Raw genomic sequence first — 144,179 nt, 5'->3', positions numbered from 1 at the left:
AGCATTTCAAATCGTCTAAACTGGCATTAAAGACTCTGGACACTATTGGTAATTGTCAAAGACCAGTCTTCTCACTTGGTGTAACTCAACATATGCATAAAGTATCAGACCTGTGAAAATTTAAACTCAATTGGTCGTTGAAGTTGCGAGATAATTATAAAAGAAGAACAAAACACCCTGGTCATAATTGTGTGCCTTCAGATGCTCGATTTAAAACTAATTCTGATGTTCGAAATCTAACTCTCGAAAACTACGTCATTTCAGAGGGAGCCGTTTCTCTAAATGTTTGTACCATCAATCTCTCCCCATGACTCGTTACCAAGTAAGGTTTAAAATGCTTATAACTATTTTGAGTAATTACCAATAGTGTCCAATGCCTTTTCTATATATTCATGTTTCTGTAAAGCAGAAAAAATATGTGTCCATCATTTCACTTTGACATTTCAAATTTTGATATTAAGGTTATAACCCTGTATATTATGTAGTATAATGGTTCTATCTTTTGGAGCTTGTTTTCATCATTAGCATGTTCCTACTGTATTGTATTGTATTGTATTGTATGGTATTGTATTGTATTGTATTGTATTGTATTGTATTGTAGCGACATGGTCGTGCATACAATGTATGAGTCCTTTAGCAAAATTTTATGACTCAGTTTGGCCATTAAGGTTATTGTGAGACACACATTCTAGCTGGAACCTTTTCTCTCAGACAGTGATCATTTTCCCCCTTGGCTATTGGGATTTCCAGTGCATCAAAATCTCAAACTGGGATACAATTGTTGGTTGACTTAATAAAGGGAAGATACACGTTTGGTTATTGTCAAAGACCAGTCTTCTCACTTGGTGTATCCCAACATGAGCATCAAATAACAAGCCTGTGAAAATTTGAGCTAAATTGGTAATAAACTTGCGAGAAAATAATGAGAGAAAAAACGCCCTTGTTTGACGAACTTGTTTGGTTTCAGATAGGAAGAAGTATTTATTATTTTATTGAAAAACTTCCTCTTTCTCAAAATCTATGCTACTTCAGAGGGAGCCGTTTCTCATAATGTTTTATACTAATCAACATCTCTCCAATGCTCGTTACCAATTCAGTTTTTAAGTTAATGTTTGTTTTGAGTAATAAACCTAAGGTGTACCTTCCCTTTAAAATGGTATATCTTTTACATGTGTGTATTTATAATGTAGTCATTTAAAAAGACAAGGGTTTAGCGGTGTTGGTTGGGGGTCATGAATATTTTGTTTGTATAAGTGGTGTGTTTTGTTTTGCTTTAATTTTTAAGTAAATGTATTTCTCTGTTGTATTTACATTGTTTCATTAACCTAATTGTTAATGTTTCCCCTTCAAAATGTATACACAGTACAGTTGAATAAAAATTATATCTTTGTTTCACGTAAAGAGAAGCTGTCCGAACTAATTCATTTGCCTGCTGTTTCACATGTCTTTAAGGACCCCCACCCCTCCATTATATAAAAGATAAATTATTCCAAATAACCTTGGTGGTATGTTTCCGTCAAACGGATCCAGGTACTGATCTGCCAGCAGCTGGTCGCTGACAGGGATGTTAACGAACATTTTAATGTATAGTACAACCCAGTTATAGTTTATCCCTGCTTTCTTAACGCCGGCGGGAGGGGGGTAAAATTGAGACACTAGGGTAGTTGTCCGTGGTCTAGAATACCCCCCCCCCCCCCCCCACCGTAAGGCGCCCCACCCAAATCCTCATTGTGTTCGGGAGACCCATCTGAGTGATTATTTTGATGAAACCAGTAAAAAAGTTGGATGCATAAAGATGGCGGCCATGTTTCAAAGTGGTAGCTTTCCGAAATTGGTTGTGCCCATATCTGGGTCGTGAAACTCATGGAGATTTGGTTTGGGTGTCTTTACTAATTTTTCCGGCAATGCCGACCAGGTTTAATGCTGCTGGGTGCAAAACAATTAAGAATGTGGTCAATCTGCATTTGTTTCCTGCATATCCCAAGTAAAGGCGGGTGTTGGCCGCGAAAGTGAGACTGACAACAAGAGCAAAGTGAGTACGAGGTTAGACTTGATTCAAGTCTTAGATCGCGATTATTCTTCTGCATCTCAGACACGAAAAACGCCCCACATTATTAGCTATCACGCGCCTAGCCTGAACATCTGACGACACATTTCGTGAATTACGCCAGACACCGGCATCAAAACCGGTGTCAGATGCAGTTGTGTCCGCCATGCAATACTGTCCGTTCCGGACACTTTTGCATATGCAATCGTGTCCGGGGCTATGCAAAAACCGTCCGGTGTACGTGTACATGACTTGTACATGTATGTGTGTGCGTAAGCGAGCGTGAATGCACTGAACCTACATATATTCAGCATCAATACTCACATATTTTTTTCCAGCGAATACCCAACGGCCGAACATTTCCTGTGTCATTCATGACATGCACTTAGCTTGTAAAACATGGTGAACGTGTTCCGTCGACCAAGGGCGTTTAATTTACTGCAAGGACGTTTTTGCACGGGGGTGGACACAACTGTATATGCAAATGTGTCCGGGCGGACACAATTGTAACACTCCACGACAGGGTGGTAAAGTGGCGAGGTTCACATTTCGACCGAATTGGAACCTTTAATCATCACCACACTTCTCCTTGATTGAGGCTGATCTACCCAACACACTTTAAATAGCTCAAACGAATGTGTGAGTACATTCAAAACTTTGTATCTGATATCTGACCTGTAACCGGGTACCTGACATGTATGGTATCCCGACAACATCTATATGGATACACAGTAGAACCTGACTATTTTTCGCGTGTAAAATACTGTCGTCTGCTAGGTTTTCTGTTTTGTTTTAAATTTGATTTTTAGGGACGAAGGACTTAAAATTAGCCTTGGTATCCATCATTTTCGGATTCAGCACCCCCAAATTAGTTAAATCAGGTATGTTACCAACTTTTACTCAAAAATGCCGCGCGAAGTTGGTTATTTTGAAATCTGGTCTAGACTAATAGTATGCAACCATTCATGTTGTCCACGAAAACATCAACATGAGGAGGGATTATCACCACGTGGTTTATAATTAAACAGAAGTAGCATGTACTAGACAGAAGTGGAACATGGGCGAGCAGGAAATGGTACGGGCGAGAAGGAAGTGGTACGGGCGAGATAGAAGTCGAACGTACCAAGTGGGTTTTCAGAAAGAAGGAATATTTTTGTCACCATGTCCCTTAGACAGCTTCGTAGGTTTGACCTTCCCAGTTCCCTTGAAGGCACTGTTTGTGTGACAGTGTGTGAAGGCATGCAAGGCACATGAGCCAACTTTAAGTCGACCGATGCGTCACTTTAATAAGATATCTTATTAGCGAATACTCAGATAAACAATAAATAATGTTTATCCTATTATAGCACTGATAACAACGGAGTCTTAATGTCTCCTCTTAGATCTTGAAGATTTCCTCAAGGGAGTCTGGAAATGACTTTGTACTTGGTTATATTGTAAAAGTCGTAAAAGAAAACCTTACAAAAAACCTTAAAATTACTTGTGAAGCTTTCAATGCTTTTTGCTGTTGTTGGCATAATGTATTGTATAATTTGGATGTCACAAAGCACTTACGGAACCAAAAATAAATGTATGGCATTGAATTCTTAAGTTATTAAATTCTCGTCACATCTTCTACACAAAGAGTTGGTGCATTGCTTGGCAAGCAGCACACTTTGCCATTCAAATGGAAACAAGAATTGGAACTAATATGGAAAGTGTTGTATTGTGAAGAGACTATATATAGGGAGCCTTTTTGTGCGATTAGATTAAAGGTCGCCCTTTATGGTGTGAACAATAACTGCTTTGTTACATTCCGCCCTGTAATAATATAGGTCGGTCGCATGCTATTGGAGATGCTTCTCTAACATTGTATAAAAAAAATTATAGGCATACATAGCTGAAAGATATACGTACATGTTGTTTGGTGTTTCTGAACTCAACTGTGACGAATGACAGAATCGAGAAAGGATACAGCGTCAAACAATGCCCATCCATTCACGTCTAAACCCACAAGTTTGCGTGTCTAATTTCCATCAAGTTTTCACAGGTTTGTGCATAATTATGTTGAGATACACGACTCCAAAAGCACCAAAGTGCGCTCGCAAGAGAAGACTGGTTTTTGACAATTATCAAAAGTGTCCACTGTCTTTAAGCAATTACTCGGATAAAGAATGAAATAGGCTGCACTATATAGCAATGCATGAGAAGTGTCTGCATTGTTACCGTTGACGACTTCTCTATAGGGGCGTCTGATTATATTAAGACCTATTATTAACGAGAAAAAACTAATTCTTTAATGGATCCTTAAATCAAATTAGTTACTCTCACTTTAGTCTATCACGGTCACAAATTGAATGAAGACTTCTCCACGGGCGCATATTTTCTCAATTCACTTATTGTATACGACATGTTTATGTGTATGATCAAGTCGCAACCTATGCCGTTTGCGCATAGAGTGGTTTTGCCACAGATCACTTAGTGACAGCATGCAGACACGGTTGCTGGCAGTGAAGATGTTGGTATCAAATGACAGCATGTAAAGTCACCCAACGAGCAACTTCTGTGAAGTAAGAGCGGCTGGATTATTCTGGGATTGCAGTGTAACTTCCATACAGAAAAATATTAAAACTCAAGACACACGCAACAAACTAGCATGGATCAATTCAAGAGTCTTGGCACGACTCAACCTACAATAACCAAAGGAGCGAGTAACGATGAGGTTGCAATGGGAGACAGCGACGGTTTCACCAAGTTTATCTTAGCTCTCTACTGCATGATCTGCGTGATTGGTATCACTGGTAACTTACTGGTGGCCATTGTACTCCTCCGTGTGCCGTCCATGCGGTCTAATACCAGTGATTTCTTAGTGCATCTCTCCATTGTAGATTTGATGGTCTGTGTTCTAGTTATCCCCACTTTTCTCCTGCCTAGAACCCAATCCGCTCCGAACCCTGGGTTCTTCGGTGAGTTTTGGTGTCGATTTTACACCAGCGGGTTCCTGTTTTGGGTCTTCACGATGACGTCAGTGTTAGGATTGACCACGGTCAATTTAGAGCGCTACGTAGCCATCGTCTACCCACACAAATACAAGACTCTTTTCATCAAACGAAACAAGCACATCATGATAGCTGCGTCTTGGATTTTTGCCGCAGTTTTAAGATCTCCCTCTTTCCTTAAGAATGAAGAAGATAAAGTGTTGGGATGTCATTTCATTGGATGGCCGAACAAAGGGGCTCAGGCGGCGTTTGGCTTGTACAGTTTCACGTTCAACTTCTTCGCTCCATTCTCTGTGATGTTAATTGCGCAACTGAAAGTTATCTTAGCGCTGAAAAGACAAGTGAAGATGTTAACTGCACGAACAGGTCAGTTAACAGCGTTTTATTTATTTTATATTGAGTGATGGACGAACAACTTTCCGTTTACCAATGGCTTAGTTCATATAATCATTTATAGTTTCTGATTTGAAGTTTGAAGCTGGCCATTATATGATAGGTTTTACCTAACTGGCTTAAAGACAGTGGACACTATCGGTAATTGTCAAAGACTAATCTTCACAGTTGGTGTATCTCAAATGCATAAAATTAAAAACCTGTGAAAATTTGAGTTCAATCGGTCGTCAAAGTTGCGAGATAATAATGAAAGAAAAATCACCCTTGTCATACGGTTGTGTGCTTTCTGATGCTTGATTTCGAGACCTCAAATTCTAAACTTAAGGTTTCGAAATTAAATTCGTGGAAACTTACATCTTTCTCGAAAACTACGTTACTTCAGAGGGAGCTGTTTCTCACAATATTTTATACTATAAAACTCTCCCCATTACTCGTAGTAAAGAAAAGTTTTATGGTTATAATTATTTTTAGTAATTACCAACAGTGTCCACTGCCTTTAAGCTATTTAAATAGTACGTTGGATTAAGTAAAAGCCAAAACATCTACATTCTAGGCTAGGCCCGCAACCAAATGAAACTCTCCGGCACTCGACCACGATCTAACCGCTTCTCACCTTGGCCCAATTCCGTGACTGCTGATGCTACTCTCACACTTGGGCGAATATCTTGCGAATACGAATGTTTGAAATTCGCGATGAATTCGCCCAAAAGTTGCGATTTGACAGTGAATATGTTCTCTGTCGTCCTTAACTCCTCTTTACCAATATCTTACGCATAACACGCACGCTTTACCAACAGTACCAATGGCTTACCAAGAGCTTACGCAAATCGATGGCGAATTACCGTCTTCACAACAATCGCTAAATGTACGGAAGCGCTTCGTATTGCTGCTCTCACAGAGTGGCGAATGTTCTTGCGAACATGAATATTTGAACTGCGCGTAGAATTCATCCAAAATGGCGGTTGGATAGTGAATATTTTCATCTCGGTCTCACCCCTCGATCGTCCTCGATCGGCCCTCTCCTTACGAATATACTACGAACACTTACCAACGCTTGCCAATGCCTTTACGGACGTTGCAAACGCTTACGCACGCTTTACTATTGTAACCAATGCTAACGAAAATCACGTCGAATGACCGTCTTCGCAACATTCGCTGAAATTCGCTAGCATCTATCCCTAGTGTGATAGTAGCATTTATTTTGCTCCTCTCACAGTGGCGAATGCTCTTGCAAACATGATTATTTGAACTGCGCGAATATTCTTGCGAACATGAATATTTGAACTGCGCGTAGAATTCGTCCAAAATGGCGGTTGGATAGTGAATATTTTCATGTCGGTCTTATCCCTCGATCGTCCCTGGTCGGCCCTCTCCTTACCAATATCTTACGAATATTATTACGAATGCTTACCAACGCTTGCCAATGCCTTAACGAACGTTGCAAACGCTTACGCACGCTTTACCAACGTTACCAATGCTTCCGAAAATCACGCCGAATGACCGTCTTCGCATCATTCGCTGAAATTAACAAATCGGTTTGTAAATTGAGCGATCTTCGTAAGGAGGTTGGGAATTTGTTACCAACGCTTACGACGACACGGCGAATACTGCGAAGTTGAGCGATTGTCAAATAATATGTCCTTCCGATAGCATATTCGCTATAATATTCGCCGTGAGAGCGGCATAAAGTGACCGAACTTCTTAAGGAGGTGGATAATGACTTGTGAACGTAGTGAATTTGTGGCGAATGTTGCGAAGTTTGAGCGATTGTTAAATATTTCCGTTCGTAAGCACATTCGCTAGCATATTCTCCCTAGTGTGAGAGAGGCATTACCGTAACCACAGAATCGGCGCTTACAGAAACAGGGAATTCTGTGCTTACGGCAACCGCATTTCTCGGGTTAAGCCCGGTTCATACTTCTTGCGAATCCGATACGAATTTGACGTGAATTTGACGTCACAACCTCCTTTCACACCGATATTCGCAAGTGAGTTGGGCAGAGTTGAACGCTGCGAATTATTCGTTGCGAATTTGTGACGTCAACATTCGTATCGCATTTGCATTCGCATTCGCAGGAAGTATGAACCGGGCTTTAGCGGCCAATTTTGGCTTCTGCGCGTACGTACAACACGTTATACAGGCATTCTACGCCGTTGATCTCCAGTATACAACTGAAGTATGGAGATCAATGTTATACGCTTATTTACAAGGCTAGCGCAGATATTCGCCGCAAGCACGTAAGCGGGGAACCGTTATCGTAAGCGCAGAATTCGGCGGTCAGAGCCATGATATTGGGCCCAGCTGATTGGGGCGGTATGTTATAATATCATACTTTGATGATAATTGCATGATCAGGCCTGAGATCTTTTATTTCACGGTTAAAAAAAAGCGGACCCAGGAAATTAAGCCAACCTGATATTCACTGTCTGCTTCCACCTGGAATGTTTTTCCAGATCGTTTTCCTGTCCGGTCTGGAGCTGTGACCATACTTTCAGGGGAGTATGAGGTGCAACTGTTAAAGGATTAATGACTGTGGGGATTGATCCCAGCTTAATGTTGTGTTTTGGCTGGTTCCAGGAGAGGGCCCGAGCCATAATAATAATAATAAAGAATATTTATAGGGCGCCAAAATCCACCAAAAGGAGGTGCTCAATGTGCAAATGAGGAGGAACCACACACAACAAGGAAAATAAAGACAATTAGACCAGTTACACATAGGCGAAATTAAACAAAGTGGTTTTCAACTTAACCTTGAAAGTTTTAATATTAGAAATAATGCGGATTTGTAGAGGCCATGGTTATGGACTCGACCACAATGGGCCAAAAGGGAACAGCTTGAAGCTGGACAAGTACAACCGTTTTCTCAGCTGTTTTTTGGACACCGGTTGGGATACCAGTGGCGGTTTTCTACCGTGGATGAAAAGATCTCATCCACGCCTAACAACACTTGCGAAAATCTGTCTGATAATTAATCGACTGTAAGGCAACGGTCAAAAAAGGTTTCGTTCCTTAAGCGCTTCTGACACAGTTTGGCAACCCCAACCCCAACTAACCCCCCCCCCCACCCCACGCGACCCACAGCTTGCAATATGTGATTTTGATCCAATAAATTAAACGGCCTTTTTTGTCGATTCATACCGACCCGCAAAAACAGTTGAATTCGAACCTAATGCGTTTTAGTTTGTATCGACTTTGCGTTTCAGTGTCTTTGGGAGTCAATCCAAGCGACCTGCGTAAGATGTGGCAGCTCCGAGCCTCCCAAACCCTGGTGAAGACACTCCTGGCTTGCATTATAACATTTGGTGTGTGTTGGATTCCAAACCAATGCTGGTTCCTGATCTTCAACTTCGGTGTTCCATTGAATCTGCATGGGGCTTTTCGCCGTATCACTGTCATCTTAGCCGTGGGTAATTCCTGTGTGAATCCAGTCATTTACACAATGACCAACAAGCCGTTCCGTAAAGGGATCAGGGAGCTGTTTTGCAAGCAGCGGGGTTCGAACCAGGTGGTTGACGGTGTAGCGAGTGGCACAATGTCTCAGACTGTCTCCAATGCTCAGAATTAATAGGTTAAGATCACGGTGGGAACAAACAAATGCATATGGGTGCATTCAATTAGCTACCCCCCCCCCCGTTCATACATCTCTATAACATGGCAAGGCGATCACCCGATCAATAAAAAAAACTGTCAAGTCAGGACACAACCGCCTTCAAAATCAAACAATTTGGAAAACTAAGACTCGACACAACATTTTCATTTCAATACAACTGTAGGACCTACTGTTTCTCCTCCAAAGCGTTGTTGACTCGCTGCCACTAGGATAACACCTAAACCAATGCCGGTCAGGCGGCTTTATACATCAAATGACTGCCGCGTTCTTATTACGACTCATACCTCTCACCAGGCAGGTTTATACGATAATGGTGTTCCCACTACGACTTTTTCCCGCTTTTTGTTGGCTCCGACCCAGCTAGAGCGTTTAGGGTGTGGAGAAACTGTATAGTTTCCCGACCTAGGAGATCCCACCCGACCATACCACGCCCATCGAGGTCCTCCCACCTTTGGCCCACGATTTGCCGACGATTGGCTACGCTCTAGGCCACTTTTTACATCGGCGACTATGTGTGAATCGGTTAAGTATATAAAACTTACACTGGAGCGTTCTATTACCATCACGTGATTATCGTGTCTGCTCCTGTGTCAGCGGGTCTCTGGTGGATGCCCGGGTGCAATGACGTAGTTTCCGGTTGCAGGCGTATCGTAACAAGATGTCGAGGGACAAGTTGAGTTTGACTCTTGGGTACAACACCGTTAAATTAATACACGGGTTTATCGTCTGTGATTCAATAACAACAAATGAAAAGGAAATGCACTTCCGGAAAAACAAACATTTGGTGACTCTGTGCAAAACAATTAATTATGTTGTCGTCAAGGACAGTCGTACTCTCTAATTCAGCAGATGACGGAGCTGTCTGTGTACAAACACTGCTAGAAACAACCTTTTCAAGCGAAAACACCGCAGTGTTCGGTCAGCCTTGTTTCTAAGGGACAATTTACTTTTTCATGTTATTACGGCAGTAATCAATTTTAGATATTTTGTTTTGTACTATGTACAATGCTTTAATATTGCTCGATCATTGTGTCGAAATCGCACATAATGCATTGGTTTGAAAAGGCTCACTGCCAGGCAACAACAAATAATATAAAAACAACTTACACCAGGGTTGCGCTCCGCTAGCTGTGTGCAAAAAGCTACTGCCAGGTCTTAAAAAGAAAATCCATTATTTGGTAACAGAATCAAACTTCGGGATTCTTTTTAGAGTTTGGTTTGCGATAAAAAAGGTTGGGTTAGTTTTAGGGCTCGGGTTAAAATGGCAGTTAGGGTTAACGTAAGGGTTTCAGGTGATAATTTTGAGTGTAATGTTAAAGGGAAGGGTTAGGCTGAGAGTTATTGTAAGGGTTAGGGTTAGATTTAATGTTAGGTTTATGGTTGCTGTAAATGTTAGATTAGGTTTCGGGTTATCGATAGGTTAGGATTAGTTTTCGGAGTTGAAATTGTGGTTACGCAAGGTTCGGTTCGTTTTGTGTTAAAGTTAAGGCAAGAGTTGAAGGGACACGTTGCCTTGGATTGGTCGAGTTGGTCCATGAAAAGCGTTTGAAATCGGTTGTTGTGAAATCGATATTGTTGGAAGGATGTTTTAAAGTAGAATACAATGATCCACACAAATTAACATGGTTTTCGATAATTTTAGCGCTTGTGTTTGAGCAGGAAAATGGTTAGTTCTAAACGTTAGGATTGGAGTTAATGTAAGGCATGGGACTTATATAATATGTATATATATTTTTTTTAAGGTATGGTTCATAGTTCTTGCGATTGCAAATTTTGACGTCACTTGACTGTTTTTGCAGCGAATGCTTCGCAGGGGTTGGCCATTTGGCAACTGTCGCGATTTGTTTGTTTGCGAATTTGTGAAATTCGTATCGTATCGGGGAAGTAATAGACCGGGCTTTAGGCTTTAGGTTAGGTTTAGGGTTAGTTTGGGGAGTAAGAACTATAGGGCAAGGATTCGGTCGGGCTTAGGGCTAGGTTTTCGGTAAGGTGAACGCTAGTGTTAGAGTTAAGGTTATGGATGGGTTAATATGTGGGTTCGGTTTTTAAGTTAGGTGATGGTTAGTTTCGGGGTTAGAAAAAGGCGTTAATTATGTTTTGGGGGTTTTCGGTCGGGGTTAAAGATAGGATTTCGGTTGGGTCTGGGTTAATGTTAGGGTAGGTTTTCGGTTTTGCGATTATGTTTGTGGTAATACTTTATCCAGGGATGTTGGGATAAGGTTTATGGGAAGAGTTTTAGGAAGGTTTAGGATATAATCGTTATTATGGTTAGGTTTGGGTTAATTGAGGGTTAGAATAAACGGGCACGGTTACGGTTAATATTAAAGGGTTTGGAACAGGGATATGGTTTTAGCAAGGGTTGTTTGTACTCCGTTTTATTTTGGGGGTTTTTCCCGTTCAGTTTATTTTTGTTTCCTGTCCCGTATAATTGTATTAGTCCCTTTTCTGTCTTGCTTTCCCGTATTATTTCCCCCGCCCCGTTATTTTGTTCCGTCCTGATCGTTATTTTTCTAGTCCTGTTTTCACAGTTTTATACTATTTGTCAGTCGAATTAAGTTTGTTTCCGTCCCCCGTTCATAATCCCCCGTTCGCGCACTTTTACGCGTTTTTGCACTTTTTTGTTGTTGTTTTTTTTTTGCAAATTCCTGCACTGCGGGTCCCGCTAGCGATATTTATTTTCAGCTCAGTTGCGGCAGAATCAATAGGAGCGCTGTTACGGGGATTTCGTCATAGAAAAATATATGAATTTTGCATTAGCTGTTGCGCTACACAGTATTATACTACGATCGCACACACCGGGCAAGGCGCTGGGTGGTGATAATGGGAGACTGTTTTTTCATACCATCGGTGTATTGTTTCATAATGCCACAATACAAAGCGTTCATATCCACACACATTCATTGATTTTCTGCAATGGGAATGACCAATCACAAGTTACAACTGCCATTTATTTCTGCAGCCCCTTTATTTATGCAATGGTAATTACCAATCACAACTGCCACTTATTTCATTTTTAACTGTTCAGCTCACCGTAAAAAAAAAACGTTTGGACGTAGGTGTTCTCATGGCTCTAGTCTGTAACTAAGTATTCTGATTGGTACTTGTAAATGCTCGTACTTTTATGATCGAAAACTGACTATAGGGCGACCGCCAATGTTATAAAATGCTCACTGAATGCTGTAAATCCACGACCCTTGCTAGCTATGGAGGAAGGACAAACCCAACGGAGTGTATTTCCACCATGGAGAAGAAACTCCTCCATAGTCGGTGTGTGGGTGCGAGTGAAATGTACATGTACATTACATTGACACACAACACCTCTGTGTCCGTATCCACCCGATACTCGGTGTTTGCTAAGTACCATACTTCCAATGACACTTTGCTGTCGTTAACTACTAACAGAAATGTGGAGTATATCAGCCAGTATATGGTATCACTATCAGCCACACACACGCGGCAATGCACGGTGGGTTGAAAACGTGCGACAAGAAGCTAAACATGCATTATTCATATGTTTCTATGACGAAATCCCCGCAAACAGCGCCCCCATGTTGACTCTGCCGCAACTGAGCTGGGAAAAAAATATCGCGTTCCGCTAGACAGCTTAAAACTGGGCAGTTAGCACACCTACCTGACCTGCTACGCATTTCAACGTGCACTGTTTATGATCTAAACATAGTGCAATGGGGGTGATGCGTTACACAATGACCAAGTGATGACAGTAAAGTTGCGATGACATCGTCAGATCACATCAATAAATCAGTGTTAGTGTTAGTGTTAGTTTTACTGTCAACTGTCACTTTAAAAAGAATAAAAATCAAACACCCATAAAATTGATATGTGTGACACATGCAAGCTGTCATTTAGTATCTCTACCAATCCAAAGACTTCATAGTGTTTATGTTTGGTCCAAAGGGTTGGACCGTCTTGAGTTGGTGAATCAAGTGTGATTCTCTGTGCTTGCGGTGTGTGTCATCACCCTCGCAAAGCTTTACACATTGTATATTATATATAATTGTGTGGTTTAATATTTATTGTTTCTAAATAAAAGTAAAGTATAGTTGTTGCACCCGCCAAATTACCAAACTGGCAATCTAAACGGAGCACATTAAAATCGGGTTGATGACCACTGTAAAGAATAATGAAAAACCACTGTCACGATATATATGTAGAAGAAACTCCTTTAATGTATGTTACTGGTCATCACTGGTATAAGAATGACCAGACCAACATCCTGTCCAGAGTATCTCTGCTGATGTGGCAATCTTGGACTGATCCATTAATTCTAAATGTAGGGTCAAAGTTCTATTACAAAATTAAAAGGGGGCAATTAACACTGATAATCCACACACCTCTCTACACTTGGAAGGTGTATCAGTTTTGCCATCTCTACATAGTGGATGAAAAATGAATTATGTATTATATTATATATGATTATGATTTATATGTCAATAGTTGCGTTAAATTACAAATTTACACTTGGCGCCCCATAGAGTCACTCCCCAAAAACTATGGTAATGACGTCACTTGGAAAAACCGCAACCGTGGTCGACGTGAACGAGGTCCGCGTTCACTCGAATCTAAAGGTATCTAATCATGCACTCAACTTTAACCTCACTTCTTTTCTAATTCTAAACTGACTCGATGAATATGGAACTCCCAACAGTGTAAACCCCAACCAAAGCATTCTTCAACCCCTGCTACCTATTGTCATTACCTGCTCAGCTTCGATCAACCACGGCATTGCTTGATCGGGTGTCGGTTTAATGTTAATATGCATTATTCATACTCCGGTTTACAGGTCATCAATATTCATATTAGCTCATCGATATGCATGTCAGCTAGTGATTATATGCATTAAAAACAATTACAGGGTTGCTCTGTGACACACCTATTTTTTTTTTTTTTTTAAGTGCTGTTTTTCAAGAAATTACAACTTTTTAGTTGGCTACCTCAAGGCCTCATGCTCACAACTCTCGAGTGAAATTATCCGTATTGATACTGAATGGCTGACCAGATCCCTTTTGTAATTTAATGCTCTTTGCGACATAAATGATTACGAATGGGTGCACTCATATTGAGTGCAAGACTGTTGAAAAATTAAGGGAATTGGTCCTGATCGGAACTTGGTTGGGAAATTGGATTCAGTTTAAGGCTTCAATACGATTTTATCATTAAAAGCTCACGTGAAAGTGAGGTGGTTGACATTTTAATTGCTAGTTTTTAACAAAATAAATATAACTAATTCATAACAGAACTAATAGTAGTGTGACCCCCTCTGACTGTATTCAAGATTGACACGGCTGTTCAGTTGTTAGCTTTCCAGTAGTTTATTTACACTCATGAATCTGTTGACGAAGATAAATACGGTGTGATGAGATCTTCGTCTAAGGATCTTATGAACTTTTACAACAATAATTACGAATACTAAATTAACACTAATAAATAAACAAACAGTTCTCCCTGCGGTTCACGCCATACTTCTAGGCGTCGTCCGCCATCTTGGAAATCAAAGGAAAATATAAACTAACCGTAAGCTGGATCCAAAACAGAGCTTACTTAATAAATGCACTAAAGATATATTTACACTAAAGGGACTAACTTGTCCCGATGTATTTTACAAAACGAATACAAAACTTGTCTTAAGGCATGAACATGACCTAAGGGTAACTCTCGTTTGACTCCGTAATACATGGCAAACGAGTCAATAAATCAAAGATTTAAACAGTAAATATATACAACTTAGACTATGACGGTAAACGGAACATAATGAATGATTTAGTTAAACAATATTAACGCAAAAGGTAAGCATTAAACAATATAAAACATAATTACCTGTTGACGAAGATAAATACGATGTGATGAGATCTTCGTCTAAGGATCTTATGAACTGAAAGCCCGCGAAAATTAGATCGCTGGAGGGCGCTATATGGAGGTATTACGTAAGAGGGTGAAGTTAAATAAAAAATAGACTGTAGGCATATGTAATAGTTCATGATCGTCACAGTAGTATAATATTTGCTTATCGAAAAACTACGTATAAATGCTGGCGTTACCTATAAGCGAACGTTATGATGACCTATAATATGACGTATAACGTAAGTTGCTCTGACGTTGCCGAGTAGTGACCGGCCATGAACTCCTTTTCAATGGCTATCAGATTAGGACGCTGGGTAACTCGCAATAGGCCCGGCGCACACCAGAATGTAACTACAAACTAGTATAGCATTTATTGACATTGAGGTATATGTAGAAACAAAAGTGATTTCAAGTTGGTTAACTCTTAAACCAACATTTTGAAGGTGGTAAAATCTTTTAAATTTGGCTTTTGAAGAAAATAAGAACAGGTGCAAGGTCGCGTGTCACGCCCATGAATTAACACTTGTTACCGGTCATAAACAAAGATTTATACACACCCACGTGACGCGCTCTCCACCTATAGGAGTAGCGAAACTGACTGAGGTATTTATGAATGTTCCTTTAACAAAATAAGCACATGTAATTAATAACAGCTAACATCCACATCCCTGGCACGGCGCGCCATGTTAGTTTATACCGCCGCGGCGGTATAAACTAAATACCCTTTCAAAATAGTATCATCAAACGAGTTATGGTTTTCCTCTCACAATTATTAGGTAGCGCTCTGAAGAAAAACAACATCTGCATAAATCGACTGCATTTTTTCAAAACGTATATTCAAATCACAAAAGTAAGTGGTAAGTCGGAAATAAATCAGCTTTTTCTTCGTCAGTCATAGTACGACGCCTGCCGATGTGTACTCCTCTCAGCGATTTTCTCTGATTCCTCTTAACGTCTACATGTATATGTTAAATGTACCCTTTATTTTATAGTCGAATAATACCAAATAATGTAATTACGCCGTCGCCTGTGTAAAGCGGACAATGCATGCAACGTGTGCCGGGCAAATCGTCTGTCATTCATCGTCTTCATCCCAGAGCCACTGAATGGCCAGTTACTATATCAAGACAACTTTAGTGATTAATATTTGAAAAAAAGCTTTCTACTATCATTATCTTCAAACCATGTACCTTTAATGTAAATCTGTGGACATTTTGAAAAAGTACCCGAATCCTTTAGAGGCCGTGGACACTTGGTAATTACTCAAAATAATTGTTAGCATAAAACCTTACTTGGTAACGAATAATGGAGATTGATAGTATAAAACATTGTGAGAAACAGCTCCCTCTGAAGTAACGTAGTTTTCGAGAAAGAAGAAATTTTCAACGAATTTTATTTCGAGACCTCAAATTAGATTTTAAGGTCTCGAAACTAAGCATCTGAAAGCACACGACTTCGTGTGACAAGGATGTTTTTTCTTTCATTATTATCTCGCAACTTCAACCACCAGTTCAGCTCAAATTTTCAAAGGTTTGTTATTTTATGCATAATGTTGAGATACACCAAGTGAAAAGACTGGTCTTTGACAATTACCAATAGTGTCCACTGTCTTTAAATTGTAAACAAACGCGTTGTTAACAATAAATTAATCTCAGGAGAAAAGGAAACTATTATACTCATGTTTTTTTTTAGCGTGAGATTTACAATTTCTCGCAATTCCAAGGCTGACTGAACAATACCTTCTGATCATAACAATGCAATGCCTAATGACCAACTACATGTAGTGCTTTGTGATTCTGGTGGTTGCCAAGTAGCAGGGTATCTTTACAGCGCTCTCATCAGTTAGTGCTAATTGCGTTTGATATAAATAATACATAGTTCTATATCTGAAAGCTACTGTGCAAACTCCATCTGGACTGGTGGAACAACAGCTAGCGAGGCCTGAACAAATTTCGTCTTAAAGGCACCTTTAAATTTGAAGAACATTGATGATGCGAGTTTTTTCAAGTGATCTCCTTCGATACGAAAACATGTTGATGATATTTTGTATCTTAAATCTGCTTTATAAAGTTTCAGCGTCTAATATGAGTGGTCTTCATCGAGCAGCCTCATATCAGCCGGTGGAACACTACGCATTACTAGGGCGGTCCTTCATGAACATCTCCGGCATCTCTGTCGCCAGGTGTTCAGCTCGATGCATCCGAAACCAACTATGTTTCTCGTTCAACTACGATCACATCAATCGAGTCTGTCAGATGAACAACGCCACAAGGGAGCAAGTCGGTGGCACTTTAGGACCGAGTACACATCTATCTCACTACAGCACACTTCAGTCATTTAGTAGCAAAACAACAGCTAGCGAGGCAAGTGTTAATTCTGAAAACAAATTCTTCTTAAAGGCACATATGTTAAATGTCAAAGACCAGGCTTCTCGCTTGGTGTTTCCCAAGCATGAGCATAAAATAACATGTCTGCATAAAATAACATAACAAATAACATCATTGATGGTAATCAAAACTTCGGTAGAATAATGAAAGACAAAATTACCATTGCACAAATTTTTGTGCTTTCAGATGCCTGAAAACGGGCTTAGGGCCCAAAATAATATGTGAGTGAGAAATAACCTCTTTCTCAAAAACTACGTTACTTTAGAGGAAGCCGTTTTCTATGTTCAAAAATTATAGGAAAACCTTACAGATGATTCATTATTTTCAAACTTCCACTGTCTAGGGCACCTTAAGGGGTACAGTCTATTTTGTTTTGAGTGATTTCTGAAAGCGGGTCTACGAAGTGTGTTTTCCGGTGACGCGTCGTCTTAGTTTTGGTCCTCAGAGCAATCATGTGGGTATAATAGCATCCGTCTTCCCTAAATTATTATGTCGATGGTGCTATAGGAAACAAAGAACTTATGTCTTGTTACCTGTCCCCTAAAGAGTTCCGTTAATAATTGGACACTTTCCCACTCTTTAAAGGGATCAACATCAGAACCACACGGCGCCAAAACCATGACGGCTTCAACCGCCCTAACCATGACGGCTTCAACTGCCCCAACCATGGCGGCTTCAACTGCCCCGACCATGACGGCTTCAACTGCCCCAACCATGACGGCTTCAACTGCCCCGACCATGACGGCTTCAACTGCCCCAACCATGGCGGCTTCAACTGCCCCGACCATGACGGCTTCAACTGCCCCGACCATGACGGCTTCAACTGCCCCAACCATGACGGCTTCAGCTGCCCCAATCATGGCGGCTTCAACTACCCCGACCGTGACGGCTTCAACTGCCCCAACCATGACGGCTTCAACTGCCCCAACCATGACGGCTTCAACTGTGCAAGGAACGGGTGTCCGTACAACAACCGCAGAAATCACACCAGAGCCTCAAGAACCAACAACTTCAACTGCAGCTACTTCAATACGGCTAAACAAATCAACTGAAAGGCCAACCATTGGTGAGTAAAAGTAACTAATTGGTTGTAATAAAACAAAAAGGGGGTTGACTTGTGCCAATATTGTAATCGCAACAGTTGCGTGATGTGGCGTGGCTGGGCAGGTCTAGCTGACTGGACTCTAGCCTGAACATTGGACGTCACACTTCGAGGCTGGTAAAAACAGCAGAGAGTGGCCTCAAGCCTAGACTTGACTCAAGTCCCAATCCCGTGCCAATCTCAGAAAACTATTGTTTTGTGATGCTCTGCATTCCCCAACCTGTTCCATTCTCGGGCCCACAATAGCTACATTGAAGGCGGCGGGTATGCTTATAGGAACCTTCCGCACGAGAACGGGACTTGAATCAAGTCTTACTCAAGCCTAGGAAAATCTCCGTCCATTCTCAGCTTTCACCTAGATCGATGCAGACGGCCGTAAGTGCAGCTGCCAAACGTCACCTAGGACCAATAAAAACAAAGCTATAGAAAGCTTACGTCAATGCACGTTTACCGAAATAAATTATTGTACCTGTCGTTTTCCTTGTGGATAAAGACATGGGCAAGTCTAAACTAGACTCAAGCTCTGGCACCGACACCCTTAACAATGCGAAACGCTACGTGGCAGCAGGCTTACTGGATAAATTTCCACTGTTTTTGTAGTTCTGAGCCTGTGTATACAGAGACAATGGTTTTTCCTGGTAAGTCTGCTGCCACAAACGTCTAAAAAGTCACCCAGTGTGTCCGTAAGCGAGACACTTGACCATTTTACTTTGTACTTTCTGATCTTGGTGTTCCTGGCACAACAGTAGATTCTGCAGCATCACCTTGTACAATGTTCTATATTCCAGTTATCGCAAATGTTGCGTGTCGTGGCCTAGCGGCTAAGAGCACCGGTTTCAAACTCTGGTGTGTTTGATCAGAGTCCCAGAGTTGGTTCGACTCCCATTTGTGTCACCAGGGGTGGATTTCACAAAGGTAGTCCTAACTTAGGACTAGTCCTAGGCAATGCTAAGAGATAGGACCAGTTCTAAGTTAGGATGAGTTACTGGTCCTAACTTAGGACTAGTCCTATCTCTTAGCATTGCCTAGGACAAGTCCTAAGTTAGGACTACCTTTGTGAAATCCACCCCTGTGTCCTTTAGCAAAACATTTAACCACAAAGTTTCGTCCTTTGAGTGGGACGTAAGCCGTTGGTCCCGTGTGTTGTGTAAACGCACGTAAAAGAACCGTATACACTTATCAAAAAGAGAAGGAGTTCGCCCGGTGGTTTGATTTTACATGGTGCTATGTAAAAGGAGATGGTTTCACGTCTTCCAGGAAAATACTCTTTGTTAAAGCGCATTGTGTGACGGATATGCGCGTTATTACTTTATAATAATTTAATAAAGCGTAGGGTGTATTTTTAAACGACGTTACTTTCTTTCCTCTATTTAGACCCGTGTGTGAGTCGACTTGGTCTTGAGGATTCATCCATCCCCGATGAGAACATAACTGCCTCGAGCAACTTTGAAGCAGAAGGGGGTTACACTGGTGTTAGTACACCATCTGGTGCCCGCCTCAACAAAATCCCCCCTGATGGGCCACCCATAGGAGCATGGCATCCAGCTAGTACAGACACTGAACCGTGGATACAAGTAGATTTAGGCAGCCCGACCTACGTCACTGGCGTACTTATGCAAGGACGTCAAGATCACACTGGGCAGTGGGTGACTAAGTACAAAGTGCAGTACCAACCACCGTCACAAACATCTCTTATTGAGGTGAAAGACCAACTTGATCAAACCCAGGTAATTTTTACTAGATTGTTTTATTTTATTATGGGCTTTGATGCATTGCATAGTTGTTGTAACATACTGTGTGTCTAACTTGCCAGGTAGTTTAAAAAGCAGGACAATTCTTTTCAGAACTGAGAAGTCGCCCGAAATCCGAAAATCTCTTCCGCTTTAGTACTTTTATAGTAGGTAGACCCAATATTATTATTACTAATGGCTTATTTATTCTACAATATTTATATAAAAAAAGACACTGCCAGTAAAAAACAGAATTGCTGTCCTAAATTTACAATTTGTCAGTTAATACATTAAAAAGATAGCTAAATGTAATCGACTAAAACACATAAACATTTTAATTGCACAAAATGACACGAAACCCCTAATATAAAGTAACAGGGCAAAAGACTCAGAATTGCACAAAAATCATAAAATTCACAGTACAGTCCCTAACCAGATCTGGAAAGCGTTGCGACAATTAACACTTCAATTAAAAGTAAGCACATCAAAAATAAACAAATAATTGAATGAAGATGTGATTAAGCCGACATTCACAGTGGTTGATTTCCCAAGAAAAGAAAAACCAGCGATTGTTTCTTGATGAGGTTTACCAGGTATGGAATAGGTACTTGTCTTGTAGCGGTTAGTGCGGCATCTGGTAGAAGGACAGTTGTCTAAAGAACAGTACATGGCAAGTTCAAACACAAACTGCACCATCAAGATTAAATCGAGTGATATTCGCTGATGCTGTGTTTTCTCAAGTAAAAAACTAACCACACAAATTATTCATACATTCAGATTGCCTTGACCAATGAGTATCTAGGACAAGATCTATATAAAAAAAAAAAATACAAAATGCTAAGCGTTAATGAATATTTTGAAGTCACATCGAAGATAGCAAACGCATTGCGATTAATGTAACCATTTTCTTTGTTATAGTTGGCCGAAATCTCTTCATAATTTGCCGAATGGTTGTCTGTCTGTGTTTTTATGTCTCTCTGTGTTTATATGTTTAAAGTCCTCTTTGATTTCTTCCAATAATATGGGTCTTCAGCGACCGGCAATAAGGGTGACTTGGACGTCGTATGACAGGGCCGAAGTTCATGGCTCTGCTTACCGTTGGCAAGGAGTCGGCGCTTGCCGAAGCAGATAACTCGGCGCTACACGGGTTAGCGTAGACTGCTCCCTTTTATTTATCCGCAAAGATACAGACAGGTACTAGCTTTTCAGAACCACTGATTTTATTGGGATAAAATAACTTCATTTGATGAACCTGCATTAATGTAACATAAGACATATCTTATGATCTTTTGATCTCCAAAAGAAGACATTGCATTGCTTACACAAGTTTTCAAAAGCACCACAAAAACAGGCAGATACAAAAATAGCAAAAACACAAACAAGCTTTCTATGTGTTTTGATTGGTCGCTGAGGGTGACGTTTGGCAGCTGGCAGCTGCACTTTCTCCATGTAAAGTGAATGTAGGTGAAAGGTGAAGTAGGACGGGGATTGACCTGTAGCTAGAGGCCACTCTCTGGCGTTATTCACGAGCCCAAAATGTGTGACGTCAGATGTTCAAGCAAGTCTAAGTGGGGCACTGTAGCTTTTGCGCGTGCGCACTCCACGTTTGCATTCGTCGCTTACACAGCTATAGCGCAGAAATTCAGCGGTTGTCCGGCAAGCGGAAAATGGTGATCGGAAGCGTAGAGTTCAGCGGTAAGCAGAGCCATGAAAACAGGTCTGAGGTAATGGTCCGTAGTGGTCATTGGCTCTTTTATTGTGTATGGTTGTTATCTCGTTGATATAACAAATAGAATAGCATGTTTGAATTGAATCAGTTGAACTGTCAAGAACCGGGAAAAAGCCTTCTGTGTTGTTTTGCAGGTTGAAATTGTTTGACGATATTTTTGTTCATTTTTCACGTTAGGTTTTTGACGGTAACATCAATAAAGTAGACATCGTGGAGAGTCGTTTCTACGAGCAAGTTCTGGCCGTCAAGGTTCGCATCGTTCCTCTTCAGTGGCATATGAAAATCGCTTTACGTTTTGAACTTTTAGGCTGTAGGCAATTTTGGTGACATTTCTCTATATTATCACGTGACCAAATAAACAAAAGAAGCCGGAGATTTCATTTGATATTATGTAGGCTTTAAAAGACGAATCTACCCGGACTGTTCACATTTTTGCTTTGGTGAAAATGTGAAACCGGAAATATTGGTTCCCATGACATGTGAATGTGTAAAATAAAAAGAGAAAAAAATAAAGTGTTGTGGGTGTACATTCACCTATGGGGTGAAGTTGTAGTAACCTGGTTTTTCTTATGTTATACCTTGATATGTGGCATGGTGTACCCCCACTGTGTTTTCATTCATTTTGTTGAATGTCAGAGTTTTTCTTAAGGGTAGGCCGGGCCTGCTCAGTTTGGGCATGGGCTATTACCCCCCCCCCCCCAAAAAAAAAAGGGGGGAGACCAAAAAAACGAAAAAAGGTCCAAACCAAATTTAGAAGCGAAGCCTCGCCAGCAGGTCAGCATACATTAAAGTTGGAAAAGTCTCTCGTGGCTTCGCCACTCGCTTGTATGGTCTCCCGTTCCAGTCGCTAGGAACCGCGGCTCTGCGAAGCTGTCCAAGCCACGAAGGCCTTGACAAAATACTATAACGTAGACTTGACTCCGTTTGTTTTTAGTCCCATCACCTAACGTCAGCAAACTCGATCCCCCGACCTGTTCTGTGCCACTCGGAACCGATATGCTTATGTGACCTTTCGCACGAGCATAGGACTTGAATCAAGTCTAGGGTTGATGCGGAGGAAGAAGCGAGAATGATAAATCAGATTGTTTTGTCATTTGTCTCACACTGTGTCGAGAAAACAACCTTGGTTAGACAATAGAAACGTGTTTTGTAAGAAGGGGGGCTGGGGTCATTAACTGTATGTTAATAAAAGGCACTGGACACTATTGGTAGCAAAATTGGGAATGAGCAATGGAGAGCTGTTGATAGGAACACACTGTGAAAAATGGCTCCCTCTGAAGTAACATTGTTTTTGAGAAAGAAGTAATTTTTCACTACAATATTTGAATTGAATTTGAGACTTCAGCTGAGGTCTCGAATTCAAGACATCTGAAAGCACACAACTTGTGCGACGAGGTAAACCATCCGTTGAGATACGCCAAATGAGAAGACTGGTCTCTGACAATTACCAAAGGTGTCATGAAGGTCGAAGAACCCGGTGAATAGACTGTGTTATCTTCATCAACTTTTGTCAAAGAAATAAATTCTTCTTTCTTTTTTGTTTATCTGTATACACGTTTTCGAAACAAAGAATACCCACAACAGTTTGATATAATTATTTTAAATCGTAAAATTTGTTTATGAAAAGGAGTCGTAGTTTTTATATAGCACGAGTAAAGGCAGTCGTTAATTTGGTTTAACATTACCCGTACATAATTGTGCCTAAACACACCAAGAAGCAGATGTTGCTATGGGTATAGACCATGTATCATTGTGCAGCCATCTTTAGTTTCTCCCATTGATACCAATGTTACCAAACCGAAGCTGGAATAACATAATAGTCTGGTTCCTTTTGTGCAAAATGATATTAGCGTTCGTGTTAATTTTTGGTTATTCGATACGAAGAACATGACCAAGATGGAGGCAGCATGATGAAGGTCTACAGTACACGACTGTGGTTGATGTGTGTTTAACGCGTTGCGTTCGCACAAGTTTCTGGTAAAAACAAGACATATCATGTGACGCACTCTAAACCAATGATATAGGCAGTATTTTTGAAAGGAGTGCTAAATATTGAAATGGTAATGATATTATACCTTTGTATGCTTATTTACTTACATGTTTGCTATTTTACTATCCATTTTCCCCGTAAAAGTGTTTATTCAAGTAGCTCAGTGTTAGTAGCCTATGTTCAGTAGCCTAATTTTCCGTAGGAGAGTTGAGCGAGAAGTAATTATAGGCAGCTCTACAAAATTTTCTAAAAGTCAAAAACTTTTCTTTGTATAGTTCAGTAGCTATATAATCCAGTGAAATGAATTCCGTACAAGCGTATGATGGGGATTGGATGAGGAGGAAGCCGAGAATGATAATTAAGTTTTGGGTGTTTTTTACGAGGAAACACCAAAGAGATTTTGCAATAAAATATTGCATTTTGAACTCATAATTTCTTGGGAAAATAACCTTGATATAACAATGGAAACGTAATGAGGTATTTCTCATTGTATTTGGCATTGAAGGTATTCATTGTCCCTAATAATTAGCTTTTATTTACGCCACCTTGTTAAACAGCATTTTTAGAAGTGGCTAGTGTCTATACACCCCCCCCCTCCCCTCCAAAAAGGGCCCTTGCTACTATAAGTGCGTTTAAAGAAACCACCAAATACAGAGAATAAAATATTGTTTTTCAGTATTAATGTTGTTTTTAATTGTTTTTCATATTAATTACCCCGTGTACCATTTTTAAGTATGAAAGTGCAAATATTTTGATACCCGAAATTGCAAAAATCAATGTGCAAAACATTGATCACCACCGACCTGCAGTGTGTGCTTCGTGGTGTACACACAAGCCACGCCAAGAGCTGGATTCCCACTGGTGAGTAGTTCAGCATCTTGTGCGTGTGTTACGCACGATTGTGTCCGACGGTGACGATTAAGTCCGACATCATTTTTGAACCATTGTGTCCGCCCCATTGTGTCCTACAAACCATTGTGTCCGCCCCATTGTGTCCTACAAACCATTGTGTCCGACCCATTGTGTCCTACAAACCATTGTGTCCGACCTATTGTGTCCTACAAACCATTGTGTCCGACCCATTGTTTCCTACAAACCATTGTGTCCGACATATTGTGTCCTACAAACCATTGTGTCCGACCCATTGTGTCCTACAAACCATTGTGTCCGACCTATTGTGTCCTACAAACCATTGTGTCCGACCCATTGTGTCCTACAAACCATTGTGTCCGACCCATTGTGTCCTACAAACCATTGTGTCCGACCCATTGTGTCCTACAAACCATTGTGTCCGACCTATTGTGTCCGACCCATTATGTCCGCCCCATTGTGTCCTACAAACCATTGTGTCCGTCCCATTATGTCCTATAAAACCAATGTGTCCGCCTCGTTGTGTCCTAATTTCGCCAGGTTATGTCTGATGAAACATGTTCGACACACGTTGTTTTTTAAGTTAGTCAACGCCGATTGGATTTCTTTGAGATTAGTCAATATTTTTTTATCGGCCCCAAAATCCCCAAACGACTTGACCAGTGTTGTTCTAATAGTATTTTTTTAATTATGTGGCTAAAAGAAGCTGTTTTTGTTTTTGTTTCCCTATCACATAATGTGACCTGCTTTGCAAAAGCTGCTGTTATGTCGCAATTTTTGATGTATACGTGGAGTGGCAAGGGCTTAATTCAGTTTCAATTTGGTGTATGTTATAGAAGTTTTTGTAGCATCTTGCCATTCCAAATTATACCACAACTTGCATTCAATTGTTTCAAACCAAGTTCTTATGATTATCCCTATCTAGCCACGGCTAGTTTCGTGTCGTGGCCGAGCGGTTGAGAGTACCGAATTCAAACTCTGGTGTTTCTGATCAGCAGAGTGTGGGTTCGAATCCCCAGCCGTGACACTTGTGTCCTTAAGCAAGACACTTTACCATTGCTTCGTCCTTCGGATGGGACGTAAAGCCGTTGGTCCCATGTGTTGTGTAACGCATGTAAAATAACCCAGTGCACTTATCGAAAAGAGAAGGGGTTCGCCCCGGTGTTCCTGGTTGTGGCTGCTTCATGCGCCGTAGCACCTAGCACCTTGTAAACCCTTATAAGTGCTACATAATTGGGTCTCAGAATCCATCACTGCAATAACCCATCACTGCAATCTTTCTGACAGTTTGTATATACTAGGCGCCTTGAGTACCTTGTTTGGTAGATACGTGCGCTATATAAGACTTCGATATTATTTTATTATATTATTTTCCCATTAGATTATTCATCTAAACCTTTCACAAATTGAATGTTATGACTTTGTAATTTCAACATTGTGAACTTATACAAAGCCGCGAGGACATAACCAAATAAATCCGTCGCGACAAATTAATGCCAAATACCCACAGTAATATTTACCTGTGGCAACGAAAGTTTTTTTTATCGGTACCACGTCTGGCAATGTATCGTAAGGAGGTTAATTAACAAAAAAACTTCTTTTACTCGTGCTGTTGCTCAAATTACGAGTCCCTTGGCGATCCCCAGAGTGGTCTGTTCTCCCTCGGCATCATCTAGGGAAAATAGAGTGCTTTCTAAGCAATTAACATTAATTATTCAAAATTTGTTTATAAACATATTCAACTCGGTTAGTGTTCAGCACAGCCACATGTTTTTGTTAGTGTTAGCAAAACACTGGTCAAGTTTGGGGGCCCAGAATAAACATTGACTTATCTCAAAGAAATCAAAACGGCGTTGACTTAATATAAAACAACGTGTGTCAAACATGTTTCATCAGACATACTTTGGCGAAAACAACTTTGTTGAAAGCATTATCCATGTTTGAGTTTCGCTTGGCTTGTTGCAACCAGCCAGACTCAAGTTGTAAACAGTTTACCTCCTATTGGTTAAAAAATGTTCTTTACATCAAAATGTAATTTGCTAATTACAATGGTTTGTAGGACACAATAGGTCGGACCCAATGATTCTACGGACACAATGGGTCGGACACAATGGTTCTACGGACACTATGGGTCGGACACAATGGTTCTACGGACACTATGGGTCGGACACAATGGTTCTACGGACATAATGGGTCGGACACAGTGGTTTGTAGGACACAATAGGTCGGACCCAATGATTCTACGGACACATTGGGTCGGACACAATGGTTTGTAGGACACAATGGGTCGGACACAATTGTTTGTAGGACACAATGGGGCGGACACAATGGTTTGTAGGAAACTATGGGTCGGACACAATGCTTTGTAGGACACAATGGGTCGGACACAATGGTTCTACGGACACAATGGGGCGGACACAATGGTTCATAAATGATGTGGGACTTAATCGTCACCGTCGGACACAATCATGCAGTACCGCTGGGAGCAATGCATGCAACACCGCGCTGGGAAACAAATTTCGCTGCCTGCCCTCTATTGTTCATAATGGTCAGTTCGTAAAAACTGTTTGGACGTTGATTCTTAAATTATTTGTCCTTTACACAATTTGTCTTTTGTTTGACGCCCTCAATGTTTGTTTCTGGTTTTTGTTTAACGTGGCTTGTGCAAGCTTAGTTTACGTCGTTGGTTCTTATGTGTGTTGGCGTCCTCAATTGAAAACAATCGGCTTATGGCTATTGCAGTGGAGCACGAAGTGTGGCTATGTAGGCTGGAATTGTGGCTATGTTACCTAACTTTTAAGGGTTTGATTATATCAGCTACACACTTAGATAACAACCTTTGTATAATTATTCTTCGCAAAACAGGGCAGTATCCATATTGTATTCGTGAGGACAAACCAGGATGTTTTGGGGGGTTTTGGAATGAAAATATGAGACTGGGGGTAAACAAAGACAAAATAAAAGACCAACAAAAGTGAAATAAAGACAGTTTGTTTGCATCTAGAATGCAAAACGCAACAGTCGAATGTCAACTGCACAATTCCGACCAATCAAAAATCATTCAATTCAGTTCAATTCAGTGCATCTTTAAGACCTACTTCAACGGAAATTGCAAGTCGTGCTATTTTGCGGAATTTCCTTTAAAACGTTTTCAATCAATCAGGAAATTGAGTCATTTGAGTATTATTAGAAATTTAATTATGTACAAAACAATCATTTCGAACCATTATTCGGTGCTTTTTTAAAAGATTCGCGAAAGGTTTCCGTTAAATCAAATCTCTTATTACGTCATCTCTCGTGTTACGTCATAATATGTGTGAGCTCCAATTTGTAAAGTCGCTTCGTTTCAGCGTGGAGGTATAACAAAGCAAACTCCCACTCATGACGTCCAAATTGTAACTTTGACGCAAGCCGTCAACGGCAAAAGTGTTTCTAGTTTTTGAAAACTTTGAGGTTGGGGACTGATTTGGTTTGTATAATTCAAACGTAGTCCCACATACCATGCAGGAAAATACTGTATGTTAAAGCGCATTGTGTGACGGATATGCGCGCTATATAAGAAGCCTCAATATCGTTTTAACGACGTTTCTTTCTTTCCTTTATATGTAGATCCGTGTGTGAGTCGACTTGGTCTTGAGGATTCATCCATCCCCGATGAGAACATAACTGTCTCGAGCAACTTTGAAGCAGGAGGGGGTTACACTGGTGTTAGTACACCATCTGGTGCCCGCCTCAACAAAATCCCCCTGATGGGCCACCCATCGGAGCATGGCATCCAGCCAGTCAAGACACTGAACCGTGGATACACGTAGATTTAGGCAGCCCGACCTACGTCACTGGCGTACTTATGCAAGCACGTCACAACCACAAAGGGCAGTGGGTGACTAAGTACAAAGTGCAGTACCAACCACCCTCGCAAACATCTCTTATTGAGGTGAAAGACTAACTTGATCAAACCTAGGTAATTTCTACTAGGTTTGTTTTTTCGGGCAATCCATAGGCGTTGAGGCATTGCATGGTGGTAAGTTATCAATATATATTTGGTTTGCTGTAACACATTGTGTGTTTCTAACTTGAAATGTAGTTAAAAAGCAGGTAAAAAATTCTTTTCACAACTGAAAATTCTCCCGAAACCCGAAAATCTACTTCGCTGTGGTAGGTAGACTTTATCATTATAATTATAGTGGGACAGTAATGTTCTCTTAAGAACAAAACCTACCTGGTAAGTTTCCACAAATAAGACACAAACTTCAATATGGAGATTTTATTGAGTAACATTCGCGGATGCTGTGTTTTCTTTAAATGCAGTGACACTTTTGGTAATTACTCAAAATAATTATCAGCATAAAACCTCACTTTGTAACGAGTTATGGGGAGAGAGGTTGATAGTATAAAACATTGCGAGAAACGGCTCCCTCTGAAGTAACGTAGTTTTCCACGAATTTGATTTCGAGACCTCAAGTTTAGAATTTGAGGTATCGAAATCAAGCATCTGAAAGCACACAACTTCATGTGACAAGGGTGTTTTTTATTTAATTCATATCTTCGACGGTCAATTGAGCTCAAATTTTCACAGGTTTGTTATTTTATGCATTTTGTTTAGATACACCAAGTGAGCAGACTGGTCTTTGACAATTACCAATAGTGTCCAGTGTCTTTAAGTTAAGAAAACTAACCACACAAATTATTCATATATTCAGATTGCCTTGACCATTCAGCACCTAGGATGAGATCTATAATAAAAGCCTCCAAAATACTAAACGCTTATGAATATGTTAAAGTCACACACAAGATGGCAAACGCATTGTGAATAATGTATAAAAACAATTGTTATAGTAGGCCGAAATCTCTTGATAATTTGCCGAATGGCTGTCTGTGTTTTTCTGTCTCTCTGTGTGTTATTTAAAGTCCTCTCTGAATTCTGCCAATAATATGGATCTTCAACGACCGGCAATAAGGGCGATGTTGGTGGCTTGGGCGTCGTATGCAAAGGGACAGGGCCGAAGTTCATGGCTCTGCTTACCGTTAGCAAGGAGTCGGCATCTGCGGAAGCAGATAACTCTGCGCTACACGGGTTAGCGTTATGGTCCCTTGTCTTTATCCGCAAAGATGAAGACAGGTACTACACTCCGGGCCATACCTCGCTGGTACCCCCTGCCCCTTTTAATGTTGTTTCCGATTGCCGGTCTTCTGCATTATAAGCGACCTTTCGACCTTCGGGACGGGAGCACACAGGACGGTAGGTAGCATAACTACTCAGTAGTCTGGATGCTCACGCTCGAGTGCTCCCGTCCTGTATGTTGAGGACCGCATGGTGATATAGAATTGACTCAAGTCTCAGTCCTGTGAGGGTCCTTTTATTGTCAGTCTCATCGCCTAAACATCAGACAACTTTTGCGAGGTTGGCATCCCCCAACCTAGCCCCCTGTGCCTGGCAATTCTCGGGACCACAATCGCTACATTTTGAATAATTATAGCTACATATTTAGGATATCTCGCACGAGAACGGGGCTTGAATCAAGTCCGACTCTCGAAACGTTGAATCGAATCAGTAGAACTGTCAAGAACTGAGAAACGTCCTTGTGTGTTGTTTTGCAGGTTGAAATTGTTTGACGATATTTTTGTTCATTTTTCACGTTAGGTTTTTGACGGCAACATCAATAAAGTAGACATCGTGGAGAGTCGTTTCTACGAGCCAATCCCGGCCGTCAAGGTTCGCATCGTTCCTCTTCAATTGCATAATGATGTCGCTTTACGTTTTGAACTTTTAGGCTGTAAGCAAATTTGAAGAAATCTGTGGCCATTCAAATAAACGAAAGAAGACCGGAGATTTCACTTGACATTTTGTGAAAGACGAATCTACCCGAACATAATACTTTGGTGAAAATTTGATAGTAACCGTAAATACGCTGTGATGTGACGAGGTCCATGCGTTTTGTACACACCCGAGGGGGAAATGGCACCCGATGCGAAGCCCAAGGTGCCATTTTCCAAGGGAAACCCATGGACCCCAATTACAGCGTGCAACAATTGTTTTGTTATACTTTGGTAACATTAATATTCCTCTTCTCGAAATTCTGTTGTTATCTTCAAACATTATTACGAACACGTTGCCTTGGATCGGACGAGTTGGTCTATAAAAAGCGTTTGAAACCGTTTGTTATGAAATGCATATGGTTAGAAAGATCTTTTAAAAGTAGAATATAATGATCCACACAAGTAACACTCAAAATTGCACGGTTTTCATTTTACGTCGCGAACTATCACGGTCAGCCAGAGGAGTCAAATGTCTTGACTCTCATTAATGGCCGACCGTGTTAGTCAACGAGGTAAAACGAAAACCACGCAATTTCGAGGCATATTTTTTGTGTAGATCAAATTATTCTACTTTTACAACATCTTGCTAACCATATCGATTTTATAACAAAGGGTTACAAAGCGCTTTACAAAGACCAACTCTTGGAAAGGAGTCGTAGTTTTAACATAGCACGGGCAAAAGCAGTCATTAATTTAGTTTAATAATACCCCGTAGATGTGCCTAAACACACCAATAAGCTGATGTTGCTATGGGTATAGACCCGTATCATGGTGCAGCCATCTTTAATTTCTCCCGTTGATACCAATTGTACCAAACCGAGGCTGGAATAACAGAATAGTCTGGTTCCTTTTGTAAAAAAAAAGATTATTATTGTTCATTTTGGTTTTTCGTTACGAGAAACGTGAACAAGATGGAGGCAGCATGATAAGGTATACACGTACATAGAGTTATAGACCTTTCTTTTGTTGATAAACAAACCGCCTTGGTTGGCATGGTCGGCCGAATGTTAGTAAAACATTCAATCGTATTAACAGATGTTTTAACAAAATTCAACACTTTCTGCAAACTTTCAATTAAACAAAATATCTCTTATAATTAGTTGTTTTATTTTAAACAAAAGCAACAAATTGGGTTACATTGTTACCAAAAATAGCGATCTTTTCTTGATTTGCACTTACGGCTTTCCATAGTTTTCCAATTTGGGTTGGCAAAAACTCGGGCTGTGACGTTGCAAAAGAAAGGTCTATATATAAGAACTAGAGCGCGCACTGGCCTATATACGCGCCCCGGTATGCGAGCAGGCGGCCATTTTCTAAGTTGACAAAACAGCTATCTCACAGCGTGTGTTTGTGCGGCCATTTTGTAAGTTGAACAAACAGCATCGCGTGAGCGTTCAATGAAAAAAAACTCAAACGTGTATTTCATATTTAACGCGCGTGCAGAATGACGCGCTTGTCATCTTGCGGTCCCGTGGCGTTTGTGCACGAAGCATCACTCGATCGTGCGCCCTCTAGTTCATATAACTCTATGGGTCTACAGTACACGACTGTGGTTGATGTGTGTTTAACGCGTTGCGTTGCGTTCGCACAAGTTTCTAGTTAAACAAGACATATTAATTATGTGACGCACTCTTAACCAAACGAAAGGCAGTTTCTTTGAATACGTGCTATATATTAGTTATTGTGTTATAACTTTTGATGGTTATTTACTTACATAATTGTTATTTTACTATTCAATTCCCTCGTAATATTGTAAGTAGCTCTGTGTTAGTAGCCTATGTTCAGTTAGACTTGACTTAAGTCCCAATCCCATGCCATCGCTAGAAAACTGCTTTGCATTCCCCCAACCTGTTTCTCGAGACCACTAATAGCTATATTGACTGCGAATATGCTTAAGGACCTCTCGCACGAGAACGGGACTTCAGTCAAGTCTAATGTTCTGGAGGCTAACTTTCCATAGGAGAGTAGGGCAAGAGGTAATTATAGTCAGCTCCACAAAATTTTCGAAAGTAAAACACTTTTTCTTGGTATAGTTCTGTAGCTATATAACCCAGTTAAATGAATTCCATTAAATACAGCGTATATAACATAACATGTTTCAGTTTAATTTCATTGTCTTGCAAAAAGTGCATCAATTGGAGTGTATCGACCATGGCCCAATTTATCAAGCCTGTAAGCGCAAAAAAAGTACTTTCCCGTGTGGTATTAACAATTTACACTACAGTTTCCATTGTGGTCGTATTAACAATTTACACTGCAGTTTCCCTTGTGGTCGTATTAACAATTTACACTGCAGTTTCCCTTGTGGTCGTATTAACAATTTACACTACAGTTTCCCTTGTGGTCGTATTAACAATTTACACTGTAGTTTCCATTGTGGTATTAACAATTTACACTGCAGTTTCCATTGTGGTCGTATTAACAATTTACACCACAGTTTCCATTGTGGTATTAACAATTTACACTGCAGTTTCCATTGTGGTCGTATTAACAATTTACACCACAGTTTCCATTGTGGTATTAACAATTTACACTACAGTTTCCCTTGTGGTCGTATTAACAATTTACACTACAGTTTCCCTTGTGGTCGTATTAACAATTTACACTACAGTTTCCATTGTGGTCGTATTAACAATTTACACTACAGTTTGCCCTTGTGGTCGTATTAACAATTTACACCACAGTTTCCATTGTGGTATTAACAATTTACACTGCAGTTTCCATTGTGGTCGTATTAACAATTTACACCACAGTTTCCATTGTGGTATTAACAATTTACACTACAGTTTCCCTTGTGGTCGTATTAACAATTTACACTACAGTTTCCATTGTGGTCGTATTAACAATTTACACTACAGTTTCCATTGTGGTATTAACAATTTACACTGCAGTTTCCCTTGTGGTCGTATTAACAATTTACACTACAGTTACCCTTGTGGTCGTATTAACAATTTACACTACAGTTTCCATTGTGGTCGTATTAACAATTTACACTGCAGTTTCCCTTGTGGTCGTATTAACAATTTACACTACAGTTTCCCTTGTGGTCGTATTAACAATTTACACTACAGTTTCCATTGTGGTATTAACAATTTACACTACAGTTTCCCTTGTGGTCGTATTAACAATTTACACTACAGTTTCCATTGTGGTATTAACAATTTACACTGCAGTTTCCATTGTGGTCGTATTAACAATTTACACTACAGTTTCCATTGTGGTATTAACAATTTACACTACAGTTTCCATTGTGGTATTAACAATTTACACTACAGTTTCCCTTGTGGCCGTATTAACAATTTACACTACAGTTTCCAGTGGTATTAACAATTTACACTACAGTTTCCATTGTGGTATTAACAATTTACACTGCAGTTTCAAGTGTGGTTTAATACCAAACTAACTTTTTGTGTACAGTCCGGGGGGGGGGTTCTGACCTATGTTCCTTGAACAATCCTAGTTGCACAACTGACATGCACTAAACATCCCCTCTTACCGAATGTTATTCATCATTTTTACGATATGAATTCGACACAGGAAAAGTGTGGTTAGACCTAAGCGTTTGTGGTTAATTTTGAACTATGCACTTGGCCCTACAAACAGCCCGGGAGATAACCCGAGCACCGCTTTACAAAAAAAACTATCTATTTGCACAAACTGACTTTTGGTAAAAACGCTTTAACAGTCGTTACACAGCAGCGGCAAATAATCTTCTCCTGCAAAAATTGCTACAGAAATAGTTTTCACTGTGTAAACATGGCCATATTGATTCCAAGGTTCACAGTATATACTGCATTGTCTGCTGAACAATATCACTACGCTGGGCAAAGTCACAGAGTCTGCCATTGCACAGTTTTCAACATAAAAATTATCCTATATTGAGTTTAGAAAATCAGTGTCAATTTAGTCTTTAGCTTGATCTGATGATTACATTTGGACTTATTTGAACCTCGTTTGTTTATGGTGGATCATGGTGTGTTATTGAGACTTGAATTCTCGTCTCTGCTGGTATAAAACAAATAACAACCAAAAGCCATGGACGAGATCAACATGACAGAAACCCACATGGAATTCAACTGTACTACAAATCCCACTGCTGCAGAGATGTTTCAGTGTAAGTTGCGCTTCGTTTAACTTCGTTTCTGAATCCAAGTACACACCTTTCGATGGCAGTTTTTTTAATACTTTTGTATAACCTTAAAGGGTCTACAAGAAATACAAGTTGTCCTAAGGTTTAAAAAAGTATAAAGCTGCCATCGAAAGATGTGTACAACCAGACTTGGATTCAGAAACGACGTTAAAATAACTTTTTTGTTTCTGAATCCTAGTCTGGTTGTACACATTTTTTTCGATGACAGTTTTATACTTTTGTATAACCTTAAGACAACTTGTGTTCCTTGGGGTAATATATAAATGTCTAAAGATTTGGAATAAAAAAGCTTTATAGAAAAAATTCGCTGCTTCAAATGAGTTTGTTTGTGGCGTGGCCTATTCGTTCTAAAATGTTGTAAATTACGATAAATGCCTTGTAGATCTGAAGTTTTTATAGTTCGTTAGAATGTATATTCACGGCAATTCATGTAATTTTTTCAAATCACAAGCCTTCATATGCTGTTTATTAGCTTGTGTCAGCCATCTTATTTAAATTTTCGGAAAATGCAGTGTCGTTATTGGGTTAATCCGAGGTTTGCGTTCAAACTTATGTTCGATACCAGCAATGTTCATGAACCTTTGTATATCACGCCTAATGTTTGTATCCAATATCGCTATTCAAAACATGTCTATGTCTGGGCGGGCGCACAGAAAGTCTCGCTTCATGTTCCAGATAGATACTAAAAAGTGCTTCATAAGGAAACTCATCTTGTAGGTAAAGGGCAACTCGAAAAAATCTTACATTAGACAAAATTTACATTAGTCAGTCCTGTGGAGTCCGTCCAAAGATAAGGTAAAGCCCAAACCATAAACATATTTAGCTCCAGGGTGCCTGAATTTCTTAACAACGAGTTTGCCAGTTGATTACACCTGGACCAATTTCATGGCTCTATTTATCGCGGACTTATCCGCCTGAAAACGGCGCCATATAAAAGAATATAGTTCTATGGGTAGTAAGATACAAACAGAAATCAAAATTGGCAACAAAGGTTGATAACAAGATGTTAAATTTGCTTCGGGGGTAGAATATTCAATTTGGTTTTACCCATACACCCCGATGTGTGTTAGCATTGTATACTCAGTACTTTCCCGAATTATGTTGGGGAAAAACACATGCATGTTGCTCGGGGGATTCGAACCCAAGACCTTGCAATTGTTGTTAACACCCCAGTTATTGCAGTGTACAGCCATCAAATTGTGGACCCAGCTCGATTCACACATAAAGAAGAGTTGTTTTCCCGATATCGTCGTCTCTTGATGGGGACATTAGTACGGATCTCACCCCCAAGGCACTGGTCCCAATGTTTAGAGATGTTTTTCAGTAAGTTGTTTAACCATAAAAAAGGTTGTATTTTATAAACGAACCAGACTATTTGGACACAATGCACTGGGTCACCCATATAATAAAAGAACCATCTAACAGGGCCCAATTTAGAGCTGCTTTAAAGCAGATAACAGTTTCCTGCTCATCATAAATGAACAGGATACCCAGTCACAAATAGTGAGTGTGACATGGTTTTTGGCGAGTAAACCTTTTGGAGCATAATATTGTTGCACGTATTGTTGTGTCTAAGCAGCTGTGTGAAATTTGCCTTGCGTGGCACTTCGTTAGCGCGTGTTTGCTTGTATTATGGTTAGCTATCTCAGAGTTTTTAAATGTAGTTTATGCTTATGGCCGCTCCGTAAGCAGAAATTGTGTGCTTACATATTATAAACTTTGGTCCAGGACTCAAAAAAGACTTTAAATTCACAGTTAGAGGTCTGGTATGTTTCTCTGTTCAGATTTTGAGTACAATCCCGGTGGTTTGGCTTGCGTGATACTCGCTACCGTCATTACCGTAATCCAGACTATTGTTATGATAGATGGTATCGTGTGGATAACCAAGAATATTCCACACAGTGAGAGAGCGTCATCAATGATCTGGATCTACTCACTGTGGCCGGTAAGCAATCAAATAGTGTAGGTTTTCCCGCCCAGTTTCAACAGAACAATAACAATAATTATAAAGACACTGCAGCCGATTTCACAAAACGCTAGGATTAATCATATCTCGAGTTAGGATGAGTAACCCGTCCTAACTTAGGATGGGTTCAATGCGTCCTACGTCTTTCGATACGGAACTCTACTCGTCCTAAAGTAAGATTAATCCTTAAGTCAGAAAGAGTTTAGTGAAATCGACGGCTAGACACGTTTGGTAATTGGCAAAGACCAGTATTGTCACTTGGTGTGTCCCAACAAAATGCATAAAATTAAAAAACCTGTAGAAGAAATTGGACTCCATTGGTAATCGAAGTTGCAAGAGAATAATGAAAGAGACACAATTATTAAAGTGCATTCAGATGCCTCTAATGAAAGGCCTGAAGTTGTTGTAATTTGTGTGTGAAAAATTGGCCGGAGAAACCTGTATTAATTGCATGCACATTTTCGCAGCGCATTTTTTGCAGAATATAACCAGGAGCTGAAATCTGCCTAATATTCCTGAAATGAAAAAGTTATATTTCACCAAGTGAGTATATTCTGTGAACCATGTTCAAGTTCTGGGTTGCCCTATTTTGGAATGAACTTGAGTACATTCTGCGACAGGCGGGCACGAACGAAATGCATATAATTTCACACAAACACAGATACAGAAACTCGCCCAAGTCAAACGTTCTAAACATGGTGACTTCGTGACACAAACTGTGTCCCCCTGACACACAACCTTTCCTTGTTTGGAAGAACGCTGATAGTGGAGCGTTGAAGTTCACTACACCCGTCCTATATTTGTTTTCATATACGACGGTCCAACCGTCGCGGCAAATAATACGTGACACAAGAAAAGTATGGCATTTCAACAAATCCAATGACAATGATCTTTGTGTGGGCTATATACAAATAAATCTTGAGTCACTCAATTGAATGTTTGTATTAATTACTTTGTGTCTTTCTCCTGTCTGATTAAAGACACTGGACAATATTGGTAATTGTCAAAGACCAGTCTTCTTACCTGATGTATGTCAACATATGCACAAAATATCAAATCTGTGAAAATTTGAGCTCAATTGGTCGTCAAAGTTGCGAGATAATAATAAAGATAAAGACAATTGGCTGGGACTTTAGTTTATTAACTACACTACCGCGGATTGAGTTCTTATTAAATAATGTTACTAACAACAAATTTTTCGTCAAAAGGCAATACAAGCTACCGATTTTGGCCACCCCACATCCGCACAAAAACAAATCATAAAAACTCAAATGTAAAGATTCAACCTCCCCCAACCCTCCACTCCCAATCCGTTTTTATTTCAGGTGATGTGCATTGTCTCCTTGTTCGGGATATATTTACCTAAAGCAGCTCTTCTATCAATCACAGCTGCCAATTTGTAAGTATTTAAGCAATGGGTTTTCATGTTATTAGTGCGCAAGTTAGCGTAGATGTATCCGGCAGGATATTTTGCTGACTGAACCAATGGAGATGAGATGGAGATACGTTAGATGATGAACGCAAAGCGTGTGAGTTATGCATCCACAATCACTGTGATGTTGGTTACCAGTGTCATACGAATTATGGGGTCGGGGACCAGTTCACGATAAAGTGCAATCCCCCTGTACATTACACCTTGGAGGAAGATTACACAGCGTTGGCCGGATGTGAGCAGCTTAAACAGCGGCTACAGGATAATCTAAATATTTTAACTATTACCTTTTTTGGCCAAGCAGACATCGTAGATACCGATTTTAAAACATTTAACGCTTAAAATTTGCATTTGGTAATTAATAATTCAAGTCAAAAATGCACCTCTCCACTCGGCTTTTTCAGCCGGGAGTCAAAAACGGCTTATCTATTATAATGACTCCTTTACGTCAGTGGCGATTTTCCCCAATTGGATTGTACACAGTCCAGCTTCGGCCAACTGAGAGCGCTATTTTCCACATCAAATAGCGCCAATGACCTCACGATTCCTTTGTCGCGCGGGTTTGTTTGTCCTCGCGTTTTTCAGAATTTTGGCTTGGGAGTGTTTCGGGGAAAAACCATTTTTACCATGTTTTAACGTGAGGTAAGAGACTCGTTATATGTTTTTCATCTATTATAAAAATGTAACCACTATATATTTCTGACTCATGCTGTAGCCGCTGTTTAAATGATCTCGATCTGCGTTCACACTTGTTTTTGATCACCTTTGCGGGATCTGATTTCCCTTTGATCTCGCAATAAAGGGAGGTCAAAGGAGGATTTGATCCTGATCCTGATCGCGTTCACACTAGCCGGAGATCTCCCTTTGATCGCCCTTTCGAGATCACTCCTCCTTTGACCCTCCTAGCAGGATCAAGTGTGAACATGGTGACAGACACCTTTCCATTCTTGATAAGCAAACCACGCTGGTTGGCACGGTCGGCCAAATTGTTAGCAAGACATTCACTCGTTCTGACCAAATTCAAAAATTTTTGCAACATTTAAATTAAAGGCACTGAACACGGAACAAGGAACAATACAGAATGGTTTTGCTAACAAAACAGTTACTAGCAGTCTAATCACCTTATGTAAGCCACCACATGCATAAATTGACAAACCTGAAAATTTTTGAGATCGATCGGTCATCTGGGTCCCGAGAATATAGTAAAAACCGATTACACATTTTGCATGACATCGATGCAAATAACACCAAACGCGAAATTAGATTATATCTTTCTCATCAAATGACAGAATTATTTCAAGGGATGTTTTCTGCTATCATCGTCATTGGACCGTGTCAGTTTTATGTAGATCTGTGACCTTCACGATGTTTGTTATTATCAATTCTGTATTGTTCCTTTTAATAAAATATCGCCCATGAATGGTTGCTTTGTTTCAACAAATTCAACACTATTTTTAAATTGTTGTGTGACATTGCTACAAACTTTGGCCACTTGTTTTTGTTTTGCATTTATGGCTTTCCATAGTTTTCGACCTCGGTTGGCACTAAATTGGGCTGTGACGTCGCAATAGTTCTCTAGCTGCACTGTACTCATCTACCTATAAATTGTGAAGAATTCTAGCAGAATGAGTTTTGTAATCAGCGGTTTAGTGCATTGTTACCACCTGATAAATATACACAGACACAAGGATTTGTTGTTGTAGTGAACTCTGCCAAGAGTTAACTTATTCCGTACTCTGAATTCCGTGGTAAAACGCCAATTCATAACAATATAAGGGATTTCCCTTTATTTAATTCCATCCAGTGATATCCACTCATAAAGAAGTATACCAGTTCCAATTATAAATACACTTTGCAGCCAGTCCGCAAAGGTTCCCAATTGCACTTTGCAAACGGTAAATTTCCAATCCGCAAAGGTTCCCACTTCTCGGCGATTTGCCAAAGAAGGTACCAGACCATTTACAATTATTATAATTATAAATGCACTCATTGACTGGAGAAAACTCCGGGTCAATGAGGTTCCCACTTCCAGCGAGTTGCCAAGAAGGTACCAAATTAATTTACTTCTTTATATACAATCACATCATTTTATTACCACCATATTTATCCATATCAATTCACATAAATTAATTTACCACTTCCTCACAGGCTACCATGCCTATTAGCTTCTTGTTTATAGGAACAACCTAAACTTACCGCTTTAAGTGTAAGTAGTAAGATTATTAGTCAATTCAATCTGTATCCCGTATGCCGTAATACCCTGACCCTTCCATTAACCCCAGGGAGGGAGGGAGGGAATTTTGCGCAACTATACAATCTATCTTAACTCCTCCGTGGCAGAATATTCAATGACGGTTCCCAGAAAGACAAGGACCCTTTCCCCGAAATGCATTGCTTTGGTTGGTTAAAAAGAACAATGGAACCCCGTCTGAATGCGCCCTGACAATCCCAATCTCTTAGCCCCGACTGTGCAACGTGACTATAATTATGCATATTTCCCGGTGTTAAATCGGTTTACTGCGTTACGCATTAAACCCTATTACCTCAAGAACTGGGGTTTCTGACCAGCTGAATTAGTGTGGCAGTATCTTAAAATTAGCTCCTATTGTTGTCATGATGATCTTTGTATTGTGGCATCACACTTCGTTTAGCAATTAAGATGTTTTGTTCAAATATAATATTAAACTTAGCTCTGTGAAATCGGCCCCTAATTACCAGTTAAGAATGTTCATTATGGAAATTAAGTTGGATTTAGACTTTGCATGGTGGAATACGATGTAGAAAAATTTGCGGTAACACCATGTAATGACCATCTCAAAATGAGTTGAGTTGGTTCTGAAAAGAACCGTTGGTTTCAACTCGACGTTTCGCTCAGTATGTCCTGATCGTCTGGAGAAAGCTGGACTCTGATGCTGCATGCTGGTCAAACTGTGGATGCGGATTAGCTTGGTGATGCACGAAGGCGTGAAATTGGGACGGGAAATGGAAATTGCTTGTAACTGGATTCATGCCCATTTTTTATTTTGTGCATATAAAAACAATGTACATGTTAGTTGTTTTACAGCGACCTCTAAAAAGCGCATGATTCTACGGGTGCACCCACTAAAATAACCCCCGTAAAGACTAAATATTCAAAAAGTAGTTAAAGGTGTATACATCTTTACGAAAAGGGAAAATTATCTAGTGACTCTTGAACTGTTTTCTTCTGTCCAATTTCATATGGGGGAGTCCGACTATTAATCTTGACACTGCCTTACCACTCTCAACCACAGATAGTGCCCTTTTTATCGGGCCTAATATTAGGTCACACAAAATACCTTAAGCTGGAAGTCAACAACCCCCAAGTCACAAGTGGGTAATATTTGTACGTCTGTGCGGCCCCTAAATGTAGCACGAACCCTAATTAATGCCGCCTAACCTATGAATGTAGCCCCAAACATGTACCTAACGTCTCTCCTTTTATTTCGCTCTAAAATCTGTCCAGTGATGTGGATCCTATATGGGGAGCGTTCAGGCTTAGAATTATAATGAAAGCAGTGCCATTAAATTTGCCTGTGTAGTTGGTTTTTTGCAAAACGCAACGTTTATTACTTTCAATAGATATAGTTACATGTTTCTACATTGTTGTTTGCATGTTGACTGTTGTCTCTGTCTGTTTGTTGTATTCTAAAGTGTGATCAAGGGACCGCGTGCCTGTTCGGGGTTTTCGTTTTGCAACGCAATGTATTTTGATGTTTGTGCTATAAAAGGTACTAAACTAAACTAAACTAAACTAAACTCTTTGCCAGGTTTTTATTTCCCACCATCTACAACTATCTGAACCTGATGGTGGATTATTTCGGAGGTGAGGATGCCATGATTGGAAAGATGAAATACTTCCCAGTAAAGTACAATCGGCCACCATGTGGTTGCTGCTGCAGCTGCTGCCCGGAGAAATGCTATTCACGTGTACTCAAGAAGTAAGAATGATTTTTTTTATAATTAAAAACACTTTCCCCCATTATGGTACATACCCTGCCAAATACATCAGAATGCACTGAACACAGCTGAAATGAGAACCATGTTCAATGCAACAAAATGCAAGGATTTTGTTGCAGGCATGTTGTTTATGTTTAGGACTGTTCAAGGGTGTTTGCATTGCCAAGTGCAACGGTATGCACATTAGAAGCCTTGTCCAAGGCTAATACGCAAGCACTGGCCCGCTCTGAATTCCCGAACTGCATAGATACTATACTGCACGGCACATAACAGTACTTGATACCGTGGGGTCGAAGCATGGTTTTTCAACCTCGTACAACGACGCTGAATCAGTTGCGGCTTCGTTTGTACGAGGTTAAAACAAACTTGAAAAACCAAGCTTGGACCCCACGGTATCAACTGTAAATTAGGTAGGGCCTACGCAGTATATGCAGTTCGTCGTCCAAATTCAGAGCGGGTTGCTTGCGTAAAGAGACTTGAACAAGGCTAATAGCACATTGGTGGTGACTCTGATACCATGAACTCTAAATGCAACAAAGTTGAATGCCAAATGCAACAAAATTACAACACCAATAAGTCACTTCAGTAAAGACATCTATTTCATTATGACATCCTCAATGACAGTGAATACAATTTGTATAAGGACAATTTTTGAACAGTAATTTGCGACAGAATTATTACAACATGTTTACAGTAAGTCAGCTTATGGCAAGTTTTATATAAAAAGAAAGGGCACACAATAATATTGACTGTAAACAAATCACTCTATATGTCAAGATGTATAAATAAATATAAATAAAACAAATAAAAATAATAATAACTTTAGTACCTTTAAACATATTGTTAAACATTTTAATAATTGTTTATAGCAATTTTAACCAACCTTGTATTGTTAGTTGAACCGCCCCACATGGCCCAATCTCACAAAGCTGCTAAGCAAAACAGTCTGTTTAGCATGACATTTTTGCCTTGATAAAAACAAGATTACCAACCAAATGTCCACATGATTTTCAGGATAGCAAACCACCAATATGCACACAATTTAAACCTGTTTTTTATCAAGGAAGAAATTTCATGCTAAGCAATTGTTTGTACTAAGCAGCTCTATGAAATTGGGCCCAGTTGGGCAAAGCACTAGGCTTGATGGTTCGCCTTTTAACAAGTGGTTGGTCAAAAAGTTAAACCAATTATTTGTTAACTTCACTTTACCCAGCCTTTTGTGTGAACAAAATTTGGGCAATTTGGAGAAAAGGTTTGGGCATTACAAATAGAAGAGATAGCACTATTGATAGGGTGCAAAAACAAAAAATTACTAATCATTTGTAAATAATACATCACAACCGTTGTGAATGTCAAGAGCGTATCTCATGGTACATAACGAATACTGGTCGTACACTGTACATTGTACATTATATATATAAATTTATTTAATCTTAGGTACCCTAAGTTCCACTGAGTTTGTCATCCAGCCGCCATCTGAGAGGTAAAACGGTGACGAAGCAATCGAAACGCACAAATTTGTACGCGCGGGGCACAGGATTGGCCAATGAACATCCGCCGTTTGACCTTTAGGTGAGGGCGCCCTACTGAAATGACGTCATGTGCATAAAAGGACCTTATTGCATAAAACTCGTATATATTCTGGTGTATGTCTTCTTCTTTCCTTTTTGTTCTTTTTCAGGAAGCAGTACATTAGACTGGAGATGTTGGTCATGCAAATTGCAGTGATCAGACCAGCGATGTTGTTTCTGACTCAAATGTTCATCATTGATGGATCATTCTCAACGAAAGCTATATTTGTAAGTCCTAATTTAATATAAAGGCAGTGGACGCTATTGGTAATAACTCAAAATACCATCAAACTTACTTGTTAACAAGCAATTGAGAGCTGTTGATAGTATAAACCATTGTGAGAAACGGCTCCGTGTGAAGTAACGTAGTTTTTGAGAAAGAAGTAATTTCTCACTAAACTAATTGAATTGAATTGGATACCTCCTCGAATTCAAGGCAACTGAAAGCACATAACTTGTGCGACAAGGGTGTTTCTTCTTCCATTATTCCGCCTTTCACAATTTCGACGACCAATTGAGCTCAAATTTTCACAGGAGTATTACTTTATGCATACGTGAGAAGACCGGTCTATGCCAATACGCCTCTCTTAATGTTTATGCATGACGTCATAATTCTTACCCAAGTCATAAATAAATAAGTTTGTTTTTCTCCTCAGTCATGGCACAACCCCTGCGACGTCCTCCCCTCAGCCATTATCTCTGATTCCTCCTAACGTGTAGGTTAACCACATGAATAATAAAAAGCCCGCATTCTGGGGCCTAATTTGCCCTTTTGTAGAATAATACCAAACAATGTAATTGTGCAATCGCTGGTGTAAAGCGGACAATGCATGTAATGTGCACTGTGCAGAAAGATAGTCGATCTGTCATGCAACAAAGCCACCGAATGGAGTTTAGGGCCAGTTACTTTACAAGGCAACATCAGTGCAGCTTCGTTATACGTCATATTATAAGTCATACGTTTGCTTAGGTAGCGTTTCATATAAGGCGAGGTCGTTGAGAAATGTTGTGCATGCACAAAAATTATCGACGTGTGCCAGCGTGTGGTTCATAAGTTCCGCATAAGTTGTAGGTGCGTTATACGATCGTTGAATCACGTTCACACACGTTACTTGTAAGTTAACCATAAGTCGACATACGTCGAGATAATGTCTAGCGTACCAAAAACTTATTTCTAACCTATGAGCAACGTGCTTTGAACCTACGTCGAACGTACTTCATGTGTTCCAGACGACCAGAGAACTTACTGAACGTGGTTCTAACTTACAGCTACCGTAAAATGGCGTATTGGCAGCGTTTATAGGAATCGATTTATAAAAATTGGGTTCGCATGAGGATACTACGATTTAAAGTGCCGTTATTATTTCAATCGTCGAGAAGCACACTCTTTGTAGGCTACTACATGTGATCGTCGGCAATACGCTGCCGCACGCTATGCAGTAGTTAAACTATCATAGGACATAAGTTGTGAACGCCTGCAACACGCTGACCATTCGTTATGGAAACGTTCTTATTGCTAATACGGTATGCATAAACCAACTCGTTCAGCGTCAAAATAGATTATGTAAGCAGTAACCAAGCTCTTTTAAAGGGAGTGTACATGTACACGTTTGGTAGTTGTCAAAGACCAGTCTTCTCACTTGGTGTATCCCATCATAACCATAAAATAACAAGCCTGTGAAAATTTGGGCTCAATTGGTCATCGAAGTTGCGAGAAAATTATGAAAGAAAAAACACCCTTGTTGGACGAATTTGTGTGCTTTCAGATAAGAATAGAAGACTTCTAGCTAGAAGTCTTTAATTATTTTAGTGAGAAATTACCTCTTTCTCAAAAACTACGTTACTTCAGAGGGAGTCGTTTCCAACATGTTTTATATTATCAACAGCTCTCAAATGCTCGTTACCAAGTCAGTTTTTAATATTTGTTTTGAGTAATTACCAAACGTGTACCTTCCCTTTAATAATAATAATAATAATAATAATAATAATAATAATAATAATAATAATAATAATAATAATAATAATAATAAACATTTCTATGGCGCTCTACAATTAACACAGCGCCTCACAAGAAAAACAAAATAACATAAGTAGAAAACAAAACAAAAGAAAATTACAAGAGGCTCTCAATGGGGAAACAAAAACGTTTTGAGAGACCGCTTGAAGATCGAAGTAGACTCTGCTTCTCTGACGTCACAGGGCAGTTGGCTCCAAAGGTAGTAAGGAGCTGCATTGAAAAATAGATTGTCTCCAGCCTTTTTATAGGAGCGAGGAACAACCACGCGTGTGACGTCAGAAGCAGAGCGGAGCCTCCTACGGTCTTCAGAATTACCAGTATTGTAGAGGATGAAGTTTTCTGTGAGGTATTTGGGTGCTTCAGGTCACTCCTTTAAGTCACCCATGAAGCCAGTAGGCAGTAAGTCACAGTTTCACTATAACATACAGTTTACAGTTTTTTACAGTTCAGTTTACCCTATTTTTAAAAACTGTAAAGGTTTCACTCACAATCTGGCTGCTATCTTACAAGCAGATCCCCTACGGTAGTAATTACATGACAGGTCATTCCACAAGTTGCTATCGGTCGTTTCAAGTATCTCGGCGCAGAGTCCATCGCCGCTGGGGTGTCCGTTGTCCCAGTTGATAAAGCTTCCTGAAGGGCTGCCGTCGATAAAGCGCCAAGTTGAAGAGCTATTGTTCTTTCGGTAGCCGAACCAAGTTTTCTTGCCGATTTCTCCGCCGTGCACGGATTTGATAAGCAAGAGGAGGAAGTCGTATTCCTCTTGACTCAAAATAGACGCCAGATGAGATGGTCTGCCGAGGCGTGACAAACTCTGACAGTGCTGTTCAGCTTCATCAAATGTCGTCTCATCCGTCACAAGAAGGTAGCAATGATCCCCAAAACTTGTCCACGGACTGATGCAGGACATGCAGGGAGATACGATCAAGAAATGCGACTGAAGGAGAGCTACAAGAATACTGAAAGTGATGACACTGAAAGAACTCGCCATACTCAGGAATCGAAAGCAGACTGCTATCAAGAACTACCGGAACTGACAACTTAAGCAATGGCATTGATTGTAAGACACGTTTACAATGGATACTGCAATAGAGCAGAAGCATTCACCAGCGCCGATTACGTACTTGTTCTCAATGTAGCTTTTGTTCACCAATATGGCTAGATTGGAGAGACTGTTTCGGTGTCACTGCAAAGTGATTGTGCCGATGTCAATAACAGTCAACTAATTATAATATTCGCCCCAATTTTGTTCTGTATCAATCGATTTCCTGGAGGTACCTTTCATTCGTATCTGTAGACCAATGCACACAAGGAATATGCCATAACTGCGTCAGCAAGATCAATTGCATTCTGTTAATTGAAATGATGGTGAAGGATAATTATACAGGCCCATTGGCTCGGCAACTCATTGGTCGGATCTTGCGCTTGGTCGGTGATGGTGTCTAATTCGCATTGCACGTTGTTTTGTGCTGCGTTCTAAATAATTTACAACGCTTTCGATTGACTTGGTGATTGACTTGACCAATGGCCGAAACAGTTATTGCTTTTAGAAAAAGTCGAGCTGCAAGTTCGATCAAGGCCGACTATAGTTGACCGTTTGGCAATTTTGCCTACGGATATACCCATCATGTATTTCATTCAAGTATATGTAACAATGGATTTGACTAGTTGACATTAATGGTCGCTGGTCCAACTTTCCCCGCCCCGTCAAGAGGGACGCCATTATCATGATTGCTTTTGTTCAGTCATGAATTGCACATGACGTCATTGGCCGCCATCTTTGATGACAGACAAAATGGAAACGTCCACGAGTGTACACGCTCTGCGCACGACTCTCAGCCAATAATAGCCTTTGTGGTGAGTTCTGCGTCAATTTTGTATTTTGCGTTGCTTTTTATCTGTGTTATTAAGAAATCAGCTATAAACCTGCCTCAGCAAAATAAATCACAAGTTGATGGTGAAAGATATTGGCCAATATTTGGTTCGGCTAGGTCAGATCTTGCGCTTGGTCTGTGTGGGCCCTATACACATCATGCGCTTCGAACACTGTTGTTTCGATCCACTAGGCCATTGACTAATGACCAAAACAGATATTGGTTACTACCGCAAAAATACACCAAGATAAATACACCGATGGGCGCCGTGATTAATGCTTTTTCATAAACAGGTAAGTGTTTGTCATTTATTGGAATCTTTCGAGCTTGATTCCTGATTGTTTCTGGGGCAGCAGGTCCTATTGTATTTGCTTGATTGTGGATGGGTGTTTTTATTGCCACCCTGTATAGTATACCATTCAGTTTATAGCTGAGGTATGGTTTTCCCCCGAAAATACTCGGTACGCGCACATATTTGTCGTGGAATGAGGTGCATGTATCTAACTTGTTCGCTAACTAGACCGGCACGCACACAATTCAACAGTATTGAGTGAGCGCCTGCGCAATGGCCTGTTAAGTCTGCTGCCACCTAGCGTCCCAAAAGCACTCCATTGGGTGAGATAAATAAGGGAATCAATGTGTGATGAAGAGGTTTTCAACTAGTGGTTTAATCCCAACGAGGCCTGGTTCTTGATAATTTTACCGAGACGAAGTCGAGGTAAATTATAAAGAACCAGGCCCTGGCGGGTTTAAACCACTAGTTGAAACCGAGTCAACACACTTTGATTCCCATTCATAAATACCTTTTCGGTCAAAAACATCATCACCTTTTGGTCCAATAGTAAAATAAATGCAAAAATTATAATTGTTAAATGATTTCTTTCAACACAACACCCCTCCAGCTATGAAATGGTAAAGCCCTCCGCCGCCCTCGGGTAAACAACTCCTTCTCAGGGAATGCTGTGCGCGTCGCGCGTATCGCGTGATGTGGCACAACTGTTTCAGCCGTTGCTCTCGACCAATAGGAATTAAGAAACTGTCTTAAAAGAACAGGTGCAAGGTCGCGTGTCACGCCCATGAATTAACACTTTTTACCGGTCATAAACAAAGGTTAATACACACCCACGTGACGCGCTCTTCACCAATAGGAATAGCGAAACTGTCTGAGGTATTTATGAATACAATTTTTAACCGACGACAAAAACAAACAATGAACAACGGCACCAGCAGCACCAGCTGAACAAATGAACAAACAACGACGAATGAAGTGAAATTGAATAAATTAATAAATTATAGTAACTCTGATGAATGTATGATGAGGGTAAAGGTCATATAGCCTCCATCACTATACATTGAGGGACATTCCTTCCCAGTGTATACACACTTCAAATGAAAGTGCAGCAACCAGGCAAAATGTAACCATCGTATAGATTTTATATTGTTATTTAGACACTAGACACTATTGTTGGTAATTGACAAAGACCAGTCTTCTCACTTGGTTTATCTCATCATATGCATAAAATAACAAACCTGTGAAAATTTGAGCTCAATCGGTCGTCGAAGTTGCGAGATAATAATGGAAGAAAAACACCCTTGTCACACGAAGTTGTGTGCTTTCAGATGCTTAATTTCGAGACCTCACAATCTAATTCTGAGGTCTCGAAACCAAATTTGTGAAAAATTACTTCTTTTTCGAAAACAACGTGTATGTTACTTCACAGGAAGCCTTTTTTCACAATGTTTTATACTACCAACAGCTTTCCATTGCTCGTTACAAAGTAAGTTTTTGTGCTTACAATTATTTTGAGTAATTAGCCTACAATTAGTGTCCGCTACCTTGAAATTAATGTATACCAATATTGTATCCATCGTGGGTTGTTAATCAATACGTCACCGTTTTAATCTTCAAAAAATCAAACATTTTGGCAAATTTATATTCACACTTGGGATGTTATGAGTGGTATCAATATAATTTACCGAAGCGTCCAGTGCTAAATATTTATATGTTTTTTTTAATTACACTTATTAGTTTTCCAAAGGGCCAATTCTGTGACCTATTCACGCTCGGACAGATCCTCATCTTTTTACGCATTGGTTTGTACAAGACGCGCTGTACGCACACAGACCTCGTTCGCGCAGTTTTCCAAAAGAGAACCTCGTGTTAAACAGGTAATTACTCACTAATTAAACATGTTTAACATGTTTAATTAGTGAGTAACCATGAATAGAACAAAAACTATCATTAATAGAACAAAAAGATTCTTGCATATTTAGGATCTCCACTTTCATACTTTAAAAAGTTTCAAAGTTTTCCTAGCAAACAGTAAATGATTTCAAAAATAGTATACCTTCAACGCGGTTTTCTCTAAACATGAAAATTTAGCTGAAGTACGGTGACAAATAATTGATATTTTAATCGATAAATAAGATAATTTTCCCGGGTCGATGACCATTTTGCTTTGTATTGACTATTTACAGGATCCTGGTCTCCCAGGCCTGTGGATTACCATCGTCACCGTAGTAAGCACAATGACCGCTATGCAGGTACTGGGTACCATACATCATGCAACCAAGCCTCGTCTTGAGAACTACTCCACAGTACCCAAGTTTCTGGTGGTTCAATTTGGTCTCTTGATTACCAATCTGCAACCAAGCATCATCACCTTCGCCATAGTTGCTGTACCGTGTGCTAACCCATTCCCTTATAAGGCAAGGGTTGAGGGTAAGTCGTTCTGAATACCAACCCCAAATAAATAAATTAATAAATAAATAAATTGTCAACTAGAAATAAAACAAAAAAATAAGCAAGCAACTAAGAGCAAAATCGATCAAATGCCCACATTATTTTAGTCGACCCGAGGTTGACAATAATTGACTAGCAACGTACATGGTGCAGTGACGCACTCACTCGAACGACTCGTTTGGAAGTCTAGTCAACCATTGGTACACGATTCAACTCTCAATTGCCTTCAGCCTTTACGTTGTATAGTGTCACTGGTTCCCCTCTGCGTTTAATACAGGCTATCGGGACCATGGTCTGGAGGCTGGTTCTAACCACAGTAGTCAACCAATGTTCGAACAGCCTGGGTTCGAGTCAAATAGTCAACCTGTAGTTAACCATGGTGCACACTCGAACTTGCTTGGTAGCAAGTAACCTGGGCCCAATTTTATATCGCTGCTTAGCGGCCGATTTTGTGCTTACTGTGCGATTTCTATTTCATAGCGCCCCTACCTGAGCACACGAAAAGGCATGCTAACCTTCCGGTGCTTACCGCACGAAAATAAATGTCGTCACAATGCAAATCCACGGTCAACACGCAATATGGCCGCCCAGTTTTTCTGCTAAACTATGAAATACGCTAAGGCTTAAGCAAACCGTTAAGAAGTGCTATGACATTGGGCCGGGGCAAACAACCAACCAAGCAACCACTCTATCACAAACTAACTAGTAACTAAAGTAGCGGACTAATCAACTAAATAAGTAATTAGCCAGAACATCTGACGTCACACTTCAAGGCTCATGATTTACGATTTGCCTTGAGCCTACGTCAATCTCCGTCCATAATCACCTTTGACCTCGTATCCATTTCATATGGGGATTCGCAGTCAAATCACATACATTGCCTCTGACCAATCATAACACAGAAATTTTGGAAAGCTTCATTGCACTGTAAACTTATCCAATAAAATCGTTGTTTCCAATGAAATCGCTGGGTCTATAAAACCCAAATCTCTAAATGTATCCATTTAAAATGAAGAGAAAAAAAACCAATACCTCTATTTAAGTGATTAAATAAAAATGTGTTTTGATACCTCTATTTAAGTGATTAAATAAAAATGTGTTTTGATGTTTACGCCCTCTCTGTTCACGGATCGATGTCGGTAAAGCAATTTAAAGAGGACGACCAAATCATGCTTGACATACAGAGTTTAATTTCCAAAGTCTCTCTGCTTCTCATCTACAGTCTGGAACTGCTTTCTGACAATCATCTGGAGCCTCGTCTTCCAGCCAATCTGCTTCAAGTTTCTGCGCACGCTCAGAGGGAACATCCTTTACATCCCGCCCAAACTACAGGCCAAGCGGAGAAGCGGCGGTTCAGCCGCTGCTAAGTCGTCGGCGTACGACAACGACAAGCAGTCGCAGGCATTGACGGGGTTGATTACAAAGCCATCGGAGAGTCAAAACATGAGCCCCGGGGTCGAGGTTGCCCGTGAGGCTAATGAAATCATTGAAGAAGAAGAAGAAGAACCAGACGAGGAAACTCCACTGCGCCGGCGCAGATATAGCACGGGATGTGTGGATGAAAAGATGGGTCGATATGGTTCTGTAATTGAAGTGTGAATGAGTTAATATATATACACTTACATATTCTTACTTGAAAGGGCACAGTAGATAAAGTTGCATACTGTTTTAAGAAGAACAAACATTAATAACTAATAGTCGCTGATTTAAAATTATGAAAAGTAAATGTTACTGATTAAAACGAGAGATTACAAGCTCATACCGTTGCCTCTCTATCGGTATGATGCGGACGGAGCGTACAAGGGTCAAACATAATGGAAAATTTGTATCTTGGCGCGGCAACTTACTGTCTTAAAGAAGGTTAAAAACGTTTTTAAAAACGTCGATAAATAATATTCGCTCAGTTTTTATATAAAAAGTATTTCTTACTGATTGAAACGAAAGATTTCAAGCACCTACCCTTGCCTCAGATGCAGAACGTACAAGGGCCAAACATGATGGGAAAATTGTTTTTTTTTTTGGCGTGGCAATTTATTATGCTCAAAATAAATTGAAAACTTCGTCATTCTCTATTTCAATGTGGGATAGCAGAGTCGATGTATCGAGTGGGGGTATCTACTCGACAAGCTGATGGGCAATTCCATGGTCAGTCGCATTACACTTTTCTGTTTCATTTCTTGATCTTGGTGCTAGAAGTTCTATGTTAGATATTCTTTCCACTAAGTTTATAGACTTTGTACTTGACACCCAAGGCTTTAAATTGATCATATTAGAAATGTTGTGGGCTTTGTGCTGTGGATGTTATAACGTTGTAAAAAGCGGTCAGTCACAAAAAGGACATGGTAAAACAAAAAATTCATAATTCAAAAATTTCCTCAACCAAAAAGCTTGCGAAAGTGTTACTATGTAACACACAACTCTTAAACATGAGTATCCAACAGGATACTTATAAATGGTCAGCAACTTGAACTTTCAGGTTTACATGGCAAAACCATGGTCAGTCGCATTACGGTCAGTTTTACAGTCAGTTTAGCCAAGCCTATACATGGAGCCCAAGCTGAGTTCTGTCTGTGCAAAATTTGGTTCATTCCTTGTCAACAACTAAAAATAAATTGGTTTCTTATGTTAACTTCTAAGTGGAAAGAAAGTTTAAAAACTTGATTTGTTGTTGTCATGTCCATGTTTAATTGGAGTTGCCCTGATGCTTCTTTGAGACCTCCATTCTCACACAATTATCCAAATGTCATTATGTTTTCTTAATTGGTGTAATATAGTGCTAATTATAATACATGACTATTTCATCACTTATTCCTTGTGTTTTTTATAAAATAAAAGATATTAATAAATGGATATAGAAATTCACCGAGCTATATATAGTATAATAAGCCACCTCGCCGAGTAGGTAAAACGACGCCGCCGTGTGGCACGTCCAGATATCAATTTTCCCGAGTCACTTTCGGCACTAAAAACGCGGTCAATACTCAAAACGGTCATCCAATTGTTCACTATGTGTAGAGCTCTTTTACGTCGTGCAATTTAAAGACAGTGGATACTATTGGTAATATTGTCAAAAAAACAGTCTTCTCACTTGGTGTATCTCAACATATGCATAAAATAACAAACCTGTGATAATTTGAAATCAATTTGGTCGTCGAAGTTGCGTGGTAATAATGGAAGAAAAACACCCTTGCCACACGAAGTTGTGTGCTTTTAGATGCTTGATTTCGGGACATCAAAATCTAATTATGAGGTCTCGAAATCAAGTTCAAATATTTTACTGGAAAATTACTTATTTTTCGAAAACTACTTCCAGGGAGCCGTTTCTCATAGTGTTTTATACTATCAACTGAGCTCTCCATTGCTTGTTACCAAGTAAGTTTTTATGCTTACAGTTATTTTGAATAAAACCAATAGTGTCCACCGGCTTTAATTGAATGCCAGCTATAAAGATCACTTATTGTCGTTTTCGTTCAAGCTGTTCTTTAAAACTAAACAGCTTAACTAATGAATACTCAGCAGGGTGAATATGTTCGCATAAGTCTTTATAATTATTACTCTAACAAGTAAGCATTGTTTGAAGATGTGGATAGTGTTGAGACATAAGAAGAAACTATAAATAAATAGTAAACTTGCGGGTACAACCATGTGTAAATCTCCTAGGGTGAAGACGAGCAGAGTATACTGTTCGAAACGTCGAGACCCAACCGCCTCTTTTCAGAGCCAACACTCACCCTAGGAGATTTACACATGGTTGTACCCGCAAGTTTACTATTTGTTTATAGTTTCTCCTTATTATTCTAAGAGTTTTATCGCTGATGTTTCATGAAGTTTTCTAAGAGTTTTATCGCTGATGTTTCTGGAAGTTTTCTAAGAGTTTTATCGCTGATGTTTCTGGAAGTTTTCTAAGAGTTTTATCGCTGATGTTTCATGAAGTTTTCTAAGAGTTTTATCGCTGATGTTTCATGAAGTTTTCTAAGAGTTTTATCGCTGATGTTTCATGAAGTTTTCTAAGAGTTTTATCGCTGATGTTTCATGAAGTTTTCTAAGAGTTTTATCGCTGATGTTTCTGGAAGTTTCTGGAAGAAAAGAAAAGTACACTACTAACGATTGATATGGGTCAACTTTTTTTACAGATTTCCAATCGAGGAGTCAATATGCAAGTTGATATAATATGACTGGTCGCTATAATTATTCATTATGCTATAAAATGTGCTTAGCTAAATTTATCTGCTTAGGAAAGCTATAATAGTTGTAGCTGTACACTTTGTTTAGCCTATGTCAACTAGAGTATTCAGATTTATATTGGATTTAGATTTATAATCCGTGTTATGTTTGATACCCTGAAATATCTGTGGATTAATAAACATGACCTTTGCCCTGTCATAAGACTGTGTATCTTTATACTTAAACCGTGGTAAAGGAGAATTTATAATGTTAGCACTCGCTATAATAAAGACTTAGATTATATACAGAGAGTTTCATGATCTGATTTCCCCGTCTGGAAGTTATTTTGGATAAATCAGCAGGAGAGTGTAAAGAAACTCTATCATTAGTAACTGTTTCATTGGGAGAAATCAAGCGGGTGCTCGGAGATGGTATAGGTTTGAACGATGGAAATGGAGTGTTAGAACCTTAGTGTCCGTGTGTATAGGTTTACTGAGCCACGCTGAACAACATGGACGACGATGTTATTATGTTCAACTGTACATCGGATCCAACTGCCGAAGAACTTTTTGAATGTAAGTTGTTTTTATTGTTACTTATTACGAAGTGCAGAATTGGGAAGCATATGGCCCACGGTGGGGGGGGGGCGGCTCCGTCAAACGTTGAAGACGTGTGGTACTGGGCTGCAAACAGACAAGCCTACATCTTTTCAAAAAGGGCGAATGGTCCAAGTCACAGGTGTCCCGGTATAGCCCCAATTCAGTTCAACGAATTGGAACTCATTTTCAAGAAGATTGCAGTCATAATGAAAGTGGGAGTAGAACATAAAGTTGAGATCCTTCCGGAATGTTGAAGACATTCAATCGAAAAGCCATTGACCTGGGTTTTAGTTTCCTTTCGTTATGAGACTGTAATTCATTGAAAGCTTCTATAACTTAATATCACAAAAATGCGAAAAAGTAACTTGTCTACATATTAATTAGTCAAAATTGAATTTAAAGGTAATTACTCAAAATAATTATCACCATTAGACCTTACTTGGTAACGAGTAATGGTTGATAGTATAAAACATTGTGAGAAACGGCTCCCTCTGAAGTGACATAGTTTTCAAGAAAGAAGTAATTTTCTGCGATTTTGATTTCGAGACCTCAAGTTTACAATTTGAGGTTTCGAAATCAAGCATCTGAAAGCACACAACTTCGTGTGACCAGGGTGTTTTTCTTTCATTATTATCTCCCAACTTTGATGACCGATTGAGCTCAAATTTTCACAGGTTTGTTATTTTATGTATATGTTGATCTAAAGTGATAAGACTGGTCTTTGACAATTACCAATAGTGTCCACTGTCTTTAACAAATGCCAATACCGGCGTGTAATAAATGGGGCTGGGGAGGGTTAATACCTTTGTAGAGAAAACAACTATATTTATTTCAGTCTATTATACAAGACAATTAGACGTTTTAAAAAGAGTCTCTAAAAGTCATATAGATAAAGGTTTCTTATGGAAGTTTTGGGGGAAATTGCAAATCGCTATTACCTCACTTCGAATTGGTGTTAAATGACACGTCTTGTTTGGAGCGTAATTTGAAACATGACGTCATTGGTTTCGGCAGCTTAACATGAAAGTAAGCAGGTAAGTATAGTATATACAATTGAAGAGTGTGCGTGCATTATATAGGGAACAAACTATAAAGCAGTTTAACACAATCAAATGCGCAGCTCGTTATGTTTCGGCATATTTTGCTAATCAGTTTCTTTTGGTCACACGTTTCAGATTTTGAGTACAATCCCGGTGGTTTGGCTTGCGTGATACTCGCTACCGTTATTACCGTAATCCAGACTATTGTTATGATAGATGGTATCGTGTGGATAACCAAGAATATTCCACACAGTGAGAGAGCGTCATCAATGATCTGGATCTACTCAGTATGGCCGGTAAGAAACATAGGCCCTTTTCGAATCCACGGCTTCGGCCCCGAGATTCGGCTCAGGCTAGCACGGCCCCGCGGTTGTTTTTACAATGAATGCGTGAGCTTTGCGTACGCGTTCAGGGCTTCAGACGAGAGAACGGAGCCTGAAGCCGAATCCAAAGCCGAAGCCGTGGTTTCGAAAATAAATTATTAAGACTAAATTTGCAATATCCGACCAGTCGTGGGTTTAATGATAACATTATACCATCAGTTTGACAAAGTTTTAATTTTTACAAGTAATCAGAAACGTGGGTTAAATCTTATTATCGTGGTTTCTTTGATGATTTGTTAAATATATTTTACTTTGATTTTTGGGGTTGAACAAAGAATTGACTGTTCAACCCCAAAAATCATTTACAAATTTACCCAGTCAGTTTCCCTTGTGGTTTATATTGATATATATTTTACTTTCATACATGTCGTGGCTAAATTTTACCTCTTATGATATATATTTTACTTTCATACATGTCGTGGCTAAATTTTACCTCTTATGGTGTAGTTTTAATAGTCGTAACCTCCCTTAAACTCAAGTAAGCAAGTGAAGAATTACAAATGCGCAGACGTAAACTCAATGGTTTCGGACCAACTTGATCCCGGAGGTTTGAACAGGTGCGAGACTTTGCAAGTCAACAAGAATAAAGAAAATGCACTTATGAGAAATGGTGGTTCAGACACCCTGAATTGTTCTTGTTCGCATTGAGGACAAGCACCTCTGTGGGCGATGTAACGAGGGCGATGTAACGAGGGCGATGTAACGAGGGCGATGTAACGAGGGCGATGTAACGAGGGCTTCCGAGCCATGCCACATTGAAACGAAATTCATTGAAACAATATCTTCCTTGTGGGTACAACTGATTGAATTCCATTCAATAAATCATTTTGCTTACACACGTGACCAAAACTATAATGATGCATTACTTAAATTACTTAATTACTCAAAATAGTTTATAGCATAAAACTTACTTGGTAACGAGTAATGAGGAGAGGTTGATAGTGAACATTGTGAGAAACGGCTCCCTCTGAAGTAACGTAGTTTTTGAGAAAGAAGTAATTTACCACGAATTTGATTTCGAGACCTCAGAATTAGATTTCAAGGTCTCGAAATCATCTGAAAGCACACAGCTTCGTGCGACAAGGGTGTTTTTTCTTTCATTATTATCTCGCAACTTCGACAACCAATTGAGCTCAAATTTTCACATGTTCGTTATTTTATGCATATGTTGAGATACACCAAGTGAGAAGACTGGTATTTAAGAATTGCCCTTTTTATGCTATTGGCCATTGAATTTTACGCCTAAATTCAATTAAACTTGGCAGTTTAACTCCGACTCGAATGCTACAAAAATCCAACATACCTGAAGCGACCACTTCTCATTTTTAATTTCTCATTTCAGAAATGTAGCTTCAGTGTTTACAACACTATAACAATACATTTATTGTTATTTGTTCCAGGTGTTTTGCATAGTGTCATTGTTTGGTTTATTCTTACCAAGAGCCGCTCTTCTTTCAAATGCCGCTGCCAATTTGTAAGTATTGCTTTTGCAGTGAACGATGTAAGGCAAAGTTTATCTGATTGTTTTTTGTGGGGGGTTTTTAAAACCGTTCTATTGTTTCAATCGTATACATGTAGATTATGCAATAAAACTTGCCTGTGAAAATTTTATTTCAAACAGGTGTACTCGTTTTTAAGATATAGCCGAAAATCCGGAGCGAATAATGGGTCTGTATAAGACATGAAAGAATACACAATCTTACAGTCCTTCTAAGATTCTCAGATTCAATTCTTTCGATAAAATCCACAAAAAAACTTGTATAAAATCTGTTTACACAACCAAATTACTTCGAAGTACATTATTTCTCAAAATTATGCTTTATACTATCGAAAGCTGACGGAGGTTTATAACCAAAAGTTGATATTGCCATTAATTTTAAGAGTGATTACCAAACGCATAACTTCACTTTAATACACTGAACCATTACTCTTTACTTTGTGTCAAAGATCCAAAGATCCAAACACAACATCTCAAGACACCCCAAGTCTTGAGATGTCGCGTCTGATCTTATGCTTCAACTTCTTATGATTTGTTGACAGGTTTCTATTTCCTACAATTTACCACTATCTGAACTTGATTGTGGATTATTTCGGAGGTGAAGATGCAATGATTGGAAAGATGAAAGACTTCCCAGTGAAGTACAATCGGGCGCCATGTTTCTGCTGTTGCTGCTGCGTCCCGGAGAAACTTTATACACACGTTCTCAAGAAGTAAGATTTCTTGTGAACAAAATCGATATAAATTTATACTCACTAAATGTAATGGAGTGAAAAACACCACTCTTAATATTTCGAGTTGTCCCTCATGGCTATTCAAAAAGAGTGGTGGTTATTTCACTCTTTTAAAGGGGTGTCACTCCAGGACAGATTGAAACATCACTCAAAAAGATGCAAACTTCAATCTAAACGAGCGGAAGACCACTCGAAAAAGAGTTGTCCCTCATATAGCTCTTCAAAGAGTGCTTTTCACTCTTTTGCATTTAGAAATATATATATATTTGGTTTGAGGTATTACCTTCTATTTGCTAGGTATGAGTTTGTTCCTTAGAGAACTGTCTTGCTATTGTACTACTGGCTGGGACTATAGTCACTTTAGCTTGTGGGATCGTAATTAGTTGCACTACCGCGGAGAGAGTTGTTAAACTGGTCTCAACGTTTTCGTCAGAACATAATCGGCAAACCATTTTGTTTTAAATGACTAGGCTTCAATTTGTAGACGCTTGGTTTTAATAATTTGGGGTTGAACAAAAATAAGTTAAGATAGACAATTACGAAAAAAATTCAGTTGTACCAAAGTATGTCCAGATCACAATTAAGTCATAAACAACACATTGTATTTTTTTTGATAGCAAAACAAAAGAAGAAACTCAAACAGCTGTTTAATTGGTACTTCAATGTTTGATTTCAGAAAACATTTTGTAAAATTGGAAGTGTTAGTAATGCAGATAGCGCTAATCCGACCGTTCCTACTGTTGCTGTCACAGATATTCATCATCGATGGGACGTTTCCTAACGACAACGCTCTAGTAAGTCTCAAAAATATGGTTTAAATTAATTTTAAAATAATATATCCAGAGCGTAAATATGCAGCCTTATTCGGGTAAATGTGTTGGAAATGGCAATAACTTAGCTTTGATATGGAAAGTTTTGCGGTAGCATCATGTATCTCTAATGAGTTGGGGTGGTTCTGAAAGGAACCGTTGGTTTAAACTCGACGTTTCGATCAGGAACGTCGAGTTGAAACCAACGGTTCTTTTCAGAACCACCCCAACTCATTAGAGATAGTCATAGCAAACCTTTTCATATTGTACTTACTTCCACCATGCAAAGTTTCACATCCTACTTCACTTCACATGTTTTGGGAATAGTATTTTTCCCAAAAAAGGCAGTTTGGGAATAAGGCGACCGGACCCTTGATTATGAGTCTCGACCATTGACTATTACTATAGGCACGGGCAAAAATAGGGTGTGATTGTGTGTGGCAAAGGACAGGAGACCCCCCCCCCCACTCGCAACCCTTGATAAATAGATAAATAAACAAGTAGAAGAAACAAAATTTTCAGTTAGCCTATACACACACTATCGCCATGCATTGCTCATAACTATCAGACCTTTAGTATTTCTAAATAATATCTTTCCTAGGTATATGATAGACTGAAATATATCACATTTTTCTCTACACATTATCATGTAAACATTTGCAAAAACGGGAGTGAACGGCATCTTGTCGACCCGCCCTCCCTGAAAGCACCATCAATGTTATGTCAATGTTGGCATTTGTCACATTGAACGGCGAAGGATCTACCACATCCAGAAGAATAGAAGACTTGAGGTGGATTAGGATATGCACTTGTTGTAAACCACTTAAAACTCGAGATTATCACAACATTTTCATTCTCATATTATATACATTTTCCCCCAGGACTACACCCAGCCAGGCCTTTGGATTATTATATTAACAATAGTGAGTACATTGACAGCAATGCAAGTCATCAGTACACTTCACAATGCCACCAAGCCACGCCTTAAGGCCATGCATTACAGCACCATACCTAAGTATCTCGTGGTTCAATTCGCTCTACTCATGACCAACCTTCAGAATGCTTTCCTTGCCTTCGCTATGGCCGCCATCGAGTGCGGAAACCCATTTCCTTATAAGTCACGTGTTGACGGTAAGTTGATCGAACTAATTCACCAAGCTTAGGAACTCGCTAAATTCTCAACTTAAAGACACTGGACACTATTGGTAATAATTGTCAAAGACCAGTCTTCTCGGACAAACCTTTAAAGATTTGAGCTCTATTGGTCGTCGAAGATGCGAAAGAAAGATGGAAGAAAAAACACCCTTGTCACACGAAGTTGTGTGCTTTCAGATGCTTGATCGAGACCTCAAAATCTAGTTCTGAGGTCTCGAAATCAAATTCGTGGAAAATTACTTCTTTCACGAAAACTACGTCACTTCAGAGGGAGCCGTTTCTCACAATGTTTTATACTATCAGCCTCTCCCCACTACTCGTTACCAAGTAAGGTTTTATGCTTAAAATTATTTAGAGTTATTACCAATAGTGTCCACTGCCTTTAAAGCCTCTAACAAATCTCACTGTGTATAGCATTGATGAAGAGGCCTTACTTCTGCAGTGATGTGGTGGCATTGACTATAGATAGTTAGAGTCTAAGTGTGCAGTTTGCAATCGCTTATTATAAAACCCCTTGCAAGTATTCTGCCTGCTCATTGGTTTAGAGCGCGTCACATGACATGTATTAGTTTTGCTAGACGACGGCCGTGTGATAGTGCGTCGGTTTGCCATGCGCTAGTCTGAAGACTAGCACATGGCGTGCAGTACCCAGACGTCCGTTGCGTGTACGAGGATGATAAATTAATAGTCTGTAACCATTTCGGATTGCACGACACTACATGCAGCACAGTAAGTAGACTAAAAGTGTTTGCAATCTGTATTCGCGTCGTCCGTGGATTGTAGCATTCAGGTCTGTAACTTAATAATAATAGTACAGTATTTAGAAATGTTTGGGGTGTTATAAAACAAATATTGACTGCTTTTACTCGTGCAATGGTTAAAAACTATGACTCCCTCGGTGATCCCCGGAGCGTTCTATTTTCCCTCGGCTTCACTTCGGGAAAATAGAACGCTCCGGGGATCACCTCGGGAGTCATAGTTTTAACCATAGCACTCGAAGCAGTCAATATTTGTATATTATATTTCCTCAAAACTCAAAACTTCAAACTTACGTCTTGTTTTTGTTTATTTTATTTTCGATACTATGGAAATAAATTGTTTGAATGATGATAAATATTTCATAATGCAATAGATAGAGAAGTTTGGCGGACTTTCAACTCTGTATTATTTCCTAAAAATAATATTTCTATGCAGGAACTGTTGAACCCAAAAGCAGCTTTTAAAGACCGCATACTTGAAACACACTTGCCTATTTTTCAATCAAATCAAACCGATACTCGCTGTTACAAACAGAAATTTCGAAGCTTTAGCAATAACAATGATAGCGGTCGAGGAAGTTTCGTTGATTCCTCACTTTGATGTTGAGTTATACTTTACTTTCACCCAATCACAGTCTGGAACTGCTTTCTCGTCATCATCTGGAGCCTCGTCTTCCAGCCAATCTGCGTCAAGTATATGCGCACGCTCAAAGGGAACGTACTTTACATCCCACATCAGTTGAAGAGTTCCGAGTCTTACTCGGTCATATCACTGGCCGAAGCTACGGGAGAAGCTACCGAGGATATGAACGAAAACGCCCCACTGATGACGGCGGGTAGATTACGGAGCACGGGCGACAGTAACATGGTCGATAACATTTCTTATGGTAGCGTCATTACGGTGTAAAGTTTTGTCAGGGAGCAGTCACACTTTCAATGAAACCGTAAATTATGGTGGCATCAATAGTATTGCGGATAGAGTAGAACAGAGTTGAGTTTGTCTTGCGACTTGGTAGAGAGGGGAGGCCCGTCCCCTAAATGAGATTAGGAAAATGCACAAATAAATGGTTTGATACGTCAAATATACACGATAAAATCACCTGTTTGGGGGCTCAAAATGGTCATCGAAAAATACAAGAAAATGATGTAAGACAAAAAATAACATTGACTCTCCTTCAGATGCCCGAGATCAGATTGAATTATTTTGGTGAACGATTGCCTCTTCCTCTACAACTACATTACTTCAAAGTTGAATCTTTTATGTGAATTATTTTTTTGAGTAATTATCAAAGGTATACAGTCCCTTTTAAACAGCTTTAAACAAAAACTTCCCTCCCTCCTACTCCACAAAAAGGCTGGTTTTAAACAAATCTAATATACTATACTGATGTACATTATCATGGTATAATCGTAACGTCATTGTGATGCCATCTGAATATAAAATTCTGCCATACGCCAAATCGTGTTTGAGGGAGTATTTGTTCAAACAATGAGGTCGACTGGTGTACAAATAAACTTAATATAAAAAAAAACAGCATTATATACAAATTAATAGCTTCGTAAACGATTCAGCGTCTTTTATTTTCAAACTTATTCATCGATCCAGCATGATTTCAATCGACAAGTTATATAATTGATGTTTGGAAAACAGTATGTGTAAAAAATCTTAAATCTTAAGCCAAAACGTAATCCAAGATCTAATACCAAACTCAATGTTGACCTTTGAAGTTTCTTACTGTTTGACCCTTAAATATCACTCAACGTAGTTTTGAATTGGGTTCATACAAGTGTACTTGTTCCAAAAATAATAATGAAATGGAATCGGGATTACTGAATTTCAAGAGGCTGCAGTAAATACAGGGCCAAAAAGGAAGACATGTGACGTGACATGTCACGTGACGAATGCTCAACCAATCAAATGTATGCATCTAAGTAGTACACAGTCAACCCTCCTGTTGTATGACTATTCAATATCATCTGTGGTTTAGAGTTAAATATATAAACTGTCAGCTATCATGTTGAATGCATCTACAAAGTCAGTCAACCTTCCTACCATCTGACCATTCAACGTGGTTTTGGCTAATAGATTAACTATGCCAGCTTGCAACATGAGCCATGCACACAGCTTTAAAGGCAGTGAACACTATTGGTAATTGTTCAAAGTAATTGTTAGCATAAAACCTTACTTGGTACGAGCAAAGGAGAGCTGTTGATATGAAACAACATTGTGAGGAACAGCTCCCTCTGAAGCAACGTAGTTTTCGAGAAAGAACTAATTCACCACTTAAATATTTGAATTTGATTTCGAGACCTCAGAATTATATTTCGAGGTCTGGAAATCAAGCATCTGAAAGCAAACAAGTTTGTGTGACAAGGGTGTCCTTTCTTCCATTATTATCTCGCAACTTCGACGACCAACCAAGTTCAAATTTCCACAGGTTTGTTATTTTATGTATATGTTGAGATACACCACGTGAGAAGACTGGTCTTTGACAATTACCAATAGTGTCCAGTGTCTTTAATCCACATACTGCATCTCTTTTGAACTCCTTGTTCATGTTTGCCTCCATTCTACAATCTAGATTGTTTTAGGAGGAATATTAATTCCTACCTTCAGCTCTCGAGTTCTTTCCACTTAAATAATTTCTCTTCTTGTAGCCCCATACCAAGATAGGCTGTAGCCTTGTTTGGGGCGAACTTGCATAACAACAAAATAATTAAAAAGATGTGGTGTTTTATGCATCTACATAGCACAGTTTTTGTGTGTACAAATTGTAGTTCAGTGCCCAGCAGTAACACCATACACAACCTGTGCAATTGATTACCAAAACCAGTAGGGTTTTCAATTTTGCATCTTGAAAATACATGTTAATACTTTCTTCATAAAAACACAACATATCATAAAAGTGAGATGGCACACTTCAGAAATAGTGTTTAGGGTCACAATACCCCATCAGATTTAACACAGAAGTAAGTCATATATTAATATAGCACAAAAAAATAACACTAATATTTTAAGTAATACCAACATTTTGGATTGTGTATGTTTATACATAATATAAAACCTGTAGAGTGACATAGGATTACCAATGTAACAAGGCACAGAATAGCCGTGTGATTTTGCTTAATTAATAATGATCAACAAACAAGGTCAGCTGGCAAGCTGTTAATTTTCAAAAATTTTATGGCTGATGGGGTAAGCAGCGGTTTTACAAGGTGGAAAATTATCCATGCTTTTAAAAGAATGAAAATTAACTTTTAAGGAAGCATTACTTAATAAGCAAACAAATAAAATCAGATAAATTTTGTCGGTCATTCTAGAAAACGATAATCAATTATGAACTATAATTTTTCAGAAGTCTACTTCCGAAAGAATCCAAGTAAAAATCAAATTTACTGTGGCCATATTTGGGGTGAGATGTGTTTGTTTGTGTTTTGCTTTGAGATGGGGTGACTTTTGAGTTTCTCCCTTAGTAACTTTGTCTAAACATTAGGAGAGAGTTTCTCGCTTAGTAATTTTGTCAAATTTTGGAGAGAGTTTCTCGCTTAGTAACTTTGTGAAATTTTGGAGAGAGTTTCTCGCTTAGTAACTTTGTCAAATTTTGGAGGGAGTTTCTCGCTTAGTAACTTTGTCCAAACATTTTGAGAGAATTTCTCGCTTAGTAACTTCGTCCAAACATTTTGAGCGAATTTCTCGCTTAGTAACTTCGTCCAAACAGGCAGTAGCTCTGAGCCGGCTTGCCGCACTCAGGGTAAATGCACTTTGTGTCCTTTGTCACCTCAGCAGGCTGCTTGAGCGGGATGCAGAGACTCTTAGCACCCATAGAGGGCGCTCCAACCTCTACGTCTTGACCCCTGCAAAGAACAATCGGATTGTTTAATAACAATAATAATAATGATATAAATTGTTAAAAACTTATAAAGAGCACAAATCCATCAAATTGCTCATTGCCCTGAATAGAATCAATAAACATGTCAAATAACCCAAATTAAACGTAAGCCTAAGCTACATGTAAGAACAAATCCAGAATATTTGAAAGTGAAACACAATACAAATTCAATATCTAAGAAAAAATCGAAGGGTAAACAAAAACAAACCATTTACTCAAATACTTTTTTGAAAAAGATGTGTAATCTGACTGATAATCTGAGCAGGAAGTTTGTATGGTAATAATAACGGTAATAATAATGTATGGTAATAATAATAATAGTGTTTTGTTTTTTTTAAGGGACAAAATACCTTGTGCTTTATTACATGATAATAATAATAAAAGCACAGTATTTATATAGCACAACATTTTGGGTGGAATTAAGCTCTAAAGAGCTTTACACTATTAAATAAGGAATGAGTTACAATTTAAAAACTCTGTTTAAAACCATAACAAGAACAATTTCAAATATAAACAGTAAAATTAAGTGATAGAAATCCTGTCAAAATGTATTTAAAATGCAAGCAATAAAAAAAACATCATCAAACATGTGAAATGCACAAAAAATTCCACAAGATATTTCTGGAATTTACCAGGTGAATTAAATGCATGTGTGACTCATGTAACTCTGTATCTGCTAGTTCAAAAAGAAAACAACGGATTTATTTCCATTTTATGAGAACTGAATATCACCAGGCAATGTATGGAGCCTCCCTATCTACACACATATATAATGAAGCATTTTGAAGAAATTTCCTTTAATAACTTCTTCTGGTTGTTTACAGAATGTTTATTCTGTTTCTTAAAGTATGTTGTACAGCAATTTCTACCAGCACTATTATGTCATTCAACAACGATTAGGTATACATTGCTCAGTTTCTTCTTCCATACCTTGCACTGTCCTTCTTGATTTTATCCTCGCAGTCAGGTTCACCACAGAATGGAGTCTGGATAAGCTGTAATAAGAAATATGTATTCATGTATTTATTTATTTTATTTATTAATTCTGATTGTGAAACCAAGGACCTCTCAGACGGGCAAACTCAATCACTGCACCAGACCAGAGGGAAGGAATTTTTAGTTTTAGATTTGGGAGGAGGAAAACCTCCGATAATTGTTGAAAGGAAAATAAACACAATCTCGTAGGGATCGAACACCAAATCGACAGGGAAACAAATAAAAGACTATTTAAATATTTTGCAATAAACTTACATTTTTCTGATCCAGCTGGGAGCAGAAGTCATCCCAATCTGTTGATACCTTCATATGATCAGCAAGATCCTTGCAAGCTCTGAAAATAAAAGAAAGTAGTCGTCTTTATCAGTCGGGATTTTTAACAAATTATTAAGACCACACTCAGGGTAGAATGTTTTTAGAGGGTCTATGTACTTTTTCCTAACACAAAACACAATGTCCACAGATTTGCATTAAACTTACAAAGTTTGAAGACTATGATAGTAGAAAGCTTTCCTTGAAATTTTACTTACTGAGGTGCTGAAGTTGTTGAGAAATTAGTATAACAAATAATTTTCGTCTCAGTTTTAGCATGTAAAAACGTATTAACCAGTTATGCTAGGGTTATGGTATAATATCATAACTGGTTTATGGGATTTTACGTGCTAAAATAATTGTTGTCTTCCTGAGGCGAAAATTATTTCTAGACTTGTTTTACTCATTTCTCAAAAACTACAGAACCTCAGTTATTAATATTTGAAGGGAAGCTTTCCACTATCATTAACTTCAAACCCTGTAAATCCGTGGACATTTTAAAAAAGTACCCAAATCCTTTAAGGTATTTTACAGGATTGGTATGAAAAACAAACGTCATTGTTCAATCTTAGTCAGAAAGCTTACTGATTATTACATACTGAACTTTTTTGTTTTCATATTCAAGAAAGTGTATCTGATAACCTAATAAAATGCAACATCTGATTCCCAGGAGAGTTATTGCTGACAAAAACAGTCTGAAACTATTATCCAAATTTTAGAAGGTATTTTGAAATGATGGCATTTCCACCTTTTAGTAACTCCTGTGGTTTAGACTTCACATAGCTTTTAGGAACAGTGTCCTCGCACTAGAAAAGTAGATCAAAGAGCAGGATTTATATCAATGTGGAAAAAATAACGGCTGACTTTTCTTATGTGAGTCAAACACTGTCTTCTCAGTATTTTACCAATGTCCTGTGAAAAATTTGAGAACTTACTTGGCAACTTTGAAATACTAAAACACAGCCACAAAGCCCGGTTTATACTTCCTGCGAATGCAAATGCGATACGAAATTTGACACACATGGCTGTTTTTGCAGCGTATGTTTCGCAGTTCAACAGTGCGAATGATTTGTTTGGATGTTGTGACGTAAAATATTGTATAGCATTCGCCTTCACTGGAAGTATGTACCAGGCTTTAGGCTATTAAGTAAGTACATCTTGGTTCTAGATCCACTTACTTATCATAGAGATAGGTGTGGATGGACTCCAACACTTCGGCGGCCTTGCTGGCAGCCTCGCCCGCTTTGAAGACAAGCTTTTCCCCGGTATCTCGGCGCACCATCACAACCTGACCATTGCTCACATCACGTGGGCCAAGCTCTACACGAATGGGTACTCCCTGATATTTGTTAAAAAGTGTTTGAAAAAAATTAATGAACAAGGAGAACCAAATAATAAAATGTGACGTAACTATACACTCATCGAGCCAGTCAACAGCCTGTAACCCTGATGACGAGGTGTTGTAATCAGAATCACGAAACGTGACAAACACCACAAGGCATAGGGTTCAACATTTTTATTATTATTATAACTCAAGACCTTATGCACAGTAGTCATATCAGTAGGGCGCTCTCACCTAGAGGTAAAAAAGCGGCCGTTCATTGGCCAAACCTATGCGTCGCATGTACAAATCTGTGCGTTTCCATTGTTTCGTCATCGTTTTACCTCTAAGGTGGCGGCTGGATGATGTCAATGCATAAGGTCTATTGGTTCATTAAAAACACTACTTGCAGCCCAAAGGCTGAATTGGATAGAGATTAAAAAAAACATCAAAAATATAATACTGAGCAGAGAAAATACAGAGAAAATACAGAGAATACACGAAATTCTAAAAATGAACTGTAACACAGAAACAACAGCAATACGACTCAACATCACCAGAATCTGGCAAAGAATACTTTAGCAGGGAAGAGCTTTGGAGGAAATGTTTTCCTTTGTACTTTTTGTAGGACAAAAAACACAATATCCACAGATTTACATTAAACTTACACAGTTTGAAGATAATGATACACAGTAGAAAGCTTCCCTGAAATACGTATTTTCATGACATTGTTTTACTCAATTCTCAAAAAAATCAGCACCTCAGCAACTAATATTTTTAGGTACGCTTTCTACCATCATTATCTTCAAACGGTTTAAGTTTAGTGTAAATCTGTGGACATTGTGCTTTGTGTTACAAAAAGTACCCAAATCCTTTAAGCAAGTGTCGGTAAATAGCCCAAAACACATCCAAAAAAGGAATACTACAGTGCCCCCAAGTTACTGGGTCTAACTTTACCTTGAGCTCCCAGTGGTTGAACTTCCATCCAGGGCTGTAGTTATCCCTGTAGTCACGTCTCACCTTCAGCCCGGCCTCCTCAAACTGCGTAAAGTATTCATCACACTTGCCCATGAGCTTCTCCTTGTCTTGGTTGCTGGTTGACTTGGTTATACCACAAGGAACGATGATGATCTAATACATCAATCAAATGAGAAAGTCATTGTTCTATTTTCTTACGTCAAACATCAGTTTTGAAGGGCAAGTAATCGTTTGGTAATCACTCTCAATATTAATGGCAATTAAAACTTTTGAGGCCCAATAGTAAACTAATTAAAGGGAAGGTGTTTGTTCGGTAATCACTCTTAAAATTTCAATAACTTTTGTTTAGTAGCCTACATGTACAGCAGCTTTCGATAGTATAAAGCATGTCGAGGAACATTTCACTTTGAAGTAATGTTGTTAAAAGAAAAAACATACGTTTTATGAATTGCACAAGTCAAGATATTGTTGTTCGGTAACTAGCGACAATACTAATTCAAGTCATTGTGAAATCAGCGGTTAACCCACAACCTTGTGATTGCAAGACCTGTAGTCTAACCAGAGGACTACAGTGACTATCCTTTAACCGTTTAGGAAAATAAACGTAAATACACAACTCCAGTTCCCATATGGTAGGAAATCTACCGTTCCACAACTTGCCAACATGTTGTAATAGTTTTTGTTAATGGTTTTGTTAATCTTGTACTTTGTTTTGACTATATGCCCCTTTAATTTGTATTGAGACTGTTTGTATTTTTACCTGTGCTCACATTTTACCATTGTACCAGTGAGTTGCAGGAAATCTTTCATTCCACAACTGCTCAGATGTAATAGTTCTTTTATGAAGGGTTTTGTAAATTTGTACTTTTTACTCTATTGCCCTTTAATATATGTGATTGTTTATATTTGTACATGTACTCATGTATTCAGTTGTATCGACCTTTGCGTACAAATCTTCGCTCCAATGCAGATCCATTTCGCCTTACTTTTCCCATGACTCACAGTAAGGCGGGAGATCGAACATTCACTGTTTCAGCAGCTAAAGAGTGGAATGAACTTCCCTCCTATATTAAATCTGCTGAATCAGTGAATGTGTTTAAGAAGATTCTTAAAACCTACCTCTTTCCTAATTGATTTTGTTTTTTGTTTTTATTGTTGTTTGTTTGTTTGTTTAATGTTTAATTTATTGCTCTTTGTAAACGCTGTGATATGGTTTTACCATGAATAGCGTACCTAAATGCTTAATAATAATAATAATAATAATAATCTTTACCATTGTTAAGTGACCAAAATTATAAGACTAGTCTCATCTCAAGTTAGGAAGAGTTACTCGTCCTAACTTAGGACTAGCTATACGTTTTTGATATCTCCTAGGACTAGTCCTAACTCTTGGAAATCTCCCTCTGGTCATTTTGTATATACCAATAAACAAGTCAATCAATAAATAAAAATAGAGAGTAATTGATAATGTCTTACCTGTACACAGGCAACTCTAGGTGGCAGGACCAGCCCTCTGTTGTCACCATGAACAAGGCACATGACACCGATGGTACGAGTGGTGATACCCCACGAGTTCTGATACGCATACTCGTGGCTACCCTCCTGCAAATATGAATCAAAATCAGTCCAATGTGAATTAAATCATCCTTCCAACCATAGTTTCACCAAGTAATTAATAGTTAAGGTTTGCGGTGACACCAAGGAAAAAATCTCTTTTGTGAGTAGTGCTGGATCTGAGAAGAGCCAGTTATGGTGATACCCCACAAGTTCTGACACGCATGTACGATGGGAGGTGTCATGGCCGAGCGGATAACAGCACCGAACTCAAGTTCTGGTGTTTCTGTTCAGCAGAGTGTGGGTTCAAATCCCGGTCGTGACACTTGTGTCCCTAAGCAAGACACTTAACTATAATTGCTTCTCTCCACCCAGGGGTAAAAGGGTACCTGTGAGGGCAGAGATGGTTCTTGTGATTGATTAGCTTAGTTCGCTACATATTTGGCGGCACAGGCTGTATACTCCCCAGGGAGCTGAGATGGTTTAAGGAATTATTTAAGGCCCAGTGACCAGGGGTAATAATGTGAAAGGGCTTTGAGACATGGTGTATAAAGCTATATAAAAGTTGACTATTATATTATTATAATACTCGTGGCTACCCTCCTACCTGAATCATCCTCCCAGCCAGTTTCATCATTCGGTTAAAATATTTAGTTTTTGTACAAATTTGTCATAAATGTCCAGATATAAGCACATATTTGAAAGCTCTAGAAAATTCTCTCAAACCAAATGATCAAAGTGACTAACATGACATAACAATTAAAATGTATAACAATAACAACCGAGTTTATATAGACTGTAGTACCTTTAAAACTACACAAAGCACTTCACACAAAAAACATACAAAGGCACTATTCCATCAAGATCATAGCGCACATAATACAAGTGGTAGAGGCCAGGTCTTAAGAGCCTTTACGAAATAGAGACAAACGAATAGATTCCCTAATGAGAGGAGGAAGATTGTTCCAAGTCATTGGTCCAAAATGCTTTGACCCAGAACTTTGCTTGCAAGGCAGGGATCATTCAAGTGAACGGACCAAAGAAAACATGACAAGGAATTAAAAGATATATCGGAGTAGTTTTGAACAAACATTTGAAAATAAAAAGAGCATGTTTAAAATGAGGATAACCATGAAGAGGATGAAGTGATTATTCTTGTAGTCTAGCTTTAAGATCTATTGAGGAGGGCTGAAGAGAAGTAATCAAACAATCAATGGGTTATCTTACATTGTTTGGATCCTCAAACTTGATTTCAAACATCTTGGAGAAGTTCTGGCCAAGATGATGAGAGGTTGCACCCTGTAATTCATATAAAAATAAAGATTGTTGATGAGACGTTTAATCGTTAAGTGTAGCTCTTACCTTGAAGTGGCCTTGTGATGTTAGGCGATATCTTATTAGAAAAACAAAACTGAAAAAAATAAGAATTAACTACAAACCTGAATGGCCCGACCACTGGCCGATATAAACGCCTCCACCGTGGTGGTGAAATCTCCGCCAGCGAATTTCTCCTTCAGTGTCTTCCGTCCCCTCACCACTGGAATGGCAAGTAGATTCTCGTACACCTCAGCGTAATGCTCCAAGATCTGGAAGACCTCTTCCACTGCGTCGGGTCGGTTTGCCCAAGCCGTGTGGCCCTCCTGCCACAGAAACTCACGGGTACGCAGGAACGGCTGTGGGTGTTTGAACTCCCATCGCTATGGGTTGAAACAGGGGATAAATCTTGGGTCAGTGGCACAGACAACCACCCGGAAGATTTCAATATTTGAGTCTAAATTTGCGACAGTTCTGCTGTAATTTAACTTAATAATACAGGCAAAATATTTGGTCTTGAAAAAAAAGTAGGATTTGACAGAATATTATACCTGCATAACCCAATGCTATGTCATAATTCATTGTGTGTTTATAGTACACAATTTAGGCAACAGGAGCACAGTTAGACATTCACCATAACTCATCATCATCATCATCATCCAGTCTGTTCCTCCATTTGGTCCTGTCCGTTCCATGTCACTTGACACAGAGCTCTGCCACATCTGGTGCGGTCAACCAACGGGTGTGGGCACACGCACATAACTCTACATTTTGATGCCCTAAATAGCGGCGTGTGCAGACAGTATCCGCATCAGAACAAGGGGTTTCCATTTGGGAAAAACTGTAGCTAAAAACAAATTAGCTAAAATTAGGGACGGAAAAGCAGAGGTTACACAAAGTGAAACTCTTCCTACTCACCACAACGTTGCACCATTGGTTGAGCTTAATTGGAAGATCCCTGTGTGACTGAACCCACTTGGCATACGTTGGGTACATTACTGATGAGACACATAAAGTAAACCAAAACCAATCAAGTCAATATCAAGGCTACTGAACAAACAAACTCTTGCTAAAATAAGTCAGTTCACAATCACAAAAACTTAAAAAGAACGTGTGTACTGAAGAAACGAAAGCATTTTTAAAAACAAAATTTTAAAAATGTTTTTATAAAATATGTTTCAATAAAAATAATGATGAACTGATTTATATTGCACCAATTCACAATAGCAAATCAACAAATATTGAAAAAAACTAAAATAAAAAGGTTAAACAAAGCAGCAAACTTAAACGCTTTGCGATCATTGGAGATTACATTGAGATTAAAGGCAGTGGACACTATTGATAATTAATTGAAATAATTTTAAGCATAAAACGTTATGTGGTGACGAGCAATGGGGAGAGGTTGGTAGTATAAAACATTGTGAGAAACAGCTCTCTCTGAAGTGACGTAGTTTTCAAGAAAGAGGTTATTTTCCACGAATTTGATTTTCGAGACCTCAAGTTTAGCATTTGAGGTCTCGAAATCAAGCATCTGAAAGCACACAACTTCGTGTGAACCGTGGGGGTTTTTTCTTTCATAGTTATCTCACAACTCCGACGACCAATCCAGCTCAAATTTTCACAGGTTCGTTATTTTATGCATATGTTGAGATACACCAAGTGAGAAGACTGGTCTTTGACAATTACCAATAGTGTCTAGTGTCTTTAAATGCTATCAACATGTTTTACACAAATCTTTATAACAAAAATAATAATAATTCATTGATTTATATTGCACGATTTCATACAATGAACACAAGCTCAAACAAGTCATGATAAAATAAATTAAACAAGATCAAAAAGACAATGATTAAAAAGCAGGAAAAATCGCAATAAAATGTATTGATTAATATCATGCTGAATGCAACCAGAAAAAAAGCAACTAAACAAACAGACAGAAAGAATCCAGTATACTTGATTTCCTTACCAGTCTCGCTAGTTGGGCGAATCGCAATGGGTTCAGCCAGGTCAGTACTGCCAGATCTAGTCACCCAAGCAACCTATAACACCAGAATCACAATCATCAAAACAAGTATCAAGAAAATGTCAACCTCTTGGTGAGTTACGTTAATAATAAATAATAATAATTGACCATTTCTAGTGCGCAATGTCTGTGAATAGAGACAATCCTGGTGCAAAAACGAGAGCTCTGCTCTACGCAAGGACAACTACATGTAGTTTATATCAAACTCTACCCTCGCAGGTACCTATTTATACCCCTAGGACGACAAGAAGCAGTTCATATGAAGTGTCTTACTCAAGGACACAAGTATCATGACCTGGATTCAAACCCACACAACGTTGACTTATAAACCACCATAACTTGAATTCAATCCTCGGCCATGAAATCTTGAAGCTCTCATCAAGGCCCAATGAATAAAACTGCCGTTTTACAAATTACTCTCCGACATTTTGTCCTCTCTGTGGCCTGCTTTTACCTCAGGGGATAAGTCGGCTAGATGATACTTCTCCCTCTCCAGTTTTCCCTTAAAAGTTACCCCATAGACTTTTTCACAACATTTCCTTGTGGAGCACAACGGTCTTTAGAAATTTCATGCAGAGACCTTTTATTTTTCCCTTCTTTGTTTTATCCTTGGTCTCTCTAAAGGCAGCTGACACTTTTAGTAATTACTCAAAATAATTATCAGAATAAAACCTTACTTGGTAACGAGTTATAGGGAGATAGTGTAAAAATTAAAGTTGATAGTTGTGAGAAACGGCTCCCTCTGAGGTGATACAGTTTTTGAGAAAGAAGTACCTTTTCAACGAATTTGATTTGAGACCTCAGGTTTAGTATTTGAGGTCTCAAAATCAAGCATCTGAAAGCACACAACTTCGTGCGACAAGGTTTTTTTTTTCTTCTTCACTCTTAACTCACAAATCCGACGACCAGTGGAGCTCAAATTTTTACAGGTTTGTTATTTTATGTGTATGTTGAGATACACCAAGTGAGAAGACTGGTCTTTGTCCATTACCAATAGTGTCCAGAGTCTTTAAGGTATCTAAAATGAGCACAATTTTTTGTCCTCTCTGTAACCCGCCTTTACCTCTGGTGAGAAGTCAGCAATATGATCCTTCTCCCTCTCCAGGGCACTCTGAGATACAAACATCGGGAAGTAGGTGTTCTCCACGCCGAGCTTCTTGATACAGCGGTCAAAGTACTCCTTGATTGCCTCCCAGATTGAGTACGACCACGGACGGAGAACGTAGCAGCCACTCACATCATAGTACTCAATCATCTCAGCTTTCGTAATCACCTGAAGAAGGTAACAGAAATGGATTGATGGGACCGGACTGGAGGCAATGGAGTAAAACCACTTCTCAACTCGATTCTTTTATTTGCATTATACAACACACACGACCTACAGCATGACGTCCCATGGGAACGACGGAGCGATTATAGTCAAGATAAGAATTCACTAGAAATAGTAACCTTGCGGGTACAACTATGTGTAAATCTCTTTTGAAGGAGTGTTGGCTGTAAAAAGAGCCAGTAAAAGTTTGGTGCCGTCAGGTATGTTAGAGTCGGGGATGTGATAGGCCGTTGAACAAAAACTGAACTATAAGCGCAAAGCGTGAAAGCTTGCGAGCACTAAGCCTGCTTTACATACATTTATCTTTGGTTTTAAAAGCCCTACTTTGCAATATGGGGCATTCTAAATGGTTTTATCTTCATTTTTTTTATGAAATTGATCTTATTAATAAAAATATTTAAACAAAATCACAGTTTTTTTTTTTTTTTGGGGGGGATGGGGTTTATTTCTGGTTAAAAATGAAGAAATCACAGCCTACCTGTGAGTACCAGTCACTAAGGTTTTCTTCCTTCTTAGCTTCCAGACCTAACCTCGTCTGCTTCTTGTCAGCTCCGGCAGCCTCCTTTGACGTTTTCTCCTCTTTCTTGGCTTCGCTTCCCTTCTTCCCCTCGGCTCCCTTCTCCTTCTTCTTGTCTGCCTTCTTGTCACTCTTTTGACCACCCCCTGGGGGCTTGTAGTCACTACCAGTCAAGCTTTTATACTCAGCTTTCAAGGCGAGGAGGCTTTTCACTCCCGCATCAATTTGCTCCTGGCAAAGAAACAGACAATCATTTCAGTTTGAACAGCAGTTCAGATAATGATAGATAAATAAATAACAATTCTGCATGAACGTCTGAATGATGTTGTATCAAGTATGCATACAAGTTTTTAGAATATGGATCTGAGGAAACATATTATGGTTCAAATATTCCCCAAAAGAATGTTGTGAGATGTTGTTATGTCTAAAAGAATTTCTTTATCATTAAATGCCATTCCATTATTTACTAGAGGTGCCCGATTTTGGCAAATGTATTTCAACTCAGTTTATTGGTCCCACATTGTACCATGGAGAAAATTCTCTTGTATATACGCAATATAATTACACACAGGCTTTTGCAATTCCAGAGCACTGCCTCTAAGTAGCCAGCAATCTAGGTGGTCTAGTTGGTAAGACACTGCTCTAGATTTGCAATGGTCGTGGGTTCAAATCCCACCAGAGTAATATGCCTGTGATTTTTTTCTTCACAGAACACTGGAAAGTTCAGAGTGTACAGTGCTTTGCACACATCGTTGCTATGGGTAAAACCAAAATGAATTTCTATTAAACTATGGATAATTTCACACCAATACCTTGGATGCTTTGTCCGTTTTGAGTTGTCTGACTTGATCTCCCTGTGCAGTGATCTTTTCAACGATTGCAGCCACTTCAGGTGTTTCCTTCTTCTCCTTTGGCTTCTGAGCATCAGCTGCAGGAGGTTTGTAGTTTGATCCTGTCTCCTTCTTGTATTGCGCTTTCAAACTCCGAAGAATTTTACCTTCGGCATCAACAGCCTCCTGTGAAGAAAAAAGAAAAAAGAAAAAAACAAGTCAACATCACAGAGATTAAGTAGGTTTTGAGACTTTGCATGGTGGGAGAATAACCAGACGAGGTTTGCACTGTAGCACCATGTATTGGTTCTGAAAAGAAACTAGTATCGGATCCAAACACTGCAGCACCATGTGTTGGTTCTGAAAAGAAACTAGTATAGGATCCAAACATGAGCAGGTTCGGGTGGCGACTAGACTTGACTATAGACGATGTGACCTCTGACGTCACACGAAAACCATAACATGATTCGCGCGCATACCGCCGGGCAAAGCCTTTGTGTTTTGGCAGCCAGCTAGAAAGTGTATGCAATCTTACCATGACTACGCGTCTTTTTGCCCGGCGTAACATGACGTATACAGTGTTTTTTCAACAGAGGGCGGTTCGAAAGTAAACATAGGTCACATCGTCTATACCGACTAGACTAAGCAGAAACCATTAAAGCACAAGGAGATTGCCTATATCGAACCATGCCCTGGAGTATGGTAGACTATGGTCAATTGTGGATCGACCGAGAGCTACGTCACAGTTTCTGGTCGCTCACCCAAACTTGCTCTATGTTGAAATGATGGCATTCCCACCTTTTGGTAGCCCCTGGGGGCTTAGATTTCACAAAGCTGTTAGAAACAGTGTTCTCAGCACTATAGAGAAGTAGACCAATGAGGTAGTTTTTCTCATATGTTGACATGGGCTGATTTTGTTCATCGGGCTGATTTAAAAAGTTTGAATTCAGATAAAAGTCGGAACTTTCTCATCCCTGATATTGGCATCGTCACTGGAGTGGAATGCACCTCAGATACTTAAATTGTCCCAAAAAGTAAAACAGTTAAGCACAACTGAAACCCACAACTGAATTTTGCGTATTAAAAACACTAAATTCATGTTAATGATCGAGGTACACGTAAAAGGCAAGTATTTGCATAGTTAGATGGAGAGATGAACAAAGTACATACATGTACAGGGGCATTGCTTGACAACAGACAGCACAGGATAGAGTGAAATGGAGAATTGTGAAGATGCTTTCCTCCTGCAGTGGAGTGAAATGGGCTAGACAGACAGACAACAAAATACCTTATGTGCCTTGTCAGTTTTCAGTTGGCGCACTTTGTCTCCCTGAACAGTGATCTTCCCAACTAGTGCAGTTGTATCTGTTACTGGTTCCTTCTTCTCCACTTTCGAAGCACCACTTGCTGGAGGCTTGTAGTCGGTGCCTGTTTGAGCTTTGTAATCTGCTTTCAAACTCAGTAAAATCTTCACTGCAGCAGTCACGGTTTCCTACAATGGTGTTAAAATAAAGTTATTTCAATTTCAAGTAAGAGTTAGAGCATTGTGGAATCTAGTATGGATTTCTGTAACACATATGAACATGGTCACTATGGTCCAGTGGTTAGACTGCAGGACTTGCAATCACAAATTCTTGAGCTAACCGCTGAGTTTACAATGACTAGAATAAGTATTGACGTCTAAGTACTGAATCACCATTTCTTGATTTGTGCAATTCATAATCAAAGACGTTAAACCAGTATTTGAATGAGAGATTGGCTGTTGCCAGCTTGGCATTTATATCCCTTTGTGGGAGTTTGCCGAATTCCCTCGACAGGAAGATCATCTAAACAAACAAATCTCTCTTATGGATTGTGATGGTTCTGAAAAGGAACCCATGGTGGAACAACTTGACGTTTCAATCAGTAAGTTCTGAGAAAACTCAATATTAGGATTATTTCTGTCAAATATTCAAAAAGTTTGTATTGTGTCTGTTTTTTAATCACAAACTGTCCATCCTTGAGCAATGTTTACCTTGGATGCTTCTTCAGCTTTGAGTTTCCTGACTTCGTCTCCCTGTGCAGTAATTTGATTGATGAGGGTGCTCAAATCACTGCTTGGTTTCGCTGATGACGGTGGTGCGGTACTTGTTGGTTTCGATGCTGGAGTTCCTTTTGACTTATTATTTGTCTCTTTTTGCTTATCCTAACCGAGAGAATCAATAAATGATACAGTCAACTGTTAAAGATCATTGATAGTGGGAAGGTACGATAATTAATCCTGCTTTCTTATTGGTAGGTGAGTTGATTGAGCAATGGCTCAGTATGCCAGGTGCTATAGGTTCAAATTCTGCAATTGCAAATCTACTTTTCACAATCTCAAAATATCATCTGATTGAGAACTGTACCCTGACAAATTGTAGACAGGAAAAGCTTCTATCAAACTATTTTTACAAAATTAAACAGTGACAACTCACAATAGGTGCTTAAATTAAAGGCAGTGGACACTATTGGTAATTACCCAATATTATCATCAGCGTAAAACCTTTCTTGATTACGAGTATTTGGGGAGAGAATAAAACATTGTGAGAAACGGCTCCCTCTGAAGTGAGGAAGTTTTCAAGAATTTGATTTCAAAACTTCAGATTTAGAATTTGAGGTCTCAAAATCAAGCATCTGATGAAAGCACACAACTTCGTGTGACAAGGGTGCTTTTTTCTTTCATTATTATCTCGCAACTTCGACGACCAATTGAGCTAAAAAAAAATCACACAGGTTTGTTATTTTATGCATATTTTGAGATACACCAAGTGAGAAGACTGGTCTTTGACAATTACCAATAGTGTCCAGTGTATTTAAAGGGCGAGTATACCTTTGGTAATCACCCACAAAATTAATGACCATGAAAACTGCAGCTGTTGAAAATGTACAGCATTTTGTGAAACATTTTCCTTCAAAGGACTGGGTTTAAAGGGTCTATGTAACTTTTGTAGGACCAAAAACACAATTTCCACAGATTGACACTAAACTTACACAGTTTGAAGATAATGATAGTAGAAAGCTTCCCTGAAAATATTATGTGCTGAGGTGCTGCAGTTTTTGGAGAATGAGTAAAACAATGTCATGAAAATAATTTTCGTCTCATGAGACACAAACTATTTTAATCATTTCCAAACGCATTTTCATGACATTGTTTTACTCATTTCTCAAAAACTACAGCACCTCAGTAAGTAAGATTTGAAGGGAAGCTTTCCTCTATCATTATCTTCAAACCCTGTAAGTTTTTGAAAAAGTACCCAAATCCTTTGAGAGAGAGGGGTTCAAAAACATTTAAATCTGAGCAACAATTCTTCATGAAACGTTTCTCAGATTGTGTATTCCAATAACGGATAATTCTTCCTGCGTGGACGCAACCATTCCAGATTTTCAGCGATATCTGAAAAACGCTACCATCTTTTGAAATGAAATTCTCACAGGCTAGTTTCATTGTATATATCTACATTTATTATGGTACAAAACAATGAAGCAGATCCCAAAACCAAAGGTATACTTTGCTTTTTAAGCTGAGAGTTTGCTTGCAACATTACCTTAGCTGACTCCTCTGGCTTGGATGCTCCCTTGTGACCATCAGGTATGTTCAGAAGAATACACGGACTGGAACGACCGCTGTGGCGACTAGTAAAAACAAACAATATACTTATTAAAGACCTACTGGGTTAGGCCCAAGACCTCAAAAACCTGAAATCAGGAAAACTACTGACATCTCACAGGCAAAACGACCGCAAAACGTACAGCTGTTCTAACAGTGCATCTCGCTGTGCATCGAGTTTGCTTGAAGATAAATTTGTTATATCACACCTGCGTTAGTAGTCACAACTCAGCTTTTGGCTTTGTTGGATCTGGGACACAGAAGTGCTCTGGGTTTGTTTTTTCGGTAGTCCACTCATGCTTGTGTGATAACTAATATTATATAAAATGTACTGCACATAGAATGTCTTGTATTCAAGTATTACGACTCTTTAAACCGGGACTAAAATTCTTTCAATCCCATAATTTACCTTCCTTAATGACCTTTGGCCCCCTACCTTGGCTCCTCATACGCCTGGTCACAGATAAAGAATCCCTTGCGCTGAAGCTGGATGATCTCTCCTTTCTTCAAGCTGGCGAGCTCTGGGTCTCCTAGGAGCATCGTCTCAGTCTGGTGGGAATGTTCAGAAGAAATGGAAACAATAATCAAACAATTCAAAAGGTCAAAAGAATTGGTAAGATACATGAATGGTGAAGATCACAGATCTACCTTTAACCTACACGGTCTAATGATGATAATAGTATAAAACATCCCATGAAATATTTCTGTCTGAAATGTCATATTTGATGAGAAATGATTAATCTAACTTCGTGTACTGTCTTGTTTTCCTTCTTTTTTAGCGCCTTGTATCCTTTGGCAATTTGGCACTTTATAAACACAGTTGTTATAATTATTACTTGAGGTGGATATTTTGTTAAGAAACTCTGTGTGTTTACCTTTGAGTTGGTGTTGACAAAGTCTTTGAAGTTTTCATCTTTACCGAGTATTCCCTTAGTGATGAGGTAATCGTAGTGCATCATGACAGCGGGGATCAACGGGGCCTTCTCAGTCTCAGCGAGCCATGTCAGCTTGGTGGTCTTCTTGTAATCCTAGGATAGTCATGGAAAATAATCATCATTGAGGGAATTTCTCTACGACCCTTGAAGTAGTAGGGTTTAACATGATGACATGGTATTTTACAAGCTTACTGGTCTTTTTGTTATCTAAAGAACGTGCCGGAGGTCGTCGGTTCGAATCCCACTCTAGTCAATTCTTTGTTCAACCCCAAAAATCATTTCAAAATTTACCCAGTCAGTTTCCCATGGGGTTTATATAAAAATCAAATGCTCTGCACGATTTTCAGGAAAACCATCCAGAAAAACACAACCTCTTATAAGTTTTTCATTCATCACATCTGAACTTAAATCCCAACAAATGTCAAGGTAAATTAAATTCTGATATTTTATCATGATAGTCAACCAACCCATCATTGCTTTTTTTTCTATTGGACTGAAGACTGCTTTGTGCACACTGAATGCTAATATCAATTAGCAAAATAAAAAAGATATTTTTTTAAATAGAAATTGGTACATTTTGTGTAGCAACTTGCTATGCTAGACAAGAAAATAGTTTACTGCTAAGGAATTGTGTAACATTATTTTACTTTAAGGCAGTGGACACTATTGGTAATTACTCAAAATAATTATTATCATAAAACCTTACTTGGTAACCAGTAATGGGGAGCCGTTACATTGTAAAACATTGTGAGAAACGGCTCCCTCTGAAGTACGTAGTTTTCGAGAAAGAAGTGATTTTCCACGAATTTGATTTTGAGATGTCTGAAAGCACACAAATTCATGTAACAAGGGGTGTTTTTCTTCCATTATTATTCAACAACCAATTGAGTTCAAATTTTCACACGTTCGTTTTTTTTGTGCATATGTTGAGATACACCAAATGAGAAGACTGGATTACCAATTGTGTCCAGTGTCTTTAAAGAGACCGATTTGTCCATGCCAGAATCTTACCTGATTGTCCAGATTCAGAGTTGCATCAATTGATGAGATTTTTCCAGAGCCATCCCTGTAAATTTAAAAGTTGCAATTTAAAAATTATCAATTGTTTTAAGATTTCAAGTGAAGATTTATCATTGTGCTATTGAAGACAATGGAAAATACACTTCTACAGCTGTAGATATGTATTTGCTTTGAACGAATCAACAATAAATGCAAGACTGTTTTTATTATGTGCTATATCATCTTCAAGAAACATGAACATCCGGCCATTAGACCAAACTGCCACAAAGTACATTTGTACAACTTTATATAAGTGCAGCAATGTTTCTTCTTCCCAAATCCATATAACTAATCGACGGTCACACTTAGACGCTGCTTCTACTACAACGAAAAAGTTGCCGGAGCATGGGCAATCGCTGGCCAATTGTGGACCTAACGAGGGCGGATCTCCATGACCATGGTTTGGTTGGGGTGGGATCGTCTAGGTTGAGAAGCTGCATTCTCTCCCCACGCTTAGTTTTGAACATGCACAAAATAAGCGTAGCCAGGCTGTTGTTCTTGTAGTTTTCAGGCAGATGGTGGTATCCTTGCCTTTCTCCATAGTTGTGCACATCACTTCAGTTAGTATGAAACCAACAGTAATAATTGTGGCTTCTTATATAGCGCACATGTTCGTCACTCAGTGACACTCCTGGCGCTGTAACATACAGTATTTCCTGCATGATGTGGGACTCACTATATACGAATCAGTCTTATAGACCATGTGAACTTTATTTACAATAAGTGTGACCTTGTACATTCTTTGGCTTTTCTGGCAGGCGAGATACTGCACTGGTCATATGAGAAAGTTGACATTTTGTGTCATAATTTCCACATAAAGCCAAGAGTTATGAAAGTAAAAGCTGGACAAGTTTTGAGATGTGCCCCCTTTCATCATATCAAAAGTTGCAATCTCCATAAAATATCATATTTTTATGTTTTTTTTCATAGGCTGTGTACAAATCACATCGTCTATAGACTTTGTGACTTACTTGTGGATCTTGTTCACTATGATGTTGCCCCAGTTGACAAAGGTCACGACCTCTCCGTCACTGAGGACAGCTGCATCTACCTGATCTATCATCACCTTACTGCTGTACCAAACTTTCTTCATTCCAACAGACTCATTCTGCAAAGAGAAACAACACAAACGAAATGATTTATGGTTAGCAGCGCTATGATATGGAAACTCATGCAGTAGGCACAACAAACGTCCTTTAAGGCAGTGGACACCATTGGTAACCACTCAAAATAATTTTTAGCATAAAAACCTTACTTGGTAACGGGTAATGAGGAGAGGTTGATAGTATAAAACATTGTGAGAAATGGCTCCCTCTGAAGTGACATTGTTTTCGAGAAAGAAGTAATTTTCAATGAATTTGATTGCGAGACCTCAGATTAAGAATTTGAGGTCTCAAAATCATGCATCTGAAAGCACACAACTTCAATCAAATTTTTAACCAAAGAATTATAAATCCTGTACTATGTCTTGAAAGACACTGGACACTATTGGTAATTGTCAAAGACCAGTCTTCTTACTTCGTGTATCTCAACATATGCAAAACATAACAAACCTGTGAAAATTTGAGCTCAATCGGTCGTCGAAGTTGTGAGATAATAATGAAAGAAAAAACACCCTTGTCATGCTCAAATTCTAAATCTGAGGTCTCTAAATCAAATTCATGAAAAAATACTTCTTTCTTGAAAACTATGTTACTTCAGGGGGAGCTGTTTCCCACAATTTTTTATACTATCAGCCTTTCCCCATTACTCGTTACCAAGTACGTTTTTATGCTAATAATTATTTTGAGTAATTACCAGCAGTGTCCACTGCCTTTAAATACTTGTACCTTTCTCTCAAAAAAAATATTCTTTGTGTGATAACTTGTCATAAATGATACAGCCCTAAGTGGTACGTAATCTAACCAACTTACTTTGGGATGTTTGGCGACATCTTTGGAGTCCTCCTTTGCCCCCTTCACCGTGACCGGCACTGCGTCGGTTTTCACAACCGCTGAGAAACGAGGCACTTTGGGGTCAATGACCTTACGGTTGAAACTCCACAGCTTGTCCCATTCCATCATCACAACTGATCTTGATGAACCCTGGTGAGAAAACATCAAATGTTATTCAAATCTATAATCAATCAATCAACCCAACAAAATACATGTCTTGGCATTAAAAGATCACCCAAGATCACACACGACCTGCAATACCGTCAACCAAAAGATCTTTCAGGGACAAGTCTTTTTCTGTTTCAGGGTCCAGACTTTGGAACAATCTTCCTGTGAGCCTTCGTAATGCCCCTAAATATAAAGATGTTTAAGAAGTTTTTAAAAACTTACCTCTTTCCAAAGGAATTTTAATGTTGCTGGTTTAACTTTTTCTTTGCAATGCTTTTCGGCTTTATATTTTTACTAATCTTTTATATACCGGTACTTCTTTAATGTGCTGTTTCTCGTGCTTTTTATGTGTGTGCTCTTTAGCTTTCTATTGTATTTGATTTTCAATTTTTATTTGGAAATGCGCTATATAAATCTTTTCAATAAATAAAGAAAAATAAATAAATAAATTAAAGGGGAGATGTAGAGACAGTGATGAAAGCATAACCCCCCCCCCCAACCCTGAATAAGATTGACAAAATGCACACGTGAATGGTTAAAAAATAATAATAATAGTAATATCGTATTCTTATATAGCGCATGTATCTACCAAACAAGGTACTCAAGGCGCTGAGTATATACAAACTTTCAGAAAGATAGGTTATTGAAGTGATGAATATTGAGACCCAATTATTTAGCACCTTATAAGGGTTTACAAGGTGCAAGGGCGTATATAGAAGCCACAGCCAGGAACACCAGGGCGAAACCCTTTCTCTTTTCGATAAGTGCACTGGGTTCTTTTACATGCGTCACACAGCACATGGGACCAACAGCTTTACGTCCAATCCCAAGGACAAAGCAATGGTTGAGTGTCTTGCTTAAGGACACAAGTCTCACGGCTGGGAATTCGAACCCACACTCTGCTGATCAGAAACATGAGAGTTTGAATTTGGTGCTCTTAACCGCTCGGCCACGACACTTCCACAATACATCAACAGCTTTCAAGATTTCTTGTGATTTATTACTTGAAATAACAATAAAATAAACTAAACACAAATATTTCTTTGAGTTCCCAAGTGATCTACACTTAGCAATGTCTTACATTCTTAATTTCAAAGTTTTGGATGGCATGGTTGGCTTATGCATAAAGCACTCGCCTCTCACCAACGCAACCCTGGTTTGCGACCCTGAGTTGTGCGTTGGTTCTCTCCATTGCCATGGAGGGGTTTTCTGGTTTTTCTCCCTTCACAACAAATCAAACACTTTCAATCACAGGCTGTGCTATGGGTCTTATATGGGTCAATGTGACTGGTTGACAAAGGCGCCATTGCATGACTGCAGATCCAACACATAGTAGCAGCGTCCTTCGCAATTCAGCATCTCAGCAGCCAATGAGGATAGATAGCCTCCAAAACTATTATTGCAATGGGAGACTTTGGACTGCTAAGGTGGCAGCAAACTTATTAGGGACATTTCCATTGTTTACATAGCTGTGAGCACGCGCACATAACCAAGTACAACGGATTTACCTGGTAAGTCTGCTGCCACCGATCGTCCCAACAGTCCCCCATTATTACATCTGAAAGGAATAGCACAAGTCTGATTTACCTGTGCAGCAATGAAGAGCTTCAGGCCTTCTACCGTCATCCCACGCCTCAGAACTCCACGCACTGTGGGGAACCTTGGATCCTCCCTACAAACACCCACAAATAGATGGAGTTATTAACGACAATCACAAAAACAAAACCAGACGAAGAGGTAGAATCTGTCCTAAAATCGGGAAAAAAATCATGAGAAATCACATGTCTGGATATTACTTAGCTGTAGCTGTAGCCAATTCCGACCTTGGCCTGATTTCAAACAGCTGCATTTCTATTTAAGCAGAAAAGTAGCTCAACACAACAAAATAATGTTCACCAGAATAAACTTACCAGCTAAGATAACATGTCAAATGCACCATTTCTGACTTGTATACTGCTAAGCACACAATTTGTAAGCAAAGTTATCTGCTTCAGCAGCTCTATGAAATTGGGCTCTTGCCAGGTCCCTTGATTGCATTAAATGCAGTGGACACTATTGGTAATTACTCAAAATAATTATTTGCATAAAACCTCACTTGGTATCGTGTAATGGGGAGAGGTTGATAGTATAAAACATTGTGAGAAACGGCTCCCTCTGAAGTAACGTAGTTTTCAAGAAAGAAGTAATTTTCATCGAATTTGATTTCGAGACCTCAGATTTAGAATTTGAGGTCTCAAAATCAAGCTTCTGAAAGCACACAACTTCGTGTGAAAAGGGTGTTTTTTTTCTTTCATTGTTAATTCGCAACTTCCACGACCAATTGAGCTCAAATTTTCACAGGTTTGATATTTTATGCATATGTTGAGATACACCAAGTGAGAAGACTGGGCTTTGACAATTACCAATAGTGTCCATAAATATGCATTTACTATTGTAAGATACCAAGAACATGACAAATGGTTGTCGTACCTCCCAACAGGAAGCAGTACACTTACCATCCATCCACCAATCCCTGCTGGACGAACCACGTCAGTTTCCGTTTGGACAGCACAGTGTGTTGGAGATTCAGCCTACTGTAGGCCCAGATGAACACCTTGCGTAGCTTCAAATGATCCAAGAACCAGTTGTACTGGTCGTCTCGGTCGTGGTACTCCGTTGTGCGCAGGGCGTGGGTGACTCCCTCTATGGAGTCCACGATGGGACACGCAAAGTCGTATGTTGGGTAAACCCTGGTGAATAATGAGCAAATTTTTATCATTGAATGTGATTGAAAACAACATGCAGTATTTGATGTCATGCGAGGGCAAGGGTCAAACAAATTTATGTGATGCAAAACAAGTTTTAAAAAACTGGGTTTTTGTCAATGGTGTCTGTTTTCATTGTTGTTTTACTTTCATTAATGTTATCTTTTTGGCTAATGACACACACAAAAATTACATAAAGGCAGTCAAAACAGGATACAACTGTAAACGGGATGCAAGAATTAGATGGTTAAATGGCTCCTGACTTGCACCTCGGAACAAAGATATTGACTAAAAGGGAGACCGACAACAAAGGACCAAATAGCTCTGTTGGTAGAGTGCCGGTATGTTGATCGGGAGGTTGTTGTTGCAAGTCTTACTCCAGTTAGTTAATCTTTGTTCAAACCCAAACTATTTAAAGATCTATTTAAAAGGAGACATCCCAAAGGGAACAAATTGAGCGCAGTAATCTGGTGTAGCTACACTTACTTTCGCCAGAACATCTGACGTCACAGTCAAAGGTTTGTGAAAAACACCAAATGACCAGCCTGACCGGATGTTTGGATCCTTACAAAGGTACCTTTTGATTTTGCATTCGTTTCACACGGTTCACATACATGCATTACATAGTGATTTTAGCAACACTACATGATGTAAACAATATCATGCAACTATCTGCATGATGCAACTACGCTGCATGCAGATTGTCGAAAGTGCAAGCTGAATTTACCTCATCTAGAACCAATCATAACACAGATATGGAAAGCTTACGTTACAGCACGTTCATCCAATGAAATCATTTTATCCACTGAAATCATTGTATCCAATGAATCATTGTATCCAATGAAATCATTGTATCCAATGAAATCATTGTATCCAATGAAATCCTTGGGCATGTAAGACCAGTACCTGTCTTTAGGAGACCAGTATAAAAATAATGATAGACCAGTCTATAAAAATAATTATATTATAATATCAAAGTCTTATAGCGCACATATCTACCAACAAGGTACTCAAGGCGCTTGTGTATACATTTATACAGAAAGAGCGCTATTGAAAGCTATGAATTCTGAGACTCAATTATGTATCAGCTTATAAGGGTTTACAAGTTGCTAGGGTGCATACAGCAGCCACAGCCAGGAACACCGGGGTGAACCCCCTTCTCTTTTTGATAAGTGCACTGGGTTCTTTTACATGCGCTACACAACACATGGGACCAACGGCCTTTCCACCCGAAGGACGAGGCAACGGTTAAGTGTCTTGCTTAAGGGCACAAGTGTGAAGGCTATACTTACTTGTATTTAGTACCCGTCTTGACATGGAGTTCATCTTTACACCTATAGATGGTAGGATCTCTCATGCAGCCATTGTTGGATTGCATATCAACCTTGGCTCTTAGGCAGCAGGTCTTGCCAAAGGGGGTAGCTTTCTTCATCTCTTCCCAGATCTCAAGATTTCTTTCAACCGCTGCATGATATAACAACATTATAAATAATAAAACACTTAGAGTTGTGCATTTACGTTTATCTTCCTAAATGTGACCCGCTCTAACGAAATGAGGTATGTCTAGTGAACTTCACTTTTGCGTTTTTCATAATAATCCAAACAAGCAAATCTTAATATTTTAAATGAAATGAAAATCAAGACCATACGACCTTCCTGTCTGAAATAATGTGGAATTTTCGACGACCTTGACGCTAAATTTTACGACTCCAGAAAGATTAATTTGAAAAAACGCGCATCTCACACACTCATTAAAATAATATTTGTTTACGATAATGAAAACATCAATTTTTAACCCCCCGTAGTCAGGCAAACAAAATTACCAAAACGAACAAACAACTCAACGAGAAGTTGGATTATAATGTGTAGACAATTTCAACAATAAGTTTGACAATGTTAACCTGAAATTTTAGAGCCATTTGCGTTGATATTTCCAACTTGAAATGCGAGTTTTGTTCCGTCAAGTCAAAACATAGTAAAGACAGCTGTCACTCAGCGCATAGCATCAACCCCCACGGGTATACTCGGCTTGAAGACCAGGGAACATTCGCAATTTCCCCGTGCATGTTTCTCATGATTTTAGCGAAATTTCTTACCCAGCATGAAGTTTAACTGAAAGATTATTCCTTTAACATTCAGAATTATTTGGGTTTGGAACAATTTAACCTTGAAAAACCACGAAACAATGATGGAAATTAGACACTGTTTTCCCAACGTTCGATAAACATTCCACTGTTCCACACGTCGTACGTGTAGCAAAGTTTGTGCATGGTACCCGCGCAGTGTTCGTGTACACGTACATTGTCGTATTACCAGCACTGCAACTAGCTATGGCAACAAGACCGGGTCGGGTGATCGGACTCTCACGCTGCATGGATAAACATACGCCTTGGTCTGTGAGCCATACTAAATCTCGCGACGCGGATTTATGAATGAGAGATGTCATCGCTGATAAAACAGGGTTTGCCTTTGGTGACCTTTGAACCCCTTTCAGTGTTGACACATGTTTTTGGTGGCTATATTTAGACACTTCTAATCTTTGGCTTTCCAATGGTACTCTTGGTGGCGCTATGCGAGTTGTGTGAAAAGTTTTGCGACGCTCGCCAAATTTGGTGTTTTCAACGAATGTTCGCTGTCTGTCCCGTGGGATTTGGAAAATTTTTTGATAATTACGTCAAGAACATGGCTCAGAAATCGTCTGTTTTTACATCTTTAGTAATCTTTTGACGAAAAGGTAAGACCATAGTAAGTTTAATCAAGATTTAGGCAACCTAAAAGTGTAGAAATAAAAAATTTAAAAAAATTCAATAATTTTCAATAATTGTTTGTTATGATTATGTTCGGTGTCAAATTACACGAAATGAGACTTTATTAGACATTCCTCATTCCGTTAGAGCGGATGGTTAACAAATGGTTAACTGGGTACCAATTTCAAACAGAACTATAAGCCAATCTGAAAAAAGAATAGAGTGAAATTCCTCGTCTCTGCTTTCCGCCGAATTCTGCACTTACGATCAACAAGCTCCGCTTACTGTGCAAGGGCCAAATTTTGTTTTTCCACTAGCTGTGTAAGCAAAGAATGCATCTTAACTTTGAGTACGCAGCACTGAAATTGGGCCATAAAGTCTACACATCATGGGATAAAAAATAAAACACTGTAACCCAGTCTTACCAGTCACAAAATCACAAACCACAGTGGGGGTTACCAAACAAATTGAAGGCGATTGGAAATAATGTATTACATTTGTGGGGGATAAAGATGAGAAACATTCCACCAAAATAACAGATATCAATCATTCTTCCTGGATAGTGTGTGGGGCCAACATTGAAGAAAGGAAAGATCAATTTCTTTTTACTGTCGGCATAAGAGTTGAAGGGTAGGATTTTTTATACCATTGTAAATAAGAACACACAAAAAATAGTTTGAAATGAGAGCTCACAGTTCTGCCTGTTGTTGTTCTCAAATCTCTGTTCCCGCTCTTTCTTCATCTGCTCAGCCTCTGTGTTATCTGCGTACGCCTCCCCTTGCTTCATTAGAAACACGGCGTAGTCCTGGATCAGATCAAAGTGGTCCGATGTGTGGGAGAAATGGTCGTACTTGATGCCCAACATGGCTACATCCTCCAGAATCACCTACAGAAGAGTCAAAGGATAGAGAAGAACATCGTGAATTTCAATTCCCGAATTTCTTTACCCTTGCCTGCCCCCCCCAAGTGAAAAAGTCTTGCTGCAACACTGAACAAGCAATTGTGAGTATTTTGCAGACACTTCATCATGTACATACATACATGGAATAATATAGCTCAGTTCGTAGAGCGGCAGCACATTCATTTTGGAGGCCGTTGGTTTAAATGCTGCTCCAGTCAACTTTTCTTTGCTCAACCCAAAAATATTTAATATTTACCCAGTCAGTTTCCATTGTGTTTTTTACTTGAAATTTGAAATAAGAAAGTTGCATCCCATAAGATGATCCCCTGGGTGCCGCTTCCCAGGTTGTATTGTAAACTTAGGTGTGATCCCAGGCTATACAGCAATTATATGGCTTCTGACTGGCACCCCCGAACAAAGAAGTTGACAAAATAGGAAGTAGCTCAGTTTGTAGAGAGCCGGTGTGGCAGGAGAATTTTGTTCCCCCACAGATGGTGTACCCTGAACGGTGAACTAAGAACAAACTTTTTCTGCTTTTTATTTAAACATCCACCTCCAGCCCATGCAATTTCCCATATGGAGGACACAATATCCGGGTACATATTTAACTGGGACATTGGCATGTTGGTTTAAATCCCACTGTAGTAAATTTTTCTTTGTTCAACCCTAATTTACTGAAAAATATATTTTGATAAAATCAGAACAAATTGGACAGAGTAAAAGTTCATGAACAATGCACATTATTTAGCGGGAGCTTCTTAAAAACTTCTACCGATAACCGTCAATGATCTCACCCTTTCGAATTCTAAGTCCTCCTTGGCTGGGTTGGTATCGTCAAAGCGCATCACTAACTTGCCCTTGAAGAATTCTTGGTAGTATTGATTGAGCAATGCTGCCTTGGCGTGTCCAATATGCAGATATCTGGGTAGAACAGAAGAGTACCATGGTTAATGAAAAGTATGAGTTCAACATTGGTCATTGTTAAAGCTATTCATGTGAATCGTGGCCGATAAGAGCACCGAAGTCAAGCTCTGATGCTTCTGTACAGCAGAGTGTGGGTTTGAATCACGGTCGTGACACTTGTGTCCCTGAGCAAGACATTTTACTATAATTGCTTCTCTCCACCCAGGGGTAAATGGGTACCTGTGAGGGCAGAGATGGTTCTTGTGATTGGTTTAGCCGAGTAGCGCATATATTGCGCACAGGCTGTATACTCCCTGGGGAACTGAGATGGTTTAAGGAATGATTTAAGGCCCAGTGACCAGGGGTAATAATGTCGGAAGCACTTTGAGACACCCCTCGGGCGTAAAAAGCGCTATATAAAATTATTATTATTATTCAACATATGCATGCCTTAACAAACCTGTCAAAGCTTTAGCTCAATTGGTCATCAAAGTCACCAGAAAATAGTGGGGTTATTTGAAGGAGCCAGCAACTTATTCTGACTGGACGGATGTAAGGCACTACAGCAAGATGATCTCATCAGCAAGGCCATTTTCTTTTTGCAAATGGCCTGCGTGGCCTGCACGTAATTCCAGGCCTGGGGTTATGAAGAACAACTTACCCACTAGCTTCTGGAGGGAATCTCACCACCACCTCACCCTCCACAGCTCCAGGTAGGTCAAAGAATCCACCAACATCTGCCTGTTTGGCCTGTTGTAAATACAAAATTTGTAATAATAATAACTAGTTCTTATGAAGCTTATATTACAATTACTGCATCAATTTGCCCTACGTTAGTGCCCTGGTCATTCGGCCTATAACATTCCTTTAATCTTTCTCAGCTCCCTGGCGAGTATACAGCCCTGAGCTGCCATGGTGCTCTGAAGGCTTTTTCATACCGAATATCCACCTCTACCCTCGCAGGTACCCATTTATATCCCAGCTTTACTTACCGACAGAGTAAGATAATTTGTTCATTTACCCAAATTCCCCAACTATCAAGTTAACATATCCACCAAGCCACTTGACAAAGAATGAACATCTCTCTGGTTAATTATTCCACAGCCGGGATTTTAAGGGAGGGGTGGAAGGAGACTGGCAGTGTGTCAAAAAGTGGGCTACGGATAAGTGGGTTTATAGGATAAACACTGAACTGGAGTAAAAGATATCGCCCTTATAGCCCATAGACTGACCGATAGCCCACAAGATTTTTTGTGTAGCCACTTTCAACCAGCAGTGGCAGTCTATATATATTTGGTTTGTGGAAACACCATGTGTGTATCTACTTCCTAGATAGATAATTATCTTTCAAGAACTTGTCTCGTTTTATGTTCTACTACCAGAGAGTAGATTTTTCGGAATTCAGGAGATTTCTCAGTTCTGAAAAGGAGCTGTCCTGCTTCCTAAAGCCATTGGACACTTTCGGTACAGAAAAAAAATTAAAAGTTCACAGCTTTACAAATAACTTACAGGGTTTACAGAGGGTAATGGTGAAAGACTTCTCTTGAAATGTTAATCCATGAAATGCTTTACTTTTTGAGAATACATTAAAACAATATCAATTCTCGATAACGAGAATTACAGATTTATTTTAAACACATACATGACATGGCGAAACGTGCGGAAACAAGGGTGGACTTTCCCGTTATTTTCTCCCGACTCCGATGACCAATTGAGCCTAAATTTTCACAGGTTTGTTGTTTTATATGTAAGTTGTGATACACTAAGTGTGGGCCTTGGACAATACTGTTTACCAAAAGTGTCCAATGGCTTTAACTACCACTACCAAGGCGGAAGGCAGGACTACTACTTTAGCTTTAGAGGATCAAGGAGACTTCACGCTATTGGCTTTACTACTGCGGAATGAGTTCTTTATTGGTCTAAACATTTTGACTAGCTTGCTTTAGTCATTGTCTCCGTGTACTTACTGCTTTATCCTGCTTGCTGGCTTGAGCAGTACTAGGCAGACCGCTGGACACTTTCTTCACCTCAGGCTGCGATGCAACGAACCTGAACCACCTACTCACATTTGTTGGACCCTGTCCTTTGTTCAGCATGCCAGTCCATGTGGAGCTCCCTGAACAGACAATGGGGACAAACCACGCACTTTTTTTTAACAAAGGTGAAATATTCTTTCTATTTTAGGGTTTTGGTTTTTTTTTTTTTTTATAATAGCGAACGATAAATGCTTTTGAGTTTAAGGGTGAAAACCTTTTAATGAAGACTAAATGAAAGTAAGTAAAGGAGTCTGCAGTTTAATTTCATTCTCATCTTTTATATGAATGTCCAATGCTAGTCCTAAGACATTTGTTTTATGCAAACATGAAAGTAAACTGTAAATAAACAAAAGCATGAAATCAAATTGTCTCACCTTTTAGGGACCCCCATACAGCCAGATCAGCTATGGAGAGTGTTTTTCCTACGAGGTACGTTCGAGGACCCAGACTCTTATCGAGGCTGCGCAAAGCCTCAGGAAACTGATCTGACTGGCTGAGACGAGTGTTGCTAAAATCAAGCCAGTGGTCCACCTACAAAATGAAAAAATCTTGTCGTTTATTAAACCATCAGTTTTGGGGCTGATTCTTTTGAGATCGACAACTAGAGAGACTAGAGACTACAACTAGCTTGAAACAAAATGCCCATTGTGGCCGCAAATAGCCTCAACATTAAACAAAATATCAAAAGGGGAGGTAGTGCTTTCTGCTCTACCAGCCAGGCTTCTGATGGATGATACCCAAGCCTACATCAGTACGGACTGTAGAGGGGGTAACCCTGTTTCAGCCCCAGGAGTAGGTGTCAACGGCCACTAGATAAAAAAAAATGTAGCCCACACCTTGAAGTGGCCATCAGGCATTGTGCATACAATTTTTGTTTTAATAAAACAAAAGGGCCAATGGCACAAGTCATGTCTGCATTGACATTATATGAATAAATAACTATAAGTACTAGTAAACTTGTGGGTTCAATTACAACCATGTGTGAGTTCTCTTTAGGAAGGAGTGTTTGAAAAGAGCCGATGTAGTCTTGAAGTGTTTGAACAGTATACTCTGTTTGTCTTAAGAGCAAACAATCCTCCCCAAAAGAAACTACACATGGTTGTTTCCGCAACTTTACTAGCGACAGTTACTACTTATTTTCCACACCATACAAAGCTCCAAACATCCGTGTTTTACAGTGTAGTGCAGATTTCAGGCGACACGGGACCTTATGCACCCTTACGATTTACAACAAGAAGGGTGAGCATGGGAGACAGCAGTGTGTGTAGCATCAATTGGTGCAAGGGTCCCTAGATAATACCTATCCAACAAAAGTAATGATAACCGTGTTGATACTTAGTTAGACTAGTTTTCTCTGAAATCCATTCTGCTCCGATAGACCAATCCGACAAATCAAAATTGGTAGCGCCCTCTATTGAAAATTACCAACTGTGGTGTCTTTTTGTGCACAATCTAGGCATTGAAGACACGGCAGCAAATGGTGTGCGGTGCTCAACACTTGCGCGCCCGGTGCACGTCAGATTGGTCTATACATCTATTCATACCTCAGTTGCTTCAAGCTGGTTACTGCCATACAGTCCACTCTCAGGAGACACCCTTGCCAAATACCGGCAAATAGCCACGGAATTTGTACACGTCAAGTCCCTGAAGGAAATCGGAGGAGATTCCAAATTAGTTCAAGACTTTGTTTTCACATTGATATCAAGAAAGGGAAAATGCCTGGGTAAATTTCAAGCAATTTTGGGGTTGAACAAGAAAACTTGACTTGAGCGGGATTCGCACCTGTGACCTCCGGATTAACAGGCCATTTGTAAAATGGCTATTTTTTAATTGCTTCCAACTTGAATACATTTGAAATTATAAATATTTTGAGGTTGTTGGGGCATTGAGTTGCAGACAAACATTTATAGACTTACTCAGACACCCTAAGAGCAGTGGCCTTGCCCCATTCTACATTGATGTTCACTGAGCCTCTGACGTATTCTGCTGCAAGAAGGGCAGCTGTGGACAAACAACAAGGTAGAAATTTTCACAAAGTTCCAATTCATTCTAATTGTTTGAACATTTATTTAAAAGATCAGGGTACTTTTTGTAACACAAAACACATCGCTATAGATTAAACTTACATTTAACTTACACCGTTTGAAGAAAATGACAGTAGTATAGAAAGCTTTAAGCCTAACAATATATCTTGCGGAGGTACTATATAGTTTTAGAGAAATGAGAAAAACAATGTCACACAAACTCCGATTTACATGCTCGTGAGACAAAAACTATGTTTGTGACTTGTTTTACTCATTTCTCAAAAACTACAACACCTCAACATGTGCCGGTAATGTTTTCTACCATCATTATCTTCAAATTTTGTGAGTTTTTTATAAACGATTTATATTTTTACAGAAATGTAGATTTTAACTTCCCCTTTAAGCTTTCTTAGATGTACCCGTCTATGTGGTAAAAATAGACCGCTGACTGAAGCTATTTTTAACCCCTAAGGGCCATCCAGGGGCCTGAGATGAGTTTTAATTTTGTTTGGAAATCATCAGCAGAAGAAAGTTCATCTGGGTATTGGAAGCAGTGGCAACTAGATGACACAGATACCTGTACCTGTACTCGTAGCATCAAAGTCTCATCAGGGTTTGCCCTAAGACGTTTTAGTGATAAGCAAGCAGGATCAGTAAGCTTGTCATTTCACTGGTCTGTCAGCTTTTTCACTAGTCCATATTTTATATTAACTGGATGCTTTTGGACTATTCATCCTGACCCCTTTTTGACTAGTCCTGTTAGCCTTTATTTAGCCAGCGGACCATTGTTCAGGAAAACGCGACTCAAAAATTACCACTCGGCTACTCCTAGTCCTAGAACAATGAGGTTCCCTTAGCTATCGTCTCTATTGTATGTCGAGACGATAACAGAACGAACCTCGGCCACCTTTGTACATGTTGTACTTGATTAATAACTGTTTTCTTCATTCAAAATAATTCATACAGATGGGACAAAAACAAATTTAATGCCTTGGACAGACAATATTAATATGGGGGGATCTTACACCCAGTGACTGGGGCGCTAGATTCCTTTTTTCGAAATTGTGACATTATCAGTCATGATGACCGATAATGTCCAAAAAAGGAATCTAAGCGCCCCAGTCACTGGGTCTAGGGGGATCTAAGCTTCAAGGTAGGCAGTCTTTTAAATTTAAAGACAAACTTAACAGAAAATTGTCTCGTCTTTTCCACTTCCCCAGCCATGGCCCCCCCCCCCCCCGAAAAAAAAAAATAATAATACAAAATGTTACACTTTACAGGGTGTAAAAACAAGTTTGTAAATGTAACAAGCATTTTTTTTATTTTTTTTTATTATAATTTATAGTCTTTAATTAAAAAAACAAAATTAATATGTTTTTGTACATTTACTTCTGCAAAAAAATCCTACTTTAAGCTTGTGTATTCGTAACGACCACAGAGCACAACAAGGAAAATACATGACACATTGATTAACAATCCATGCCAACCAATGTGAAATGGAATGCAATCCAATGACACTGACAGATGTCAATCTTTTGTATGGCGCCAGGGCCCAGTCAGTCACTCACTGAGCATGCCGAGTCAGTGAGTTTTTAGGTCTACTCTAAATCTGGGCTTACAACAAACAAACCAATTCGAACACTGTGTAACTTCGATTCCTAATCATCCTTTTATTAAAAAAAAAACTTGTTTTCCCAGAAACTATGATTGTAAGTTTAAAAGTTGGGTTTTGGGCACGATTGTATTTGTAAGAAGAGTTGTGTTGTTTTGTCCACGTGGACGATCCAACTCATCGTGTGTGTGATGTGATCGAATGGAATCTTGAATGAACACGGTTGTGAATCAACAGAACTTTCTGATCTTACCAATCGGAGGATTGTCAGAACTTGCACAGAGCTTCATCGCCATCTAAAAATTTTCTTGCTCTCTCTGAAGATTTTTCCGTTCACGCCCCAGCACAAAATTTACTCAAAATGAAATCAATCTTGCACAAAGTTGCAGCAGACTGCAGATTACTGCCAATGGTAGGGCGCCCTCAATCGCCTACACTTTTCGATGGTCCCGGTTATTATTTGATGTGTTTTTCGCAAGATGAGCAAGATACCATTGATGCGAGATCGCTTGGAAATTCCACACTATTGCATCAGATTTTACTTCAAGCCCTTATCCGCCCCCGCCCCCCCCCCCAGCCAAAAATGTTTGCCTTGATCGTTTTTGCAGAAATTATGAAGTAAACACATATACTAAACATGTACATATTCTACCGATCCATTCAGCATTATAGGATGATTGATAGATAATGAGACTGAAAGAATAAAGTCCTGTATAAACTTCATTTGAATGCAAAGCGTGTCACATTGCTGTTTTCACTTCAACTATTTCGCATTTTAACAAAACTGTTCAGATCATTTGTGTCAAACTTGTGGCGTCAAAAAGAAGTGTGAAGCAGGCTTTATGCTAATAGTTTCACTAGTGCAGATTTCTGCTGTGCGTAATTTTTAGCCCTTCCCATCCCTGCCTACGCGTGACATATTTTCCAACAATGGGTTTGACTAACATCATCTCCTATATCAGAATTCATCAACTTGAATCTCTTCAAACAAGCCATTAATGCCCGAACCACAAGTACAAGCCATCTATTATGGTTGAAATTGGCTCAGAGGTTATTTCCTAGAACACTATCCCAAACTAGCCAAGTTTAAAACCAGCTCACTTCTGCTCACAAATGCAGCTCGAAGGGAAAACAAATAGGATTTGTATATAGGAGTTAAGGCATTGCATGGTGAGGTATCAATATATATTTAGTTTGCGGTAACACCATGTGTGTATCTATTTGCCAGGTAGAGTTTGTTCTTAGAGAACTGTCTTGCTACTACCGCGGAGTAGATTGTTCGGGAGACTACTCAGTTCTAATTGCCTGCTTATTAACTACGGATGGTATAGAAATAGGTTGGGACTGCTACTTTAGCTTATAGGATCGGAAATAACTGTACTTATGCGGAGTCAGTTCTTGGCTTGGTCTCAACGTTTCGACTAGCTTGCTCTAGTCATCGTCAGGAGACTAAAGAGGCAAGATTTGGTTCTCAGAATGGCAAACCACGTTAGTTCACAGTACAAGAAAACCATGAACTTTCGATGCATTTCATAAATCTTTATAGCCAAAGGCATGCCATCCTTTTCCCATCCTTTCATATAAATCCTAGCTTAGATATTAAAGGCAGTGAACACTATTGGTAATTACTCAAAATAATTTTTAGCATAAAACCTTTCTTGGTGATGAGTAATGGGGAGAGGTTGATGGTATTAAACATTGTGAGAAACAGCTCCCTAGAGCTGAAGTGCCATAGTTTTCGAGAAAGAAGTAATTTTCCACGAATTTGATTTCGAGACCTCAGATTTAGAACTTGAGGTCTTGAAATCAACCATCCAAACACACACAACTTCGTGCGACAAGAATGTTTTTTTTGCTTTCATTATTATCTCGCAAGTTTGATGACCGATTGAGCTCAAATTTTTACAGGTTTGATATTTTACGCATATGTTGAGATACTGCAACTGTGAAGATTAGTCTTTGACAATTACCAAGTGTCCACAGTCTTTAAGGAATCAAGCCCAGATCTATCATTAACAGCAAGTCCTGAAGATCCAGCTCTGCTAAGAACAGGGCTTCAAGTCAACATAGTTAAAGACACTGGACACTACATGTATTGGTAATTGTCAAAGACCAGTCTCCTCATTTGCTGCATCTCAACATATGCATTAAATGACAAACCTGTGAAATTTAAGCTCAATTGGGCATCAAAGTTACAAGATAATGAGAAAAAAAACACCCTTGTCACACGAAGTTGTGTGCTTTCTGGAAAATAACTTCTTTCTCGAAAACCAAGTTACTTCAGGGGAGCCGTTTCTCACAATGCGTTGGCCTTCGAGAAAGACTCTGCTAGGGTCGAAACGTCAGGCTAGTTAAAACTATTTTGTGCAATGCGTTATACTATCAACAGCTCCCTATAACTCGTTACCAAGTACGGTTTTATGCTAATTATTACTTTGAGTAATTACAAAGTGTCCACTGCCTTTAAAGAAACATACAGATGGACAGTCTACTAAAGATGATAGTAAGAAACATCCCTTGAAATATTTGTTTGAAATGTCATAATTTGATGGGAAATAAATGAAAGTTATTTCCCATCTGGAGTTTATTGCTCAAAGAGCAGTTTTTCAATTCGTTTTAAAAAAAACGTGTAGAAAAACAAAATTTCCAGTCAATTTATCACTACATGTACATGTATTTTCTCATGACCCAGAAAGAATCTATCTCAAAGTTCGTCAGTTTATTACATCAAGTGCTACACTGTCGTCAGCAGTTTTGTTGGCAAACCACTTATGTAATGTTCCTTTAGCAATTGGCTTGAAATTTATTTAAAGCAGCGGACACTATTGGTAATTACCCGAAATAACTATTAGCATAAAACCTTATTAGGTAACAAGTAATGGGGAGCTGTTGATAGTATAAACATTGTGAGAAACAACTCCCTCTGAAGCAACGTAGTTTTCAAGCAAGAAGTAATTTTCCTCAAATTTGACTTCCGAGTCCTCAGAATTAGATTTTGAGGTCCCAAAATCAAGCATCTGAAAGCACACAACTTTACGTGACAAGGGCGTTTCTGCCAGTATTATCTCGCAACTTCGGCTCAATTGAGTTCAAATTTTCACAGGTTTGTTATTTAATGCATGACACCATGTGAGAAGACTGGTCTTTGACAATTACCAATAGTGTCCAGTGTCTTTAAAGTACACATACTCCGTTAAAAAGGAGACAAATCACACAGTAGATTTTTGGCAGATCTGTAATTTTTTTTATTTTTGCATCTGAGAGTGAAAATTACAATTTATATTTATTGTGATGTTTGTACATCATGAAATAAAGTGTGGATCTTTGAAGAACCTTCAGAAGACGAAGTCATGGAGCTGTCACTGGTTCCTTTCATAGCTGTATAGTTGACGTTCTACACTGACTGTGCAGAAAAAGCGCCATGTGGAACCCACTGCTTGGTTCTCTGAGCATGGTGTCTGGTGGTCGAATCCAAACATCACATCATTCCAACTGTTGTTGATAAACAGATCTGCCTTGATAAAGACGCTACGCATAAAAGACCAGCTGCCCATTTTTTGATGATTTTTTAATCCATCTGAAAAGAAACAGTTGAAGCACATTATCTACCAGAGCTGCGATTTCATTAAAATTAAGAAGGCAAGATTATTTTCAGAACTTCTACTTCTACTTCTATTTCTATACTCGGCAAAGTCCCATGTTGGGATATCACGCCTTAGTTCGGAGCTTCTTGAGTGATCATTTTCCTTTGAGAATATCAATGCAACAATGAAGGCCGCAGTTGACTATGGCAGGACATTAAATGTCCCTATAATAAGATGTGGGATTTGTTGCTCCGTTTGGAGAAAATATCAGTGTGCATTCAAAATAAATCGCAAAACAACCATGGGCGTGTGCCACAAGTGATACTATGCCATGTTATGCAATGGTAGCAGCCTGTCCATTCTCACAAGCCAAATATTGTTAAATATTGACTGCTTGTATCATCTGCCCTGTGTGTACAAGGAAACCAAGTATAGCATGGTAGGTGAGTGCTACACAATGGAAAGCCAGGGTAAATTTATCCATCAGCCAGGTCAACTGACCGACAAAACAAAAAAGACGCTCTGAAGTTCTTCCGTCTAGAGCTGTTAGCCAGTTAGAAGAAGCTTGGCATGTATTATACACATCAGACATTACTGTAGACTTAAGTCTTTGGAAACATATGACTGGTCACCAAGGCCAAGCCCAAGACCATGCCACAGCCTTCATTCAGGTAATTCTAAACCTGATTAATGAGATTTTTTATAAAGCATTACAATCTTTTTTTTTTAGTTTACAGGGAAAATCTACTCAATCTGAGATCACACCATTCATAAATGCTTTATCTTGGTTTACGTTGAAATTAAATAATGATGAATTCACAATGGCAAACCACCATAGGAAAATCACACAAAAAGACTTGCAACTATTTTTTTAATAAAAAATCGTCATTTACCTTCTGAAAGCCAATGTCCTTAGCATACATGCGGAAACATTGTCTGCAGATATTCAGGCCATACTTCCTGATAAGACCGTGACGGTTGCCACATACACGGCTGTTGAAATAAACACAAAAACACAAGGTTCTCATTATAGAACTGTATAAAAAACAACATCAACAATCAATATTAAAGGAACACGTTGCCTTGGATCGGAGGAGGTGGTCTTTAAAAAGCGTTTGTAACCGTGGAAAGATATTTTAAAAGTAGAATATAATGATCCACACAAATATCACTCGAAATTGCGTGGTTTTTCTTTTACCTCGTTGACTAACACGGTCGGCCATTTATGGGAATGGCCGACCGTGTTAGTTCGCAAAGTAAAAGAAAAACATGCAATTTTGAGGCAAATTTGTGTGGATCATTGTATTCTACTTTTAAAACATCTTACTAACCAGAATGCATTATTTCTTTTTTTTTTTCACCCATACACCGATGTGTGTTAGCATTGTATAATCAGTACTTTCCCGAGTCCTGTGAAAAAATATCACAGGCATGTTACTCGGGTGGGATTCGTCGCTGTGTCGTAACGTTTCGCCAACAAATTTTGTAGGCACTTTTCGAATGCATGACTGTGACTTGGGTTCTGTCTGTAACCCTAACCCTAACCCTAACCCTAACCCTAACCCTAACCCTAACCCTATCCCATGACAAAACAGAATAGTGAGATTATACTCCATAGCCCGTTTTCCTACCCTGGAAAGTCAGACTGTGCATTTCACCACTTGACTACTTATTGTTGTATGGAACATGGAGGAGCAAGCCAGACTAAAAACTCTTTTTGAAACCACAGCTTCCGCTTGGTCTCTGGCTTCGGGTCCATTAGATTTTTACTAAATCGTATGGTTCTGGTATGAGATATATGAAAATATTGCACATTGGAACACAGCGCACGGCAGCATGGTGGTACTGTGGAGAGAGTCAAAGATTTTTTTAGTTCGATTTATTTCTACATATTATGTTTTGTAAATCGTTGATGATTGATCGTTTGATTGATTGCTTGAAATTTATCCCATCAACAGGGTTCTCCACACACGATTTTGTCCGGGAGCTGTGAGAACACTGAATACCAGATATTTTACAGACCAAAGCTTGATTTTGACGCACCCCTTTTTTGTAAATCATGACACACACAAACATTTATGGCACACCATTCACAAGCAAGGGATCACATTTTCCAACAAATTCTCCATCAATCAACAGTAGTGATCAACCAGCAATATAACCAAGCATGACCAATGACCAGCACTGCAGCAGATGACAAGACTGAAGACAAGAGAGCTGCACTGGGCAGTGAGTGACACAAGTTGTTCGTCCTTTTTCACTAATATTGGATAATTGTTAAACATAATATTACTTTTTTAACCTCATCATTGATAAAAAATAAACGTAATTGAGTCAAAATCAGATTAAACTGTCCTAATAAGTGTATTAAACTCTGACTGTAAGCAAGGAAGTTCGCCGCTGAAAACGCCCTCACGCGGTCAAAAGTACCGTCATGCAATTTGGCAATGATGACCTCGGCAGAAAACACCATCATTTTCATGGAAATACTCAATAATTCGATATATTTTTACACCTATAATGTGCTTTGATACTTCCGTTAAGGGATAATGCAAGAATTAAATGTCTTACCAACTCCTGGAGCCAGGCCCGTACTTCCTTGGATGCGAGTGCCAAATGTTTGCGAAACCCATGATGGCGGCCACGAGGAGAAAGAGAGCGAATTGGTCGTGTTCGCCCCACAGGTGGCGCACTTCAGGATCACCACCCGTGAAAAAATCAGCAAACTCCCTTTGCAACCAATGTTATTATTCAAAAAAGTCTCAGCCTCTTGAAAACAAAGCAAACGCATTTTCGGACAACTAATTTCCCTCGGCTTTACGTCCTGTCTTATGGACACTACCGAGTATACAAGTAGAAGTAGAAGTAGAAGTTCAATTTCGTTTCAAATTTTGGCAGTTCAGCCGTTGGGATTTTATTTAATACCCCAGAAAAAACCTGAAAAATTAGGGGACTTTTTCTCAAACCAACTGCTGCGGTTTTCAAGAAGGAAACAAACTAAATTCATCAAACTCAAAAGTTGAAGCACATAACCCTCAACTTATCATTATAACACAATTTGTCAGTTGCATGACCCATATTGTATTATTCAAAATATTTTGAGGGACTAAATTTACTGTAAAAAAAGGGATAGGCCTAGTCAGTTTGGGTGCATATTTTGGCCTGTATCACCCCGAGTGCAATGTTCAAAGGCACTTCTCTCTCAGCCTCTTGAATACAACTTATAAAGCCAAGAAGTATATTGTTTTCAGATAACTAAACTAAATCTTTCTTTAAAATGTTGTCTAAGCCAATTGGCTTTTGAGCCAGACATCCAAAATAAACTTGAAAAAACACCCTGAACGACTACATGATACTCTGGCCACCCACCCACACCAGCCACTTTGGACAAGAATTTTTAGCAAAGGGAGTGTGTATAGGCACAATAATTATGGATCATCCAGGCGCGTATCCATAATTTACCTCGTGACTTCGTCTCGGTAAAGTTATCAAGAACAAGGCCTCGTTGGGATTAAACCACTTGTTGAAAACCTCTTCCCACACATTGATTCCGTTGTTTTTTAAACGGTATTCATTTTCTTGGTGCTCTGTGTTTACCCTCAGCACATAAATTTCGTTAATTTATTATTCGTATTATTTTTATTTGTAATTGTTCTTTGATTTTCGTTTTTATGTTAAAATATAGTTAGTTTTTATTTTATTTAGCTTTTGGCCCTTTTGGCCGCCCATTCATGAAAATGAAGGCCTAGTTGGTTAAATCCATGTAAAAAAAAGTTAATAAAATGCGTTTTTGTTCACGTGTGGCTAGTAGGTGGCGTCGGTGAAAAATAACGTTGTACACAATTATGATTACACCTGTCAATTTTAGTATACTCTATGGTATAAGGGATCCGAAGCATGACTCGGCTCTAATCAGATTTTTTGTAACGACTATCGTGATATATTGCTTACTCTGTCCATGTCCTTACTCTATGGATCATACAGTGTTTACAATTCAACTTCAGTATTTACATGGATGAAGGAATAATCCCATCCACCGGAATAAACCGATTCTATCTCGTTTAATAAATTTTATTTTGCTCCGTTTATGTATCTGCTACATAATACTTGGCTTGGCACGATGATGATGATCAAAACAGGATGGATGCATGTGTACAATACGATGGGGATCGAGAGGCAAATGCATGTTATGCCGCCTGCCGTACACCGACGGTCACACACACACAAACAATAATACTGCCTGGAACTGGTTATAACCAGTTCCATCTAGCCAGAAAATTTCCATCACTCAATCACTGAATCTCGTCGTCAGTGGACGTGAATATCGTTCTCTGGGCTAGAAAATCGCACACTTAGTATCTATTTTCCCCTCTGCTTCTTAAAAAAATCGTTATTTTACATGAAAACCAATTTTTGAGGTCGTATAGAAGCATGGCGATACACACTCGTTCTTGAAGTGTTGCCTAATCATTCGATTCGGGGGAGGATATTCGCCGGACGACGTACGCATACCCCCAAACACTATTGTTGGAATTGCAGCAGTAGTGCACACAGCGTGCAAGATAGTCGTCTCTTATAAACACACTGTGATTGGCTGATGAAGGTAAGGCTCGGATTTGTGGCGCTGTCATTGGTGGTGGAAGCCCACATGTTTTGATGTTGGTTGTGAAATTCAGTGTTGTGCTGAAATAATTCCGACTTCTTAAATAATCTTTTTCCCCTCGAAATTTAGTATTAACTAGGAAGTAGAATAAAAAAACAGAGTATGATTTTGTAGGTCCTTGATGTGCTATAGTTTGAAACCGTGATTATTGTTTGAGTTTTCCTTTTTGCAAAACAAATGGAATGCACATTTTTCGTTAATTAAAGGCAGTGGACACTTGATAATTACTCAAAATAATTATCATCATAAAACCTTGTTTTTATTACAAGTATTGGGGAGAGGTTGATTGTACAAAACATTGTGAGAAACATCTCCCTCTGAAGTCACGTAGTTTTTGAGAAAAAAGTAATTTTTCATGAATTTGATTTCGAGACCTCAACTCAAGTTTAGAATTCGAGGTCTCGAAATCAAGCCTCAGAAAGCACACAACTTTCTTTGATTATTATCTCACAACTTTGACGACCGTTTGAGCTCAAAGTTTCACAGGTTTGTTATTTTATGCATATGTTGAGGTACACCAACTGTGAAGACTAATGATTGACAATTACCAATTGTGTCCACTGTCTTTAAAAATAATGTTGTCTTCACCGAACATGTTACCTACCTAGTACATGTACCTAAGTCAAGTGTACGCATGCCCGGCCTTGTCGGTCTCCATGGTCTAGGTAAAGCTGTGCACAGAAAGAATTAAAAGCACAAAATATAATGCTTACCAGAATAAGATGTATAGCCAAGCAGTACTGTATAATGCTGGTTTGTACTAACTAACCATTAATTGTCTAACTACTGAAGATCTGCTAAGCAAAGCAGACAATTTTTTTTAGTCAATATTTTCTGCTTCTTTTTACTAAATATTACAACATGGTTAGGGCTGTTTTTTAATGCTGTTTTTAACATTTTGGACATTGTCTACAGAGATGCAGAGGCCAGCTATGTATGAGATTTTTCTAAGCTCACCCTCCCCCCCCCCCATTTTCATTTTGGAAGGCCCTTTTTTAAACTTGGATAACGGAATCGCTGCCCGAAAAAATATGTTGTTTAAAAATAAAATACAAAAAAAAAATATTATACATGAGGTACACAGTTGTCTGTGATGTTGCTGGTTTTGTGGAGGTACGATTATGTCAGACTATTTCCCCCTAAAAGAAAAATCTTCGGCTAAAATAAAAATGGTACAAAATACTCCACTCACGACTTCTGCCTGTAGAGTCTACGCTCATGGAGCGCATTGAACGAATTTGTTAAACGAATCGGGACAATTTTGTGAGCAATGTGCAATTTTCGCTCTGCCGAATAGATCGATCCATTAAGCTCCGCCCCATTGCATATTGACCAATCACAATGCAACTAAGGTCCGACAAATAAGGTCCGACATGCGTGCGCGTATCTTGGCGCGCGCGGCAGAGTTGTGCAAAAAAGCATTGGAGAGCCCCACATGTTCTTGCTCACACGTGCGTCGTGGGCGGAGCATACTGGATGGGTCTATTGGCTGGAAGAGCAAAAAGAATGCCCATGTGTTTGTAGGTAAAATACAATGTACAAATTGATGGTCTACAAAAAAATAAAAGATTCAAAATTTATTAAGAATATTTCCCCATTTTGATTCTGGTCTTCTCATGGGTGGTCTTGTTATTGTAGAAGCGCTCACTATAGCTCAAAAAAGAGGATCTCATAATGTAATTTTAATATCCTTTCCTAGTATTTCTTAGTCATGATGTAGGTAATTATTTGATATGGTACAAAACAAACAACAGAATTGGAAGATATTTTGGACTAAAAAGTTTTTGTTTAAAATTAACACAGTTATTTTAAATAAAAGCATTTCGTGGAAAACACCAGTTAACTTAATATTTGGTCTTCATAAGTTTATTATTTGAGATTCCTTTTGAACGATTTTGGAACTGAGTTATTGTGTTGCAAATCACCCCCAAAAAAGGTAATTGTCAAAAGGTTACCAAACCTAAACAAGTTCCTACAATAAAAGCAATTGGCAGATTTGGAAAGCAAATTTTCCTTTCTAAAGACAATAATTTCAACAAATTTGAACCAAATTTTAACCTATTGGGTGATTTGACACGGAATGACCCAACTAGAAAATCATTTTAACATGGTACAAAATCAAACTCGTCGAAGCATGGCACACTTGTCTACTCAACAATTCAAAAACAAAAATACAGTTCAGTTTATCCAAATGATAAAGAGAGTGACTCATTTTCTGAGAATTTCCTGTTTTTTCCCCTTTCTTAAAAATATTGACACACGGCATGTTTTCGTTGGGGCTTCAGGAAAATAAATATCTTGTAAATGTTGTAAAAAAAACTTGGAAAGGTTAGTTAAATATGTCATGTTACTGTTAAATATGTCATGGATTCTTCAATTCGTATTATTTCACTCTCTCTCCAAAACGAAAAATTCTTAAAATAGTTTCAATAAATGTATAGCAAAGCTTCCTTCAAAAATAAATGTAGCCAAATAACTGCAGCTCACACAAGTGTGTGTTAGGAGAGGGAGGGGGTGGGGGTTTGGGGGAGACCACCTTCAATAAGTTCTTGAAACTGGCCATCTCTAAGTCCAACAAGTTGGCAAGTGAATCAAGGGCATCCAGACTTAGTCAAATTGAGTACCGGTTAGTTTGCCATACAGGACACTATTGGCAACTACTTAAAATAATTATTTGCATTAAACCTTACTTAGTAAAGAGTATGGGGAGCTGTTGATAGTATAAAACATTGTGAGAAACGGCTCCCTCTGAAGTTACGTAGTAGAAGTAATTTTCACAAATTTTATTTTGAGACCTCCAGATTAGATTTTGAGCTGTCTCAAAATCAAACATCTGAAAGCACACAACTGCATGTGACAAGGGCGTTTTTTCTGTCATTATTATCTCGCAACTTCGACGACCAATGAACTCAAATTTTCGCAGGTTTGTTATTTTGTGCATATGTTGAGATACACCAAATGAGAAACTGGTCTTTGACAATTACCAATAGGCCCTAGTATCCAATGTCTTTAAAGGTTGGTTTTGACATTTGTAAAGGCTTATGAGATTACATGCTGTTAATGTAGTAGACTTGTTGACTATAACCAGCAAACTGGCTTTATACACCCTACGAAAGGAAATGACAGATATCACAACAAAGGGTGCCACTTCGTATCCATAATATTTTTATTCTAAGTTCTCAAAACCAACCAAAACGTGTATCAACATGTGAATGAGCATGCACGCTTAGCCTATAAACACTGAAAATAGTAAGAGTTTGTAACTTTTAATCACTCCATTTCAGTATAGGCCTATTAAGCCTGCATTTCCATTCACCATTTTAAAATACTTTTGGGTGGTTTCAGGTTCATGATTTAAAAAAGAATGCAACCATTGGAAAACTACTGATAGAAATATAAGTACATTTTGGCAGATATTCTTTTAAAAATCTGAAGCATTTTGTGAGAATCGTAAACCTCAATCAATAAAATTTATTGTAAATGGTACATTACAGGTCTGGAAGAACATCCAGGCCACGGCGGCCATGGCCTCCGGTGCCCCTGATAATGGCCTTGGTGCCCCTTCAATAGTTTCAAATTGACTTAAAGATTTTCCAATGAAGTGTCCTATTGCAAAGTGAAAATGGCCTTGCCCTTTCAAGATAAAATTCCAGGCCTACAGTACCCAATCAATAGATTTACACTTTTGTATTTTGTCTTCCTAGCTGCAATCGGAAAGCATGGCAACGGTGACTGAGCAATCAGGGAAATTGCTTGACTTCAGTCAGAAATTGGACATTAATCTGCTGGACAGCGTTGTAGGCTGCCTTTACAACGGTGCCGGAACACAGGTACGATCAATAATTGATTCAGTTTATAATTAAAATTATTATTATTATTATTATTTTTAAAATAAAGTTTAAAATTTTCCCTTCCATCATTAGGGATCTTATTGTAATAATAAAGTTCTTAAAGTCAGTTTGATCACTCTAAAATTGTCTTGCATTATCTTGTTTCTCTGTTCCAACAAACAGATTCTTTTGCACTAATTAGCCTTTTGTGATTCTTTTCAATTACATAGTTTTCCCTTCCATCTATTCAGGATTTGATTGAAATGGTATTGAGTTCTCAAAGTCAGTTTGATCACTCTAAAATGTTCTTTGAGTTTATGAGCCTCTTTTGGTTATTTTCAATAACATTATTCACTTAAAAGTGATTATTTGTTTACTATCATTCCTTTCAGCAACAAGTTGCCCAGCAGATTTTGACCAGCCTGAAGGAGCACCCAGATGCTTGGACACGAGTTGATACTATTCTAGAGTATTCAAGTAATCCACAAACTAAGGTAATACATTCACAATCAAGGCTGTTAAAACCTCTAGGATGAATGTCAACACTAAATGTTTGCAGAGTCAAAACAAAAAAGAGGTAGCATTGAGAATAATCGTAACTAACATTGTTTGCTTTTTGGTTATTTTGCAGTACTATGGACTCCAAATTCTAGAAACGGTGATAAAGACGAGATGGAAGGTACTTCCCAGAACTCAGTGTGAAGGAATAAAGAAATTTATAGTTGGCCTCATAATAAAGATCTCCTCAGATTCCTCAGCCATGGAAGTAAGTATAATTTGGACAAAAAGGCTGGGTGGGGGGGGGGAATACGTCAATTCATGCAGCAATGAAAATTCTTCACACCTAGTTTTAATTTTTTTATATTGAAGTTGCAAAGTTACATCAATTCGAAGACCAGGAAACCATTTAATAATGGGGTCCTGAAATGGTATACGCGTCAATCCTTCTAGCAATCCGTGTCCTTGCTGTATGCTGAACCAAACACTTCTCTAAAAAAAATACCATGCCTAGTTGTGATAATTGTTTTGACACTGCCTGTAAGTTTTGATTTCACTTGCTATTGCTATACATTTTTACATAGAAAAATTAAAACCGTTAATCTTTTCAATGGGAACAAATTTATGATTGTTGCAGGGATGGGACCATCGCGAATTTTGATGGAAATCAAACCTTGCAATTTTTTGTCTTGGTTGTTTTATATAGCAAATCAGATGGCAATCAGACAAATGTTAATAACTGGTTGAATGAAATGTCACGCAACTGAACTACATGCCAAGATGTACACAACGCGCACACATACATCCCTCCAAATCACAAGCGACATGCAAACATGGGCACATCATTTTCAATACAGTTTGGAATTCTTTGTTATCTCATAATAAGAACCAACAATCAAATGCTAGCAGGCGCTTTCATAATGATGAAGACCCAATGTTTTGAACTTGTTAAATATCATGCATGGTAATGTAAACATTATTTTTGTAAACTCGGCGCTCACTTGCATTCAATTTAGGACCTTTTTAAAATTCTGTAATATCATCCCTGTTGATATGTGCAGTTGTTTGCCAGTGCCATAAATCCCAGTTCAGTGTATGCTACCAAAGCCTAGTTTGAGCTAACTGACAAATATTTGTCTAAAATCATGCACTCTTGAGTTGATTAACTGTTTTGTTGTGTATGACATGAGGTGGAAATTGTGAGCATTGGAGAATTGTATGCTTTATTGTGACCTAAAGGTGTTTGCGTTTATTTTGTGGAGTGAAGCGTTTGTGGTTTCAATGGGAGACTTTCTGGGACGATAGAGGGCAGCAGACTTACCGGGTAAATCCATTGTTCTCAGAATTATGCGCATGTTCAGAACTACGTAAACAATGGAAATTTACCCGGTATGTCTTCTGCCACCTAGTGTTGGAAAGTCTCCTATTGTACAGTGTTTCTTGACGACTGATGAGTGAGTGAGTTGAAGAATGAATGAAGTCTGCGGGCTGTCATGGTTGTCACCTGAATGTAACTTAATGGTAAATGATTTGAAAATTTCAAGTTGTTTATCCACTTAAGCTATGTTCAAATCGAAAGATTGTGATGTTTTTGTTTAATCGAGCACTTGCAAGCATTTTATTTTCCTGACTAAGCCAAATGAAATGTTTGCATGTGTTTTTTTTTTTTGGGGGGGGGGGGGTAAGTGTGATGAGCTGAATGTTTGAGTTTGAAAGGTGAGTTTGAAAGTTTGAAATGTTTGAGTTTGAAAGGTGTCTGTGTGAGTCTAGAAAGTTAAGAGTGAGAAAATACCTGAAAATTTGATGTTAAAGTTTGGATACAGACCATGCTTTATGTGAAGAGTGTCACGGTTGTTTATTTATTAATTAATTTTTTTACGCTTTGTGTTAGAACTAAAAGTGTCATGTCATCAAGTACATCATCTCATGTGATTTGAAAGTTGTTTTCAAGTTTGGACTGAATAAACTTGCAAATCATCCTCAGAATTTACTCATTGTTGAATTTATGTACGACAAGCTCCATCAAAAGAAGGAATAATCTTGAATTTCTCATTCTTGCCTATGAAAACAAATGAAGCATTTAATACCGGTTCCCTGGGATTTTAAATCTCAAATGCAAATGGATTAATATGTTCAATTTCTGAAGAAAAACAATTCTGAAAGGAATGGAATATTTGAGGTGAATGGTTTAATAATTTCTTTCTGAGCAAGACATTATTTTTCTTACTGAAGTATTTATTACTGCATGCATCAGTAAGAATTGAACTCTTAAAACAACAATTCTGTTTGGAAATAATTTTGTGATTTATTTCTGGTTTTGATGGAGTCTGTTAAAAAAATTGTTAATCTTATCTGCGTATTTCAAATTCTTCAGATCCTTTTCCGATTTGATATTCGATTCAGCAATCGGAATCAATTCCCTCTGATTTGAGGCAGTGGGTTCGTGTCGTAAGTATAATGGAAGTGTTAAATAAATTATCAAGATATATTAGAATAATGCAGAATTAGAATAATCATGATAATCTGTTCATAGTTTTGGGCCCGAGTTAATTTGGTTCAACATGACCCCCACTATAAACATTGACCAGTATTGACTCTACTTATTTTGGTGCCCCTTTTTTATGAATCCAAAACGGTTTGATCAATATAATCTTTCTCAAAAAAAACGAGTTCAGGCCTCAAATTTCCCGATTTTTAGGGCAAGGCCACTTTGGCCTTGAATTTGTCAAATTTTGAAAGGGCACCAAGGCCATGGGGTAGGGCACCAAGGCCAACTTAAAATTTCAAAAAGGGCATCAAGGCCATAAAAAATAAAGATCATGAAACAATTTCTGTTCAGGTCCATGAAGGCTATTTTAATGAACCATTTCATTACTTTTGCTTTCCTTTAACAAAAAAACATCAAGTATTTTTAAATGTATTTAATTTTATTGATCAATGGGAAGTAAAAGTATGCATCCATTTTTTGTTGCGATGGCCAGACGTAAACAATGAACTGTCACTTAACTGTGTGCAGCGGAGATTTTGTTGCGACGGCCGGACGTAAACAATGAGCTGTCACTTGACTGTGTTCAGAGCGGAGATTTATTCAACGGACATACATGTACATGTATGTACATGTACCTTTCATGTACATGTACATGGTGCGTGATTTACGTAACATGGCCCACGTGCACAAACATGTACGAGTACCAGTGAACAAGCACAATACCAGTGGAATAGGCGGACGCCCAACCTCGAATGGAACCGAAATTGTGATTAGCTGGTACCCATCATGGACAACCTTGCGTGGGTACGCGTGTTGCAAGATGAGTACCAGTGCGATTGTTCTCAAATGGTCGTTGCAAGTACATCCGGCCCGTGTATAAACTTCGAGTACACAATGTCTATGGATGCACGTCTGTCGTTCGTTCTGCATCGTGCACACACACATGCACTGCATGGATATGCTGCCGTCCGTTTAAATTCCGTGTGATGAGCATTCAACCGACCGCGCTCTGTGTGCGTGTATTAATATAGAATGTACATGTAAGTGTTTGATTTTATGTGCACACAGACGGATGGTGGTGTATCAAAACATAAATTTTGATCTCAAAAAGGGCACGGCGGCCATCGGAGAAAAAGGGCACGGTCTTTTTGGCCGCGAAAATGTCCGATTTTCTCGGGGCACCACGGCCAGTAAGCAGGGCACCGGCGGCCATGGCCGTCGTGGCCGCCGGGAAATTTGAGGCCTGCGAGTTCTCATAATTATCACTTGAAACAAGAAAAGATTGTTTTCAGCTATTTTAAAAACCTACTGGGGAATTTCTGAATGATTGGGTCATTGTGAATGATAACAAATTGTTGTTTCATTGACCAAGTTTAAAGAACTTTGCCATTGGGTTACCATAAAAGATGCCTCTGTAAAAGACATAACCATGGGAGTCAAGTTGAAGTTTATAGAGGGGTTATTCATCGGTTGGGATAAACAGTATTTTCCGATTGTTCATGTGTATGTAAATAGGTTTGACCAATCAAAGATGACTTGCCATCCTTTTTAAGTCGGAATGGCAACATCAGAACATACATGTAGTAGCCATACATTACAATTTGACAAGGATCACTATATCTCACTTGCTGAAAACCTCAAAATAGGAAAATTATTTACTAAGGGTTTGAGACACTGACGTTATTCCTAGCCAAACATTGGTAAATTTGTGAAGTGGTTACATGTAAGTGGAACTCTCGTAAACAATTTCAAGTTTGAAAAATCCATTAGCAAGCAGCTTTTTGGATCGTAATTCTGTGCGATTCACTGTTGTGAGCATTTCCAAAAGGCTTGTCTGTAATATTGCTACAGGCAGGTGCAAAAACAATCTCAAAAATACACGGGGTAAACATGCCTTGACCTGACGTACAGCAAAATGAATTGAGTCATTATTGACACACCTTGTCCCAGGAAGATCTTGATTATTCTGGTCTTGTTAGTGGTCTGTTCCAGTTCTCTTGAGTGTTGCTATCGTCAATCAAATTAATTGACCCTCAAAAATTTGCCAAGATTGTTTGGGAATCAGACCACCACATTAATGCCAGTGCAAGGCTGTGGACATTGATCTTACAAGAAGACATTTTGTGTTGCTTTCAGGTCAACAAGAGATAATTTACCCCAGTCTTTGATAGTCAAATGAGTAGAGTGCTTGAAATTGTTTGTGTTCTGATTGATGAATCCACAATGAATCCACAATCTCTGTTGAAATATCACAAATCATGTTCCCAGTATAAAAACAACCACCAAATTTAATATGTAAATATTAACTGGACTCTCTGGATTCTGGTTTTCTCCAGTTTTGGAACCGGTTGATTTTAAGTTTGTTAGATACCGATTTTATGATAGGTAAATGCAAACCAAATGGGAACAATTTCTTTGTGGTATTTGATGGTGCTTGTAAGATTAATAAGAACAGAGGTTTTGATGAGACATGATAACTTTTAGTCTTTGACATCATTGAAAACAATTAGTGAATTATTCAATTCACCCGGCAAGTTATTTTAACTTTGCAGAAATAATTTTTGCCTCTAAATCTCCTTTTTAAAATGGCTAAATTACTCTAAAAATAATATCCTAGTTGTTTTCAATATCAAAGCAAATTCAAAATTGTTCAGTGGAGAAAATTGTGATCAGCTTTTGAGAAGTTTACTTAAAGACACTGGACACTATTGGTAATTGTCAACGCCAGTCTTCTCACTTGGTGTATCTAAACATATGCATAAAATAACAAACCTGTGAAATTGGTGGCCGAAGTTGCAAGATAATAATGAAAGAAAAAATACCCGTGTCACACAAAGTTATGTGCATTCAGATGCTTGATTTCGAGACCTCAAAATCTAATTATGAGGTCTGGAAATCAAATTCAGAGAAAAATATTTATTTCTAAAAAACTAAGTTAATTCAGAGGGAGCCAGTTCTCACAATGTTTTATACTATCATCAGCTCTCCATAACTTGTTACCAAGTAAGTTTTTATGCTAACAATTATTTTGAGTAATTACCAATAGTGTCCACTGCCTTTAAACAGCATAACCTAATAAAGGATGTGTACACCTGCAAAGCAAACCTTCAAACAACCTTTCATGCACTTGAGTTAAGAAGACAGAAAGAAAATAAAATATTACTCTGAAAACAAACCATTCCAATTGTTTGGTCAACTTTGAAAAAATGAATGTAGAATTTGACGTGACTGCTCAGGAGGAAATTTTTTTCACGATTCAAACTTGTACAATTTCCCCCCCTTTTTGTTCTCTTCTATCTTCATAAAACTGATAGGGGAAAATTGGTGGTTAACATGAATTCTTGTCGGTGAGAATCATGTTCCAAACTCAGTCTGGGTGTAATTAATACATCCAATACCAATGGTGTCTTTAAAGTGCAGGTTGGATGTATATGAAGGACACAGAAAACTGATCACAACAATTATTCACTTGTCAACTTGAAGTGAGAGAAGTGATTGTGAAATCATGCTAAGAGTATCGGTTTGGGTGTCTGGATCTATGTAATGGGATTCAGGACTGTGTTTTATGGCATGCTTTGTCATATTGTAATGTAAATCTGCTGTGCACTGAGCCGGGCATATTGAGGACTTTGTTTGAAAGTCCCGGGCTTGTTTTTCCGTGTTTGTGGAGCCCTGTTTCCACAGATAAACTTCTCAGTATGTTTAAAGTGAAGTTATTAGATAAGTTGGTCAAAGTTGTTTCGTTATCATGGTGTGTACAGTGTTCCAATCCATTGTAATCCCTTTTTAATCTGGTCAGGGTGATGAGGGGGTAAACATGAACAGATTTATCATTAATACACTTATTACAAAACACTGCATTGGAAATTTTCATCAAAGATCCAGTTGACTGTATACTGTTACGTAGACATAATTTCCACTCTAAAGATAAATCTGGTACGTAATGTTGCTTGAATTTGAGTCAATTGATTACAAAGGATCAACGTTGTCAAGCAATGCAATGCTCAGGAACTGTGAATGGTTTTGATTCTTGTTAGTAGATTACTCAATTTCAAGCTGTGTTGAAATTTATGACTCAGCTTATCAGTAGTTCATAATAACAATAAATATTGTTCTTTATTATACTATGTACATTTATGCTCCTTCCCTACACAACTCTCCCCCATGGACAAAGGACAACATGACCAAAATATCATTCCTGCTACATGTACATATGACTCCCACTACAAATCCCACCACACACACTTCCCATTGGCCGGCCACCGCACTGGTTGGTACACACTGGTCTATAATGTACACTAGCTTCAATACACACTTAACAGTTCTCTTCTCCATGGTACAACCATGCAGTCATGTAGTTTACATTAAAACAAACCGTAAACACAGGAGTGTATAGCAGCATCTATAACCCCTTTCACACGGGAGCAATTTAGCAAGGGTCCCTCGCTTATATGTAGCATGGCTGTACAGTTTTACAAAATGTACCTCGTGTGAAAGGATTACAATGTTTCTCTACTGTCCCAACTCTCTTGCAAAATCTTGTCAAACATTGCTACATTTTACAACCATGCCAAAATTAAGCATGGGACCCAAGTTAAATTGCTGTCGTGTGAATAGCTATTTTGAGTTTTAACCAGCCTGTTGATTATGTTTCCCTCCTGTACAGACCGAAAGGGTTTACCTTGGTAAGCTGAACATGATCTTGGTGCAGATACTCAAGCACGAATGGCCCAGGAACTGGCCAACCTTCATTAGTGACATTGTCGGGGCGAGTGAAACAAATGAATCTCTGTGTCAAAACAACTTGGCAATTCTGAAATTGCTCAGGTAAGTTGCATCTTGTTTTGTGTTTTTCACAAAGTCTGTTTGTAAAAAAATTGAACTTCATTTACTTGAGTCAGACAGTGTGCCGTTCTTGTTTTATTGTCAGGTGAAAGCTTGACTGCTTTTTTACAGGGATGTGATTTCTCCGTATTAAACCGGAAATCTTGTGTTTTTTTATAACCATATAATTAAGATCAAATTCCTGAAAACATGAATATAAAACCATAGAGAATGTCCCAGATTTAAATGTATGATTTAAATACATAATGTATGTAAGCAAGCTTTCATGCTCGCAAGCTTTTATGCTCGCAAGCTTTTATGCTCGCAAGCTTTCACACTTTGCGCTCACAGTACAGGTTTTTTTTTTCAACTGCATATCACATCCCTGTTTTTAGTTTGTTTCTATTTTATGAACTGTTTTTTTGCAGTGAGGAGGTGTTTGATTTCTCCAGCGGACAAATGACACAGGCTAAGGCCAAGCATCTGAAGGACAGCATGTGCAATGAATTCTCAAAAGTGTTCACTTTGTGCCAGTTTGTCATGGTAATAAAATACTGCAAAACAAAATATTGAATCAAAAGTTGGCAATTGCAATCAACCAGTGGAAGTGTCGTGGCAGAACGGTTAAGAGCCCCATTCAAACTCTGATGTTCTGATCAGCAGAGTGTGGGTTCGAATCCCCCAGTCGTGACACTTGTGTCCTTAAGCAAGACACTTAACCATTGCTTCGTCCTTCGGATGGGACGTAAAGCTGTTGGCCCCATGTGTTGTGTAATGCATGTAAAAGAACCCAGTGCACTTATCGAAAAGAGAAGGGGTTTCGCCCCGGTGTTCCTGGTCTGATCGGCAGCAAATTGCGCCACTGCACCTTGTAAAACATTACATGGTGACATCGAATGGGGGCGGTATATATGGGTGTTGTAATTTTCAAGTTAGGATTGTATATCAAAGTCCAATTTGAATGTGTTTTGGTGGTCGCTAACGACCGCCGGTCGCTAGCGACCGCCTTGTGCACCAAAGAGTTAAAGGAAGTTTGGATTGGCACTGTTGTTATGACTTTGAACTATAGAGACATTTTTATTTATTTAAGCGAAATGGTCACAGACATGGCAACATTTCTGATTTTATTGGAACTTGCATTAAAATTTTGTAAATCTGATCTTTGTTAATTCCTTCTGTATTCTTTTCCCGCAGGACAATTCACAAAATATTCATTTGGTAGACGGCTGCTTACAAACTCTGCTGAGATTTCTCAACTGGATTCCTCTTGGTTATATCTTTGAAACCAAGTTGATCAACACTCTTATTTATAAAGTAAGTGCACCCCTCCAACGATGACTCCTTGTTTATTTTGTATTTGATTGCAGTGGATGTTATTTCATTTAATTTCATCTATTCTGGTTGTGAAGCCAAGGGCTCGCAGACAAGCAAACTTAATCACTGTACTATCATCCAAGAGCCCAATGGAGAGAAGACAAGGAAGGCAGTTTCAGATTTAGATGTGGGAGAAAACCAACAAAGATTTCAGTCCAGGAAAACGCACGCAGCCGGGGACTGAATACCCAATCCACATAGTGCTCCTGCCGTGATTTGGACCGGGGTCCTAGAAGTGGAAGGTTGAGAAAGATACTTCTACACCAACCATAAAAGATGCCGCCTTGCTTATTTTTAGTTGATTACAAAAGATGCCTCCTTGTTTAGTTTTACTTGATTACAATATAAGAGATGTTAAATTTGCATCAGGGATAAAGAATATTAATTTTGTTTTTTACACATACACCGATGTGTCTTAGCGCTGTATACTCCGTGAAGAAATATCACAGGCATGATTCGAACCCACGACCCTTGCAATGCTAGAGCAGTGTCTTACCAACTAGGCCATCGAGGCTGCCCGGTAGAAATACATAAGAGGCAGTTCGAACCCTATGTTTTGGCAGCGGGTACAAAAGATGCCTTGTTTGGTATACAAAAACAACAGTGAAGTAGTCCGTCTTGAAGTGGTCAGTTTCTCTTACACATGAATGCACAACATAAAATTCCACCAAAATGACTGACTCTTATTTTCTTCTTGTTTTTGATTTGCAGTTCATGAATGTACCGCTGTTCAGGAATGTGACAATGAAATGCTTGACAGAAATAGCAGGTGTTAACGTCAGTCAATATGAGCAGCAGTTTGTGGTGTTGTTCACACTGGCCATGACTCAACTTAAACAGGTAGGTGTTGATCTTCTTCAAAGGTTTGCTTTTTGCCTAACCAAGAAATTGTGAAGTATCATTGTTATTGGTAATGTTCCTATTCAGGCCTGTATATTTCATTTTTGAAAGGGGGGCATTTCATCCTTGGTAAAGGGCACCCTATGAGGAAATTGTAAATTTCTACTGGGGCATTTAAAGGGCTCCAGGGGACATGGTGGCAATCGCCCTCGGTGCCTCCGTGGAGTATCAGGCCTGCCTATTAATGTATGGAAAATGGAACGGAGGCAATTGACGGTTGCTGGTTCATTTTCTGTTTTTGATTAAGGGTTGCAGAATGCAATGGTAATTATGAGTTTACATTGAAACTAACTGTTTCTCAACTCATTTGTTTCAAAAAAAGTGATCTATATGAAAAGGTGTAATTTTGAACTTGCATGCGGGGTACTCTTTTTGAAGAAGGAGTATTTTCAGTATTGATTCAATTTTCCCCAATAACTTACCCACATCACGTCATGGAACTATTTTTCAGATCTTACCATTGTCCACGGACATTAAGGGTGCATACGCCAGCGGACAAGATGAAGAGCAAAAATTCATCCAGAACTTGAGTTTGTTCCTGTGCACCTTCTTCAAGGAGCATGTGACGCTGATTGAGAAGAAGTCTGAGCTGCGAGACATCCTTCTTGAGGTGAGGGTAACATCAGGCTGAGTCCGGCTCGATGCTGTTCGGTGTGGGTGTGGCTTGCCACTGATTCTGATCCGGGCCCAATTTCATAGAGCGCTTAAGCACAGAAAGGAGCTAAGCACAGCAACATTATGCTTACCTGATTAAGGTTATCAGCTAAAGTACCATGTACATTTTGTTACTGGTAACCTGCTCATTTCTGCTAGGCAGGAAATCGTTTAGCAAAAATGTTCTTTCTAAGCAGCTCTATCAAAATTGGACTTGTCTTTTTTGTTGTTATGGATTAGTATTCTTTGATACTCCAAGAAGTTGAAAGATATTTATCAGACCAATGTAAATATTTGAACACAAACACCAGACCGCTGGACTTGTACAGTCACAAGTTTTCCGGCCCAATACTAAAATCGATAGCCTCTGACCTGTGCTGGTCAAGCCCTGGAATGTATGTACTTGTACCTCAATACATTTTATGAGACGCTCAAGATATATTTAGAACCAAACTATTAAAAGAGCTAACAAAGTTTATGAAAATTAGATTTCCTATTTCTTGTTCTTGTGGAGTACTTTCTTTATGTGTTTTGAAAATTTTCCTTAAAAACAGGCGCATCAGTATTTGCTTCTGATCTCTGAAGTTGAAGACACTGAAATCTTTAAGATTTGCCTGGAGTACTGGAACACACTAGCATCAGAGCTGTACAGGGAGAGTCCCTTCTCATCCACAACACCGTCGTCACCATTACACATAACTGGCAGCACTACACAGGAGATTCCACCAAGGAGACAACTGTATCTGGACAAACTTTCAAAGGTGATTACCATACACAATAAATGTACAAATACATTCTCAAGCATTTCCTTTTGAAAAAGCCACTTTAAAAAACTCAATGCATTAAATCATTATGGATCAAAGAACCATACAACCTAACGAACAGTTGATGCTAACAGTGCCAGCAAATCTGGGCTTGAGTAAAGCGTGTTTCACAGGTTAGTGAGGAAGGTTTGCTTGTGCATAATTCACATTAACGCGCATTCTTGCTTAAACAGCTTATGCAGACTCTTTAGGAGAGTGAGTTGCTGTAATCACAATTTTGGCCTAGGTTGCTTTTAGAATAAGTTTTAATGTTGATTTTCCTTCTGCCCATCCAACATAAAGACACCCCTCTAAACAAAAAGATTTCATTTTTGTATTTATTTTCCTTATTCACAGGGAAGACAAATTTCATGCTTTTTATATCAATACAATAAAAATCTTGAATTCTGAATGTGTCCATTGTTGTTTAGGTGCGCCGTGTGATGATTTCCCGCATGGCTAAGCCAGAGGAGGTGCTTGTTGTAGAGAATGACCAGGGAGAAGTCGTACGAGAGTTCATGAAGGACACGGATTCAATCAACATGTACAAGAACATGAGGGAGACACTTGGTGAGTTCACACAAGACACCAGGTCCCAATATTAGGTTGAGAATGGTTACTTCTTTGTACTTGATAATCTTTTTGTTCCTCTCTGTATTTTAGGCTTTTAACCCTCTTATGATAATGCAAACAGTGTTAGCAAAACCTGTTAAACTTGAAATCAGGATTCATTTAACAACCAAAGTTCCACATCAACATTTAGAATATGTTCTTACTTCCCTTTACAGATTTTTTAATGATACTGCAAACAGTGTTAGCAAAACCTGTTAAACTTGAAATCAGCATTCATTTAACAACCAAAGTTCCTTTACAGATTGTTTCTGTGGCATGACTTTCATAATAAACACCTAACCAAACGGTGTCTTCATTCTTTTTTTTCTCAGTTTACTTGACACATTTAGATTATGGTGATACTGAGCAAATCATGACAGAGAAACTTACGCTACAAGTCAGCGGACATGAATTCTCCTGGAAAAATCTCAACACGGTAATAATTCATCCCATGTCATTCATTTTCCCAGTAAAGTATTTTTATTTATTTTTTAAGGTGGATAGACAGGTGAATTTATTTTTGAGTTGTGTGAACAACAAACAGTGCCACTCATGACCACACAAACCATGATATTTTGTTTCCGTTTTGTAGTTATGCTGGGCCATTGGCTCCATCAGTGGTGCCATGCATGAAGAAGATGAAAAGCGATTCCTTGTCACGGTCATCAAGGACCTCCTGGGACTGTGTGAGCAGAAGAGAGGGAAGGACAACAAGGCCATCATTGCATCCAACATCATGTACGTGGTCGGACAGTACCCAAGATTCCTCCGAGCTCATTGGAAATTCCTGAAGACTGTCGTCAATAAGCTCTTTGAGTTCATGCATGGTATGTATCTTGCTCGACCCTTTTATATTTTTGTAGCGTTTATGATATCAAGTGGTCAGGTTGGCAGAGTGATATCTTTCCTTGCATTTCATCTCAAGGACCCCGCTGGGGCACTGGATAGTTTTGCAGTCCCTGCCTGACTGTATGAGTTTTTCGCTGGAATAGTTCTCAGGTTTCTTTTCCACCTAAATGTATAGTTGAAACTTCCCTCCATTTCTTCTCTCCAGTGGATTCTTGGATAGTACACTGAATAAGTTTGCTTTTTTGAGAATAAATGAAATGAAATAAAAATCTGTTTAAGTGCAGCTGAAATTCATAATAGTAGTTTGTCATATATTCCAATTTTTTTCTGTGCCTCATAAAAGTTGATCATTGTGTTTTGTTATAACAATTAAAAACTCCCAAAGACTACATCAGGATCATAATTCTCTTACTCTGTTTTCATGATATTTTTTAGAAACACACGATGGCGTTCAGGACATGGCATGTGACACCTTCATCAAGATAGCGCAAAAGTGCCGGCGTCATTTTGTACAGGTCCAAGTCGGTGAGGTGATGCCGTTCATTGAAGAGATTCTGAATACCATCAACACAATCATCTGTGATCTTCAACCACAGCAGGTGAGCCATTCAAAAGAAAATGTTGATTTTATAAATGCTCACTAAGATTCATCTTAAGATGGGTTGTCTATTGACCCCTTGAACGCGCGTCACACGCGGCGACTGATGCCACAGTTAGGTTTAATGCCGCGTCGCCTAAAATGTGCACTTCACTGCATAACGCACAGCATAGAGTTATATATAAAAACGCACAGTGAAATTGCCCACCAGTATGGCGCATTCAAGATTTTTCTGATTATGAGGTCAGGTGAAATGGGTCAATATTGATATGTTGTGACAACACGCTTTGCTTAGCAATTAAGACTGATGCGTTTCTTAAAGGAACATTACAAAATTGGTTTTTGCTAACAAAACAGTTGATGGCAGGGTAAGCACCTGATGTAATCTACCATATACATAAACTGACAAAGCTGTAGAAAATTGAGACCAAAGAAACATTACAGAATTGGTCAGTATAACTTCGCATAGTATTTGCAAATATCTAATTTCGCAAGTGTATGATGTTATTATCTGATACTATACATATTTTCCTGTTCATGAACTGAAAAAAGAAATGAAAGTATAAAATGTATTTATACTAATAATTGTTAGTCATGCATTTGTTCAAAGCTGTATAAACATTTAGGCAAATTAATTTGTTTTACATTTTTAATGTTGTTGCCCTCCCTTTGGTTATGGAATATGTTAGTGAATTTGAAAATAACAGTCAGTAAATTGGATGTTTCTTCTCTTGTATAGGTACACACTTTTTATGAAGCCGTTGGTTACATGGTCAGCGCACAGACAGATAGTATGGTACAGGAACACCTGATTGAGAAATACATGCTTCTACCCAATCAGGTGTGGGATGGGATCATCCAACAGGCTACAAAGGTTTGTAATCACAGTCCATATCTTTTCTTCTTTCTTTTTTAACCCTTCCCCAGGGTATGGGGTTTGTTCCAGTAAACAAAAAATTAAATACCATTAATACAATTAATTTCTTTATGAGATTATCCCTTTTTTTTCTGAAAACCGTTCCCCCCCCCAAAAAAAAAAAAAAGAAAGAAAAGAAAACCCAGTTTCTAAATAATTGTTTTTTATTACTAAAAACCTGAAGATAAACTCAAATAGAATTCCCCAGACTACAGATTGGGGGTTTAAAAACCAAAGATCAATGTATACTAGTGTAAATCATAGTAGGCTTCATGTTTGCAAACATTCCCACTTTGAACTCACAGCTCAGGTTTTTTTTAGCAGCCTATCACATCCCTGTGTAAAGATACTGCTATACAAGATGAAAAATCCAATTCTTTCAATGCTATGTTCAACTTAATCAGTCATTTTAATGTTTGTATTTCAGAATGTGGATATTCTACGGACAGAAGAGGTTATTAAACAGCTTGGAAGTATTCTGAAGACAGATGTTCGAGCTTGCAAAGCTGTCGGTCATCCGTTTGTTGTTCAGGTAAATTTATGCAGCTCAAACCTTCATGTGTGTGCCTATTTGCAAAGCGGTGTCAATTTCATAGCTGTGAGCATTGCAGAATTCTGTGCTCACAACACCATGTAAAGCTTGTGATTCTATGGTTTATATGTGCAGAAATATACAGTACCCTGATGTTCAGTTGGAAAGTACAGTTGTATGTTTCTAAATAAAGACACTTTTCACTGGTGTCCCGTGGCTACTGTTTTCCTATAGTCTGCCATTTTGGTATTCAAATGGCATGGTGCTGGTTTCATCACCAGCCATAGGTCTGTTTTAAATGCACAGTAACCATAGGGAGATTTGACTCCCAAAATGGCAGAACCAAGATTTAGATGTGGTGAAGACAGCAGGTAAAATGGGTCAAAAGATGGCTTTGTATTCATTCAGGAGTTGATAAGTTGTAACCTTGTCTCTATTTTAGGTCAGAAATCTTTCTAAATCTGATAGAATCAATTCATCGTCATATAGTCGCTAAACACTCAAATCTCTTCTGACTCTGGGATCGATTTCACAAAGCACTAAAGATTCATGAGATGAGTTCTCAATATGACCATATTGATTTGTACTGTGACATTAGTATTTAAGAGTGATTTGTAGTAAGATAAACCTTAAATCTTTGTGAAATCGAGAGCTTGTGAGATTGCCATCTATTCCCCTTAATGTGTTTTGTGTGGCTGGACAGTACTGAATCCTTCAAATTCTTGCAAAATAAGGGGTAGGACTGTGGAAGAATTTTGGTCGTTCAGATTAACAGACTTAATGGAGCCAGATCAAGTTGTAGTATAATATTGTTGACTATATTTTCCATGTCCTTTGATTACAGCTTGGGAGAATATACCTGGACATGCTGAATGTGTACAAGTGCATGAGTGAGAACATCTCGGCAGCGATCACCAGCAACGGGGAGGTAGTCACAAAGCAGCCGCTGATACGCAGCATGCGCACCGTCAAGAAGGAAACACTCAAGCTCATCTCGGGATGGGTCAGCAGGTCATCAGACCCCCATATGGTCAGTTTTCGTTGTCATCATTTGTTATGAATTCATTGGCGCTCAATCTGCTGTCTTCATTCTCCCTATCGATCAGGCATGCAACTTTTCAGCTGACCAGCTGGTTTCCTCTTGTTTTCCCTTCAAAGCAGTGCCAAAGAAAACTGAAAAACACTACAAATGGGAAGTGTGATCGGCTATTTCCTCTTTTTTTTGCAATTAGCAAGTTGCATGTCTGATAGATGGATTGCACATGACGTCATTGACTCAGTCTTTGATTACAAGCAATAGAAAAATGCATGCGTGTACGATCTGCGCATGACTCTTGGCCCATGACAGCCTTTCAGGCGTGCACATTTCATCAATGATGGCAGCCAATCCAATAGGTCTATTTATAAATAATTCGTGTTGAATCCACTTGACTTAAAAAGAGGCAAATTTCACTATTTGCATCTTCAAATTAATTCTGAAAGATTGCAGAATTTTAGTGGACTTTTAAAGCAGATTTTGCATCTGTTTTGTCTTTAACAGGTTTGCGAGAATTTTATCCCTCCTCTTTTGGAGACAGTATTGGCATACTACAAGAAGAACATCCCGGCCGCTAGGGAACCAGAAGTCCTTAGCACGATGGCAACAATAATTAATAAGCTGGAGGTAAACGATATTTGAATGTTAAATTAGATTTATAGAAACAGAAACATTTACAAACGCAATTGGAGACAGAACCATTATTTGATCATACATAACCTACAGCAAATGTTCTAATTAGTATAACTGATTGTGATCGTGGAATAGTTTTTAAAGGGGTTAAAGAAAATTTCTCAAGGCTCATGAGTTCCAACAATCTACTCCACCGATTTCTAAAATATCTACTCCTTAGTATTAGAATATATAGAAAGTATAGAAAGATAAGATCTCTAAAGACATAATCTACCTAGGAAGTAGATACACACAAGGTGTCACTGCAAACCAATTATACATTGATACCTCACCATACAATGCCTCAATTTTCCCAAAAACTTAACTTATACTATTAATGTGGCCTCCTTCTTCTCAATAGAATCACATCACAGACGAGGTGCCCACGATCTTTGACGCAGTCTTTGAATGTACCCTTGAGATGATCAACAAGAACCTGGAGGAGTACCCAGAGCATCGGACAAACTTCTTCCTGCTACTGCAGGCAGTCAACAACCACTGCTTCCCTGCACTGCTCAACATTCCTGCAAGGCAGTTCAAGCTGGTGTTGGACTCCATCATCTGGGCTGTTAAACACACCATGCGAAATGTCGCAGATACAGGTAGGAAACTCCCTCTGTGACCTATGGGCCCAACTTTATAAAGCTGTCTAGCAATAAATACTGCTATGCAAATTTCTTTTCTAAGCAAAAATTAGTTGGGCACCAGTCACAACAATGTTAACTTTTTGGAAATTTGGCTGGTAACCTGTTTTTCGCTAGGCAAGTTTTGTTTTAGATCTGAGCAGGTCTTGTGCTTAAAGGCTTTATGTAATTGTTGTAAAATCCAAATTCATACTATTTATAGATGTGGTTAAAGAGCCAAACAAAATGTCAGATCAAGGAGAAAAACGAGTGGTTAAATGTTTCATAGTGGAATTTGGTTATACATTTTTGTGTGTGATTGTTATTGTAGGACTTTCCATCTTGTATGGACTGCTTCAGAATGTGTGGCAGGAGAATTCTGCAGCCCAGGGCTTTTACCAGACCTACTACACTGACGTCTTACAACACGTATTGTCTGTAGTTACAGATACATCACATACTGCAGGTAAAGACCCCTAAAAGAAATAGAGTAATTTTTATCCGGAAGCCTACTGATTGTAGAGATGGTAATGGTAGTAAGCATCCTGCAAAGTTATTTCAATACAGCCAGATGCGATTGGTGCATAAAAAAACCCAATAGACCGTATCGATAACCGCTTTTTTGCTTTAAAAGTCGCCATCTTGTAGAGCAAACCGTGTGCGCGTCCAAATGCGTACATCAATGAAGCATGCAGCATGCAACATTCGGGGTTTGATTTGCACGGCACATGCACGGACACATACACGCACACAGACGCCATGTTGTAGGTCAGATATTTGAACGGTGACATCATATTCAATACGGTCTATAGACTCAACATTCTTGATGAAAATAAAGTTCACATATCTTCTTGCTTTCTCATCAAGAAGATATTATTGAACTGAAACTTTAACAGCTGTGAAAGTGAAGTGCACAGTGACTTTATCTTTCTTGATAGTTTTGCCATAAATCAGCATTTCAGCAAACGATAACCCAACTGTTAAATGACAGTCTTGTTTTTATTTTGTGCTTTATAATTTTTTTCTTGGGTGTTGTGAGTCTTTGAAATTTGTTTGAGTCAAAATGAGAAATATATATTTTTTAAACACATCTTTTGATTTGATCCACAGGTCTGACTATGCATGCTAGCATCCTGGCGTACATGTTCAGTATTGTGGAGACCAGTAAGATAACTGTACCACTTGGGACTAGCCAGGGAAGTGTAACCAACGAGTTATACATCAAGGACTTCACTGCCAGTTTACTCAAATCGGCTTTCCCTCATCTACAGGAGTAAGTCTTTAGAGTCATATTTCATTATCATGTTTAAAGACACTGGACACTATTGAAGCCCGAGGGAAGCAGTTCCCTCTTCTGGTCACTCACAGGCCCGAGGTGGAATAGACATACCGTAGTAACCAGATTATGTTTGATAACACACCTCGATCTTAAATGCGAAATAAGAACAGAAATCTGGAAATTATAGAGGAATACAGAACTAGCCAGAGGTGTCTTATAAAAGTCCATATTATTATTATTAATTCACTAAACTGATGGTGTTTTTTTTTTAAATGTGTTTTTACTTCAGTGTCCAGATTAAGTTATTCGTAAAGGGACTGTTCAGTCTGAACCAGGACATTCCTGCCTTCAAAGAACATCTGCGAGATTTCCTTGTACAGATCAAGGTAAGCCAAGACTTTTATCTCAAGTCAAGTTGTGTTGTCTCTGCCTGGTGATGAATAAATCTACTTGGTGTACTTCTCAAGCGCTGATGAGGGTGTATAGTTCTGTAACTAAATTGTGGAAAATGCAATAATTTCAACATGCCTTTTCAAATTTCATTTCCTAGTTTCAGACCCTTTTGTCAGCAATAACTTTCACCGTGGACCCCTGTCCTCATCTAATAGACTCATGTTCCAGATGACATTGCATGAGTCTTTGCTTTTGATCACCATGCTAATAAATGCCCATTTCAATGTCCATCCCACCTATTAGGAGGTAGCTGGCGATGACACAAGCGACCTGTTCCTGGAGGAGAGAGAGGCTCAGCTGAGACTAGCCACAGAGGAGAAACGCAAGATTCAGCTCTCTGTACCAGGCATTATCAACCCTCATGACATGCCAGAAGAAATGCAAGACTAGAGACGCTTGGGGAGTGTTTGTCAGTCAGTAGGATACAGTTTGTGTTTCCTTTTTAGATGAAGTTAAAGATGCGGTGTCCGTCCTATTATCCCTTGGTCCAACTTGAAAATGCACATCGGCCATGTAATGCTTAGATAAGGGAAGTACCTGAACATGATGTATGAATGAGTACAATATGTGTTTCCTTTCATGAAGTCAGAATGTATTATCTTATTTCACTCTTCATGACATTATGGCAAGACGTGGAAGTTTACGTCTCTGTACTAACATCCCGTCTATTCTGAGATGAAACGAGATTAAAGCCACTGGACACCTTAGGTAATTACTCGAAATAGTTATTATCATAAAAACCTTACTTGGTAACGAGTAATGGGAAGAGCTTGATGGTATAACACATTGTGAGAAATGGCTCCCACTGAAGTTACATAGTTTTTGAGAAAGAAGTAATTTCCCACGAATTTGATTTCGAGACCTCAGGTTTAGAATTTGAGGTCTCAAAATCAAGCATCTGAAAGCACACTACTTCGTGTGACAAGGGTGTTTTTTCTTTCATTATTACTTTAATTAATATCTTGCAACTTCAATGATCGATTGAGCTCAAATTTCACAAGTTTGTTATTTTATGCATATGTTGAGATACACCGAGTGAGAAGACTGGTCTTTTACAATTACCAATAGTGTCAAATGTCTTTAATGCCCCTTTTTACCACATGGAATTTGTGGTTTGAACAAGTAGTTGGATGAAATAACTATTTTGGATGAGAGACCTTTTATCTACTTTCCTTTCGAGGTAGTTTTATCGTGTAATAGCTTTATCATTTTCTAGATGGATTGACATTTGCATTAGACCATTAAAAAATTAGTTTAAAAATGTTTTGATTCAATTAGATCACAACTTTTGGATGGGCTGACTCTTTCTATTATTCAATATTTAAGTAGAGTCAGTGTTACAACGGGTTTGTCTCTCCCATTTTACATTTCAGGTTTTTATTTGGATAAGGAGCAGCTGATTTCTATTGAAATGTTAAATCGAGAAAGGATTATTACAAAGTAGCGTCGAGGTTGAACGATTTTTGTTCATTTGTTGGCGTATAATTACATGTATCTGAAATTTGTGTTCATCTTAAACAGGCATGACAGGTGACGAAGTTTCTCATTTGAATATGATGCGAGTTTAACAAAAAATTAGAAACTCCTTAGAAAGGAAAGAACATAGTCCATGCGGTGCATGTAAATTTTTTGTATGCCCTTGTTTTGTTTATGATATATTTTGTGCACTTGTCCATGATGTAAGTGATTGGTACACTTTGCAAATGTTTTATACACTGTTTGCAAATAATTAGCGGTGAAGAAGAATTCATATCGAAATGAGCACACATCACAAGGTATAAAGTGAGAATGGTGTTTGCCAAATTTGTTGAGCAGTCTAAGTTATGTTTTGTATGATAAGACTGGAGTATTTAGTTTTTTTTGCGAGGTGATAATTGTATAAGCTGTTGGTTTTGTTACTATTGGGAGACTTTTGAATACCAGGTGGCAGCAGACATCCCAGGTAAACTTTAACTGTTATGACGATCTGAGAATGTGCACATTTCTGAGAACAGTTGAGTATGTTGCCTCCTAAGCGTCCCCGAATGCCTCCCATTGAAGTCATCATCAAAATTTGTTTTGTATGCCCTCGTTTTTTTCTGTGAAATAGATTTCTTCTGTAGGACAGTAGTAGCATTAAACCAAAGCTGTAGTTTTTGGCTAGCCTTTCCCATCGAGTGCTTGTACATTTACTACAATTTTTTGTAGGAATTTGGTCATATTGACTACTATTGTTCAAAATTTGATACGCAATGTGTAAATAGTATAAATATGTTTTCAAGAGAGTAATTTTTTTGTTATGTTTTGACCTCGATAACTAAGTAAAGACTGCTGTTAAAAGAGATAGTGATTCTTTTGTAAAAAATGAAATGGTGATAATCAAAGGCTCACTTGTAAGAATATGGGTAGGGTTAAAGGTTTATCTGTGTACACTGTTTTAAGGTCCTTATTTCTAGAACTCTCTGTACAAGTATCATGTGTATGTAGAATGTGCCTTAGATAACCGTCATTAGCTATAACCAAATTTCTTTTGTCTTCTTTTTATACGAGCCCCCCCCCTACAAAATCTCGATCCCGTTTAAGATGTCAAGTATAAATTATAAGTCGAAGGAGTTTCAATTTTTCCTTCATGCAGGCGTGCAACTTTTCAGCTGATCAGGGCCCACATTCATGGCTCTGCTTGCTGCCGAATTCTGCAATTTTTGTTATAATTCTTCACTTACATGGCTGGTGCCAAATTTCTACATTAGCTGTGTAAGCAAAGAATGCCTAGTGACAGCCTAGTAAAAGGTGGAGTAAGCATGCGCACAACAACAAATTCCATGATCTTTGAATTGTTGTTGGCGCACGTGCCGATTATTTGCTGCTTACAGTAAGCAGGGCTATGAAATTGGGCCCAGCTGATTTCGTCGTTTTGGATTGGCAAAGATAAGAAAGTTTCTCATCTTTGCCAATAAAAATTGAAAAACATGGTACAAAGTCGAGCTGTCTGGCTAGCACTTTCCACCCACTTGTTGACAAACTGTAGTTCATGATTGAGTCCATCCAAATTTATCTTCTAAAGTACAGCGGAAATGCCATTTGTTTGTGGAAGTTGGTTGGCCCAACTCACGAAATCCTTTTACTGTATGACTTTACCATACAGGGTGTAACCATTGCCATGCAATTTCACTGTCCCTTGGTGCCTTGACAAACACTTGCATTCTTTTCAATTAAAACAAATTTCACATCCAAACTGTCTTGCCAACTGATATAAAAAAAGGGGGTACGTAATTGTAGTGTGAATGGAACTGCACGTGTATGATGCAAGTGAAACATTGTGTTACAGTGTCTACGTTAACAACACGGGTGCAATTAGTATTTTGACGATGTGACTGGAAAAAAAACCATTACACTGTTCCCATAGTTGTACTTATTATTAGTCTTGTCAAATCTTGAATAATGTAGATAGAAAGCACTCTTTTTGGATTTGACAATAACCCGGGCTTGTCATATTATTCAACCTATTGTTTGAAAACTTAAATTGAACTTATTTGATTGCGAGTATTCAAGCAAAATGTATTATTAGCTGTATTTACCACTTATTGTAGGAAGACGTCATATTGAAAATCATTCCATTAGGTGCAACATGTGTTATCTTGTTCTTGGCTGGTGTGATTTTACACGTACAAAAGAACAGTCAATTTGTCATTAGAGCATTTGCAAATGACTGCTTTGTGATGACATGTGGTTATGTGAGCAACAGTGTTAGGCAGTTGATTGGGTGTGCTTTGCAGAATAACCACAGCTGGAACTATTGTTATTTATACACACTGTACTTTGGACTCATGTGAAGTGACAACCCCCTCCTTCCAAAGTGTTGGATAGGTAGTGACACAGATGCATACCAATTTGGATTCTGTTCATTGTGTTCACTAGTCATAAGCTTGATTTCTTGAGAAACTACATGTAGTTGGACTGTGTACAATCCCATGCTGATCACTGTCTGTGTCAGGGCCAAACTTCATGGAGATGCTTATGCACAAAATGTTGCTAAGAACGATACAATTTTGCTGACCAGAACAAAGATACCAGCCAAGGTACCAATCCACACAAGTACTACCTGTTACTGGATTCCGGTCCTTGCTTAGCAGAAAATTATGTAGTAAAATTTTCTGCTTAAGCAGCTTTATGAAATGGGACCCTGACACTGCTTACCATACAACTTCAGGAAGACAATCCACCTAATGGAAATTGAAAATAATACAAGAAAGGTGTCTCTAAAAACAACTGAATAGCAGATTATTTTAACATGTGCATAGAATTTGAGAAAAAAACACTAGCATGTAAGTGGACAGTTTGTGAGCATGATTTTGTGTTTGTTACCTTCGTTTTATGTACACGTCTCAAATTAATTCTAATAATGTTTGTTTTAAGGTTGCAGTTTATGTAATTATGTTTTAAGTTGGTAATACCATAAAATAGTAAGCCAAACTTTCACCATGGTTCCTAGAAACTGATTGATCAAAGTCCTAATAAACTATTCTTTTACTAGAAAATTGTGATATCTTTGTGAGTAATGTACAAATTTTGTGTCTCTAGTTTTAAACTGCTATGCAGTTAACATGGGAAAAACTAACTTGTTATAAGTCATTGAATATCGCTCGTCTTTTATTTGTTTGTGTTTTACCAATCACCAGTGTGTGGTAAGCAGTGTACACTCTGGACTCCTTATCTATAGTCATGAACAAGAACATCAAAATGGTTTGAATCCCACCTGAGTAATATGCCTGTGATTTGTTTTCACCCCGAGAAAGTACCAAGTATACAGTATCGGTGTATATGAGTAAAAACCAAAACAAAATATTCTTTATCCCCAATGCAAATTTTCATCTATTAAATCATTGCAGTACCCGCTGCTAAAATATAGGATTCAAACTGCCTCTAGCTACCGGGCAATCTCGGTAGTCTAGTTGGTAAGACACTGCTCTAGAATTGCAGCGGTCGTGGGTTCGCATCCCACTCAAGTAATTGCCTGTGATTTTTTCCACAAAGCTTGGGAAAGTTAGTACCGAATACAGTATACAGTGCTAACACACATCGGTGTGTATATGGGTAAATCCAAAATGAACATAATTTGTGTTCATCTCCATTGAAAGTTTAAAGTGTTGTAGCACCCACCACTAATTGCCTCTAGCTACTGAGCAAGTTCTGTGGTAAAAAGTTTTGAAGGTCTCGACCAAGGTCTCGCTCTCATACTTTGAGGTCTGGACTCCAACACGTGTGTTAAAGACACTGGACACTATTGGTTCTTGTCAAAGACTAATCTTCTCACTTGGTGTATCTCAACATATACATAAAATAACAAACATGTGAAAATTTTAGCTCAATCGGTCGTCGAAGTTGCGAGATAATAATAAAAGAAAAAAAACAAACACTTTTTACACAAAGTTGTGTGCTTTCTGATGCTTGATTTCGAGACCTCAAATTCTAAACTTGAGGTCTAGTAATCAAATTTGTGTGAAGTTACTTCTTTCACGAAAACTACGTCACTCCCGAGGGAGCTGTTTCTCCTAATGTTTTATACTATCGACCTCTCCCCATTACTCGTAATCAAGAAAGGTTTTATGATGATAATTATTTTAAGTAATTCCCAATAGTGCCCACTGCCTTTAAAACATCTGCTGTAAAAATAGCAATGGTTGTGGGTTCGAATCTCGCCTGGGAAATTATGTCGACATAGGAAACTAAAAAACACTGAACAGAGTTAAGTGTAGTTGAGCATCTCATCCTTTCTTTTTGCAATTAAAAAGTTGTATGTCTGATTAATTCAATTCAATTCAATTCAATTATGTTTATTATGAAAATCTCAAGAATTACACCTTAGAAGTTCAAAAGACCTAAATGAATGAAACAAATTAAACTTAAACTTCATCTAGAATACCTTTGCCCAATTTATTACAATAAACAATGATCTGTCATTTACAATTACTAAAGCTGAAAGTATTTTATGCAACTACAAAGCTCTAGTAGTAGTGCACGTACATGTAAAAGGCTGTGAGAGGATGGTATCATCGCGTCAGTCAAGTCGCTATTCTTACCATGAACTGACCTTACTCGTTCAGTTTAAAAAACAAGTTGGGAGAAAATCACGATTGAAGTTTCAATACTTTTCAAACTGCTGTATTTTATGACGAAAACAAAGCTGAATACTTTATTCATACAGAACTATCAAAGTGTTTTCATCCCTAAACCTATTTTAATTAGTAATTAATTCCTAAACAGATAACCGTTTGTAAAGTGGCGTATCTACACTTTGTGAAAAGACAAAATGGTAAGTCCAGCGATGCGTCGTTCTTACTAATTAGAGTAATTACCAAACTTTTAAATATTAGGCACTGAAACTTGCTGATAGTGTTAACAGAATTGAGTTTGTCAATAATTTGTTTTAATTTGTTTTGCAAAAATGTGTGATTTTAGTCAGTTAGGTCAGTTCGTGGTACGACCGACCATGTATCTCCTGTAATAGCACTACATGTAATTATACTTTATGCCAGTTTGAAACTGAAAAATCTTTCTTGAAATATCACAGTTGTGCACACTAAACTTATAGCATTTTCCTGCATTTTTACAACTTGTTTTGCAAAATCAAGAAACAACATTTTTGGACTGATTGAGACGATTTTTTATTACAAGGTATGCTTCACCTTGCTCTATCGATAAAAAACCCATGTCAGACTTAAACCAAGCTACATAACTCAATGCATTGTGCATCCTGCAATATAAAAATTCTTCAATAAAGTATTAAATACATGTACAAACACTAGTTAATATTGACAAATACATATATGTACAGTGTACATTCATTAGGATGATTATACATTTTGAAATCCATAACATTTAAAAATATATATACACAACAAGCCAACTGGTATATGTACACTTTCCCATAAATTTATGATTTACTGAAAACATTAGCCATAACAACTTTGTTACATATACACCAGTAACACCAGTTTGTACCATGAAATGAATAACAAAGTAACAATCCTCTAGGCCTGGAATTTCATCTTCGAGAGGGCAAGGCCATTTTCCTGTTGTGAAGGGCACTTTCATTGGAAAATCTTAACATCTATTACGGGAAAATTTGAAAAGGGCACCAAGGCCAAGACAAGGTCAACAGAGGCCATGGCCTCCGTGAACTTCCAGGCCTGATCGTTATACAACTAATCTGTTGTTAACCAAAGACCATTTTGTTACTGGGCAGCAACCTTGAATCCCTTATAAAAACCCAAACAGGCACCCCCTGCGTGCCATTTGGTAAATCAGGGCTAGCTATCCTACTTGTGTTACACTCAAAGGTCAAGATCATTACATGTTTGCATACATCGAACATCCATTCGCAGTTTGAGACAGTTATTCAAGCTGGGTGTGTCGCACAATGGTTGAATTCCCCTGTATGTACATGTATACAGGGGAATTCAACCAAGACTGTGACGTCATGATTACATTGAGTTACTGCCCCTTTTCAAGCAAAAAAGTACTAGATATTTTGACTACAGATTGTTAATTAGGAAATGTTCAGGGCCCTATATCATAAAGCCTCCATACACAAAAAACTTGCTTAGTACAAAGAACATTTGACTAATCAAAAATAGGTTACCAGCCAGAAATTTGCTTTTAAATGAACAGCCTAAAGAAAAAGGGCCCATTGTATAAAAAGGCCACTAACGGTAATGCTACTGAGCGAAAAGGGTAAGGCAACAGAGCTCTTCTGTATATGAATGTGAAATATAGTTAAAGTCTATAATAAGGCAAATTTTTGTTATTTTAAGTTCTCACACACAAAGCTCTCCATTGATATTTACACACTAGTTTTGGATAATCCTGCAAACTACTCATTCTTTCATCTGAAAGAAAGTCCTTGCAAAAGGAAGTGACTGGTTCGCATTCAACTACAATGAAATGCAATGCAAAATATGCAGTTTTCACAATTGAACTGTGGCTCGACCGTGCAGGGCCCAATTTCATGGCTCTGGCTTACGATGGAATTCTGCGCTTATGTCCCATAGAACTATGTGCCCTCGGCGCAAAATTCTAAGGTAAGCAGAGCAATGAATTTAAGACCTGGGGCCAATTTCATAGAGCTGCTAAGCACAAACATTTGCTAAGCATGACATTTCTTACTTGATAAAAACAGGACTACCAAGCAAATTTCCACATGATTTTCAGGATAAGCAAACAACAGATGAATACCAGTAACAAGCAATATGCAACAAATAGAAATTTGGTTGGTAAACCTGTTTTTATCAAGAAAGAAAGTTTCATGCCTAGCAGCTCTTTGAAATTGGTGTTTTGCATACCCTGATGCTCAATGTCACCATTGAGTTATTACTCTACAACATAAGTCTCGTCAGCTTCCTCAGTATGTATAGAGCTGACGGATCTATTGTCATCATCACGGCTATCCTCAAAGTCATCGTTGTAACTAGGATCACCCCGTGTTGATCTAACCCCACTACCCACAGAGAAATCCCTACTGTCACCTTGTTTACCATACTGATAACTATCGTCGTCGTCGCTATCTTCAGGGTCGTTGTACAAGGAGGTGGATGCTTGAGTACTACCCCGGCCTTTGCGTACCAGAAACTCCTCATCCAGCCCTGCATCTTTTAGTGCCTGTTGGTATTTTCGCTCAGCAGTTTTCTTAGCGCCAACCTTCAGACACAAAATCATACAAAGAGTTATAACAGAACCAGGGTGAATGGTCAACTTTATAGAAGCATTTTGGCACTTAAAAAAAATATGCTGACCGTTCCTTTAACAAAGGTCACAGGTTAGAGCAACAGTGAAAAAAAACACCCAAATAACACATGTGGTCTATTATTGATGAAACTGTCTTACCTTAAATTCCCTACAATTTGTAATACATTTTTTTTAATCCTCTAAAATGTGTAAGTACATTTTGCTTTGTAAACCACCACATGGTTTTGTGACTGTGAAGACTTGGTAAAGTGTTTCTTTGTTAGTCATGATCCCTCCCAGAAAGTGTGTTGCTCCTTTAATCAGCTCACAAGAACATCATATTATGTGTACGACGGTACGTAGGCTGATTGGAATTGGTGGAAACAATTACTAAACATAGATGCACAACCCCAATGATGACCAACTAATGCGCACCAATCAAGAATGGTGTCTGTAATGAGTTGTGTGTAATGTGCAATGTGTGAAATTAAAAGAACACTATGAGCTAGAAGACAACAAAAATTTGCATTGCTGGTTGTGTACTTTCATTTTACAGGATTGCGCACTACGCATACCAATCACATGAATTTTCGGCCTAAAAGGCCGAGTCACACTACAGCACTAACAAAAACAATAACAATCACGACGCAAAGAGAATGCATTATATTAGTTAAATTTGCTCCACGCAGTATACGCACAGGCTAATTCAACCAATAGAATGTGTTCTCTTTCCATCGTGATCATTGTTATCGCTGCAGTGTGACTCGGCTTTTGTTTCTTACCTGTGATTGTCTCTCAAAGAGTAGAGGTCTAGAATCCACCCTTGCTATCATCTCCTTCAACTCTTGATCATATTCCTCTTGTCTCGAACGGCCTGCTTGGCTGTCAACAGAAAACAAAAACTATTGTAAAACAAAAATATATTTTAAAGCAATACAAACATGCATTAAAAAAAAAGGAAAAAAAGCAAAATAAAGAAGATATTTCTGTGCAATTACCTCTTAGTTTTAAAAGTATCAATATAGTCTTTCTGTAAAGATGTGTTTACTACACCAACAGTTATGAATGATTGCCGACTGAATGTAAATTTACAAAGCAAACAGAAAGGAAAAAATGTACTCCAAATATTAACACAATTTGTGACAATCAAAACGAGAAGGTCTTGCACCAAAACTACTTCACTTGGCACATTGGTTGTGTCCATTTTCAAGAATTTGGGAGTCTAAATTCCTTCGCTTACATACCGACAGCACTCAAAACAATTATTAAGAAAAGTCATACTCTAGCAAAGTTTTAGAAACATGGGTGCAAATGGATTTACAATTGGGGGCCGTTATTCATTGATAAAAAACATTTTGCTCGAAATAATTTGGACTACAACTACTTGCAAAAAGATAAACTGCCAAGTTTAAACCTTTCACAAGTTTTAACAAGACAGCAATATTTTATAGATTTTCTTTTGAAGGTTTCCAAGCCTTAGACGAATGCAGGGACAAATTTGTTCGCTGGTCCGTTGAAATTTCTGAGCAACATGGTGCTAAACATGCCATGTGTACTGAAATTCCTTGGAAATTCAGGCAAGGATTTTTGTTAAGTTCCATTATAAAACCTGGCAGTCACATTCATCTTCCTTACATGTAATTATGAAGCTTGGTTTTACTGCTGGCAGACAGACTCTCAGAATAGTCATTGGCCAAGGCCTTCTTGGAGACAAACTGCTTCAGCTTCCGCTCTTTGATTCTCTTCTGTCTCTCCTTCTCAATGGCTTCCCTCTCCTTCTCTGCTTTCGCTTTGAGACTCTTTTCCGTTACACTCATCCTCAATTTGGAGGCCGTTGTCGTCTTTGCTGGGATGGCGTCCTCGGAGATATTAAGGGAGCTGCGCAGACTTAGAGATCTTGAGGTTGATCCCCGAAGCTTCTCCTTTCGATCATCTTCTTCCCTCTTCAACTCCTCCCTGATCTTATCAATCTTAGCTGGAATGCGGGATGTGCGGAGATTAAAAGGCTGTACCACAGTTGGCTCCTTCTCCCTCTTCTTCATTTGGACGTCACTTTGGAATTGCCGGTACAGTTGGTCATAGTCGGGCACATCACCATTGACCTGAGGTCGAAACTTGTGCTCGGTAGTCATGAAAGCTTTCTTCTCTCTGTTCTTGTACAGTTTCAGCCTCATTTTACCATCTGTATACTCTTTTCCCCGAAGTTGCATGTTGGGAGGTAATGCAGACTGGCGAAGCATCTCCTCTGATCGCATCTTGATTCTGATTTTACGATACTCTTCTTCCTCAAGCATTCTGTCATTGACAGTCGGGTCGAATACAGACTTTGGGACATCTCTCGCCTTGAACTTTGGCTTCTTCACTTTGGCTGCTGCTGCTAGCGGCAGAGATTTTGACCTGTGGTGTTTCTTTTTTTCCTCTTCGCGTTTCATGAATTTGAATGGCTTCTGCTGCGACTGTAGAACTGTTTTACTGTTCTCTTGGTTCATCCTGCTTCGTTCAATTTCCCTTTCTCTGATCTCATCAAAGAGTGGCATGAAGGTGTGCGCTGGTGCTGGAGTTGCCTTGAACTGCTTTTGACACTCGGCTTCCACAGCCTTCTCCTTCTCAGCAAGATCATGCTCCAACTCTAAACAGGCCTTGGATTTGGTTCTCTCCTTTGATGCATCTCGTTGTGTCATCTTGAAAGGCTTTGGGATGGTAATCTTAGGAGACCATTCTTTATTCTTTATGCTTCCAGTACTTTTGACTGATGACGCTCTTGAGTTGCTTCTTGATCGAGATCGAGGGGCATACTCATCCACCGAAAAGTCGTCCCACATCTTCCCAACCATGTCTTGATTTGCAGAGTAGGACGAGTCAGACAAACGGGACCTACGAGTACTTGTTGTCATTTCCAACTCTGATCCACTAGTATCGTGACCACTTTCACTTGTCCAGGTAATGTCATTCCAAGACTCTGAAGGCACACTGCGGCGTAGACTACGTCTGGCTTTACCTGCCCATGCTGTTTTGGGTCGGCCAATGGGAGGCTTTGCTGACATGTCTTTAACATTGTCTTTCTTTGTAGACCAGTCATGACTTTTTGCAAACTGTTCTATTTCATCATCTATGTGGCGTAGCTTATGGTCACCAATATAAACAGGACCAGACTTGGTAAATGGTGGCTCCTCCTGTGTCATAGCCGTCCTTAACAAATATTCATTTTCATTTTCGTTTAGTGACAATTGCTGGTCATACAGATCCTCCAATCTTGATAGTGTTTTCCTGTGTTCGTTTTTCATGTCAACCAAGTTCCTGTAAAACTCCTCATCAGTAAGAGTATCGATGTTGTTTCTGATATTCTCGAACATTTCATCAGTTGGTGCAGAAAACTGACTACCACTTTGATGTTCAACAGCACCAACTCTGTCGACCATGTCGACAACGCGGCTGTCAACAAAGCCTGTCCCTTCACCTTCGTATTCATTTCCACTGTCGTCATATGCCCCATAATCGGGAGCGGTGTTCCTCGGTTTACTGCTTCGGCCATTCACCTGCTTTGAACCAGTCGGCTTAAACGATCCCCCTCTTTCGGTGAAAGTAGCAGCAAGTCTGCTTTTGGGATTTCTTGGTAATTTTACACAAGAATTTGTCACTGATGACAAAGCGTGCCCTGCAACACCAGTTGCCATGTTGATAATTATTTTCGTCTGCAAAAATATTTCAAAATTAGGAAATTCATAACAATTAATTGTTGATGTCTTCTCAAAGCAAATAATAAGTGTTTTATTAGTATTTAAAGATTTAAATTAATCTTTTACATGTTTTTCAAGTTAATGTGATATTATTAGTATGATTAAGTTTAAACATATAATATTCTATATATTTTTTAGAAAACATTATTTGAGAGAGTCTGCTTACCTTCGAGAAATATCTATGACCTCTGACCCAGGGTAGGGTTGTTGAATTCACTGTGTCATTCATGTGTTATTTTGTGCTTTAAAATCCTCCATTATCGCACAATTTAAAAACCATCAACAAAATCTTTCTCCTGGAACTGGAAGAATAAATATACAGTAACAGAATGCCTGATTTCAAAATGGTAAGATCGCAAGGAGGTGGCAAATCTCAGAGTGCTTACAAAGACAAGGAAAAGCCAGCTCTGATCCGCGAAACAAACATCTCTGCGGCCAAGGGTAAGATTACAAAATTCAATGTCTACCGTAGACCTTCATACAAACAACATGACCTAGCAAATTCAAAGTCATGTATCTCTATTTATTGCTATAGTTATTTCGTCATGTACACAATGTTCTGAGTGTTCTGCCGAAGTTATAAATGTATTTTTTATATGTTTTCATATTGGTAGGCATATCATTATCAAATCCAAGTAAAAAGACGGTGGATATTTTGCCGTCATTTTTTGTGTCATTTGTCGAGTGTCTATTATATTGCCAAATAAAGTGTCTGCTCAGTCATGACATAAGCATACTGTGATCTGATTGTTGTGATTGGTCATCTGGGCCCAATTTCATGGCTCTGCTTACCGAAAGAATCGGCGCTTGCGGAAGCAGGGAATATCTCTGCTGTTATGTCAAGCGTATTTCACAGGTTTTTTAGCTGTGAATTTTGGCTTGTCTTGTCAGGTTTGTGCTGCAATTCTTTGTTACATAAACAGACTTTGCTTTGAGCGCTTGTGCAGTTGCACTGCAAGCGGCGGAATTGTGTTCGTAAGTGCAGAATCTGGCGGTAAGCAAAGCCATGAAATTGGAACCAGCCCTAGTCATGCATGCTTGTTGTACACTAGTTGCGATAATCGTAACCCTCCATCCTCCCGACGGTCGGAGACCGGAGGGTTACGACACAAGACTGATATTATCGGTGTAACTAGCAGTTTTGACCAGTTTTTGCCAGACTCGTGATCAGATTCGTCCTTTTTTTCCACTTTCCAAAATCATGACAGACATTCTAAACACATGGAGTTGATCTTTATTGTATGACAACATCATCTGGAACCCTTAAAACAACATCATGAAAATATTTGGCAGAAAAAACGACAAAAACTTACCAAAAGACTGACCGAATATATCCATAATCCATAGCGGGCCCAACTAGTGATTTTGAACGTCGCACTTGCTTGGCAACAACCAATCAGCGTGACCCAACCAAACACGCACGATGTTCATACAGTACATGTACATGTACATGTACATGCCTGCATGCTGCGCACTCGGTGCGGGGGATCGGTGCTTACACACACAGGCGGCGTATTTGGTTGGGTCACTCAGAGAATTTTAGCTTGTTTTTGTGCATGATTAAAAATTCGTTATTAACGTTATTTAAAAATTACAAAAACTATTTACAAACATATTTGTTTAAATAAATAATATAAATCCAATTAAAGTTGATTGTGTGAGAGGGTCGAATTTTTGAAAAAAAACACTTATCAAATGTGATATTTTTAATTTGAACGATTTAAAGACACTGGACACTATTGGTAATTGTCAAAGGCCAGTCTTCTCACTTGGTGTATCTCAATATGCGCATGAAATAACAAACCTGTGAAAATTTGAGCTCGATTGGCGGTGGAGGTTGTGAGAATAACAATAGAAAAAAAACACCTTTTTTTGTCACACGAAGTTGTGTGCTTTCAGATGCTTGATTTCGAAACATCAAATTCTAAATCTGAGGTCTCGAAATCAAATTCGTGGAAATTTACTTTTTTTCTCAAAAACTACGTTTCTTCAATGTAACGTTTTTATGATAATCATTTACAAATAGTGTCCACTGCCTTTAAAACAAAAGCCTATTTTTAAAAGTAAAGAGCGTGCGAAAGTTTTAAGGGAGCACCTGGTGCAAAAACATTAACAAATTGTATTATTATTGTTATTATAAATTTAGTACCAAGTACAGGATTAGCCATTTTCTTTGGGGTTTGAATTTGTTAATTGACATTTAGGAAAATAAATGTAAATGCACTTGTAATCCTTATTTAGATGTATGATTTAATTCTTCCTTCTTAGAATAACATGCCTAAATCGCTTTTTTTTAATTTATTTCCTTTTAGCTGTTGCTGATGCTGTCAGAACTAGTCTTGGTCCTCGCGGTATGGACAAAATGGTAATTTTCTCTCTTTTAAAAAACTCACCTCAGGTTTTTCACTTTGTACAGAAACAGAGACATAAAGAAGGGCATTTATAAGTAATTTAATGATATCTAAAGAGAGAAATGGCAGCTTACAAAAATTGATTAATGATGCTACCATACGTAAGTTTGCAGATGAATTGTTATAAATGGTTGATCCAATATTACTGGCAAGTGTTTTGGAAGGCATGCCATTTTTTTTCTGTGCAAAAGTCTCCTTTAGACTTCAAGATTTTCCAGTAGAAATGGCTTTCCCTCTCAAAGTTGAAATTCCAGGCAAGATTTTGAAGGTCACATGGCAAACAGAAACATCATGGATGCTATTTGGGACCTTTCATCTGAAGAATAAATTTATTGTATGGATAACTGGGTTTTCTGCTTCGTTTACAAATCCTTTTTGACTGGATTATAGATATTTTGAATTATTTTGTTGTTGTGTTTTGACAGATTCAGAGTGCTAATGGGGATGTGACCATTACCAATGATGGAGCGACCATTCTTAAACAGATCCAGGTCTTACATCCTGCAGCAAAAATGGTAAGGATCTAGAAGAAAAAAAACCGTTGCTTCCCTGTAGGGGCCCAAGCAGACATGGAAGTCTGGGTTTTCCAGATTGATTTGAAGTCGCAGTTCAACTCTTGTTAGATAATTCATTTGGTGTTTATTTCATTTCAGCTTGTGGAGCTGTCCAAGGCCCAAGACATTGAAGCTGGAGATGGTACTACATCAGTTGTTGTTATTGCAGGCAGTCTTCTTGCAGCAGCTTCAAATCTTCTCAAAAAGGGTGAGGAAAAGAGTTTGATTGAGAGCTACCTACCTGTTTTATCACCATCAAGTTTGATTGGGTTTTACATGCAAAAGTTGATAACTTGATAGCAGTTTGTTCTATATAATTTCTGTATTCCAGTCCATGGTGTTGGCTTTACTTTCAAGGATTGCGTTTTCTTTTCATAATTAGTGTTCTCTGCGCAACAATCAAACGTTTAACAATTTAATTTGTTTATATTTTTTTCTTCTTCAGG

General features: G+C 38.7%; 7 protein-coding genes across 7 annotated transcripts in view; 5 read left to right on the top strand and 2 right to left on the bottom strand.

Moving 5' to 3' along the window:
• The first annotated feature begins 4,682 nt into the window (after positions 1-4,682).
• LOC117296831 (galanin receptor type 1-like) lies at positions 4,683-8,984 on the top strand. Its single transcript, XM_033779908.1, has 2 exons — positions 4,683-5,391; positions 8,623-8,984. Exons 1-2 carry the CDS (start codon positions 4,683-4,685, stop codon positions 8,982-8,984), a joined length of 1,071 nt encoding a protein of 356 aa, XP_033635799.1.
• Positions 8,985-34,563: 25,579 nt separating this feature from the next.
• LOC117296801 (organic solute transporter subunit alpha-like) lies at positions 34,564-51,843 on the top strand. The gene is made up of 7 exons (XM_033779864.1): positions 34,564-34,627; positions 36,448-36,608; positions 37,955-38,028; positions 41,850-42,020; positions 43,721-43,838; positions 49,980-50,223; positions 51,467-51,843. Exons 1-7 carry the CDS (start codon positions 34,564-34,566, stop codon positions 51,841-51,843), a joined length of 1,209 nt encoding a protein of 402 aa, XP_033635755.1.
• Positions 51,844-54,919: 3,076 nt separating this feature from the next.
• On the top strand, positions 54,920-62,291 carry LOC117296726 (organic solute transporter subunit alpha-like). The gene is made up of 7 exons (XM_033779773.1): positions 54,920-54,983; positions 56,183-56,343; positions 57,831-57,904; positions 58,471-58,641; positions 59,339-59,456; positions 60,353-60,602; positions 62,020-62,291. Exons 1-7 carry the CDS (start codon positions 54,920-54,922, stop codon positions 62,289-62,291), a joined length of 1,110 nt encoding a protein of 369 aa, XP_033635664.1.
• Positions 62,292-63,833: 1,542 nt separating this feature from the next.
• Positions 63,834-97,576, bottom strand: LOC117289645 (bifunctional glutamate/proline--tRNA ligase-like). Its single transcript, XM_033770865.1, has 32 exons — positions 97,394-97,576; positions 95,421-95,505; positions 95,049-95,148; positions 93,879-94,035; positions 93,436-93,584; positions 92,130-92,218; positions 91,360-91,486; positions 90,358-90,550; positions 88,210-88,381; positions 86,669-86,902; positions 85,761-85,845; positions 83,985-84,155; positions 83,043-83,179; positions 82,024-82,078; positions 80,953-81,105; positions 80,514-80,626; positions 80,016-80,103; positions 78,464-78,634; positions 77,738-77,941; positions 76,432-76,635; positions 75,581-75,850; positions 74,836-75,045; positions 73,716-73,788; positions 72,668-72,747; positions 71,875-72,132; positions 71,663-71,734; positions 70,358-70,483; positions 68,861-69,034; positions 67,761-67,921; positions 66,526-66,604; positions 66,205-66,269; positions 63,834-65,239 (listed from the first exon to the last, which is right to left on the bottom strand). The coding sequence occupies exons 1-32, from the start codon at positions 97,434-97,436 to the stop codon at positions 65,083-65,085; spliced, it is 4,455 nt and encodes a 1,484-aa protein (XP_033626756.1). The 5' UTR covers positions 97,437-97,576; the 3' UTR covers positions 63,834-65,082.
• A 7,416-nt stretch (positions 97,577-104,992) lies between these two features.
• LOC117289473 (exportin-1-like) lies at positions 104,993-129,089 on the top strand. Its single transcript, XM_033770614.1, has 23 exons — positions 104,993-105,327; positions 109,092-109,217; positions 109,610-109,711; positions 109,849-109,983; positions 116,870-117,030; positions 117,456-117,570; positions 118,222-118,341; positions 119,113-119,241; positions 119,753-119,911; positions 120,510-120,716; positions 121,190-121,328; positions 121,703-121,806; positions 121,963-122,197; positions 122,655-122,818; positions 123,557-123,691; positions 124,161-124,265; positions 125,110-125,295; positions 125,806-125,928; positions 126,335-126,575; positions 126,928-127,062; positions 127,707-127,869; positions 128,165-128,261; positions 128,572-129,089. The coding sequence occupies exons 1-23, from the start codon at positions 105,322-105,324 to the stop codon at positions 128,716-128,718; spliced, it is 3,234 nt and encodes a 1,077-aa protein (XP_033626505.1). The 5' UTR covers positions 104,993-105,321; the 3' UTR covers positions 128,719-129,089.
• A 7,502-nt stretch (positions 129,090-136,591) lies between these two features.
• Positions 136,592-140,706, bottom strand: LOC117300662 (protein FAM161B-like). Its single transcript, XM_033784374.1, has 3 exons — positions 138,667-140,706; positions 137,814-137,913; positions 136,592-137,004 (listed from the first exon to the last, which is right to left on the bottom strand). The coding sequence occupies exons 1-3, from the start codon at positions 140,703-140,705 to the stop codon at positions 136,678-136,680; spliced, it is 2,466 nt and encodes an 821-aa protein (XP_033640265.1). The 5' UTR covers position 140,706; the 3' UTR covers positions 136,592-136,677.
• Positions 140,707-140,937: 231 nt separating this feature from the next.
• LOC117292919 (T-complex protein 1 subunit delta-like) overlaps positions 140,938-144,179 on the top strand; it is a 12,456-nt gene continuing 9,214 nt past the window's right edge. Inside the window, exons 1-5 of the mRNA XM_033775095.1 lie at positions 140,938-141,209; positions 143,081-143,133; positions 143,605-143,694; positions 143,833-143,941; position 144,179. The exon at position 144,179 is cut by the window's right edge and continues 142 nt beyond it. Coding sequence (XP_033630986.1) covers positions 141,098-141,209; positions 143,081-143,133; positions 143,605-143,694; positions 143,833-143,941; position 144,179 — 365 coding nt within the window. The 5' untranslated portion in view covers positions 140,938-141,097. The remainder of the gene's footprint in view (positions 141,210-143,080; positions 143,134-143,604; positions 143,695-143,832; positions 143,942-144,178) is intronic.

Source organism: Asterias rubens, chromosome 1 (assembly GCF_902459465.1).
Source record: "Asterias rubens chromosome 1, eAstRub1.3, whole genome shotgun sequence".
Classification (NCBI taxonomy): domain Eukaryota; kingdom Metazoa; phylum Echinodermata; class Asteroidea; order Forcipulatida; family Asteriidae; genus Asterias; species Asterias rubens.
Note: the sequence above shows the minus strand (reverse complement) of the source record. Positions and strands in the feature narration are given on the sequence as shown.

Bases quoted from the DNA above. Each gene is read 5' to 3' on its own strand.
- LOC117289645 (XM_033770865.1), bottom strand. From the start codon at position 97,436: ATGGCGATGAAGCTCTGTGCAAGTTCTGACAATCCTCCGATTG. The intron at 86,903-88,209 runs GTAAGTATAGCC...ATTATTCACCAG, and splicing joins AAGACGGGTACTAAATACAA to GGTTTACCCAACATACGACT. The intron at 81,106-82,023 runs GTAAGATTCTGG...TGACTATCCTAG, and splicing joins CTCTGAATCTGGACAATCAG to GATTACAAGAAGACCACCAA.
- LOC117296726 (XM_033779773.1), top strand. From the start codon at position 54,920: ATGGACGACGATGTTATTATGTTCAACTGTACATCGGATCCAACTGCC. The intron at 57,905-58,470 runs GTAAGTATTGCT...ATTTGTTGACAG, and splicing joins TCAAATGCCGCTGCCAATTT to GTTTCTATTTCCTACAATTT. The intron at 58,642-59,338 runs GTAAGATTTCTT...GTTTGATTTCAG, and splicing joins TATACACACGTTCTCAAGAA to AAAACATTTTGTAAAATTGG.
- LOC117296801 (XM_033779864.1), top strand. From the start codon at position 34,564: ATGACAGAAACCCACATGGAATTCAACTGTACTACAAATCCCACTGCT. The intron at 34,628-36,447 runs GTAAGTTGCGCT...TTCTCTGTTCAG, and splicing joins TGCTGCAGAGATGTTTCAGT to ATTTTGAGTACAATCCCGGT. The intron at 43,839-49,979 runs GTAAGTCCTAAT...GACTATTTACAG, and splicing joins TCTCAACGAAAGCTATATTT to GATCCTGGTCTCCCAGGCCT.
- LOC117300662 (XM_033784374.1), bottom strand. From the start codon at position 140,705: ATGGCAACTGGTGTTGCAGGGCACGCTTTGTCATCAGTGACAAATTCT. The intron at 137,914-138,666 runs GTAAGGAAGATG...TTCTGTTGACAG, and splicing joins ACCAAGCTTCATAATTACAT to CCAAGCAGGCCGTTCGAGAC. The intron at 137,005-137,813 runs GTAAGAAACAAA...TTGTGTCTGAAG, and splicing joins TCTTTGAGAGACAATCACAG to GTTGGCGCTAAGAAAACTGC.
- LOC117289473 (XM_033770614.1), top strand. The intron at 122,819-123,556 runs GTGAGCCATTCA...TCTCTTGTATAG, and splicing joins GTGATCTTCAACCACAGCAG to GTACACACTTTTTATGAAGC. The intron at 126,576-126,927 runs GTAGGAAACTCC...TTGTTATTGTAG, and splicing joins GCGAAATGTCGCAGATACAG to GACTTTCCATCTTGTATGGA.
- LOC117296831 (XM_033779908.1), top strand. From the start codon at position 4,683: ATGGATCAATTCAAGAGTCTTGGCACGACTCAACCTACAATAACCAAA. The intron at 5,392-8,622 runs GTCAGTTAACAG...TTTGCGTTTCAG, and splicing joins GATGTTAACTGCACGAACAG to TGTCTTTGGGAGTCAATCCA.